Source organism: Phytophthora cinnamomi (genome assembly GCF_018691715.1).
Source record: "Phytophthora cinnamomi strain GKB4 chromosome Unknown Contig111, whole genome shotgun sequence".
Lineage (NCBI taxonomy): Eukaryota > Oomycota > Peronosporomycetes > Peronosporales > Peronosporaceae > Phytophthora > Phytophthora cinnamomi.
Window position 1 is genome coordinate 1 of NW_027151044.1, and position 111,848 is coordinate 111,848.

The 111,848-nt window shown below is 53.0% G+C and overlaps 24 protein-coding genes across 26 annotated transcripts; 13 read left to right on the forward strand and 11 right to left on the reverse strand.

Annotated features, from left to right (window-relative positions):
* Positions 1 to 512: 512 nt before the first annotated feature.
* IUM83_15682 (uncharacterized protein) lies at positions 513 to 899 on the reverse strand (the record flags this gene model as incomplete). Its single annotated transcript, XM_067940516.1, has 1 exon — positions 513 to 899. One exon carries the CDS (start codon positions 897 to 899, stop codon positions 513 to 515), a length of 387 nt encoding a protein of 128 aa, XP_067782077.1.
* Positions 900 to 2,004: 1,105 nt separating this feature from the next.
* On the forward strand, positions 2,005 to 2,505 carry IUM83_15683 (uncharacterized protein; the record flags this gene model as incomplete). The annotated part of the gene is made up of 2 exons (XM_067940517.1): positions 2,005 to 2,170; positions 2,366 to 2,505. 2 exons carry the CDS (start codon positions 2,005 to 2,007, stop codon positions 2,503 to 2,505), a joined length of 306 nt encoding a protein of 101 aa, XP_067782078.1.
* Positions 2,506 to 6,778: 4,273 nt separating this feature from the next.
* IUM83_15684 (uncharacterized protein) lies at positions 6,779 to 10,072 on the reverse strand (the record flags this gene model as incomplete). Its single annotated transcript, XM_067940518.1, has 1 exon — positions 6,779 to 10,072. One exon carries the CDS (start codon positions 10,070 to 10,072, stop codon positions 6,779 to 6,781), a length of 3,294 nt encoding a protein of 1,097 aa, XP_067782011.1.
* Positions 10,073 to 11,169: 1,097 nt separating this feature from the next.
* On the reverse strand, positions 11,170 to 20,444 carry IUM83_15685 (uncharacterized protein; the record flags this gene model as incomplete). Its single annotated transcript, XM_067940519.1, has 12 exons — positions 11,170 to 12,104; positions 12,592 to 14,953; positions 15,014 to 15,232; positions 15,303 to 15,473; positions 15,540 to 16,505; positions 16,567 to 16,815; positions 16,890 to 17,117; positions 17,205 to 17,453; positions 17,526 to 19,217; positions 19,281 to 19,503; positions 19,566 to 19,756; positions 20,346 to 20,444. The coding sequence occupies 12 exons, from the start codon at positions 20,442 to 20,444 to the stop codon at positions 11,170 to 11,172; spliced, it is 7,584 nt and encodes a 2,527-aa protein (XP_067782114.1).
* Positions 20,445 to 21,638: 1,194 nt separating this feature from the next.
* IUM83_15686 (putative secreted RxLR effector peptide protein) lies at positions 21,639 to 22,256 on the forward strand (the record flags this gene model as incomplete). The annotated part of the gene is made up of 1 exon (XM_067940520.1): positions 21,639 to 22,256. The coding sequence occupies one exon, from the start codon at positions 21,639 to 21,641 to the stop codon at positions 22,254 to 22,256; it is 618 nt and encodes a 205-aa protein (XP_067782079.1).
* Positions 22,257 to 32,227: 9,971 nt separating this feature from the next.
* IUM83_15687 (putative secreted RxLR effector protein) lies at positions 32,228 to 32,740 on the forward strand (the record flags this gene model as incomplete). Its single annotated transcript, XM_067940521.1, has 1 exon — positions 32,228 to 32,740. One exon carries the CDS (start codon positions 32,228 to 32,230, stop codon positions 32,738 to 32,740), a length of 513 nt encoding a protein of 170 aa, XP_067782080.1.
* A 1,111-nt stretch (positions 32,741 to 33,851) lies between these two features.
* Positions 33,852 to 35,402, forward strand: IUM83_15688 (uncharacterized protein; the record flags this gene model as incomplete). The annotated part of the gene is made up of 3 exons (XM_067940522.1): positions 33,852 to 34,093; positions 35,169 to 35,223; positions 35,310 to 35,402. 3 exons carry the CDS (start codon positions 33,852 to 33,854, stop codon positions 35,400 to 35,402), a joined length of 390 nt encoding a protein of 129 aa, XP_067782076.1.
* Positions 35,403 to 36,382: 980 nt separating this feature from the next.
* On the reverse strand, positions 36,383 to 37,264 carry IUM83_15689 (GTP-dependent nucleic acid-binding protein engD; the record flags this gene model as incomplete). Its single annotated transcript, XM_067940523.1, has 3 exons — positions 36,383 to 36,522; positions 36,585 to 36,877; positions 36,957 to 37,264. The coding sequence occupies 3 exons, from the start codon at positions 37,262 to 37,264 to the stop codon at positions 36,383 to 36,385; spliced, it is 741 nt and encodes a 246-aa protein (XP_067782010.1).
* Positions 37,265 to 62,325: 25,061 nt separating this feature from the next.
* Positions 62,326 to 63,354, reverse strand: IUM83_15690 (uncharacterized protein; the record flags this gene model as incomplete). The annotated part of the gene is made up of 2 exons (XM_067940524.1): positions 62,326 to 62,712; positions 63,145 to 63,354. The coding sequence occupies 2 exons, from the start codon at positions 63,352 to 63,354 to the stop codon at positions 62,326 to 62,328; spliced, it is 597 nt and encodes a 198-aa protein (XP_067782088.1).
* Positions 63,355 to 66,758: 3,404 nt separating this feature from the next.
* On the reverse strand, positions 66,759 to 67,892 carry IUM83_15691 (GTP-dependent nucleic acid-binding protein engD; the record flags this gene model as incomplete). The annotated part of the gene is made up of 3 exons (XM_067940525.1): positions 66,759 to 67,159; positions 67,312 to 67,523; positions 67,594 to 67,892. 3 exons carry the CDS (start codon positions 67,890 to 67,892, stop codon positions 66,759 to 66,761), a joined length of 912 nt encoding a protein of 303 aa, XP_067782087.1.
* A 946-nt stretch (positions 67,893 to 68,838) lies between these two features.
* On the reverse strand, positions 68,839 to 69,924 carry IUM83_15692 (protein NLRC3; the record flags this gene model as incomplete). Its single annotated transcript, XM_067940526.1, has 3 exons — positions 68,839 to 69,223; positions 69,306 to 69,497; positions 69,611 to 69,924. The coding sequence occupies 3 exons, from the start codon at positions 69,922 to 69,924 to the stop codon at positions 68,839 to 68,841; spliced, it is 891 nt and encodes a 296-aa protein (XP_067782149.1).
* Positions 69,925 to 70,131: 207 nt separating this feature from the next.
* On the reverse strand, positions 70,132 to 70,926 carry IUM83_15693 (uncharacterized protein; the record flags this gene model as incomplete). Its single annotated transcript, XM_067940527.1, has 1 exon — positions 70,132 to 70,926. One exon carries the CDS (start codon positions 70,924 to 70,926, stop codon positions 70,132 to 70,134), a length of 795 nt encoding a protein of 264 aa, XP_067782154.1.
* Positions 70,927 to 71,692: 766 nt separating this feature from the next.
* IUM83_15694 (uncharacterized protein) lies at positions 71,693 to 73,903 on the reverse strand (the record flags this gene model as incomplete). Its single annotated transcript, XM_067940528.1, has 1 exon — positions 71,693 to 73,903. The coding sequence occupies one exon, from the start codon at positions 73,901 to 73,903 to the stop codon at positions 71,693 to 71,695; it is 2,211 nt and encodes a 736-aa protein (XP_067782152.1).
* A 257-nt stretch (positions 73,904 to 74,160) lies between these two features.
* On the forward strand, positions 74,161 to 76,390 carry IUM83_15695 (uncharacterized protein; the record flags this gene model as incomplete). 2 transcript variants are annotated; one of them, XM_067940530.1, is made up of 4 exons in its annotated part: positions 74,161 to 74,294; positions 74,363 to 74,444; positions 74,512 to 74,658; positions 76,262 to 76,390. In XM_067940530.1, the coding sequence occupies 4 exons, from the start codon at positions 74,161 to 74,163 to the stop codon at positions 76,388 to 76,390; spliced, it is 492 nt and encodes a 163-aa protein (XP_067782084.1). The 2 variants fall into 2 exon arrangements, with proteins under 2 accessions (XP_067782084.1, XP_067782085.1); XM_067940529.1 differs by lacking the exon at positions 76,262 to 76,390 and having other exon boundaries at positions 74,363 to 74,434; positions 74,512 to 74,542.
* Positions 76,391 to 76,593: 203 nt separating this feature from the next.
* IUM83_15696 (putative ubiquitin) lies at positions 76,594 to 77,040 on the forward strand (the record flags this gene model as incomplete). Its single annotated transcript, XM_067940531.1, has 1 exon — positions 76,594 to 77,040. The coding sequence occupies one exon, from the start codon at positions 76,594 to 76,596 to the stop codon at positions 77,038 to 77,040; it is 447 nt and encodes a 148-aa protein (XP_067782153.1).
* A 1,134-nt stretch (positions 77,041 to 78,174) lies between these two features.
* Positions 78,175 to 78,945, reverse strand: IUM83_15697 (chloroperoxidase; the record flags this gene model as incomplete). Its single annotated transcript, XM_067940532.1, has 1 exon — positions 78,175 to 78,945. The coding sequence occupies one exon, from the start codon at positions 78,943 to 78,945 to the stop codon at positions 78,175 to 78,177; it is 771 nt and encodes a 256-aa protein (XP_067782086.1).
* A 331-nt stretch (positions 78,946 to 79,276) lies between these two features.
* On the forward strand, positions 79,277 to 81,875 carry IUM83_15698 (Protein involved in DNA replication; the record flags this gene model as incomplete). Its single annotated transcript, XM_067940533.1, has 4 exons — positions 79,277 to 79,737; positions 79,808 to 79,876; positions 79,949 to 80,670; positions 80,743 to 81,875. 4 exons carry the CDS (start codon positions 79,277 to 79,279, stop codon positions 81,873 to 81,875), a joined length of 2,385 nt encoding a protein of 794 aa, XP_067782155.1.
* A 422-nt stretch (positions 81,876 to 82,297) lies between these two features.
* On the forward strand, positions 82,298 to 83,375 carry IUM83_15699 (tbc1 domain family member 23-like; the record flags this gene model as incomplete). Its single annotated transcript, XM_067940534.1, has 2 exons — positions 82,298 to 83,223; positions 83,333 to 83,375. The coding sequence occupies 2 exons, from the start codon at positions 82,298 to 82,300 to the stop codon at positions 83,373 to 83,375; spliced, it is 969 nt and encodes a 322-aa protein (XP_067782150.1).
* Positions 83,376 to 86,078: 2,703 nt separating this feature from the next.
* IUM83_15700 (chloroperoxidase) lies at positions 86,079 to 86,849 on the forward strand (the record flags this gene model as incomplete). Its single annotated transcript, XM_067940535.1, has 1 exon — positions 86,079 to 86,849. The coding sequence occupies one exon, from the start codon at positions 86,079 to 86,081 to the stop codon at positions 86,847 to 86,849; it is 771 nt and encodes a 256-aa protein (XP_067782016.1).
* Positions 86,850 to 87,250: 401 nt separating this feature from the next.
* IUM83_15701 (chloroperoxidase) lies at positions 87,251 to 88,021 on the reverse strand (the record flags this gene model as incomplete). The annotated part of the gene is made up of 1 exon (XM_067940536.1): positions 87,251 to 88,021. The coding sequence occupies one exon, from the start codon at positions 88,019 to 88,021 to the stop codon at positions 87,251 to 87,253; it is 771 nt and encodes a 256-aa protein (XP_067782015.1).
* Positions 88,022 to 89,178: 1,157 nt separating this feature from the next.
* IUM83_15702 (chloroperoxidase) lies at positions 89,179 to 89,949 on the forward strand (the record flags this gene model as incomplete). The annotated part of the gene is made up of 1 exon (XM_067940537.1): positions 89,179 to 89,949. One exon carries the CDS (start codon positions 89,179 to 89,181, stop codon positions 89,947 to 89,949), a length of 771 nt encoding a protein of 256 aa, XP_067782132.1.
* A 1,355-nt stretch (positions 89,950 to 91,304) lies between these two features.
* On the forward strand, positions 91,305 to 92,078 carry IUM83_15703 (Chloroperoxidase; the record flags this gene model as incomplete). Its single annotated transcript, XM_067940538.1, has 1 exon — positions 91,305 to 92,078. The coding sequence occupies one exon, from the start codon at positions 91,305 to 91,307 to the stop codon at positions 92,076 to 92,078; it is 774 nt and encodes a 257-aa protein (XP_067782014.1).
* A 1,793-nt stretch (positions 92,079 to 93,871) lies between these two features.
* On the forward strand, positions 93,872 to 94,705 carry IUM83_15704 (necrosis inducing-like protein NPP1 type; the record flags this gene model as incomplete). The annotated part of the gene is made up of 1 exon (XM_067940539.1): positions 93,872 to 94,705. The coding sequence occupies one exon, from the start codon at positions 93,872 to 93,874 to the stop codon at positions 94,703 to 94,705; it is 834 nt and encodes a 277-aa protein (XP_067782021.1).
* Positions 94,706 to 97,578: 2,873 nt separating this feature from the next.
* On the forward strand, positions 97,579 to 98,226 carry IUM83_15705 (uncharacterized protein; the record flags this gene model as incomplete). 2 transcript variants are annotated; one of them, XM_067940540.1, is made up of 5 exons in its annotated part: positions 97,579 to 97,613; positions 97,675 to 97,721; positions 97,785 to 97,851; positions 97,954 to 98,003; positions 98,078 to 98,226. In XM_067940540.1, the coding sequence occupies 5 exons, from the start codon at positions 97,579 to 97,581 to the stop codon at positions 98,224 to 98,226; spliced, it is 348 nt and encodes a 115-aa protein (XP_067782019.1). The 2 variants fall into 2 exon arrangements, with proteins under 2 accessions (XP_067782019.1, XP_067782020.1); XM_067940541.1 differs by having other exon boundaries at positions 97,785 to 97,825; positions 97,883 to 98,003.
* Positions 98,227 to 111,848: the final 13,622 nt, after the last annotated feature.

Here is a 111,848-nt window from a genome sequence, read left to right on the forward strand (position 1 = left end):
ATTATTGACATTGGCGGCCTGTTCCTGGGGCGAGCCAGTGGAACGCGAGCGGAAGTCCATCGTTGCGCCAGCGCCGCCGTCGCTGGTCGCGCCCCAGAAGCGTGGCCTGCGCAGAAATCAGGTCAGCGGCGCGGCGACGACGAGCCGCTGGCGTGGAGGCGACGGCGCTGCCCGCTGCGGTGGCCAGGCGAAAGGTTGTGTAATGCCGACACCGCATCGCATAGCGTACATGCGAAGGCTGCCTCTGCAGGGAATCGGCGGAGAGGATTTGCTGCCGGCGGCAGCGACGACGACGACGACGACGGGGTCCATGAATTGGAGCGGGGCCGAGAAGTTGGCGAATCATTACATGTTAATGGGTCTAAGAAGAAGGCGTGGGCGCTCCTCCTCCCCTCGCTGCTTACACACTACGTCGCTTGCGGCCGCAGCCCTTGTCCTGCCTCGCCCTCTTGATCTCTCGCCCGCCTGGAGAGGGAAGTCGCGCACACACACGCACAAACACTATCGTACTATCATCCGCGGTCGCGCGCGGGCTCAGGAGAACAGGCGGCGGCTCTGGTTCTCGCCCGGATCATCCACGGCCGCGCGGCCGCGCTGCCCTTTGTGATGCAGAAGACCTTGGCCAGCGTCGTGCCGTCGCCCAGGCCGGCGGCGTCGGCCGCCGCGCGCACGAACGCGTCGTTCTCGATGTAGGCGAACATGCCGCAGAGCTGGCCGAACTGCACGACGCTGTTGGGCGCCAGCAGCACGCGGCCGAGCGCCCGCCGGCCTTCGTGGCCAGGAACGCCACCATGTCGTCCCCACGACCGAGTCCGGCGTGCGCGCCGCGCGGCTGCGACAGCCACTGGCATGGCCACGCCCGCGTCCACGGCGTTGGCGGCGTCCGCGAACTGCGCCAGCGCGTTCTGGTCCCCAGCGCCAGCGCCGGCTCGTCGTCGCTCACGGAGGCGGCGCTCAGGTACTTCCGTCCACCTGGCAACGGCGTCACGCGGTCGGTCGTCTCAACGGACTAGTAGCTATGACACAGCAGCAGTTCACTCACCTCGGCGACGCAGTCTTGGTAGGAGAAGGCGGAGGACATTGCAGGTGTAGCTGGTTGTTGCTGGTGTTGTTGTTGTTGCTGCTGCTGCTGCTGCTGCTGGAGGTCTGGGGTCGTGGGGCCAGAGAGGAGAATGAGAGGGAAGCTGACGTGGTGGCTGGCTCGGCTGCCTGTGAATAAGATTGGGCTCTGGTTGAAGCGACTCGACCTGTGACTGCGACGAGCGGACGACGGCGACGCGCCAATCGCGGCGCGCAGCCGTGCCACACCACGCGCACACAGCCAATCACGAGCCGCGGACTAAGGGATCAGCACGCCTTGCTTGACCAGCAGCATGGCCGAGCTGAGTCAGAGGCGAGCAGATCGAGTGGCTGCACGCGGCCGCTTGATTCCCCTGTCGATCAATTCGTCCCGTCATCGTTTGCCCCATTGGACAGGGAGGCTGCTGTTATCGGCAGCCCCGCAGCCGACGGTGGGGGGGCGGCAGATCGCGGAGGTTCCCGCTCGGGAGGACAAGACCAGGCCTCGAGAACCGGAAGCGCGATGGTCAACTGCAGTCTACAGTACACAATTGCAGTGTGTGTGTGTACCTGCCTGCTGCTGGATCCGCGTACGTTCTCGGCGCGCGGGAGATTCACTCGTGTATAGTCATTCCGCCTGCCTGCACCTGCTAACGCTGCTTGTCAGTTGCGGAGGGCGGCGCTCGCTTGGTTCCGCGCGCTGCAACTTTCCGCCGGCGCCGTTATTTAGCGCAGACCAAGCCTCAATGAGTTGGTAGCGTGGCGCCCGTCGAGCAGCACGTCAGTCGTTGAAGGTTCCCTCTCGCCACACCATCCACACACCTATTTGTGTGCGCCACACAGATACCAGATCCAGCACATAAGCGCAACGACAGCGCAACCTCAAGCAGAAGAAGAAAAGACCCCGAAGAAGCTCGCCGAGCTCTTATCCTTCGCCCCATCGCCATGGACGCCAAGCCCGAAGCCGCCGCCTCGCACCAGCCCGCGCCCGCGCCCAAGCCGGCGCCGCTGTCCCCGGCGCCCCATGACGCAGCCGCGGCGCCCAAGTCGCCCGTGCGCTCGCCCGGCAGCCTGGTCAAGAGCCCCAGCGCCTTCGAGCAGAAGCCGCTGCGTATGCCCAAGCCAATGTCTATTTAAGGCCCCGGCCGTCCCAGACCAGATCAAAAAAATGGAGAAATGAGAGTCTACGGACCATTTTGTCATGAATGAATCACACTGGCGTGAAAATCGAGCCGGAACAGTATCACTCTCGATTAAAACAAAAGATCTCCTAAAAAAATGGGTACTGAGGACCCGTAATTTGCAGGGTGCCTCGTCAACCTTGAAAATGTCGTCGACGACATCGACTGGCCTGTGGCCATCGCTGTGCCACCGCTCGAACTGCGCTTTCTGCAATTTCTGCCATTTCTCGGCAGCACCCTTCGTCTCCGTCGCCTGCTGAAGTAGTGTTGCCAGCTTAGCGTCATCGTACTCTCGAGCTGCTTCATCCAAGCGCTGAAAGCGGGGTTGCTGATAAACTCCTCACCTGCGGCATCGAGCCTGAGAGTATTTGCACAGATGCGTCGCTACACAGAAGTTCACAGATGACTCGAAACGATAGAGCTACATGTTGTCAATGGATTTCCTTCCGGGAATGGCTACCGCCGCTGGCATCCCAATCAGCATCGAGCTCTTTATCATTGCAAAACCGCAAGCAAGACCTTGACGTATCAATTCGATCACGTTCCTAACTACATCTATTACGTAGGTTGTTCACCCGGACGTATGCACATAATTTTGACGAGGACAATCTGGTCTCAGATAAAAGCGAGGGTTTTGCTGCGTGCGATGTTACCACATGATATAGTTGGCTTAACGAGGTCTCTCTCTAAGCCTGCCGAAAGCTTGAGTATGCAGCAATTTTCTAATCCCGTTTGCCGAGTTCGTTACAGCAGCGTACATGTAGTGAAATTTCCCTCATAATTCACACGAAAATGTTCTATTCAAACAAGTACGGATATCATTTATCGGTAGTGAGACCCCATTGAGATCAGGAACGGGGTCGCTAAATTTGAGGTTTGTGCCGGATCGACTGCCAGTGCACACTCAAGCAGAAGATCTCCGTTGTGAGACGCGAGTAGAGGCACCCGAGTAACTTGAGTGGGTTGATGACCACTGCCTCTGGATAGGGAACAGATGAGTTCCACGCGTTGATGCAGAGCCGATTCCCCGCCGAGTCGATCGAGAGCTTGTAACTCTTGGTTCCAGGTGGATCCGAGGAGCACAACGCCATCCAAAATTGCGAAGGTGTCTACTGGAAGCGGTGCAGTTAATGGCGTGTTCGTTGACTCCGAGTCTTCGTCTTCTTGGTCATTTAAGTCGGCGGAGTTGGTGGGAGACAAGTAGCGTAGAGTGAACTGCATCGAGACTCCGACGTCGAAGTGACTAGCACTGTACTGCATCCGAGCCACTTTGAGGACGTGTGGGACCGGGAGCTTTGCGGCCAAGATCCCAGGCAGCCAGACCCGAGGGGGGCCTGTATCGTAGAGTCGTCGACTTTCCGTGAGGAAATGGTGCCAGTCCTGGTAATGTTGAAGGGTGTCATGCAACGACCACGTCGAAGTGGCCGGCGTGGCTACTAATGTTTCACCGAACAAGCCCGGCGGTACTTCATTGCGCAGTACCGAGACAACTTGCTCGCGCACTCTGGCATTCTCTACGTCAGAAAGCATAACCATTTTGGTGTCTTTGATGGGACCTTGGTGCTTGTAGTATTCATCATCATCATTTTCGTCTCCGTCATCGCCCTCAAGCAGCGTACCCCCGAGCGTATGGTAAACAGTACCCGAATCCTCGAGTTTTAGTAGATTCATGACGATTTTCTCCAGAGCAGTGGAACAAGCGTCAATATGCTGATTGTACACAGTGGCCAAAGTCATCATCGTGGGGTTGACAACCAGAGTTTCCGCGTCATGTTCTGCTTCGAATCCACCATTGGCTTCGAGACTTGGGGATTCCTCTGCTTTATCCCAGTTCTCCACGTCGAAACGAGGTGGAAGCGCTTGAGCGATAATACCTTGAAGGACGTTGACCGCGTCTCGCAGCGAGATCGACGCAACCAATTCTGTTGGATCACCCAACAGCACGACACGGTTTCTATTAGTCCACCCGAAAGCTGCCATCCATTTCGGCGGTGGACGGTTTACCGCATCGATTCCGCCAGAAGCTGTCATGAGATCCCTGGAAGTGTCTTCAGGTGATCCACGACGGTTGATCGATTGCTGGAAGCCTAGTAGTAATGCCTGGAGCTTCGTGTTCATCAAGTGATCGATGCTAGTGGAATAATTCCACACCACCTCCAGCCATTGAGCCACTGACAGATTTTCCTGCCGTAAATCCTCGCTGGGGAACGCTAGGAACCCCAACAAGAGCGAGGATTTCACGACAGACACGGAGCTGGAGCCTTTGATCAAGGACTTGGAGGAAGCTTGCACTGCTAATGCCCCATCGCCTGCAGTCCCTCGTAGCTGGTCACGGAGATTCGTCATCTGCCGACTTCGGCCCCGAAAGCTTGGTAAAGTAGCTGGCTTGGCCGCACTCTCTCCGACCGAAGTCTCGCTCCAGCTTACAAGTTGGAGACACTCGCCCCACAGCCTTCGAAGAAACTCCACTTCTTGGTGCCCCGCAGCTAAACGAGTGTATGAACTCAGCACCACCTGCAGATAAATTCGCCGTTCCAGCACCGCGTTGTACTCGGACCCCCTTCCAGTACGCCGACTCTGCTGTGTAAGATGGTGCTGCTTCTTGTCCAAAATCGTAGCGAGGTACTGGTTGATCGCAGTGAGGAAGTCGTCGTCACTGTAATGGAAGGCAGTTCCTACACCACCTGGATGGTGCGGTGGCAGCAATGCTCCAGGATAAACAGCCCTCAACACGTGTGCGCGGAAAACCAAGGTGGCGTGGAATAGTACGAGGCCACTCAGCACCTGCCAGAAGTAGCTCAACGGTGCTCTTGGAGCCATCAAATCGTCATCAGCAGGCTGGACAAGTGCACAAAGCGTTTGAACGCTCGGATGCATGGTCAAACGCAGAATCGTAGACTGCAGACACTTGGTCAAAGACGCCTGGGTTTGACCCCGCTTGACGCAGCGGGTTCTTGCTCGTACTCATCTCGGAAACACACAATGTTTGAGCGAAGGTGTATCGGAAGAGATCGAATGTCGTCCACCGCAGCTACTAGTCGGGGATATGTCGGCGCCATCATATCAATCGCTGAGAGACGATTCACCATGGACTGTGTCGACGTCCGGCGCGCTGTTCCGCTTCTAACGAGAGGCGGTGGCTTCGATGCTGCTGCTTCCTGTAGATTCGCGTTTGAGGCACGACTCGTAGTTACAGCATTTATGGTCGAGTCCATAGTTGAGCTTTCGCTCAACGTAATGCTTTCTGCTTGGCAAGGGGATCGCCGGCAATGGCAAAGCCCAGACTCATGCTGTTGTGGCGCTGGAAAGCTGCGGAGCTAGTACGTCGACTTGAACGATGCAGTATCTGGACCAGCGCTTCCCAATACTCAGGAATCCCAGCAACGCCTTTCATGTTGACAACCGCAAAGGGTACCTCTTCCAGCGCTTCGAGCTGAGTCTTCTCCATTTGCGCGATTTGCCTGAAGTCTTCCGCCATGAGCAAGAGTTGCTGAGTCTCCACGTGATCCTCAGCTGGTTGCACACTTCGCGGAAGAACATAAAGCTGCTCCAGCGGAGTAACTTGCTCATCAATCTCGCCGGCTAGAGCTGCATCATCTTGGCTCACGGCTTGGAATCTCCTCTCGACAAGCATCTTCAGAACACGAAGTTGCAACGTAGGTGATCCCTCCAAACCTTGGAAAAAGACACGTCGGGCAAAGCCAAAACTGTGAAACGAATGTCGTGCTAGAATCACTGCCGCTGTCTTCTCGGGTAGCGCTCGAATCGTACGCAGCCAGAACCCTTCAAGCAACGCCGCCGCCTCCACTTCAGTCACGTTACCCGATCCACGTCTGTGGAAATTGAGAGGAACCCCGTAGCCTGCCAAAACCCGATCACAAATATGCTGCACCAGCTCAGGGAACAGCATGAGGCTTACACCGAGACGCTCGGACCTCGATGGAGTTCCTGGCAAAGCTTTGCGGAGTATATCGTCAACGTCTTCAACGCCGGGGGGCACATCCTCCAGCTTGCATCCGTTGAAAATCGTACTCACCACACGACGTTGGAGATCTGTCCGAGAGGTGGAGATTGAGACAGCTCTACACTCTTCTGCAGTGAAAGTTGTTGATATTTCGTTTTGCTTCCTTAATTTCATCCGAAGCAGAATCGTGCCTACCGATAGCACGGTGCTCGAGTTACGCGAAGTTTCGGGTTCAAACCGCTCTTGAGCTGGTTTGGACTGCGCTGTTGACTGCATCTCTTCCATTGTTATGATCACTTGCAACAGGAACCGATACCAGTCTCCGCTCGGCGAAGCAGGCTGCACCAATGGTATGATTCGAGACACGAGCTTCGTCAGTACGTCTGCTGGAATACCAAAAGAGTTCAATTGCCGACGCGAAGACCCTGACAGCGAAAAACTGGTAGCACTGCGTGCGAATGAACTGAGGCGGTTGCTTGAGGACGGGCGCTTTGTATCTTTCAGCAACGGTGTAGTCGGCGCTGGAGTCGTCCCCAGTGCTCCTGCAATTGTCGTAGCCGATGGCGCCAATGCATCAAGCAAAACGGCAAAAGATCTGCAGCGTTAATGGCGGCGATGCATCCGGCCCAATTCGAGAGACCGTGGTGTTGAACGCGTTGAAAACTGCAGCTCCGGTCCGAGCGATCGGCACGCACTGACGCTTTACCAGTTGAAGTTGTTCCTGGATCTGGCGTCGCTTTTCTCTCAGCACGTGGCGAGCTTCCTGAATCGCTGAAAGCCGTTCGCGCAGTGCCTTGGTCTGTGCGAGAGGGAAATGACTCGTCACTGCTGCAGCTTCCAGTAGTTTCGTAAGCTGGGCGTGTGAGACTTCGAACTTCTGAGCAAGCCGGCCGTGCTCTTTTAGTGCAGACTTCAGCGTGAATGGACCGATGGGCTCTGGGGCGCTAGAACCATCCGCTGGCTTGGGAGTCAAGTTGCTCCAAATCTCGTCCAGCAGCACGTCGACCATATCGCAAGGGTGCAAGTGAGCGTCCATAATCGGCAACATATCTAAAACTTCACCAAACGCGGCTCGATCTGCATTCGACGTGAGAATCAAACGGAAATTCGAGTGCAGCGCGATAGTATCCGTTGTGGTACAGTTGTCAGAGCGCACTTTATACTCGTCCTCGGTCACGTCGGCGTTGGGGCGTTTTTTTGAGATGACTAGATGTTCGACCCCATCAACGCGCTGGGTTTTCCAAGATAAAGCGGCGCGCAGACAAATTCCGCGTCTTTCATCGAGCCGCGGCTCCGAGTCGATAGGTTCGACGTCGAGCACTAGCAGTTGATGGCCCATACTTGCAGCCAAGCGGAACACATCGTCGAAGTCGGGGGCTCGAGCGTACACCATGTGGAGCTGTTGCCAGTGCCAAACTCGACGCGCGCAATTGACAAGTAGTTCTTCCACCTCAGGCGAGAAGTGGGTGATCATTACCACGGGCAAACTCGACGTCGCAGCTATCAAAGACAGCACGGACGCATCCCAAAGCCTACGGCGAGAGAAACTCAGTCCTCCAGCTCCAGTCACGAGTTTCAAGGCGTCTTCCGTCTCCACACACCCGTCTTCAGGATAATCCCCTGAGAACAAGGCAGCCAAGGGTGTTTCGGGATCATGAACTCCCGCTGGAGTTTCTTCATCCAAAGCTGCTGAGCTCTTTAGGACCACAGCAATGGAAGGCATGAAGGTGCAGCAAGTCGAAGTCGGCGGACAACCAGGTGTCAGCCCGCCATAACTAGAGTACGCTGCCTCCCACGCTTGAAAAACTTGCTCTCGACGTGGAGAGTAGCCAAGTTCACACGCATATGCCAGCTCTCCAGCCGAAAGCAAAGCGTTCCAAGTTGGAAGCGAGAACCCGCGGCGCATCGAGCTGGCACTGGCAGCTTCGTGCTGTAATTTTCGGTCTTCGTTCAGAGCTTCCAGTGCCTGTCCTCCACTATCACATCGAGCATCCAACGACGATATTTCACCCGAAAGAGCTTCTTTCCGAGTGATCGCGGCGTCAATCGCTGCCTGCGTAGACTGCCAGGCCTCGTCGGCTTCCATTACGCGCTGCTTACTCACCTGGAACTCCTTCATTATGAGTTGCAGTCGACTTTGGGCCTTTTCGAGTTTGTCGAGCGTCGGCTGCACCTGCTGCCGTGCGGTGGCGTACTGGTAAATCGCACTCACCCAGCCGACCATGGATGCAGCAGCCACGCTTTGACGCTCAACTTCTTCGCGACAAAAGCGTTCGTCACTCAAATACTCAGCTTCGAGCTTGGCCAACGTGGCAGCAGGCACCGCGTCCTTGTTGAACTGTAGCAGTGTCTGAACAACATTGGCGTCACCGAGAAGTAGGCGACGAGCGCTCTCCCAGGACGACTCGAGCTGGAACAGGACACACACGGCACCTAACACCATGTGAACCAGCGGCGGTGGGCTCACGAACGACTTGATCTCGACAATGTGCCGCCTGTCGACGAGTAGCAGCGCTCGGTTGGCCTCTTCCAGACACGCCATGGGTTCTTGCAATTCACGATGCGCCACTTCTTGAGCTTCGTTCGTGACTTGAATCTGTTCGTCCGCTGCTACCTGGAACCGCTGCATGATGAGGCGGATTCGTTCGGCGTCTTCCTTCTGCTCGACCAGCCGAGCTTCGTGGTGAATGAGTTGCTTGCCAATCGTCGTGAGTTGTTCGCTCAGCAGGACGTCACTTGAACGGAGAGCGCCTAGATCCCGATCCAACCGCGTGGACAGCTCCAAGAACCACGATGCCTTCGCTCGAGCGGCTTCTTCGCGCTTGTAGTTCTCGACAACGAACTTGCTGAAGAACGCTGCCATAGCAAACGCCCTCGAGACGGGAGGGTATCCACTCTTGTCAGCGCCGTCTTCTCTCTCGGTTGACCATGCTTCAGCCACAGCGAGATGCATGTCTGTCGCCATGCACACCAAACTCCAGAGACTTCGCTGCGTCTGATGGAGGAAATCGGTCAAGCTCCCGTCCTCCGGTTTGTCGTTGACTTCGTCTTGATGGTCCACGAGAAGCTGCTGCACCTGAGAGTGGAAATGCCCGTACACCAGCGTTCGCAGTGAATCGCGGTCGAGGTGAGGCACCGACACGACATCGCAGATAGCGAAGACATTCGGACTGGCAGCGCGTACGCGACTTTCGTGCCCCTTGTCCACGAGAAGCACTACACGCAGTTTCGAGCACATCCGAGCCACTGCACTCGCCCACTTGCCGCTGGTGACACCAAGCGGCCGGGTGAGAGCCATGACCGTCGCAGCCACGCTCTCGCTTTCCACTTCTCGTTGGCGGCGTAGATCGTCAGTGTCTTGTTGCCAGCGGAGATCAACCCGGGAAAGTTTCGAGCGCAATTCACGCTGGTAGCGCGTCTCCACCAGCTGAAAAGCTTCCAACAGCGGGGTGGTCGGCGACTCTCGCTGCTTCTGATGGAGGATTGCAAGCGCTTGATCCCTTGTCGACTCTGCTTCCGACCGAATTTGCGCTGCTTGGGCAGCGTGTTTCGTCTTCAACGCCAGCAATCGCTCATCGATGACTCGCGTTGCTATGTGAACTTGTTCCTCTAGCGTCAACGTGCCCGGTACTTCTCCAGTGGTCATGAGCGCCTGGATCTGGTTGATCATCGCAGGTGGCAGCAAGTCGAGACGCTTAACCACGAGGGTGGCTTCTTGTCCAGCGACAGCCACGCGTTCGTAGAGTTCGAGCAGAAGTCGCTTCCATCGCAGCGCTAAGCAGCTTTGGACATTCGTGGTGATGTTTTGATCGTCTGCGAGACCCGAAAGCGTGAATATCGCGCCGGCTGGGTCCTGGAGCTCGGGCATTCTCGATAGTGTGGCAAAACGCAGTAAAGTGTCAGCGGCGCTACCGTTGCTATCGAGGAGAAGAAGTCGCGCGGACGGCCTAGCCAGAACGCGATCAATCCGCACTACTGTTTGAGCCTAGTGTAACCAGGAGGTGTTAGTTGTCAGACACATGCAAAACAAAGAGAACTACGCACCAGTTTGAAAGGCACCGGTGGCACGTCTCTCGGTAGCGCTATCGCCTTTTCGATCCTCCAGGACGCAAAATCATTTGAGTTGAGTTGAAGGTGCGCAGGTCTCGGAAGTATAGCTGTATGTTAGCGGTTGACACTGCTTCCATGTCGTCTTCAAAGCTGATCTCGGCGTATATCCACGAGTTCCCGCTCGATCCAGATTCTAGACTCTTTTGCACCAGGAAACTAGCGCTCTTGCGTCGGATAATACGCCCGGATGGATCGGAATCGCTTGAACCAGCGATGCTATCCTCTTCAGTCACGGAATCCATCGAGTGACCGCCGTAAAAGATGTTGGAAGGCACAAACGCCCAGAGACATCCCATCATGGCCGCTCGATGTTGCTGCTCCCGGAGAGAATTGTACTGCTGACTGAGTCGAGGCGCAATTCTACTTCCACGTGAACTCGAAGCAGAACTTCGAGCAGCGAACAAAGTCAACAACGTGGCAGCATTCTCGTCGTTGGTAGACTGACTAGGTTGCACCGATTGCCGTTTGGTCCCAACAGCAAAGCTGATACTTGGGCCAGCCCCACCGACAACCGACTCGCTCGAGCACTGGCACGGCGTTGAGATACCTGGGATATCTGCATTCGCATGCGTGAAATCTCCCCGTCACTTCGCTATCCTGTCGTGAAGTACACAACCCCATTGAAGGCTCTCGTAATGTCCGACAACACTCGTGCGTCCACAGTCTCAGCAGCGTCTCCACATCTGCCAACAACGACGGACTCACCCCTCCAAGACCTTCGTACACTCGCGCTAGATCTTGCAAGTGATACTTGTACGTCGCCCGGAGTCGATCCCAGACCACGGTGGTCGCTGCAAAACTAGAGGAAGCGCGAATCGAACGGGGTGGGCAGTGTTGTAGACTTTGACGAGCTACTCAGGCCCCAGTGACTCTGCAGTGCCTGTCCGAAGATGTGATGAAGTTCTTCAAGTCCACACGACGGCGCGAGGACCGGGAAAACTGGGACGTGAGCTTCCGCAGCGGTTCTTCTCGGCTCACCTTGTTATCTGCTGGTTCTAAGTGGTCGACGTGCATTGAGCCGAACGTCATGAGGTTTTCGACGGAGATCGGCAGACAACTCGAGCCGCGATAAACTTTTCCATGCTCCTGAACAGACCTCAAATATGCGAAGATGGATGGGTATAGCGGCTGTGATGTGGAATCCTCGGCAGGGATAGCGAGGTGCAAGTCGTCCAGGATGAGCAGCGCCGTCTTGCCTGGAGGTGGCTCAAAGACGCCAGTTCGTTCACGCTGGAGCATTCTCTCCAGACAGTTTGCTAATTCAACGGCTGCTTCGCCGTTTCTAGAGCTTTCGTTGCCATGAGGGATGGAGAAGAAGAACGGGATAACATCGCCACGGTCGAATTGACGCACCAACGCTGTCTTGGAGACGTCTGTCGACGGTGTGATGACCAAAGGAATGCCCTCTTCCGCCTCGACAACGGACGCTATGGATCGGTTGTCACTTGTGGTACTTCGAGAGACTTGAAAACTGACGCCCTCCGCACCCGTGTCCTTCTGAAGGCGCATAGCCATCCACGTAACCAGCGAGATTTGGCGCAGTCGAAGACGCTTCACCGATGCGAGTGTGGCAGCTTCCATCGTCTTCGAGAAGTCAGGCTTCTTGGTTTTGTTATCGTCCTCATCTGTCGCTTGCTGCGCTTGGGGCAGCTTCGAGACTCCACCAGCAGCTATGATCGACTTAATGACGTCCAATTGACCAAGGAAGTTGCGAGCGAGCGTAGTTCGCCGCCCGCTGTCACCACTAAGTAGTAGGATGCCTCTGCCTGAACGGAGCCCTTCATTGATAGCTGCGTGAACCAGAAGACTGAGCTGTCGTAGGCACAAACAGCGCGCTAATGTTGCTGTTAGTGCTGACTTGTGGCGGCAGTGCGACGTGACGTGACCCGCTCACGATCGACACAAAGCGATGACCCTGAAGATCTAGCAAAGTCTCAAATAAATTCACGTCTAGGCCACAACCTAGCCAAGCTGGCGAAAGATGTTCAAATTCACGCCTCAGGACGTCGCTAACTTGGCGCTGGATAACCGGGTGGCCACCAGTGCAAGCTGCGAACCCCCACATGATGCTGTATATCAACGCCATTTCCACTCGAATTTGCCCATTCGAAAGTTCCGCTGCGAACTGCATGAAAGACTCCGAACTGGAAGCAGTTTTCGCACTTCGATTTGCTGGATCTGGCAGCGTAGATGCAGCGCTGACAAGCGACTGTAGTAGTGATGTCAGGTTCGCTACGCGCTGGAGAGCGGATAGATATACTGCGCCGGCGGGGATACCGTCAAGAATTGTGGCGAGTTCTGATAGCAGTGAAGACTTGATAAGCCACTTTTCAATCACGTTGAACGTATCAGTAGTGGACCATGACTGGGGCTTCAGCGCTTCCGGCTGCTGTTTTGCGACTCGCTCGCGTTGAATTGTCAAGTATCGGTGCAGATACGCCGTCGCGATGGTCATTTTCGCCTCAGCGCCAGCCGACGTTGTGCGCCGGTACTTCTTCCTGGAATCGTTCACGGCTTCCTCTCTTCTGTCAGCATTCAAATGCAGAATAGTGTTCACATGAAGAAACCTTGGTGTTGCATCGCGAAGCTGCAGGACTTCGAACATAAAGCGAAGATTTGGTGGTAATGTCATGAACTCGCCGTCTTCGAACGCCAGTAGTGGAGACACGGTGCCTCTAGGGTACGACAGCACACCTAAGAGTCCTTCAAGCCAACGCAAGTCGAGGGCATCATCGAAAACCACCCACACCTGGTTGGGCAAGTCCAGAAGCGATTCCATCGGTTTAACTGCACTGGGACCTTCTGAGGTATCAGCAGCGTCAGCAACAGCATTTGGTACGTAAAGTTCTTGCGCTTGACGAATTAGCTGGCCCAGGATGCTCGGTACGCGACCGTGACCATCAGGGGAGACTCCTCCGTACAGTTGAGAGACTGTCAGCGCCATGGGCAGAACGACTCTGACGGCCACACTCGCTGCTGGGACCTTCTCCACTTTACTCTTCAAGTACGAGTTCGACCGCTTGGTGAGGGCGGACGGAGGCGAGCGGACAGTTTGTGGTGGTTTGTTCGCGTCGTCTTCATGCGATGGGGTTGCACCACTTTGGCCGCGACGCTCGAAGCAGAGCTCAAACGCCTTCGCGAGCACTTGGTACGTTGTAGTCTTGCCCACCCCCGGTGGACCTACCAAGACAGTGCTCACACTGAACGTCAGCGCCGTTGCCAGGGATGCAATCGAGTTCAACATCATGCGGCGAGGAACAAAGTGCAGCTCTTGGGTTGCGAGCATAATGCACTCAAGTAGTTCGGGCGGCACTCCAGTGCTAGGCTCTAGGGTGTCGCACATGGAGTACTCGTCGTCCATAGTAGCAAAATGGTTGTGAAGAATGGTTTCAAGTGCTTTGAGTCGGTCCGAGTCAATTCGAACGCGGAAATACTTTAACATGGCTTGGTGAAGCAGAAAGTGTTGGTGTGCCTGAACGCTTTGGGTCGCAGATGCTGAACGCTCGTCAAGCTGAGCTGCGGCATCCCTGATGACGGACTTTAGGGCCGCGAATCTGAACGGGTTTCGGTGAGATTTCGACACTGCTCCATCCATTATTTCATAGTCCGAACGAGCTTGCTCCCACACTAGCAGTAGCTGTTTAGAGAGCTCACATGGTTCAACGAAGCCTCTGCTCAATAGCAGAGCCTCGACGATGTACTCCTGACCCCATTGAACGATCGCAAAGCGACTCAATGGCTCCGTCCAGATGCGGATTTCCTCGGCATCTGCCACCGCCAAGCCAGTATTTGAAGGAAAAGCTACGAGCATCGCAGTCCCAGGAACAAACGTGATCGGTGAGCGATGGAGTCCCACAATCGGATTCTTGGTCAGCACCGCGTGCTCGATAGACGCTAATGTGGTGGCCAATGTCTTGATCAACGGTGCGTTATCACTTGCATTGTCTGCAAGCTGTTGGTTTGCGCAGAACGTTCCTCCAGCATACAGCGCTCCGATTAGCAGACGGGTAGCGTGGGTATACGAGTTCAGCGTGGCGCTGAAGTTGCGTCGGCCCAGTGTCGAGCTCACCTGCATACTCAGTGTTCGTTTCCCACTTTCCTCGGGACCAGTCAAGATGCAGCCTTGCGCGTGTCGGATGCAGGCAAATAGCGTGAAAAGCGAGCGCAAACTACTCGGTGTCACCACAACATCATCATGCGGACTCAAGTAGTTGAAGCCGTACGGGATGTTCAGCGTGTTCATTTCCACGTGACACTCATGCCCGACGGTCGTCGCATCATCCATCCGGTACTTCAGCTGGTACTCCCAGTCGACAGCTAGCCCTCCAGGCGTCAAGGATGACGCAGGATTTGGCTGTTTCGAGGCCACGTGACTGGCAAATGCATCGCGGAATTGTATCTCTTGCAGATGCAGCCCTGCTCGCAGCGTGATTTGGCGTGGGGACAGTTTCAACTTGAAATCATGTTGTAGATTTGATGAACTGGATGGTGGAAGTAGCTGCTGCATGACTCGAGAGCTGTGAGAGGAGAGTTCGTCCATGATTCGATCAAAGCGACCGATGCCACTGGCGCTCATGATGTCCTGCAATCCGTGCTCAACGATTCCACAACGAACAATACGATCCGCCAGTAGGATGCTCTACCAAGAAACAAAGTTAGTTGCACCTATGGTAATCTTCACAAGCTTATCATCACGCACCTGGACTGAGAAATGGGAGATGCCAATCTTTGGCGCGGTGGCTCCTTGTTCAGACCTCTCGTAGCGATCCAACATCTCTATGGCTTTCTTGGTTGACCGTCGCAGTTGCTCAGCCAGTCGTTTCTCGACAGCAGCTAGCCACTGCTCTACTGGCCCTTGAGCTTTGAGATTCTTGCCCATGGGGATAATTTCAGCTTCTCCATGTACCCGGGATGTTACCTGAACAACACTCATGTTGGTCCAACTCAAATCACCCAATAACTATGACAATGAATTGTGAGAAACGAACCTGCAAAATATCCTGAAAGCCATCTCGAACCCCAAATACAATTCGGCCAACATTGTCGAAACATTGGTAGAGGAACGATGGGATACAGCTCACATCCCGACACTTTGACAACAGCGTCGCCAGCTCCAAGTCGGACAGCTGGAAGAAAGCCGGAAAAACCTGACGCTTTATCTGCTCAAGCACACAACGTTTACTCCTAAAACAAGTTCTCGACAAAAAATCAGCTAACAGACGTACCTCAAGATGATCAGCCAACGTTTTCGCTGCGGCTTCGAAGCCTTCAAGAATCACTTGCAGCGTCTGTCGGTGATCCGCATTCACACCGAACGGGAGACACGACGAGCGATTAAACAAGCCGTGGTTCAACGTACGCCACGCTGTGTCATGCTTTTGCAGCTGCTTCGCTTCCTCAGGAAATGTCCGCGCAAAGTCGATGGAAACTAACCGCTGTGTGTAGTCCCATTTGCGCTGACAGACTTGCAACAGCTCCAATGATTCCTTCGTGTGGTCGAGATCGGAGAGCATCTTTGGTAGTCGCTCCTGCACGACGAGGGAGTAGGTCGACAGGTCCATGACCCGAAGCAGCACTTGGCTCTCTTCGATAAGAGAAGAAAGTTCGACACAGTCGCCAATACAATACACGTCGCGGCCGTCGCGATCCTTTCGAGCTTCCACTGGGATTTCTTGAGCTTCCCAGGTACGAACGACGCTCATGAAACTACCAGCAATCGCAGCCTCGGCTGAAGCTTCTTCAGACACGTGTCGGATCGCTGTGCCGTGCGCAACAGCATTAACCTCTAGCAATTGCTGCACCTGTATATCGAGGCGCGGGCTGAACGATTCGGTGGTAGCATCGAGAACAGCGAATTCATCCTCCTCTGTGGCTTCAGTATTTTCCACGATAACTGGCATTAAGGAGCATTGCATTTTGTGCTCCAGTTTGCTCCAGTGACGCTCTGCCAAGTGTGGATTACGTAGATCGCGGATCACAGGGGCAAATCCGTGCAGCGTAGCTTGCAACTTCTCCAGTCGCTCGAGCTCAAATCCCCCAGCAACTTGGGTAGCGCATTGTCGGATATTCTCAACTACTGTATCAACGCGGCTGGCTACCTCGCCCATCTTGTCCAGATCAACGGAGCGGATCGTGTCGGTGCCGCAGTTGTCCAAGTGCTCGTCGGCCTCGCACACAGCCTCCCAGAGTTCCTACAGAACATGTAACTTTGGTTAGCCGATATTGTGCAAATGCCACGTCAGCTATACGTACCCTCTTGAGTTTGAGTTCTCCAGCCAAGATATTCAAGTCTTCAAAGTCTCTACTCTGAAGAGGGAGGCCACCCGAGGCATCATCAAATACCAGTTGGATACGTACAAGCCGTCTCGCTTCCTTCTGCATCTCCTGGGCTTCTTCATACAGTTTCACCGCGCTGTCACGAGCATCCTGACAAGTGTTACTCTGAGCTACTATCGCTTGGTCACTTGCTGCCGACTGCAGGCAGCTGATCTTTCGGCCAAGCTATCAAACCAAGAGATGCATCGATGAGAAACTCTCTACCATTTCAGTGAAAGTAGCAAGTCTATCGTGCATACCTTGGCGAGGTTTTCTGTCAGTAATGGCATGTAACTCGTCAGATCCGCGTCACGGTTCGTGTACGCTTCTTGGACATGCGACTTCAGTGCCTGGAACTCCGGCTCGCACAGCTCGAAGGCTTTGATTGTGTCGACGGGGGCAGTGAACTTCAACTTGTCAAGAACACCAAAGAAGTCCTGCAAGAACGTCAAATCCAGCTCCTTGTCGAGAATTTCATCGTACACTTCCTAGAAATTGAAATGCCAGACACAAACAGCCGTGAGCTCTATCAGTTTGGTGTCAAGGTTGGTTCCGGACTGCTCAACAAGACGAACCCGAAGATTCAAAAGGTACGTGGTGAAGGCGTCCAAGTTCTGCGCCATGGGTTTCTCAATCTTGGTGTTGGAGAAGTTGATATAGTGTAGAAACTCGTCGCACTTCTCGCAGGCAAGGCGTGGTAACAGCTCGCGCATCGCGTCAAGGCACCGTGCGGGCGATGGAAGTAGCTCTGCCTGCAGCTGCTGCATATCGAAGTGCAGGAATTCGACGTTTTCCGACATCCGTAGCGTCTCCAAAGCACTTAGCTGCACACAAGGATAATCAAACCAGTTTGTCAGAATCAAGCTTGCTCAGCGATTGAAACTACTCCACTTTACCTGCTCAATGAAGTGGTTCGCGTCGCTCTCCATCTCCCCAAGCGTGTACTCATTCCGTCTAAATAGTCGCGCCTTGAGTTCGAAGTTCACGCTATCGTTTTGCTGCCGAAGCTCGAGAACTTTGGAGTATGAAGCTGCAAGGTCAGCGGCGCCACTCAACGCACTGCGTACCAAGTCTTGAATATCATCGCGAGCGGATAAATAGTGCAAGTCCTCCTCCATCCTCTCTAGAAGCCGATTAGCTGGGCATCGGAAGCGTTCTCCCGCATCAAGACCATCATTATCGTCACTATCGTTTTGGAGCTCTTCCAGTTTGTGAACAGCGCACAGCGTACTCCGACGAGAAGAGGTACCTGCTGTCGCAGGTCGTGACGAATCCAATGTTGAGTGCAAGTTGAGCGCTCTGATGTCATCAGCAAAATCGAGAATGGAACGAAGCTCGGGGCTCGAAAGCAACGGTGGCACCTCACGGAAAGCCTCAGTAAAACCCACGATAATTCTCTGCAGAACGCGCATGAGCTTCGCGAGTTCGGGTTTAAAGCAGATCTCGTACCTCTGTCGCCCTCGCTTTTCCGGTACGGCACTCGTTCCCACGTCTAGAGCGAAAAGTGGCTGGGGGCCGAGACAGGGGATCGATAGCACTTCTTGCTCGATCACCGAAGGCTCACGTCCATTCCCTGTTGGTACTCCAGGTCCATTGGAGAGGGAGTTGGCGACATCGGTCTTGGTTGTTGCGAAAATTGACTTGTTTGCTGCGGTAAACGGCGGGAGCACCAGAAGCTGTAACAACGCGTTTTCCGCGACGAAGAAGAGATCGTCCACGCTAAACGTCTCCGAATTGCCGCCAGCGTAGTTGCTGAGACCATAGAAAAACAACGCCTCGAGCTTGATTTCCATCGATGCGACCGACATGGACGATAGCGTGGCGTCTGTATCATTTGAAGACGGAACTCGTAGCTTGCTTTCCCACGCAGCATGAAGGCATGCTTTGATCTGCTGCTTTGTTAGCGGAGCACGGTCGAACGAGCTTTGTCTGGACTGAGTTGAGCTTGAAGGATCAATGCTGCCTTCACCTGGGGGCTGCGTGACTCCCAAGGTCTGATGCATTACCGCCACAAAGTCATCATGATCGGTGAGCCGCACAATGGTTGCTGCGTTGGCGCCACGAAGCACGAAGTCGTGGAACAAATCGAGACTTTGCTTGGCCACACGCGCGTACGTGTCCAGCAGAAGAAAATCGACCAGCAGCATGAACCTGGTGAGTTGTTTGCACTTGCGCCGCTTGATAGACGCCATCGTCCATCGGATCTCCTCGAGCTCGTCCACCTGAGCTGTTGAGGGGCGTGTGTGCTTTGCCTTCACCAGCGAATGCCTGGGCTCTGACAGACTCGCCAGCACCAGCGCGTTTCGCGCCTCCACAACCTCCGGGGTTGGAAGTTTGACGGATTGGAAGTGGCTGTGGCGTAAGAACTGTTGGTGCGCCGACGCCAAACCTTGCTCACAATGGACGTAGTTCTCCAAGATGTGGAAGTTGCTACTCTTGCGAACGGACAAAGCGAACTCCTGACCAGGGAATCCTACGTGCAACGGTGCCATGTCCTCCAAAAACATCCGGCAGACACCCGTCAAAATGGTCTGGATGCGTGTGATGATCAGTCGAAGTTCGCTTGTCCGCTTCTTCAAAAATTGTGTCTATCGGACGGAATTCAGGTTAGTTTCAAGCGATCTTATTTATCAAGCGCACCAACTACGTACATTAGCGGCGGTGAAGCGTTCCAAAGTGTACGTCTCGCCGTCGAAATCCCACATTAGCTGCAACTTTGAAAGCCTGCTCAGCTCCATGCGCACTTCCCGCATGCCGCTCAGCAGTATTGGATACGAAAAGTAACAATCTGCGATGAGATTCTCCCGTGCGGCTTCGCGCTTGCTCCCTCGCACCCACTGCCTCCAGGACATGAACACTTTGCGATATCGAAATCTACACACCGTACGGTTAGCCCTCCGTTTGGTTGATACTACGATCAACCGTGGCAACAGCACCTTGAAAAGGTCGACAGGCTCCGCAGCCTGGTGAATTGCGCCTTCTGGGTCTCCCAATCGCTCATAGACAAGAATGTTGATTGGAAGTTGTCGCTTTTCAGATGAAACGTGTAGCCCCCTCGACTGATCGTGTAGTAGTCCCAGTGCGCATCCTGCAGCTGATTGATACTCCCACCTCCGAAAAGCGTTTCCTGGATATAATACAAAAATTCGTCCGTCAATCGTAGCTCCATTCTGGCCGCCAGAAATTCTGCGCTCGTACATGCGTGACTGGAACGATATCGTACGGGTCATAAGGCAGTCCATGCTCCAAGTAGTGTCGAGGTACTGCATATACAAACGTGTCTTCAATATGTTCTCTCGTCGACGCTAGCATGCGATCACCTGCACGATTGCACACATAAATCAAAACATGTATTTCATCGAGTAGTTCACCAGCACATTACCTCTTGACTGGCCTGAACTGGGACGCGTTCTCAAAGCTGACATGCTGCGTGCTGCCTTTGTCGAGCGGGATACAAGTGACACACAGCTAGAAAGTGAAGCACTGCTCTTATCCAGAGCTCGGAACGGTTGGTAGCGCAAGCCAGCAGCGGCCGAGTGAGGTCTCTTCATTCCACTCGTAGCTCTCCTCCCCGACAAATTGCTCGAAGCCTCGACAGGTTGACGTGAATCACCCAAGAGGCTCGAACGATGCGATGAAGGCGCCGCAGCCGCTGAAAACGGGCGTTTGGCGTATCCAGCCTGGCGAACAACAGCTGACGATGTCCCTGGCCGCACCATATCCTCCTTCCCCGACGTCAGACACGACTCGAGCTCTCTCTCGGTCTCTTCATCCTGGTTGCTCGGAACAGTATTCGTGTCCTGCACCAGCTGCATCCGATGTCGACTAACTTGTCGACTAGCTGTTCCGATGCGAAAAAAAAAAAAAGTAGTGGTGTCTATAATCAAAACTCGATTCGTGACACTCTGAACCACCGAAATCCTCCCTACCTGCATTAGCAGACTTTGGGCGCATTGGTGGCTTCATGAACACCCCCTTTTCGTCGCTGGAACCTGCTGCCCCTGGGGCTCGAGGGGTCTGCCGGAGAGCTGCAGACCCTGGTCGGGGGCTCTCAAGTCGTTGGCGAAGCTGCCGAAATGACAAAATATGGTAGGTCAGAGCTGTTTACTTTAACTAAAATGCTTAAATGCAGCTCGAACCAGCAGTGAAGACGACTCTTTCAGTGCGTTGACGGTTGTTGCCAGTCGCTCGGGTGCCGATGGGAAAGCTGAAGAAGTTGAAGTTGAAGTTGCACTGTATGCCGCCAATGAACTGCGCGAGGCCCCCGCCGTGCGAGGTCGCAGCTTGGGGGGAGCGCCGAAGTGCACGTGGTCCTGCATGGGGACGGCCACAGCTAGGCGGCGGATACACGACGGTTCACTTGACACTAGTTCAATTCTGGAGCGGCGAATAATTGCAGCCGTAAAATTAACGAATCGAAGGTGAACGAAGGGTTTTCAAGGGTTCTGAGAACACAGCGCGATGGAAGACGCACCACAATGGAAAACTTACTCTTTCAGGTAGTGCTACTTCTCGAATGTGTTCTCGTTAGCCTTTTGTACAATTGTCTATGCTTGATATATAGAGTGCTGGGGATTTCGGGGTAGTCCTTGAGCGCGTAGCTGAAAGCAGATGGACTTCCTCAGGTCTGCGTCCTAAGTAATCCAAAATCGCGTTACGATGGGATACTGTATATCTAAATGTGACGCCACGATGCTTCCAATGGTTGAATATCTGAGGTATCTCGCGGATTTGTGTTATCCAAAGTTGCGTTATGCATTGTACATTCGCTTTTGCTGTCCGGATCCACTCATTTCGCGAGATCCGTCTCTGTCGGCCACAGGACGCCGGGTTTTGCTGTTCCTCATGATTCTCCTCACTGTTCAATTCGCTCTCCGGCCTCTAAAGCTTCGTCTCAATCCCCTCGCTACGTCCGGCAATATGCGCGTCTACTACGTTGCGCTGTTGGCTTCTGCTGTCATGCTGACATCTACCGCTGCCAGTCGGCGACCATCGACTCGAAGATATCGATGATGAATGAATTCTCAGCTTCGACGCGTTCTCTTCATTACCACGCTCTTGTTACCAGACACCTGCGAACGGGAGATGAGGATGAAGAGAGGGTCATCAACATCCCTGTTTTGGAGCAGGCTTTGGCGAACAGCAAAAAGCTCAAAGAATTGAAGCAGAGCGGCAATACCGCTGACGAGGCGTTCTCCTTTTTGAAGCTCAAACAAGTAGAGGGATCACTCCTCTCCAACAACGACTTCAAGCTTTGGAAGAGGTACGTGGCCAAGCTCAATTCAAAGGACCCTCGGGGTGCGATGATCAGTACGCTCAGGGCCCAGTTCGATGACAAGAAATTGTCGATCATGCTCCAAGAGGCGAAGAAAGTTAAATCGACGAAGAGTTTTGCCATCCAGATGCAGGATGAGCTGTTTAAGCTGTGGTATACTAAGTCGGAGTACGAACTCAAAGACGTTGTCACGACCGTTTTCAAGTTGGACGGCCCGAAGTGGCGGGAGGTTGAGCGCCAGGATCCTCGCTGGGATGTTTACTCGAACTACATCACCTACGTTAGAAATAACTACGACGAATCTTTCGGCGGAGAGTTTGCGAAACCGATCAAGCCAGCCAAACTCGAGTAAATACTCAACAAGCAGCACGTCGTGACGGCTGACTACAGCAAAGATTCACTTTGATGCCGACCCGATACTTACTTGTTTATTGTTTCACGAGGTAGCTCCACAGCAAATATTATTTTCAGATACTTGTAGCAAGGAGTAACTAGCGCAACCCATTTGAATCCAAGCTCTTCATAAATTTAACTTGTACTAAGTATTGCGCGTGTACCGTTCAGCTCGACTGGCTAAACGGACTTCTTAAAAGAGCTTTTCGATAAAAGCTACCTGTTCACTTTTGATATTACAGGGTAAAATAAGCGGCCGAATCGGAGGGGGATACTTCTAAACAAAAACCGGAGGAAAGTCAGGGTTGACCAGGGACCCCAAACGATTGATTATTCATTCAGAACCGCAACACAAAGGCGGGATGCAGTTTACCTAGAGTTCGGGGATGGCGACCGCGTCGCACTCGTTTTTAAATGGCTGAAGCTAATATTGACGTTTGGTGGCAGCAAAAACTCATATGTAGCAAGAATTTGTGTGACAATCTTGTGATCGCACTTAATCGAGTGGTTTGCGATTTTTGGAGCTAAAGCCCTTGAAGTCCAAGGGCTCCAAGTTGGACACCATGCCTGCGCGCTGATTTGCACGCTGAAGGCCTTAGCCAGGTGCAGACAGCCAAATACGGCGTCATAAGCCAGAGGAATGCAGAGATGTATAGGTATATCGTCGGTGCTTACATAATTGAAGTAGTTGAAGCGGCCGAAATCATTTACCCCAGCAACTAGAACGCAACGAACATGATAGATGCCATGGTCGCCCCACTAGCGGACTCCACGACGGACTTCCCCTTGCTACTTAAAATATATCGTTTACAAACGCACGCTTTTTATCATAACCTTTTGCTTACGATGTTCCAGCATGTGGCACTGGTACCGTGGCGTGAATCAGTCTGTATTGCTTCTTGCGAATAGCAAGTTGCGATCACAGGACCTTTTCACCAGTAGGAAGTGAAAGATACTGTCGAAATACCGTTGTAAGATGATGAGATACAAGACAAAACTCATAGAAGCAGCCGCTGTGTCCAGCAGGCGTGCAAGATGCGTCAAAATCTGACGACAAGGCTTCCTATCACAGACGCCACGCCAAAACCATGTCAATGGTGCAGGAACCAGCTCCAATGGTTGAATGACCTTAATGAAATTCGAAAAAACTGCTGTAGATCACGCCAAGGCATGGTTAGTAGTAACACCAGTACATACGCAAGCAATGTAGACTCAAGTGCACAATTAAAAAACGTGTTATTTCCACTGTATTGTCGTTAGGTGAATGTATTAGAAGCGTACGTGCAGTCCTAGTTTGGAATATTGCAGTGTCGCGCAGTTTAGCGACACCGACTGGGCGCAGATGCAGCTGGTCTATAGTCTCCGCTTTAAACATCTGCGGATAACGTACACAGTGGCCGCTAACCACCCATCTTCCTTCTGCAGCTGTGGTGGAGGTAGCCACGCTCGACGAGACGCTGTCCGTGGCCCCTAACTTGGGGAGAGGGAGAGGGGATAAGCGTCTCCGCCACGCGCGGTCTCATTCCCTCTCACGATAGATAACTTGCTGCCCCCACGTTTGTGTTGCGTCTGTAAGACGGGGCGATATTGAGTTTCGTTTATTACGGTACCTATCTGACGCCAACAAATTCGTGAGAACTCTGGATTGTCGCTCAGAATAACAGTGGTTGTATCGAAAAGTCACCAGGGATAAAACGAATTCGTGTGCGCACAAACGCACACAAGAAACGCAAAAGTTTTCATACAAAAAGGAAGTCAGACGCCAACGAATTCAAGAGAATCAGCCATATCCGGAATGATGGATTTTGGAAAAATAGGATTAGGCATTTTGCACGTTCCCTTCACACACTACCTAATTTTGAGAGGCCTGTATTTAGTACTTCATTTGGCTTTAATGTATTACGGGTTGACATGATATTTGATAGGATATTTTGTACCCCTACCCTACTCAAACATCGATGTCGGAATCAACAAGTTCTATACGGTAATACATGTATTACCTGTGAAAATAATCGTCTCTGACAGAACCAGGCGCAGAATAGCATAGCCAGGCATGAGGTATCACGAGGTATCACAAAAGGAATCATATGATTGCGGGGTTCACGGTATCACAAGGTATCACGGAGGCAAACCTGGAATTTTGTACTTGAATTCCGTCGATGCAGATCCCAGCACCGCCATCATTTCAAGCATCAACTCTTCTTCCGAAGCGCTGTTACTCCAGGCAAAGAGTTCGCCTTCCGAAGCGCTGTCGCCAAAGCGCTCGTCGACGAGGTCACTATCACCACCAAATAGTGTCTGCTCGTCTGACTCAGCACCGCTATCCAGGCCCATGCTTGGGCGAGCGCGATCCCAAAGAGGCGGAGAAGTGAGAGGGGGGAGGGCCGCGGGAAGTAACCGGAAAATGACAATTAAAAAATCAGGTGAACCGTTGAATTTCATTCTCATCAGAACCGTAGATCGGTTGCACGGTGATACTCGCCTGTTTCGCGCACAATTGGACCTTGGTATCACGGTGATACTGATCTACCTTTGTTAAGAACGGCCCTAAGTGTTCTTGTGCTGGTGCAGTTTGCGATCACCCATCCCCTTCAGTGGCTTTCGCCCCCGAGGCAGCTTGCCAAATGAGCTCTAATCTAATGCAGACAGGCCGGCAGACGTGCGCTCGGGTTCACGCGGAAATCGTTGGCTCTGGGATTTTGTCGGAATCAACATATTGGTTTGGCTTTTCTATTTGATGAAACGTCATTGGTCAACATGTAATGTTGGAATTTACATATTGTCGGAATCAACAAGTTCTATACGGTAACAGTATGTGCTCCGTCTTGCGACATTTAGTTACAGAGATGGAGGAATTTCCATAGTACAGTACATATGCACGGAGTTGTTCCCGAAGATGAAATAATTACTTGCTGTAGCGTCCCCTCAGTACATTGCACTCCTATTGTCTGGTAAGTTCGCTTGCAGAGCAAACCAGTGCATTGATAACTCGGATGTGAAGACGACGTCGTTTTGGTGGTGAAGAGAACCTCTACCTACGTTAATCGCTACAGAGGCCAACATGAAGTAAACGTCTCGGCTTGCTCGCCGATCGCACAGCGAACCAGACAGGCCCAACTTAGAGGAGACTTTATACGACGAATTAGCACCCGCACGATGTGCAGGCCGGCGACAACGGCTCCCAGTCCTTACGGGCCGGACTGCTGTGGTAGCACAGCACCAAATGTTGGGGGCGGTGGTGTATTTTGAGATGGTGTTCCAGTGTTATTATTGTGTAGTTTTCTATCGGATACATACCACTTCGCGCTTAGTGCGATGAAGAAATATCAGCGGAGACATCATTTTGCCCGAACAGCACTTTGGCCATTAGCATCAAGCAGCGCAGGAGGTTTCCATCTCATTAGCCAGCAGCAGCAAACAGGAAATTAGTGCTTGTGCAGGCCTGCATACAATTCGGCGTCATTGTGGCCACTGCCGTACGCACGGAGTGACATCTACCGTCAAATTAACATAACTACTTGCGATATGTACATTTGTAGAGGTTGGCTAGAAAAGCTAGACTAAGTGAAGACAATCTACAGCACCTGCACAATGAATGAATCCAATTTTGAATCTACCTCAAAAGAGTACAGCGATTGCGAAGCACAATCACCATGGCAGAGTTAGCAACAGCGTCGCCACATTCAAAACCGAGGAGATACTACGGTGACACGAGCAGTCCGGCACCATGAACACACGACACACTTTCCATTGACAGGTGCCCGACTGTAGTGTCTGCAGGGAAATCGAAGACACGCTGGGGAGTTGGCGAAGCTTCCGGAAGTTTAGCCGTAGTGTACTGCCAAAGGTAAATAGCAAAGTGAATAGGACGCGAGGTACTCCTAGTGCTGCGGCTCCTGCTAACCAGTGAAGTCGCAGCTACTGTAATCTAGGTTGTCGTTAGCTAGTCATCAAGTTTGTCGTTATGGCGCACTGGATTTCTGGCTGGTCATCAGCTTTACGTTATGCTCCGCTTGCTTTTCGTTTTGCACACGATTTGTTGTCGCAGTCATTAGGTTTGCCGTTATTGACTGCGACCAGTTGGTGCTGAAGCTGCTAGCTTGGACAGGCTGGAGATTTCTTCCACTACACCGACAAAGGTCTAGTCTTGATTTATGACCAGCTTGATAATTAAGATTCCTATATTATAATAAGTCATTCAATATCATCATCACATCTTCAATTGGCATCAACATCAGCGGTGAACACGGTGACACGAAGTTTACATCCATAAGCAGAGTGTGTTTTGCTGCAGTAGCCAACACGGGGTTAGCGAGCTGCCCTCCGCAGTGTTGCATCGCGATCAGCTCGCATAGCGAACCTACGTGTACTGACTGCCCCAGTACATTCTACATCAGAGACCCGGCAGCCTGCCGTAGCGCATTAGCCTCCTGCCCTAGTACATACGTACTATGGAAATTGCCTCCGAGTTTCTGAATATACTGCAGCCCATCCGCGAGCGCCGCACTGCGCTCACATAGTTGTAAAGCATTGAATTTCTGGGCCTGAGCGTTGACTTTACATGTATGGGAAACCCTCTCTGTTAAAATACAATATTAGGATGATCCCGGACCTTCAAGCACGCCGAACCTTCAAGGCTGGACATTCGAGCGCGATCTAGTAGTGGAGCGAGCTGGAACCTCTTCCCGCTCTTTCGGGGACATACAGTGCGACCCCCCGTTTTCGCGGAGGGTGGACCATAAAAGAAACGAGAGGGTAATAAACTATGCCACGGACATTAAAATGATTTGCTATTTGATACTGTATTTCACTTAATCCGGGCCTTATAAATGAAGCCTGTGCGGCACCAGCAGTTGCGAATAGTTCATCGGAGATCTTTTAAAGCCCTCAGAGCAACACTTCATTGCGGAGAAGAGATCCACAGTCTTACACCATGTTGGCGCTAAGACAAAATTCGTGTTTCTGAGTTAGTGTCAGCGTAGTGTACCAGGAGGGGCGACGCAACATTTCTACGACACAGAAATGTTTAATGAGAGCAGGGGTATGAAAAGGTCTATGCACCCGAGTTTAAGTGTCAGCGTATCTCGGAGAGCGTGTCATCCCTCCCTTCATCCCTCCCTTGATACAGGGAAAACCTTTGAAAACGGAGATGTGCACGCCACTTGCGCAATCCAGTCCTATCCCAAAAGCTATCATCCGAATGCCTCCGAATGTGCGGAGTATTATTTCTAACAGTTTATTAGAGGTCAGCAGCCGCGAAAACAGGGGGTCGCACTGTACAAGACTGGGCCTACCTTCTCGCGCATTGCAGGCACCCTGAGCGAATATGGAGACCACCTACCGATGCGTAAGGATCTCCACTTCCTGGGGGGGCTAAGTAATTACCGGTCGTAAGTCCCCAGGGCGGAGCTACAGGCGTCCAAGTCCGGGAACACCTGGATTGTGGACTAATAGTGGAGGTCGGGTCACAGCACATTTTCGCATTTCCCTTAAGAAATTCACATGCGAGTCAGTATAACTTTTGCTCACAGTTAAGCATGGCCAGCCGCGCAAAAGAAGCCTACGAGTGCAGCGTATATGCCGTTCGAACCAGCCCACGGAGAAGACTTGTTGGGACCGAATCATATCCCTGTCAGCTCGCGGCACGGTATACTGGTGTTGCGGAGGCTCGGGCCAAGTGCGTTTGTCGGAGACAACGGCGGCAAGAACACATATCGAGGCCGCTGCGCATGCCAGAGTCGTGTCGTCTGGACTCATGAGGGGAGAGGATAACAAATGTTACGATAGATATGTCAATGCGTGTCTATAACAGAACAATACCTCCACTACCTCTTGTTGGGAGTGTACATGCAAAACGAGGTGAGGGGTCGTTTGATTGGCGGATTCTCTTTCTGCGACCTCTTTTTTTGACTGCGACCCGCCCCTTACGTACACAGTCTACATGTACTTTGGGAGGGGGTGATTGTGATATAGAAAGGACCAACGGAGGCGCGCAGCAAACCCGCGCGGGGAGCCCGCGAAGCAGGGCCGCGCGGTATTTGCGGAGGCGGGCCCAGCGCCGAGCATTCCAGCGAGCCGAGCACTGCTTTCACCAGGTGAGAGAATCTTTTTATCGCAGGAGCGCAGCGACTGCCTTTGCATAGCGCAGCGGAGCAAAGTCGTTTCCGCAAATGCCATCCGTCCTGCTGGAATGTGTACCACTGTCTAGGTTGATGGGCGCATCATACAAATTTCAAGTGTACTTCGACTAACGACAAAAGTAGACTGTGTACGTACCGTATTTATCGGATCGAGTGAGACAAAAAATATTGGTCGAAATCAAGTCAAAAATAAAACCTTATAAGTTTTTTTTTAGTTCGGCGGCAATTTCGCCGCTAATGGCATCCCTCCTGTACAAAAACACGACCGACATACAGTTGCAACTACCGTACATGCGAATTACGCTGTGCAAAATTACTGATGAACAATTTTGGAGGTATCTGTATCGTGAGTGGCACATGGATCACGATTTTGCTAGCAACGCCAGCGATCGATGTGTGCTGTTGTCTCACATTATTGATAAGGCGTGGGAAATGGTGGGTAGTGACTCCATCAATAGCAACTTCAGAATGGCAAACCACATTCCGGTGGACCATTGCTACGTGAACGGTAGATTCAAGACGCACTTGCTGCCTCCTCCGCAAGATGCTGTGGGAACCAATCAAAAAACGGGCGGAGGGATTCCCGAGTAACTTCATAATACATATTTTGTGCTGTATCCATTATTTTATAGAGGTTTTATGCTCATCGGATGGTGTGTCACCCCTATGTTGCTGATGTCTAACTCGAGGCGTATGTCTCACTCGATCCGATAAATACGGTAAGCTCTGCCCTCTAGCCTAGAGTCTAGGTAGAATCAGATAGCTAAGAGACCTGTGTGCATTGCGCGCGCCGAAGTTTGTACCTATTTATGATGGATACTAGCAGTAGTAGTCCAGCCAAATCGGCGACTTCATATCTGTAGATGCGTTTGTGCTCCCGCTTCCTGATCAACAGGATATATCTCCCCTCTCCCAGCTATTCTATGAGGCTACACGGTACACTGTATTGCCTCTGTGGGCCACTTTCTTTTCCTTCGTAGCAGTCGTTTTGGAGATTTGAGGGCCGTTACATCCAACCCCGAGAGCCAGTTTCATTTTCGGCTGCTCTAGCCTTCTTACAAAGCTGGCAGACACAAAAAGCAGGCAGACAAAGTCGTGCAATGGAAAACAAGGACTCACCAGCCAATCATATTCAATCAGTAGGTTCATCTCTGTGTTTTTGAGTACTTTATATGAGTTTACATGTGTTTTATGAAAACATTCGTGTGTTTTATGTCATTTTATCTGCCAGGTTTTCTTTCTCTTTTATTAGGGGATGGCATTCATGATGCTGGCGTTGAATGTCCTAGTCTATGTGCATTTTACACTATTGCCGAAATGGACAGAGCAACAGACCACATTCTCGTTTTCAAATTTTCAGAATTCCAAACTTCCCATACAAATTCGCCTATTCGAAGTTGGTGTGTTATCTCTACAGCTATGCAATCATTAGGCCTCGATATCAGAAGCTGACCATCGAGCACGGTGTAGGGTGTAATTGCTCAGGCCTTTCGACGAAAGATTGCAACTGATCAAGAAGGTCATGTGCACTACGCGATGCCAGCTCTTTACGTAGACCGACTACATCAAGCGCGAATGCTGTGCGTTTTAGTAGGCTGGTCTGTATTTGGTTGAACACAAGGGGGTGGAATTTCGTATAGAAAAAAATACAAAATCCTAGCACTCGTTGCTCAACCCTGTCGAGTCGCTATCGCTGTCTGCAGCGGCAATCTCCATCTGCAGCTCACAGCGTCTTAACGCTCGTCGATTAGCTACCAGACGTCTCGCACTTCTCTCATCGGTACGAGCGGTACGAGTGGAGCGCGTGGATGGCGATCTGGAAGCTGAACGAGCTGGTGGGGTTGTGCAGCGAGGGGCGTGAGGCGTGCGAGCCGAGGGCATTCTTTAATAGACTGGATTTTGAATAATAGGGTGGTCGAACTGAATGAAAAGTAGAGAGAGCGTTCATGCGAGCTTGGCTCGCACTCAGGGGCTGAGCAGTCGATTGACGGGAGGTATCTGCGAAGCTAGGAGGACTAGGACCACTTGGTACGCTCCCTCCCAGAAGGTACATACTTTCGCATGTCACACTAGCATTTCCATAAGATGGCGTGTACGGTATGATAACATCATATATCGGTATCTGATTTCGAGGTCTATTGGAAACGGATTTAGCGCTTTTTTTTGCTCTAAGAGACCTAATCGGCAAGGAAAGATATACGGTTGAAGAAACGCACTTATTGAAGATAGGCTAGGATGCAGTTCAAGATGTGCTGTGATTACGATCAGATTACTTTAGCTGACACAAAGGAGTCGGCGAGGCTTATTACAAATACCGCTAAAAAAACTTTGGCATCTTCCACTTTTTTGTTCATAGAGGGTATAGATAAGCCAAGCGTAATGTGATATTACAGTGCAAAATAGCTGGTGCCTTTTAGAGCAATGGTATCGGCGCTTACCTCCCCCCACACCTCATCAATCCAGTCCATTGCTTGCTGTTGCTCAACGCGGTAAACGCTCTTACCAGGAGGTGCTTGCTCGGGCTGGTCGTCGGATGAATACGTGCATGTTTATGTGCACCTCCCTAACATGATTTAATAACATAGTTGGGGGTATTAGCTGATCGTGTGCCAAAGTTTATCTGTGGTATCTGTATACCTGTATAATTTTACTACATGTACAAACTTCTGTCATTACATTTATGCGCAGTCATATTTTCGTTGTAGGTTGAATACAGGTGTCCCCGCTGAATCTGCAACTGCCATCGGCTATCTACCGCGAACACAGAGTGTGCGGGAGTCTGCCAGTGCGCAAGATTTGCCACAGCTGTCAGGTGAGACGTACTGAATTAGTGAGATCATTGCGGGAAAATGAAACGTCTCTGCGGGAAACATCGAGTTGCTAGATTGGTAGAAAATGAAAGGCCCACAATGAACATTGTATCTTAGATCAGGGCATCATTGCGTGCATCAAGAGTCACTTCACGCGCATTAAGGTCGAGGATAGCATTGATCGGTATATAGTAGGGCTGCCGCAGGAGAAGATCTCAATCTACACAACCTTAAGTTGGGCGTCACAGGCTTGGAATGCTGTAACTCCGGCCACTATCAGGAACTGCTGGATGCATTCTGGCATCGTATCTAGCGCAACTCAGCTTATGTCGATCCGTAACATTAAAATGCAGTACATTAGCGTCTATAAAAGCAGTACATTAACGTCTATGCGCAACCTGTGCAGATATTGTAACCTCGCAGTTTTTTTTGGTCCCACCTTTGCAGATTCAGCGGGGACACCTGTAGTACGGTATCACCGAGCTACAATTAAAAATTCTAACAAGTATGCAGGTAACATACTGACTCGGAGCTGAAGCAAGCGGTTGGTAGGTCAACTGGCCGCAACGAACCGGGGAGGCCCAACCGGCCGTGCATTCCATCCAGCCGAGCACTTTAGACACGAGTTCGTCCGATATTTCTGTCGCGAGCGAAGCAAACTGCGGGGGGGGGGGGGGGCAATCAATCAATGAGCGTTTTCCTCGTCTCTCACTAAGTCTAACAGTACTTGCTGCGTCTCGCGTTGATTACTTCGCAGAAGCATCGTGAGATGATTCAAGTACACCGTACACTTCATGGTACAAGTTGCGACCGTTGTGGTACTGCAGTACACGTCTCAAGACGGCAAGACGATCACGGCCCCCCAGCCACTCATACGACATTAGCAAGTACCTAACCAGAAAGCACAAGCCCAAATGGTCTGCCGCGCACAGGTCATTCTCGAATTCCCTCTCCACTGTCCAAGCCTCCCCAAGTTCAGCATGCGCCTGCAGTTTGTTCTTCTTGTGGCTGCGGCAGCCTTCGTCGGAGGCTCTCATGCTTCCTTAACTACCAACGGCATTGCCACCTCCCAGCTCGCCGTTTTGGATTCTTTGAGCGACCCCGTACACCAGGGCAGATTCCTGAGGATCAATGCTGACAAAGACGACGAAGAGCGCAGGGTTAAACCTGAGGTTGAGTCGTGGTTTGCCAAGATTCTCGCGAAAGGGAAGGGTTGGGTACCGAACCTAGAGGAGCTGCCCACTCACCTGAAAATTGAAGAACTCAAGAGTCTTGAGAGTATGCTGGCAGGCGCAAGCAAAAAACAGCTGAGGGACATCGAGGAGCTTGGGTATACGCCCGAGAAGTTGTACCAGAAGCTGGACATCGGCGAGAAGATCAATACGAAGACGCGAGCGGAGTTGGACGACGATATCGACTTCAAACTCTACGTGGCTTTCAAGGAGTACTGGGCCAACAGGAGCTGGCTGAGGGTATGGCTCCATGGCAAATAATTCCGTCGGCAAGGGCAACTTGAGTTTGCGTTCTATCTACCGGCGGTAGGACGACCTAGTAGTGTCTACTAAGACTACTAACCTTAATTCCCTTGAGAATAAAAGCGCATCTCACGAGGGCGAGACCCAAATGCAACGATTAATCTCTGTTCAACTTTGTTAATCCGCGTATTGACCTCTTTAACTTCGTCAAGTACGTCTCTGCCGTGACAAGAGCAAGGATGTAGGCGAAGCTGGTACTGTTTTGCCTGAATAAAGAACAGGTAGAAGCTGATAACCTTCTGTTTCTGATGTTACTGAAGTTGTAGCCACTTGCACTGCTACAAGAAGGGTTGAACTTGGGATTCCGCCGTATCTACAACGATCCCGCCAATCACAGACCGCAAACCGAGGACATTGACGAAAAGCTGGTATCAATGCATTGCACGCGTAAATGACCTTGGAAGGCGCCAAGATTGATTCACTTCCACACATTCTCTCTCCAGCAACCATGCCTGTGATACCCACACGACAACGGGCGTTCAAGAAGCGTGTTAGATTATCGAAGCAGCAAGACCTGGCTGTCTGCAAGTGGCACCGCACGATGCCAAACGAGACTTACTAGGCAATTGCCGCTTGGGCCGAGGCCCAGTTCGGTCTAATTGACGCCATCGAAGCAGATGATTTGCCTGTATAGTCCGATGACCTTGGGCTTTGAATATATATCAGTGTTCTTTATTCAGGCAAAAGACTGTACTACCTCCGTTCAAAAATAGATGCCCGTTTCAAATCATATTTCAGCCTACTCAACATAATTCCCCTTCTAAACCGATCGGGTTTGAATTCTGAATCTCCCGCGCTTTCCCCCGCTCACTGGCCACAGCACACTGGCCACCGCACACTGGCTTCTGGATTCAATTCGAAAGTTGGTGGATGAGGGAGATTACGGATAGGCCGTCTGGGAAACCCTACTGCTTCGCAGCGAAGGAGGCGTGCTTTCACGTGGGGAGATCGTCCGGGGTTGCAATGTACTTCCACGTGGGCCGCCAAGTTGTCGAGCGCATTGGAAGCGTGGAATCAACTCGATGGGAGATCGAGTAGCAGCTGTGGTCAAGTCAATAAAGAGTGCAAGATGGACCGCCGCCCCGCTGCCCCTGCCAACCGCCCGGACGACTCTCGCCCCCCCCCCCCCCCAATCTCGCCGACGCCACGCGCTGACGCTGCTGCGCCGAGGCCTGGAACGCCTGATTCGACGGATTCGACGGAGACGATGGAGACGATGGAGCTGAACCTGAGGCTGCCGCTGGAGTTCTCCTGGGTGGACGAGGAGCGCCCGCCTTTCGTGCCCGGACCGATTCCCCCCGTGTCTCGCATGTACAATGTACTACATTGTACATGCGCTACGTGCCCCACGCTCGACTTGGTGCGCGTCGTGTGCTGGAAGCGATGCGGGATCCGACGACGATGGAGGGCTCGGTTGCTGACGATGAGCGTGAGGCGAAGGCTGAGAGCGACGCTTGGACGGAGGACTCGCGCTTCCCGCTGCCAGCACCCATGGAGCATGTCATGAACTCTAATGGTGGAAATGATTACCGGCTCGGACATTTGCATAAGGACGAACGGACAGTCTTCCAACGTCATTGCCATGCAATGCAACATCTCTCGCCAATGGGAGCGCCTCCCTGCTATCCATCGCAGCAAGTGGTATCCTCGTAGCACCCGAAGCCAAATCAAGTGCCCCTCAAGTATGTAGTGAGATCTTAGATCCATTTTTGTGTATGTAGTGCGGCGGAACAAGAACGCCTGCGCCTCTCTGGACTGTGTCTTGCTTAGTGTCAACTCTAGATCTCCAGCCCTCCCACAATTTAACCGCCTGCGCCTCTCTGGACTGTGCCTCGCTTGGTGTCAACTCTAGATCTCCAGCACTCCCACAATTTTATAATCAGGAAAATGAACGAGGCGGAGCGCTGCGCAAAAAAAAAAAAAATGGTTATCTATTTCCGAACGGAGGTAGTATTTTGAACTCTGCCAGCTCAGCGCGCATGCACTCAACACGGCTACCGAAGTTTTTCTTGGAGCGTGTTCGCTACGCAGCTGTAGATGGAGATGCCCCGAAAGCAAAAATATATTGAGATGTGATTGGTCAAAATAACGCCTGTTGCATCAACACAACTGGAGATATTCGCCGTTTTCGTCGCCACCTTCTGAAGGTAGAGACGCATACGGAGATTGGGGTGCAACGGCTGAGACGGACGAAGCATTCGCTCTCGGGCGCGCCACGTATCGTGCATGCCCCATGCAGGTGAATTCAATGACACATCACTAGGGTGAAACTAGATTTTGTCTGGCTGGAGTGCAGCATCAAGCGAGGACAATCTTCGTTTTCCGCAGCTACTCTTGGTTGGGGGCCACAGTTCATTCAAGTTTGACTTTGTTTAAATTCCTCCAGGGCATTGTGTCCTGGAGCCGCCCCATTTGTGAGGTGGAGCCGATTTCTGAATAAAGTCAGTGGCCCTCGCTGTCACGTGGGATCATCCTTGCTGCTAAACCAGATACTGATTGACCATCAATGCGCGTGTATCGTTCATAGGCGTCCGATTTCCACCGTCCGAAGTGTTCGGTCGCGAGCCGATCGACCCCGGCAATAAATAATGCTGTTGCGCCACCACTGCGCATGGAGTGAGTGCCGTAGCGGTCCGGATCTTCACCTGCAACAATAGCTGCATTTTTATTGCCCTTGTCATGTTGGCTGCCGTGATGAATACATTCTGGTTGCTGGGCCGCCGATTATGGCATGTATATAGATGTAGCAAGCGATCACAGAATTAATAATGCCATGCAAGAAGTAGAAGACAACTCATCAATAATGACATGCAAGAAAAGGAACACATACATTATGCCATTATGATAGCATCATGTTTGGCCAAGCTGTATTTGGTTATCGTCAACAGTACGTACGTCCCAGTAGCTTGCGTTCTGGCGCAAAAAAAGAAGCTGCTCAAGCGTGATAGGGTGCAGGCTGTTGCGCTCGTGGCCGAACGTGACCCACGCCATGCTGAAGAATCTCTCCACCATGTTCAAGGTGGGTGGCACACTTCGCAGCAGAGCATACTGCTGCTCTTGCTTAGCAAGCCATTGTCGTTTTTGAAGGCGCTCAACGAAAGAACCCTCTTCTTCAGCATCATCACCGACAGCGTTCTGTAACGGGGTTACACGCACAAGTGGCTACAAGCCACTTGTGAATTTAACAGATAGGTTATCTGTTAAAAGTTGTGGATACTTCCTCACCTTGGTGTAAGACACACCAATGGATACATTGAAGTGGACCACCACGATGAGTGGTCCACACATACCCAAAGATCCTATTGGTAGAAAGCAGCAGCTTTCTACCAATCAGAGTCATGCATATTAGCGGGGCTCTGACAGCCAGCCGCTGTCAACCCTTTCATAGATGATAAACATTTTTAGCAGATTTTAGAGGAAGACCAATTTACAAGCAATACAGTTCTCATTTTACCTAATCTAAGTCACTTGGAATCCTTTCTTACTTAACTTATACTTGTGCACTCAAGTATAATTAACTCAAGTTATTACTAAGTACCTACGCTTCCTCATACACGTAGCATAACGTGTAAGCTAAAGTAGTGAGTCAAGTTAGACCCACTACACGTTCCGTACAGCACCAACCGCAAACGGACCCAGCGCCGCCTTCTTGGCCCAGGTCAGCCTGTCCGTCTTACCCCGGAGCACGCGGACGCAGCCAGACTCAAAGTCGGGGCTGTGGACGATATCAGCACGCGGGCCTGCATAGAATAAATGTTTCAGTTAGAATTTTCTAGCAATCATACCCGCACATTAAGCTTACCAAGGTACGAGGCGTACTGAGGGTATTCAGCAATAAGCCCGTCAAACCATTCGCGTACATCTAGCAGGTCCACATCACTTCCTTGGAGAGCATTCGAAACAGATTCGACATCTTTCAGTTTTTTGTACATAGAGCGCAGGCAGCGGTTGCAAGCCGGAGCAGGCAGCATGTCTGCGATGTCGTCATCGTTCCTGCCATGGTGCTCCAAGAGCTGGAAGTACCGATGCAGCATCGAGAACGTTGAACTCCAACGGGTATCTTGGCAAATTACGTGTCGAAGAGCCGTTTTATGGCTGAAATTAAATTGAATCATGAGAAATAAAAACAATTAGTAACTGAATAGCGTAAACAGCTCCAAATAAGAAGGCGTACCGCAACTTTGCAGATTGAGTAAGTGTCCGTAGCTTGACCATCAGCGCTTGCACTTCAGCAACGTGGGTCTCGTGGTCTTCAAGCTGCTGCTGCACAGCTCGGTTGAGTCGGTGAGAGGCACCCCCGACTAGGGGTACGCCCACTAGGGTAGCAAGCCGTCTGTTGACGCTACAGTTGTCATCGGAAATGAAGACGCACTGGTTCAGCTGCTTACCGAAGTCGCGTGGCAGCATGTCAGCGAGGAACTCCATGTGAGCAGCAGCGGAAAGGCCGTCGTCCTTCTCGTTCAGGAGAGGAGCCATGCACATAAGCGGACACTTCACCTTGCCTTTGACTTCGTAGCAGGCGAAAACGGCAAGGTAGTGCTCAGAAATGTGGGTCCACCCATCCAAAACGAGGCCAAAAATGTCCGGCATCTCGAATGCAATGGACCTCTCAACTGACAAACCGACCCCTTCCATCGTAGCTCGCAACGTTTCCACACAGATCGGATCCAGAGTCGTGAAGCTAGTTTTAGATAACAAATAAACGTAATTCCGTTTGTATTAGTATGCACATTTCTTTTCAAAATGTAGAGGCAAGTGCTTGACTCACCGTCGAGTTGCTCGATTCTCGCAGAAAGAGAGATGCAGATTGTTCATGGCAATCCAAAGTAGCCATCCATATAGCGTCTGCGAAGTCTGCCGAACGTAGTTCAACAAATATCCCGTTTCCCCCGTCGTGGCTTCAAGCATCTCCGTCTCGAAATTGGGGGTGCTCGCGCCTCACGTGCTGCATGAGGTTCACCAGACCGTTGCGGCGGGTCTGATTTCGGATCGTGCCGCAACGGCAACGGAAGTACTCGAGGATGACTTCATCATGGTCATCGCGGTACGTCCGAAAGTAGAACCCAGTAACCTGGGTGGAGGTGAAGCTTGTGCCGGCAGGGCGCGAAACGAAGACCATTGCGGGGTGGGCTGGGTGGGACGGGTAGTTGCTGGTGGTTTGCAATATGCAGAATGGGAACAGCAGCTTCTGGTGAGTACTGGAAGCATCGCGGTTGGTTGGTCATGACGTACGAAGTCCGGTTGGATCGAGACTGGTTGGTCAGGACTGCACAACAACCGTGATGGATAAATTATCACATTTCGTAGGAAGTGAGCATAAATTATGACATGTCGGGGTTCTGATAACATATATTATGCATGGAAATGTATGAAGATTATTTTTATGGCAATGCTATTATCGGCAGCCCTGTCTGGTTGACGCTGAGATAGGGGCGTTGACCGCGATTCCCCTGTGTCCACGGTGTTGCGCCAGGAGCCATACAGCTCGTACTGGGCTTGCCCACCATGTGTTTGACCGCTCAAGAATTCTTGTTTCGCCCTTGCCGCTTTGGTCGGTTTTGCTGCCTCTGAAGTGCACCTTTATCACGGTCACCTCGTGTTCCTGAGTTGCTATGCTGTCGTCGGGTGTCAGGCATCTCACATCATTATGGCACAGAACGTAAGGCTTCAGACGCCCTTCGTCGGCTAGGTACTCGCTTCGCCGTAACAAAAAGAAGTAGCCCATGAGAGCAACCCCCCACAAGACGCAATCATGGGCTGTGTAGAAGTTGCAGTTTTGGCGTAAGAGTTGCAGAATTCGTGGTGTGATCGGCTCTTTTGTGGTGGTGGCCGCGACACCCGCTGCATCCCTTGCATTGCCAGTTGGTGTCCGGCATGCAGTCTGACAGTCGAGCCTCTGTACCTCCAATGATACCACGCAATTTGGCTGAATTTGGACAAAATGGTGCTGGAAGCGTTTCCGCGTTGGCAATTGTGGGGTAGCCACCGGGATACAGCGAACAGAGCCAGCTGTTGGGATCCGTTGTCGTCTGTGCTGTGTATCCTGGGAGAGTATCCATGTTCGTTGCACCAGCTAGTCCACTCGTTCCACGTCCCAGCATATTTCCTCTGACTGTCGGTGGCGAGTGATTTGGCTTGCAGGTCATCGAGAAAGTTCTGTAGATGTGTCGGAATTGGCTCGGAATTTGGTCCTGTGTCCATGACGAAATAACGTTAGTCCGTATTGTATTGTGGGGCGCTGTCCACGCGCGTGATCCGGGATCGGCTAGAGTATCCCAGCGCCCGGAAGGTGGCCGGCGGAAATTCGAAATCCAAGTGTGGCTTCGGCGAAGCCAATTGCGCGATTTAGCTCCTTCCTGAGAGAGAAAGAGAGAGAGAGAGAGAGAGAGAGAGAGAATATTGCTGTACAAATTGTTCGTCCATGCGACCGCACTAGTGTTGTCGGTCCAGGCTCGTACATGGGTGAGAGAACTCGGTTTTGGTTTCCATTTTGGTCCCCATATCCAGCATGCTAGTGTGACACAAAGTTGCTCCCTGACGTTAATGTTGAAAGTGTTGACACTGGTTGCTTGTGCGATCACTGTTATCTCTTCGTCGTCAAACTTTAGCTAGATGTAGCGGTGGCGAGCGGGGTCTAATACGGCTAGTCCTTGGTTGCTTGAATCCATGTATAAATGAACATCAATTGTGGGGTTTGCGCAGAACATTGACGCTGGTAGTGACCACCATTGATCCTGTGTAAGAATAATGTCGCACCACTCCAAATCTCGCCGCATTGAGGTATTCGCTCTGATAAATCCCCACCTTGACAGCTTAGATAGCACAAACTGGAGGTGCTGGTGGAACGGTTTGGCTCTGCGAAGACACGTAGTAACGTGCCGGAGACTACCCAGGAGACACTGAAGCTCGTGTTTCGCGATTTTCGCCTTTTCCGCTGCCTGGGTTTCGCAGCCGAGCCTATTGTAGTTTTTCCGTTGGCGTCGAGACTGTGCGCGAGGTAGTATCGAATTCTAAGCCCAGTACTTTAATGTTCGTGCTCTAGTGAGAATGTTTTCTCATTGATAGCTCGTGGCCCTAGCACAGCCATCATAGCTAGCCGTAGGGCGGTTGCTGCTGATTCTAGACGGTCGGGAGTATCTGGTTTTACCAAGAAGTGATCGTCGACCCATCCATAGGAAAAGAATGGTGTCGCGTCGTCCACATTTAATGATAATGAGTCTGGGCTTTCCCGACCAACGAGCCACGAGATAGTCCCTCCGAACGCTCCGTAAAACGCAGGAGAGCCTGTCCAGCCGAATGGTGCAGCCATGTCGACGATAACGATACCGAGCTGGACCAGTTTTGCTCCCATCCATTTGGCGCTCCTGGAAATCATCATGAAGTGCCGGAAGGCCCTTTTTACGTCTCCTTTGAGGATGCACGCCACCACAGCTGGGTTCATCTCGTAACATTCTTCGATTGGTCGGGCGATTGCAGCAACATGACGATAATGTATTGCCGGAAAACTGTCTTTGTCTGATGCATCGTTTCTTGACGCACCGTTCGGGAAGTGTAAGTCATGGATTAGCCGTGTTTCGAGTCGAGGATCCGTGTTAGCGTTCGGTACTGCTCCCAGCGGGCTGATTTGGATGTTGGATATGTACTTGAGTATCGACTCGCTTAGCAGCAGTATTGGCCTTTACCTTGTCCTTCACGGTTGCTCTTAATGATCGTGTTGATGTGTCAATCCGCCGACTTGTGGTTTGAGGGGGCATTTTGTTGGTCAGGCTGCTCAATTTTCCACGCCGGGTTGGTACCACTTAATGCCACCTCGCACACCAAGTCGCAGTACTTGTATCCACTCAGAAGCTGGCGGATGCGTTTTGGCGATAATGCCTTATTGGGCCGCGGGTCGGACGGGGACTGACCTCGCACTGATTCCACGACTTGCTGGGGTTTGAACCCGTGCTTAATAATCAGAGCAGAGAGAGCCTTTAGCCTGCCGTGATCCAGTTGAAATTGATCATTTCTGGCCCATGATCTTGAGATATTGGCCAACACGGTTGGCGTCGGTATATATTGTAAACTGAAAGGAACACCTCCAGACGCCGTTCTCGTATCTCTTGTGCTGCCTTCAGACTAAGTTCCAAGGCTCATCGGACGCTGCCGGGAAGCTTGGTTACATCGAGCTGAGGCATAGGATGAGGAGTGCACTTGGAAAATCCGCGGCTGCATGATGAGTGCGGATCTACTAGGGCGTTGTTCGTAGAGTAGGCTGGCGGTTTGCAGCTGACCTTCTGTTAATTTTGTGGTGAGGGGCTTGGGCGTAGGTTTGCAGCCCGATAATCAGCATGAGTTGTAGATCCATTTGGTAAAATGTTTCCGCGAAGAACGTTGGTTGCTGTAACGGGGTTACACGCACAAGTGGCTATAAGCCACTTGTGATTTTAACAGATACAATATCTGTAGAAAGTTTTAGATACTTCCTCACCTTGGTGTAAGTGTAAGTCACACCAATGGATATTGAAGTGGGCCACCACAATGAGTGGTCCACACTTACCCAAAGATCCTATAGGTAAAAAGCAGCATCTTTCTACCAATTAGAGACGTGCATATTGGCGGGGCTCTGACAGCCAGCCGCTGCCAACCCTTTCATAGATGATAAACAGTTTTTAGCAGATTTTAGAGGAAGATCAATTTACAAACAATACAGTTCTCGTTTTACCTTAAACTAGCTACTTGGAGTCTTGTCTAAGTTAACTTATATTTGTGTATTCAAATATAATTAACCTAAGTTATTACTAAGTACCTACGCTTCCTCATACACGTAGCATAACGTGTAAGCGAAAGTAGTGAGTCAAGTTAGACCCACTACACCTGGTAGCACTTTGTAGTCCGTCCAACGACCGACTGCTTGACGTTCGTATGAGGTGTACGAACGTGGAGCCGAGAACCACATGTGCCCATGGAGATCTCCAATACGCCTGCAACGCATGTTGCGCGCGCTGACTGCCCCCACCTATCTGACCCAGAGTGGGAAGCCCTCTAACGACTGTCAACAGTCATTGGAGAAGCGGCGATAGCTACGATGCTGCGTACGCTATCGCCGACGGAGCAACATGGCGTTGCTCTGGGATTCATCATGAAGGAGCAGCGTGACGCTGCTTCCTCAGTGACGGCGTCGTCAGGGACGACACCGCGTGCTCAATCATTAAAATTGAGCGTAAGCAATTATGTAGGAAGGGAGGGCGAGCCTCTCCTCCGATGGCTTGTCGAGCTCGACACAGCCATAGTGGCTCGACGCATCGTCGACCCGCTGTCGAAGGTCGCGTTCGCCATGTCCTGCCCTGGCGGACGCGCAAGGAGTTGGGCGTATGGACGCCGACTCTGCGATCCTACGTGCTTCAGCACGTACGAAGTGTTCAAAGAGGAGCTCAAACAAGCGTTTGAGCCCCCGCAAAACGAGTTCCGGTCGAGGGCGGAGTTCCTCGACCTTCCGCAGGGTAAGCATGACGTCCATGCTTACGCGCAGCGTGCACGGTACTTGGTCTCGAACATCGTGACCAACCCGATAGACGAGGCGACTAAAGTCGTCACGTTCATGAAGGGACTGAGAGACGGGCCTGTGAAGACCTATCTCTTCTGAGAGCACCCGAGTACTCTCGAAGCTGCAATCACCCTAGCCATGCAAGAAGAGTTTAGCCTGCGGCAGGCTAAACTCCATGCAAACGTGCCGAGGCCGCAACCGCGCCTGGTAGTGAGGACGGGAGGTCCAAAACCAATGGACCTCTCGAACGCAACAGCTACTGGTTACCAGCAGCAGGAAGGCAACGTGCGATGCTCCCGCCGCGGAAGGATCGGTCACTTTGCACGGGAGTGCACAGCTCCCATGCCCCCTGGAGGTGGCCGTCGTGGCGATGCTAGGCATCGCCGCGGACCAACAAAAAAAACGCGAACATCCAGTAGGCGCGGGGCGCCCTACTGGAAATGCAGTCACGCGTGCCGACATCGGGCACGCGACACTGAGGACTCCAGCCCCCCATGAGAATAGCTCTCGCTGCAAGAAACAAGATGACAGGCCGAACCTAGTCATCTTGAAGGTTTGCTCGAACAGTGCGAGTGACTCTCTTCAAGCTTTGGTAGATCAGGCGCGTCGAACAACTTTGCTCGACTGCGGAGCCTGCCGAGACTTGACTTCGAGGAGGTACATGTACCTCGAAGTCTTCTGGAAGTGCGACTGGCAACAGGTGCCATCGTGAAGACCGAGAAGCGCGTCGTGGACGTGCGCTTCTCGTACAATCAACGAATGTTTGTCGAACACTTCATCGTCCTGGACCTGGACTATAAGTTCGACGTGGTAATGGGCATGTCGTGGCTTGCACGGCATGATCCGGTAATAGACTGGAAGAAGCGCACGCTCGTGCGCTTCGGTCGCGACAGCGGAACAGAGAGTGATGACCCTGTTACCGCAGCGCACGCACCAGCAGGTGCGCGCGGCTCACCAGTCGAGACAGCGCTTAATGCTGCTGTCCGGAGCGCCCAGGAAGTGCGCGAGGGCGCGCACAAGTGACACCAACGTCGGCAATGCTGCCGACGTCAGAAGAAAAAGATGTACTGGTTCCGGGAACCAATACCCACAACACCCACGTTCAAGTGTGTAAGGGACAGTCCCTGACCCAAAGAGGTCAGGTCGACGACGACGCGTCGGCTCCGGGAGCCGACGCACCCTCGGTCATGAGGGGCTCCGCCAATGAATGGCGTCGAGGTGACGAAGGCGTGTCAACTCCGGGAGTTGACGCTGCAAACAGTGCGGACGGTTGCAAACGTACCGCACTGACGCAATTTGCATGCTGTCGTGCAGCCGGGCTGCACGTCGAAGCGCCATGCGATCATACCGGGCTTGATATAGCGCGCCCGCAGACAGGGTCTGCCGGCGAACAACTGTCCACGGCCGGGCCTGGATCAGAAGGACAACAGTGCAGAGCCGGGCTCCACACAACATGAAGACGGCGCATGCGAAGAACGCTCGCAAGTCTCGGTCTGGGACCGAGACTCCACGAGAACCGTCTGCTAGGCAGACTGAGGCGGTGACGCCGAATGTCAAGACGCTAAGCGTCTTGACGCGCACCGATACTGGATTCCAGTATCGTGAAATGGGACTCGCTAGTCCTCCGACGACGGCGTCGGAGTTGACTTCGCTTCCAGCCATGAGCTGGAAGCGCTTCACGCGCGACTTGCACGATGGACGCATCGAGCAGGTCTGCGTTCTTTCGGACAGCAAAAGAACGAAGTGCGAGAGCGAGGAGCTGAGGCAGCCCTTCATGGGAAGTACCACAGAGAGTGAGGACACTATCAGTGCGAAGACGAAGCGAGAGCGCTTCGAGGAACAAGGCTGGGACTCGCTGAAGTCGAGTCCCTATTACAAATTGTTGAGGGAGTACAAAGACGTACTCCCGGAAGAGATTCCTGCGGAGCTTCCGCAGGATAAGGGCATTCAGCACGAGATTGATCTGGTGCCGGGCACGAAGTTCTGTGTCACGCGACAGTGGCTACTGCCGCGAGAGCAAGTAAAAGCAATCGACGACTTCTGTGAAAGTCGTCGCAGAGCAGGACAAGTGCTGGAGTCAAAGTCCCCGCACAGTGCTCCGACGTTCTGTGTCAAAAAGCCACAGAGCGGATGGCGCATCGTTCATGCCTACAACAAGCTGAACGATGCGACGGTACCGGCGCAGACGCCGATACCACGAAAAGATGTTATCATCGATTCGATGGCCGGGAGCACCGTTTACAGTGCTCTCGACTTGCGAGATGGATTTTATCAAATCCTAATGCGTGAGAGCGATATCCCTCTCACGGCAGTGAGCACGCCAAGCGGCATGCTCTGGGAATGGCTAGTAATGCCACAGGGGCTTAAGAATGCCCCTGCGACTTTCAACAGGTGCGTGACGCACTTGTTGCGCTCGGTGCGCGACTTCGCACCGAGCTACTTCGATGATGTATTCATCCACAGCCGGGCTGTGGACGGGAAGACCGACGTAGAGATGCACAGGGTGCATCTCCGGCAACTACTTGAGCTTATGCGAAAGCATAAGCTCTACCCGAACCTGAAGAAGTGTACCTTCGGGACGAGCGAGATACCCGTCCTCGGGTGTCTCGTAGGGAAGAATAGTGTCCGCCCTGACCCAGAAAAGGTCAGAGTGATTAACGAATGACCAACGCCTTCAAGTGTCAAGGATCTGAGGCAGTTCCTTGGCCACGTACTTGTGCAAGTACGTGGAGGACTATGCGGGCAAGATCCGCCCGCTGTCACAACTTCTTAAGAAAGAAGCTGTGTGGAATTGGACACCCGATTGCCAAAAGGCATTCCATGCAGTCAAGCGGGGCTTGACTGAGGCGCCGATCTTGCCAGTGGCTGACCAAGATCGCCCATTTCACGTAGTGTGTGACGCATCCGATTTCGCGATCGGATGCGCGTTAATGCAGCACGATCACGAGGGCCGTGATCGTGTCGTCTACTACCAATCGCGTCAGCTAAAGCCAGCTGAGCGCAACTATCCGGTGCATGACAAGGAACTACTTGCCATGAAGTATGCACTCGCAAAGTTCCGAGTGTACTTGCTTGGGAGTAGACCATTTGTGGTCTACACCGACCATGCATCACTGCGCACTGCAGTGAAGTCACCACACATATCACAAAGAATGGCGAGATGGCTCTCATTCTTTGCGGAGTATAACTTCCGGGTCGAATGCAAACCCGGAAGATTGAACGTGGTGGCCGACGCGTTATCACGCCGGCCGGACTACCCAGAAGCTTCCGACGTCAATGCCATTGACGCCATGCGATCGAGCAAACCCACATCGTCTCTGTTGGACGACGTGAAGGCCGCGTACGCGCACGACGCGGACACGAAACTCTTGCTGGCCTATGGCACAGCGCCTTCTGACAAGGCTCGTCAGAAGCTGCCCAAGCACCTTCGTGCGCGTGCACACCGCTTTCGAGTGCACGACGGAATACTGCTTTATAATGCAGTCGACGACAACGCGAATTGCGTTGTCGTGCCGAATGACGATGACGTGCGACTCAGGATCATGTACGAATATCATGATGCCCCGACTGCGGGACATCTCGGACGTGAGAAGACATACGTCCTTCTCACGCGCGACTTCTACTGGCACCACCAGTATAAGTGGGTGCGCAAGTACATCCGTGCTTGCGAGGTGTGCCAACGCGTAAAGCCTGCGCCGTTTGCGCAGGCTCCGTTACAATCACTACCGACTCGGAGTGTTGGAAGTCCATGTCATTGGACTTCATCTTTGGTCTTCCCCCGGATAGCAGAGGGAATACCGGTGTTGTGGTCTTCGTCGACCGCTTCAGCAAGATGGTACATCTTGCTGCGGTGCCGGCAGAGGTGGCCGCGAAGCAGACGGCCCGTCTGTTCGTCGACATGGTGTTCAAACACCATGGCATGCCGACCGACATCGTGTCGGACAGAGACCCGCGCTTCACAGCGCACCTGTGGCAAGAAGTTTACACTTCTCGGGAGCCAGCTTTCCATGTCGACTGCGGACCATCCGCAGACGAACGGCCAAACCGAGCGCGTGAACCGTGTGCTCGTCGACATTCTGAAGAGCTACGCTCACTCGTTCCAATACTGGAGCGAGTGTTTGTCGATGGCGGAATTCGCCATCCACAACTCGGTGCATGCCTCGACCGGGCATACACCGTTTTATGTGAATGCCATGCGGCATCCCCGTCTGCCGAGTTTACTCGGAGTGGTGGCTCCCACTTTAAGTGGGGGAGGATCTACGACTGCAACACAGCAGTCGCAAAAAGCCGCTGACACCTGCACAGTGTCAGCCGCGACAACAAGGAACAAGACAACCAGGTCTGCGCGGGGCGCAGACCTTGGCAGGAAGAACCAAGGGTCAGCGCAGTGCGCTGACCCCCAGAACAAGGGAAACGAGTCTGTGCAGAGGACAGACTCCACAAGGAAAAAGGACCACGGGTCTGCGCAGGGCGCAGACACCGCAAAGAACCACGCAGAGGCCGGGCCTCTAGCGGAGAGCGAGCTGAATGACTTCAGCTCGGATGCAATCAGTTTCATCACCAAACGACAAGCCGTGATTCGGTTTGTCCAAGACGCAATAGCAGCTTCTGTTGATCAACAGATGCTGAACGCAGACAATGCGGGCAGAGGCACCACAAATGAATTTAAAGTTGGTTCATTAGTTTTGTTAGCTACACAAAACCTGCCTAGACATGCAGTTTCGGATTTCGGAGCAAGCAAGCTTGCTCCGCGCTTCATCGGGCCGTTCACTGTGTTGGCACGGCACGGCAACGCATACACGCTAGACATACCGTCTAGCATGCGCCTCCATCCGACCTTTTACGTCGGACGGCTGTAGTCATACCTCCAGCACGAGCCATCTATCTCGGCTGACCCAAAGCCTCGGCAGGAGCCGAGGCAGAAGCGGAAGCCTTGGCCTCGGCGACGAGCAACCTCTCCTCCAGCGCGCACACGCGCTGGAGCAACCCCTTCATCTGGGTCCCTAACTCGACCTGAATATTCGAGGCGGTCTGCGAGACCGCCGCGACTTGGGCCTTCTGGTTCGCCAGCTCCTGCTTCAGGGCGGCGAACTCAGCGCCCTGCAGACGCTCCACGGCGGTCACCCGGTCGTAGAGAGGCGCGTACTGATCATACCCGGGGCGTGTTCCCACCCCCGCCACCGCCGATCCGTGACACCCGCGGCTCAACCCGATGTATTGTTGATCATAGTATCCCGAAAACGAGCCCTTGAGGGCTCGTTTTCGAATTCGTTGGAGAGGATTTCCTCCCCATCAAGATACATGGGAGCCGCGGAACGTCTTGCTGGAGGACGTTCCGGAAATGGTGAGGGCGTACGAGGAGCAGTACGCGCTGATGCAGCGGAAGTAGTGCGGGCGCTGCCGTCATCGCTAGCGCCGGAACCCTCACGTGCTAAGAATTTAGCACGGAGCTCTTTGAGACTTTCGGGCACACGGAACGACGTGTACCCGTTCAGGTCGCGGTCGCTCAAGCGGACCGCGCCTGGAAAGCACTTCGTGCACTGAAAGCCCTCGGGCACAGCGCACGGCACATTTGCCTCCTCAGCAGCAACATGAAGTTGCTCCAGCTTTCCACGCTTCGAGTACGTCTCGAAGCGATCACGCGCTTGCTTAATCTGGTAAGCATTCGGCTTCTTGTTGAAGTTCTCAACAAAAGCATTCCAACTTTGACAAAGTGCCTGCCACTCGGGCACTTTGCTGCGAGAAGATGTAGTGGGTCTAACTTGACTCACTACTTCCGCTTACACGTTGCGCAACGTGTATGAGGAAGCGTAAGTACTTAGTAATTACTTAGGTTAATTATATTTGAATACACAAGTATAATATAAATCAAATAAAGACTCCAAGTGACTTAGATTAGGTAAAATGAGAACTGTATTGTTTGTAAATTGATCTTCCTCTAAAAGCTGCTAAAACTGTTTATCATCTATGAAAGGGTTGGCAGCGGCTGGCTGTCAGAGCCCCGCTAATATGCATGTCTCTGATTGGTAGAAAGATGCTGCTTTCTACCAATAGGATCTTTTGGGTATGTGTGGACCACTCACTGTGGTGGTCCACTTCAATGTATCCATCGGTGTGTCTTACACCAATGTGAGGAAGTATCCAAAACGTTTAACAGATAACCTATCTGTTAAATTCACAAGTGGCTTGCAGCCACTTGTACGTGTAACCCCGTTACACCATCCCCCCCTTAAGGTTAGACGCGCGGGGTCCCCGCACGTCAATCTTTGGAATTGACCATTCGTCAATTCTCCGCGTTTGGAGAAGAAATCCGCGCTCACTCAACGATGAGCGCGCCTCAGAAGAAGTCCGCAAAGTCGATGGGGAGTCATCTCTCCATCGACGACTACTTCGAACGCCAGAAGGCGAAGTACGGTGACGTCGTCGACTTCGACGACGACGATGAAGACATGGAGGGCGAGGAGGACTCGCCCTCAAAGCGTAAAGACTCAGTGTCGAGCGAATCGCTCGACCCTCATGCCAAGAACGTTCGCCCGCGTGAAGGGGACGAATCGGACGCTTCGAGTTCGAAGCGTTCGCGTACTGAGAGTGATACCCCACTCGCTTCAGCTGGGGCTCTCAGTACTCCGCGCGCTGCTGCTGTAGCGCGTGATGTTAAAGCTCAAGGCTCTCCGCGCGCTGCGCCTGCAGCGCGTGATCCATGGATGCCGTCCGCGTCCGAGATCTCGGACCGGTTTGGGAACTCGGTACCTCCGAATGAGGTGCCGCTGTACGTATGCAGCGCCATCAAAGATGACGCTGTGGCTGCCGAGCTGCACTTTGATGCGGAAACGCATCAAAGGCGCGATTACTACATCGGACTCTTTCATGAGCTCCGATGGTTTCAAAGCAAGAAGACCTCTTCTCGCAGCAAAGTGCCCGAGTGGCAGGCACTTTGTCAAAGTTGGAATGCTTTTGTTGAGAACTTCAACAAGAAGCCGAATGCTTACCGTGATCGGATTAAGCAAGCGCGTGATCGCTTCGAGACGTACTCGAAGCGTGGAAAGCTGGAGCAACTTCATGATGCTGCTGAGGAGGCAAATGTGCCGTGTGCTGTGCCCGAAGGCTTTCAGTGCACGAAGTGCTTTCCAGGCGCGGTCCGCTTGAGCGACCGCGACCTGAACGGGTACACGTCGTTCCGTGTGCCCGAGAGTCTCAAAGAGCTCCGTGCTAAATTCTTAGCACGTGAGGGTTCCGGCGCTAGCGATGACGGCAGCGCCCGCACTACTTCCGCTGCATCAGCGCGTACTGCTCCTCGTACGCCCTCACCATTTCCGGAACGTCCTCCAGCAAGACGTTCCGCGGCTCCCATGTATCTTGATGGGGAGGAAATCCTCTCCAACGAATTCGAAAACGAGCCCTCAAGGGCTCGTTTTCGGGATACTATGATCAACAATACATCGGGTTGAGCCGCGGGTGTCACGGATCGGCGGTGGCGGGGGTGGGAACACGCCCCGGGTATGATCAGCCCCGGGCTGATCAGTACGCGCCTCTCTACGACCGGGTGACCGCCGTGGAGCGTCTGCAGGGCGCTGAGTTCGCCGCCCTGAAGCAGGAGCTGGCGAACCAGAAAGCCCAAGTCGCGGCGGTCTCGCAGACCGCCTCGAATATTCAGGTCGAGTTAGGGACCCAGATGAAGGGGTTGCTCCAGCGCGTGTGCGCGCTGGAGGAGAGGTTGCTCGTCGCCGAGGCCAAGGCTTCCGCTTCTGCCTCGGCTCCTGCCGAGGCTTTGGGTCAGCCGAGATAGATGGCTCGTGCTGGAGGTATGACTACAGCCGTCCGACGTAAAAGGTCGGATGGAGGCGCATGCTAGACGGTATGTCTAGCGTGTATGCGTTGCCGTGCCGTGCCAACACAGTGAACGGCCCGATGAAGCGCGGAGCAAGCTTGCTTGCTCCGAAATCCAAAAACTGCATGTCTAGGCAGGTTTTGTGTAGCTAACAAAACTAATGAACCAACTTTAAATTCATTTGTGGTGCCTCTGCCCGCATTGTCTGCGTTCAGCATCTGTTGATCAACAGAAGCTGCTATTGCGTCTTGGACAAACCGAATCACGGCTTGTCGTTTGGTGATGAAACTGATTGCATCCGAGCTGAAGTCATTCAGCTCGCTCTCCGCTAGAGGCCCGGCCTCTGCGTGGTTCTTTGCGGTGTCTGCGCCCTGCGCAGACCCGTGGTCGTCCTCTGCACAGACTCGTTTCCCTGTTCTGGGGGTCTGCGCCCTGCGCAGACTCATGTGGTTCGTTATTGTCGCGGCTGACACTGTGCAGGTGCCAGCGGCTTTTGCGACTGCTGTGTTGCAGTCTTAGATCCTCCCCCACTTAAAGTGGGAGCCACCACTCCGAGTAAACTCGGTAGACGTGGATGCCGCATGGCATTCACGTAGAACGGTGTATGCCCGGTCGAGGCATGCACTGAGTTATGGATGGCGAATTCTGCCATCGATAAACACTCGCTCCAGTATTGGAACGAGTGAGCGTAGCTCTTCAAATATCGACGAGCACGCGATTCACGCGCTCGGTTTGACCGTCCGTCTGCGGATGGTCCGCAGTCGACATGGAAAGCTGGCTCCCGAGAAGTGTAAACACTTCTTGCCACAGGTGCGCTGTGAAGCGCGGGTCTCTGTCCGACACGATGTCGGACGGCATGCCATAAAAAAAATGGTGTTTGAACACCATGTCGACGAACAGACGGGCCGTCTGCTTCGCGGCCACCTCTGCTGGCACCGCAGCAAGATGTACCATCTTGCTGAAGCGGTCGACGAAGACCACAACACCGGTATTCCCTCTGCTATCCGGGGGAAGACCAAAGATGAAGTCCAATGACATGGACTTCCAACACTCCGAGTCGGTAGTGATTGTAACGGAGCCTGCGCAAACGGCGCAGGCTTTACGCGTTGGCACACCTCGCAAGCACGGATGTACTTGCGCACCCACTTATACTGGTGGTGCCAGTAGAAGTCGCGCGTGAGAAGGACGTATGTCTTCTCACGTCCGAGATGTCCCGCAGTCGGGGCATCGTGATACTCGTACATGATCCTGAGTCGCAGGTCATCGTCATTCGGCACGACAACGCGATCCGCGTTGGCGTTGACTGCGTTGTAAAGTAGCAGTCCTTCGTGCACACGAAAGCGGTGTGCACGCGCTCGAAGGTGCTTGGGCAGCTTCTGACGGGACTTGTCAGAAGGCGCTGTGCCATAGGCCAGCAAGAGTTTCGTGTCCGCGTCGTGCGCGTACGCGGCCTTCACGTCGTCCAACAGAGACGATGTGGGTTTGCTCGATCGCATGGCGTCAATGGCATTGACGTCGGAAGCTTCTGGGTAGTCCGGCCGGCGTGATAACGCGTCGGCCACCACTTTCAATCTTCCGGGTTTGCATTCGACCCGGAAGTTATACTCCGCAAAGAATGAGAGCCATCTCGCCATTCTTTGTGATATGTGTGGTGACTTCACTGCAGTGCGCAGTGATGCATGGTCGGTGTAGACCACAAATGGTCTACTCCCAAGCAAGTACACTCGGAACTTTGCGAGTGCATACTTCATGGCAAGTAGTTCCTTGTCATGCACCGGATAGTTGCGCTCAGCTGGCTTTAGCTGACGCGATTGGTAGTAGACGACACGATCACGGCCCTCGTGATCGTGCTGCATTAACGCGCATCCGATCGCGAAATCGGATGCGTCACACACTACGTGAAATGGGCGATCTTGGTCAGCCACTGGCAAGATCGGCGCCTCAGTCAAGCCCCGCTTGACTGCATGGAATGCCTTTTGGCAATCGGGTGTCCAATTCCACACAGCTTCTTTCTTAAGAAGCTGTGACAGCGGGCGGATCTTGCCCGCATAGTCCTCCACGTACTTGCACAAGTACGTGGCCAAGCCAAGGAACTGCCTCAGATCCTTGACACTTGAAGGCGTTGGTCATTCGTTAATCACTCTGACCTTTTCTGGGTCAGGGCGGACACCATTCTTCCCTACGAGACACCCGAGGACGGGTATCTCGCTCGCCCCGAAGATACACTTCTTCAGGTTCGCGTAGAGCTTATGCTTTCGCATAAGCTCAAGTAGCTGCCGGAGATGCACCCTGTGCATCTCTACGTCGGTCTTCCCGTCCACAGCCCGGCTGTGGATGAATACATCATCGAAGTAGCTCGGTGCGAAGTCGCGCACCGAGCGCAACAAGTGCGTCACGCACCTGTTGAAAGTCGCAGGGGCATTCTTAAGCCCCTGTGGCATTAATAGCCATTCCCAGAGCATGCCGCTTGGCGTGCTCACTGCCGTGAGAGGGATATCGCTCTCACGCATTAGGATTTGATAAAATCCATCTCGCAAGTCGAGAGCACTGTAAACGGTGCTCCCGGCCATCGAATCGATGATAACATCTTTTCGTGGTATCGGCGTCTGCGCCGGTACCGTCGCATCGTTCAGCTTGTTGTAGGCATGAACGATGCGCCATCCGCCCTGTGGCTTCTTGACACAGAACGTCGGAGCACTGTGCGGGGACTTTGATTCCCGCACTTGTCCTGCTTTACGACGACTTTCAAAGAAGTCGTCGATCGCTTTTACTTGCTCTCGCGGCAGTGGCCACTGCCGCGTGACACAGTACTTCGTGCCCGGCACGAGATCAATCTCGTGCTGAATGCCCTTATCCTGCGGAAGCTCCGCAGGAATCTCTTCCGGGAGTACGTCTTTGTACTCCCTCAACAATTTGTAATAGGGACTCGACTTCAGCGAGTCCCAACCTTGTTCCTCGAAGCGCTCTCGCTTCGTCTTCGCACTGATAGTGTCCTCACTCTCTGTGGTACTTCCCATGAAGAGCTGCCTCAGCTCTTCGCTCTCGCTCGCCGTTCTTTCGCTGTCCGAAAGAACGCAGACTTGTTCGATGCGTCCATCGTGCAAGTCGCGCGTGAAGCGCTTCCAGCTCATGGCTGGAAGCGAAGTCAACTCCGACGCCGTCGTCGGAGGACTAGCGAGTCCCATTTCACGATACTGGAATCCAGTATCGGTGCGCGTCAAGACGCTTAGCGTCTTGACATTCGGCGTCACCGCCTCAGTCTGCCTAGCAGACGGTTCTCGTGGAGTCTCGGTCCCAGACCGAGACTTGCGAGCGTTCTTCGCATGCGCCGTCTTCATGTTGTGTGGAGCCCGGCTCTGCACTGTTGTCCTTCTGATCCAGGCCCGGCCGTGGACAGTTGTTCGCCGGCAGACCCTGTCTGCGGGCGCGCTATATCAAGCCCGGTTTGATCGCATGGCGCTTCGACGTGCAGCCCGGCTGCACGACAGCATGCAAATTGCGTCAGTGCGGTACGTTTGCAACTGTTCGCACTGTTTGTAGCGTCAACTCCCGGAGTTGACACGCCTTCGTCACCTCGACGCCATTCATTGGTGGAGCCCCTCATGACCGAGGGTGCGTCGGCTCCCGGAGCCGACGCGTCGTTGTCGACCTGACCTCTTTGGGTCAGGGACTGCCCCTTACACACTTGAACGTGGGTGTTGTGGGTATTGGTTCCCGGAACCAGTACATCTTTTTCTTCTGGCGTCGGCAGCATTGCCGACGTTGGTGTCACTTGTGCGCGCCCTCGCGCACTTCCTGGGCGCTCCGGACAGCAGCATTAAGCGCTGTCTCGACTGGCGAGTCGCGCGCACCTGCTGGTGCGTGCTCCGCGGTAACAGGGCCATCGCTCTCTATTCCGTAGTCGCGACCGAAGCGCACGAGCGTGCGCTTCTTCCAGTCTATCACCGGATCATGCCGTGCAAGCCACGGCATGCCCATAACAACGTCGAACTTATCGTCCAGGTCCAGGACGATAAAGTGTTCGACAAACACTCGTTGTTTGTACGAGAAGCGCACGTTCACGACGCGCTTCTCGGTCTTCACGATGGCACCTGTTGCCAGTCGTACCTCCAGAAGACTTCGAGGTGTATCTACCTCCTCGAAGTCAAGTCTCGACAGGCTTCGTAGTCGAACAAAGTTGTTCGACGCGCCTGAGTCTACCAATGCTCGAAGAGAGTCACTCGCACTGTTCGAGCAAACCTTCAAGATGACTAGGTTCGGCCTGTCATCTTGTTTCTTGCAGCGAGAGCTATTCTCATGGGGGGCTGGAGTCCTCAGTGTCGCGTGCCCGATGTCGGCACGCGTTACTGCATTTCCAGTAGGGCGCCCCGCGCCTACTGGATGTTCGCGTTTTTTTTGTTGGTCCGCGGCGATGCCTAGCATCGCCACGACGGCCACCTCCAGGGGGCATGGGAGCTGTGCACTCCCGTGCAAAGTGACCGATCCTTCCGCAGCGGAAGCATCGCACGTTACCTCCCTGCTGCTGGTAACCAGCAGTTGTTGCGCTCGAGAGGTCCATTGGCTCCGGACCTCCCGTCCTCGCTACCGGGCGCGGTTGCGGTCTCGGCACGTTTGCATGGAGTTTAGCCTGCCGCAGGCTAAACTCTTCTTGCATGGCAAGGGTGATTGCAGCTTCGAGAGTACTTGGGTACTCTCGAAAGAGATAGGTCTTCACGGGCCCATCTCTAAGTCCTTTCATGAACGTGACGACCGTAGTCGCCTCGTCAATTGGATTAGTTACGATATTTGATACCAAATATCGTGCGCGCTGCGCGTAAGCATGGACGTCATGCTTACCCTGCTGAAGGTCGAGGAACTCCGCCCTCGACCGGAACTCGTTTTGCGGGGGCTCAAACGCTTGTTTGAGCTCCCCTTTGAATACTTCACGATCGGAGAGTCGGCGTCCATACGCCCAACTCCTTGCGCGTCCGCCAAGGCAGGACATGGCGAACGCGACCTTCGACAGCGGGTCGACGATGCGTCGAGCCGCTATGGCTGTGTCGAGCTCGACAAGCCATCGGAGGAGAGGCTCGCCCTCTCTTCCCACGTAATTGCTTACGCTCAACTTTAATGGTTGAGCACGCGGTGTCGTCCCTGACGACGCCGTCACTGAGGAAGCAGCGTCACGCTGCTCCTTCATGATGAATCCCAGAGCAACACCATGTTGCTCCGTCGGCGATAGCGTACGCAGCATTGTAGCTATCGCCGCTTCTCCAATGACTGTTGACAGTCGTTGGAGGGCCTCCCACTCTGGGTCAGACAGGTGGGGGCAGTCAGCGCGTGCAACATGCGTTGCAGGCGTATTGGAGCTCTCCATGGGCACCTCCGTGCTCATGTGGTTCTCGGCTCCGCGTTCGTACACCGCGTACGAACGTCAAGCAGTCGGTCGTTGGACGGACTACAAAGTGCTACCAGGTGTAGTGGGTCTAACTTGACTCACTACTTTCGCTTACACGTTATGCTACGTGTATGAGGAAGCGTAGGTACTTAGTAATAACTTAGGTTAATTATATTTGAATACACAAATATAAGTTAACTTAGAAAGATTCCAAGTGACTTAGTTTAAGGTAAAATGAGAACTGTATTGTTTGTAAATTGATCTTCCTCTAAAATCTGCTAAAAACTGTTTATCATCTATGAAAGGGTTGGCAGCGGCTGGCTGTCAGAGCCCCGCTAATATGCATGTCTCTGATTGGTAGAAAGATGCTGCTTTCTACCAATAGGATCTTTGGGTAGGTGTGGACCACTCACTGTGGTGGTCCACTTCAATGTATCCATCGGTGTGCCTTAGACCAATGTGAGGAAGTATCCAAAACGTTTAACAGATAACCTATCTGTTAAATTCACAAGTGGCTTGCAGCCACTTGTACGTGTAACCCCGTTACACTTCACGCTAGTATTCTCAGTTTAAGACGTCGACCTTGCCAAAATGCGTGAAAGGTACCAGCCTGGTCGATTTAGGCGTGTGCGGTCGCTACTACACTGTATTCGTGATTCTCCTAAATTTGTATGCGCCGCTCGTTGTTTTTGAGTTAATTATACTTGAGTGCACAAGTATAATTTAAATCAGATAAGACTCCAAGTGACTTAGATTAGGTAAAATGAGAACTGTATTGTTTGTGAATTGATCTTCCTCCTAAATCTGCTAAAACTGTTTATCATCTATGAAAGGGTTGGCAGCGGCTGGCTGTCAGAGCCCCGCCAATATGCACGTCTCTAATTGGTAGAAAGATGCTGCTTTCTACCAATAGGATCTTTGGGTAGGTGTGGGCCACTCATTGTGGTGGCCCACTTCAATGTATCCATCGGTGTGTCTTACACCAAGGAGAGGAAGTATCTAAAACTTTTAACAGATATCCTATCTGTTAAATTCACAAGTGGCTTGCAGCCACTTGTACGTGTAACCCCGTTACACCATCCCCCCCTTAAGGTTAGACGCGCGGGGTCTCCGCACGTCAATCTTCGGAATTGACCATTCGTCAATTCTCCGCGTTTGGAGAAGAAATCCGCGCTCATTCAACGATGAGCGCGCCTCAGAAGAAGTCCACAAAGTCAGTGGGAAGTCATCTCTCCATCGACGACTACTTCGAACGCCAGAAGGCGAAGTACGGCGACGTCATCGACTTCGACGACGACGATGAAGATATGGAGGGCGAGGAGGACTCGCCCTCAAAGCGTAAAGACTCAGTGTCGAGCGAATCGCTCGACCCTCACGCCAAGAACGTTCACCCGCGTGAAGGGGACGAACCGGACGCTTCGAGTTCGAAGCGTTCGCGTACTGAGAGCGATACCCCACTCGCTTCCGCTGGGGCTCTCAGTACTCCGCGCGCTGCTGCTGCAGCGCGTGATGTCAAAGCTCAAGGCTCTCCGCACGCTGCGCCTGCAGAGCCGAGGCAGAAGCTGAAGCCTTGGCCTCGGCGACGAGCAACCCCTTCATCTGGGTCCCTAACTCGACCTGGATATTCGAGGCGGTCTGCGAGACCGCCGCGACTTGGGCTTTCTGGTTCGCCAGCTCCTGCTTCAGGGCGGCGAACTCAGCGCCCTGCAGACGCTCCACGGCGGTCACCCGGTCGTAGAGAGGCGCGTACTGATCAGCCCGGGGCTGATCATACCCGGGGCGTGTTCCCACCCCCGCCACCGCCGATCCGTGACACCCGCGGCTCAACCCGATGTATTGTTGATCATAGTATCCCGAAAACGAGCCCTCAAGGGCTCGTTTTCGTATTCGTTGGAGAGGATTTCCTCCCCATCAAGATACATGGGAGCCGCGGAATGTCTTGCTGGAGGACGTTCTGGAAATGGTGAGGGCGTACGAGGAGCAGTACGCGCTGATGCATCGGAAGTAGTGCGGGCGCTGCGGTGATCGCTAGCGCCGGAACCCTTACGTGCTAAGAATTTAGCACGGAACTCTTTGAGACTCTCGGGCACACGGAACGACGTGTACCCGTTCAGGTCGCGGTCGCTCAAGCGGACCGCGCCTGGAAAGCACTTCGTGCACTGAAAGCCTTCGGGCACAGCACACGGCACATTTGCCTCCTCAGCAGCATCATGAAGTTGCTCCAGCTTTCCACGCTTCGAGTACGTCTCGAAGCGATCACGCGCTTGCTTAATCTGGTAAGCATTCGGCTTCTTGTTGAAGTTCTCAACAAAAGCATTCCAACTTTGACAAAGTGCCTGCCACTCGGGCACTTTGCTGCGAGAAGATGTCTTCTTGCTTTGAAACCATCGGAGCTCATGAAAGAGTCCGATGTAGTAATCGCGCCTTTGGTGTGTCTCCACATCAAAGTGCAGCTCGGCAGTCACGGCGTCATCTTTGGTGGCGCTGCACACGTACAGCGGCACCTCATTCGGAGGTACCGAGTTCCCATACCGGTCCGAGATCTCGGACGCGGACGGCATCGACGGATCGCGCGCTGCAGGCGCAGTGAGCGGAGAGCCTTGAGCTTTGGAATCACGCGCTGCTGCTGCAGCGCGCGGAGAACTGAGAGCCCCAGCGGAAGCGAGTGGGGTATCACTCTCAGTTCGCGGACGCTTCGAACTCGAAGCGTCCGATTCGTCCCCTTCACGCGGGCGAATGTTCTTGGCATGAGGGTCGAGCGATTCGCTCGACACTGAGTCCTTGCGCTTTGAGGACGAGTCCTCCTCGTCCTCCATGCCTTCATCGTCGTCGTTGAAGTCGACGACGTCGCCATACTTCGCCTTCTGGCGCTCGAAGTAGTCATCGATGGAGAGATGACTCTCCACCGCTTTCGGGTTCGTCTTCTCGTGGGGCGCTCTCATCGTTGAGTGAGCGCGGGCTTCTTCTCCAAACGCAAAGAATGGACGAATGGTCAATTCAGAAGATTGACGTGCGGAGACCCCGCGCGTCTACCCTTAAGGGGGGATGGTGTAACGGGGTTACACGCACAAGTGGCTACAAGCCACTTGTGATTTTAACAGATAAAATATCTGTTAAGATTTAGATACTTCCTCACCTTGGTGTAAGTCACATCAATGGATACATTGAAGTGGGCCACCACAAGGAGTGGTCCACACCTACCCAAAGATCCTATTGGTAGAAAGCAGCATATTTCTACCAATTAGAGACGTGCATATTGGCGGGGCTCTGACAGCCAGCCGCTGTCAACCCCTTTCATAGATGATAAACATTTTGAGCAGATTTAGGAGGAAGATCAATTTACAAACAATACAGTTCTCATTTTACCTAATCTAAGTCACTTGGAGTCTTTATTTGATTTATATTATACTTGTGTACTCAAGTATAATTAACTCAAGTAATTACTAAGTACTTACGCTTCCTCATACACGTAGCGCGACGTGGAAGCAAAAGCAGTGAGTCAAGTTAGACCCACTACAGATAGTGGTTGTATTTTCCCTCTTAATTGAGGGTGGTGTGGGTATTGGCAAGTATTCAGGCGAGCTAGGCGCCTGGATTTCAGACTCGAGTGAACCTAGTGTGTGAGTGACTCACCGTCCGAGGGTCCAAAAGAATAAGTGACGGCTAGTTGTAGTGTTGTATATTCTGTATTTGTTGGTTATCGGGCTAGGAGAGCACTTGGGTAAGGTGCCTCTGAGTTCCAAGCTTCACCCAGAGTCGAAGTGAAATCCTGGATCCTGAATTTGTGATATTCTGGGTTCGGGTGATCTGAAATTCTGGGTTTGCCTTCAGCATCGAGGACGCGTTCTGGATTAGACGTGCACCTCAGCGCTTCTTCAAAGGCTACATTTACAACTCCGGTGAAGTGCCGTTCAGTCGAAGACAAACGAACCGACAGGGATTACGCAAGGTACTCACGCCAAACAAGGAGGGGTGAAATTGAGGGTTTGTTTTGCGGCACTCTGGGTTTTATTTTTCCTCCGTTGACTCCCAGTATTTTCCTGGGCTACTCTATACAAACCACCCCTGGGCGATCAAGGTTTCGTCGGCCTCGCCTCACTACTCAATTTCGGCAGATCCAAGCTGATCAGTAGCGACTCCGGGAAGAATGCTGTTAAACCAGTCGTTCACAGTCGGTAGCGATGCGGAGTTAGCCCCGAGTTCTTCCAACCTGCTTGTGAGGCGTTCGTGGAGCGCCAACAGTCGCGCCTTCGGCCACGTCCGTTTGTTCCATGCTTGAAACCCCAAAGTTGTCGCAAGGAGTGGATGCACCTCGCCTACAATTTGGCGACGCGTGACCGATGCGTCGCCCTGAGCTGTTCTTATGTTTAGGTGGCTCCCTGTGTATTCTTGAACCTGGCTGTAGCCACATGGCTGCGCGAAGCCACTTTCCTGGCTGACGTCCCGTCGCCTCCGATTTTGGAACGACCCGTAGGGCGGCAATTCGACGGGACATCTCGATCGGGGTGTTGGTAGGACTGGGTTCTACGGGATTCGCCGTCACTTTACTTCTGCCGACAGCCGTCACGATAGCATACAAGGGTTTTAAACTTGATCGGCCAAATCTTCGGGACGGACAAGTAGGTAGGCACCAGCTTGAAGACCATTCATGGCCACGTAGTCTTGGTAGACGTGAGGGAAGGAAGGGCAGACTTGTCGACCGGAACAGAAAACTCCGAATGAGCTGCTGTAGCTACACGACTGACCTAGCAAGGACCTACTTGCGATGATGCACGTGCGTAATAGTCAGGAGCTGCGAAGCAGCAGACACTGCGATCGTACACTTCCGTCTTGATGTTCTGAGGGGGCCACCTTGCTGTGCAGCGGAAAACTGGCCTCTGGCTCCTGCTGTCGACAGAAACCTCCAAGCACGAAAACACGCCTTGTTTGCTTGCAACGATGCTTGTAACGTGAGTAGAAGAGTATAAACGTATTCCAAACCACCCACTGTCAGCTACTACGGGTAAGTCAAGGGAGAAGGAGTGGGGAAGGGGAGTGGGGAAGGAGGGGTATTGGGGCGCCTATTGCAACTTGCTCTGGTGCAGCGCCATGAGCCGAGAAAGACCACGACCGCAGCATCATGTCTACGAGCAGCAGTCTATGCGAATGACTCGGTAACGTAATCATCTCCAGCAGTGTACAGAGAACACCGGCTATAGTGCAGGTGTTTGGTCACCAACTCTCCAAGCTCTCTTATAGATTTATAGCTGCTACAAGCCAAGCGGAGCCCCGCAAGCGGGGCTCTTTAGATAGGGATAAGCCAAGCACGTGTACAGCCACCGCGCATCGCTCGGCGTAGTCTCGCATAAGAAATAGTCCACTGTAGGGAGGTACGGTTGTACCTTCCTAGAGAGGGCTGTGGTGCACATATATTCCTGTGGTACACACAGAGCCTTGTATTAGGAGAGGTATGCACATCCCAGGATAGCGCGAGTATAGAAAATAGAGTATAAAGCGTGACAGGAAGCTTCCCGTTCACTAAAAAAAAGTGGCCGTACGGTACCACCCCTAAGGGCACCCAGATATATATTTGATAAGAGGAAACCTATCATTTAACATACAAACTACTATTCCGCATGGAAGTACGAGATGAGCACTAGAGGCGATTGCCATTCTCCTGGTGGCGTTGACAACATTCTGTACGCTGGTGTCCCGCAATCCGTGAGCAAACATGTACATCTGGAGCGTTTGCGCTCCCTCTAGTGTCTCGCCGTGCGAGTTCCTCCTCGCCAACACCGTCACTCTCGCTGTCGTTTGAAGACTGCTCGCGTGTGTCGTCTCTCTCTGTTGTTCTCAATAGCATATTCAACAGAACGGATCCAATAAATCTAATATAGATATCAGCAGTTCTAGATCTCCAAGCTCCGTTTCTCTACCTGGTAGTCGGTTCACTATCGCGCTCCAGCCTAGTGTTCATGCTCGTTGACACGATCCTAGTATGAAGCAGTGTCGAATTGTCGCCTCCTCAAAGCGTTCCACGCGACCGAGTTTGTTGTTTTAGTAGATAGTGAGGTGCTGACGCGACGAGACCATTGTTGTACTCCTGATCGTGTTTAAAAATGACCCACGTGTCCCCCACTCCTCTTACATTGTGTAGTTTTGGTTTGGCGGGGGAGCTCTCTTACACTCTCACAGCTTAATAGCCGGTTTGACTTGATTTTACTATAGTCCCGATTTGGGATCTCACCGAAGCGCTCTAATAGTCTATTTTCTCTTAAAACCGGCGCCATTATAGCCGGTGGTCTCTGTATCGAACAAGAGACGTGTTCTCACTTCCATCTCCAGCAGTGTAGCGAACTTATCAACACGTTCTTGGCACAACGCTCACTCGCGACGGAACTCTACTGACCAACCGTCGTGTTCACCCTCCGCGACTTCCCAGAGCCTTATAGTTTTGATCATGACAATACCACTGCGTGCTTTCCCGCGAAACATAACGCCCAAAGCTTCAACAGGAGAGCGTCACGGGTAATTTGATGCATCCATTCAAGACCTGAGTTCACGAAGTCGGACCAAGTACTGCTGCTGGTGCTACTAAATTGGCTCTTACTGTTCCCGTGGTGAGGCTAGATGTGACCCAACGAGGCTTAAGAGTGCTACCAAACGGAAACAATGGAACCAGTGCTCGGAAAATACCATATAGTATTGAATAGGCCTGCAGCAAAAGAACGTAATAGCTAACACAATAACACCACAAGCAATAGTTAATCATTGTCAAATACAACATGTATTGCCAGATCAAAGGATAACTTGCTCTAGCGGGCACGGCAGCTCTACATTTGCTGGTACATTGCGTTTACCGTCTCCATGTCCCAGTACCTGCGGTTTGAGCGCAAGAACGTTAACATCTCCGTGTTAATGGGCAACAGCGACGCTCGTTGCGGCGTCAGTACCAGTTTTGCCTGTGAGAAGAGGCGTTCAGCGCGGTTACTCGTTGGTGGGAGCTTCGTGAGAAGCTCCGAGTAAACCGCCGCTGACGGGGACGCCACGGCCGTATTCTTGGCTCGCAAAATGGCCGTGGCAAAGTCTTCTCCCAACTGGTTCTTCTCGCCGTCATCGCCCCGCTCCTTGCGCTTAGAGCCCGTTACCGATACCGCTTTTTCAAACGCTTTGATGGCTGTGCGCTCACCAGAGGACAAGCGCATCTCTCCATTAATAACCTACATGTAGTATTAATACATAAAAGATATTAGTACTCATCATATCAATCCATCAAGGATTTAATACTATACCTTCACCGCTGCCGATTCAAATACTGGAGAGTCCACAATCGAAGCAGACGCCTTTAGCTGGGGCTTCATTGACGGGAACCCTACGCCTCCAAATCGAGAATCGAGACTGGTCCAGCGAGACCGAACCGGTTGCACGCCAAGTAGTAGTCGGTAGTAAAATATTCTCAAATATTAATAATACTCCAGATATATATTAATCCATACTTAATAATTCCATACAATAATTATCACTACTATTTGTATTTAATATTTTTTCCGAGGAGTGACCCTAGAGGACGCCGGTAACGTGCCCATCGACTTCCTGGGCGGCCCCACGGATGGGGCACATGGCGCTGGTCCGTACAGCAACGACTCGCTCACGCTGTCGAACGAGTGATTCCAGGTGCTCTTGAACGAGACGTGGGCGGAGGTGTCGGAGAAGGAGTAAAAGGTTGAGGGCAAGTACGTGTACATGATGGACACGACCTTGGCGCCGCTGGCGCCGCTCGAGCTGAAGGAGGCGATACGGTTGTTGGCTTTGGAGGAGGGCGTCTTCAAGCACATGTTCTCTTCGGCGTGAGCCAAGGTCATGACAGCAGATCACTTCAATGTGAGCAGCTACTAAGCAGGGCACGTGTACGGTATCCTAGTCGAAAATACTCGACGGGGGAGGAGAGATGGAACCAACCCCAGCCTCAACGAGCCGTGTGTGGATGGAGGATATTCACGCTTCGCCATCGGAAACGCAGCCCTCCCAAGAGCCATTCTGGGATGAAGCTTCATTGTCCTCATAGTATGTAGCAAGAATTTGTGTGACTATCTTGTGATCGCACTTAATCGAGTGGTTTGCGACTTTTGGAGCTAAAGCCCTTGAAGTCCAAGGGCTCCAAGTTGGACACCATGCCTGCGCGCTGATTCGCACGCTGAAGGCCTTAGCCAGGTGCAGACAGCCAAATACGGCGTCATAGGCCAGAGGAATGTAGAGATGTATAGGTATATCGTCGGTGCTTACATAATTGAAGTAGTTGGAGCGGCCGAAATCATTTACACCAGCAACTAGAACGCAACGAGCATGATAGATGCCATGGTCGTCCCACTAGCGGACACCACGACGGACTTCCCCTTGCTACTTAAAATATATATTTTTACTAACGCACGCTTTTTATCATAACCTTTTGCTTACGGTGTTCCAGCATGTGGCACTGGTACCGAGGCGTGAATCAGTCCGCATTGTTTCTTGTGAATAGCAAGTTGCGATCACAGAACCTTTCCACCAGTAGGAAGTGAAAGATACTGTCGAAATACCGTCGTAAGATGATGAGATACAAGACAAAACTCATATAATCAACCGCTGTGCCCAGCAGGCGTGCTAGATGTGTCAAAATATGACGACAAGGCTTCCTATCACCGACGCCACGCCAAAACCATGTCAATGGTGCAGGAACCAGCTCCGATGGTTGAATGACCTTAATGAAATTCGAGAAAACTGCTGTAGATCACGCCAAGGCATGGTTAATTATAACACCAGTACATACACAAGCAATGTAGACTCAAGTGCACAATTAAAAAACGTCTTATTTCCACTGTAGTGTCGTTCGGTGAATGTATTAGAAGCCGTACGTGCAGTCCTAGTTTGGAATATTGCGATGTCGCGCAGTTTAGCGACACCGATTGGGCGCAGATGCAGCTGGTCTATAGTATCCGCTTTAAACTCCTGCGGATAACGTACACAGGAGCCGCTAACCACCCACCTTCCTTCTGCAGCTGTGGTGGAGGTAGCCACGCACGACGAGACGCTGTCCGTGGCCCCTAACTTGAGGAGAGGGAGAGGGGATAAGCGTCTCCGCCACGCGCGGTCTCATTCCCTCTCACGATAGATAACTTGCTGCCCCCACGTTTGTGTTGCGTCTGTAAGACGGGGTGATATTGAGTTTCGTGTATTACGGTACCTATCTGACGCCAACAAATTCGTGAGAACTCTGGATTGTCGCTCAGAATAACAGTGGTTGTATTGAAAAGGCGCCAGGGGTAAAGTGCGTACAAACGCACAAGAAACGCAAAAGTTTTCATACAAAATGGAAGTCAGACGCCAACGAATTCAAGAGAATCGATAATGTTCCCGTATATTCAGTGTCAAAACGGATCGAATAATGGGGACACTGCTGCTAAACTCGGCCTCAACGACGAGTGCTCTCGTTCTCGTTTGGTGGAAACCAACCAACAACCTGTCGTACCACAACAACAAACAAAGAGCTCTTCCCAAAATCGCGGCGAGAGCAGCGGCCACGGTTTACGTGGATTTGTGACACAAGGGGCAACTTGATGCGGCATCGTTATTGCTGCACCATTCTGACCACGTTTCGATGCATCCGCGATGAAAACTGTGAACGCACGCAGGAACCTTCACTGCCGTGGCGACTCGGTGCGATTTCGCTACGATAAGAAGGTTGTCCCGTTTCACGGAGGACCCAAACTCGTCTGTGTCGAAGCGATGGTACTTTTCGCCGCTGGCATTCCTCCACGTCGAGCTGATAGAGAAGGCGTCGTCCGCCCGCTTTCCATCAAACTTCCACACGCATCGGTAAAAGCCGCACGTGATCGGCGTGAAGTTGCTTTCACACTTCGGGCACTGTCTCGTGAGGTTGAACGAGGCGAATCCATGTTGGTGAATGACCATCTCTCCAAATGCTTCACAGCGTTCGTTTTCACATTCGCCTTCGATGTTCAGACATTTACGTGCGCCACACTGGGGCGTTGTGATCCAGCTGTAACTGGACCAGTCACTGGGATATTTATCGCTAGACACCACAACGAAGGCAACCAGACACCACAACGAAGAACCCGAAGCCGATTGGCCAAAATTAATGTCTGTTTATAGAACGGTTGAAGTGCACGTTGGGGGTTAGCAACGCGTTAAATAGAACTTCTCAAAGGCAAACCTGTGAACTACGAACCACTGCGTTCACGAAGCAGCAACCGGGTGACCATTGCGACGGCTTGGCAGGAGACGTTTTAGCGGGAGACTCGTAAGACATCCAGGAGCCAAACGCTCGCAGTCAAGCCGCACTGAGACGTGCAGAGGGGCCGAACGTGACCGAGGGTGCAGTACTGGGCTGGCGAAGCGCTTTTGCTAAACAACAGTGCAGATCATCCAACAAATTCAATGCCTATCGACTTGTTGGAGGAGTATGGCTACGACCAGATAGAACGGCACGCAGTGTTTCCTGATCCAGAAGTTGCAGGCCACTTCATCAGAGGCTTTGCTGTAAATGCTAACAAGTGCGTAGTGATCAAAAACACAACGGAGACTACAAAAAGTGGGTGTGTTCTGCAAAGGGCTGCAAGTGGTTTGTCGCCATCTCTCGTAGACGAGTAAAAGAAACAACTAAGAGCAAGAGAAAACGACCTGCCTCGAAGCTCAGCCATCACCCGCCAAATTCCTGGTATATTTCGAATTCCAACCTGCAGCATGCGCAATGCTGTATATATCCTAAAGGTAAGGAACGTTCAACAATACGGAGTCACATTAGAAGTTGCTAAGTAGTGCAATTACAGTGGCTAACGATACCTTTTATCCTTACTCGTAAGTGTGCGGAGATTCCACACGGCTGCACAGTGAAGACATCACAGTTAGTCACAGAAAAGATATCCATGTTTTCATATATGCCCACCTTCATCTCCTACAACACGCGCATCATCTTCTGCCCTAAGCATGACTCCTCTCCTCCTCCCTCAACCTTTAAACGGCACGAGGCATTGTTACCAAGCCAGTGACCGCCAACTCGTGGGTGCCAACGGAGCAGGGGACCCGAAAATAATATTTATATTTATCATGGGCTTCGAGCCTGGATAAATTATGGCAAGTGTCGAGGCTGCACCAAACATGCATTATGACCTGCCCGCAAGAAGGTAAATAAATAATTGAGTAATTGGTGTCAATAAGAACACAGAGCCACAGTTTTTTCGCACATTCACGCATTGAATGAAGAGCGAAGTTACTTGTGCATGGCCTCATCAACCGTCTTGGCGTCCCAATAGGCAGCGTTTTCTCGTAAGAAAAGAATCATCTCCAAGGTAATTGGCATCAGACCATGACGTTCATGTCCGAACGTGATGCGAGCCACGCTGAAAACGCGCTCGACCTTGTTCGATGTCGCCGGGATAATGTGAAGCAGTTTGTACTTCGTCTCCTTCGCAGCCAACCGGCGGCGCTTTTGGAGCTGTTCAACGAAGGATTCCTCTTCCTCGTCATCGTTAGTCTCAGCAGGCTGGTTGCTCACAGCGAACGGTGTCAGAATCGACTTCTCAGCTCGTGTAAGTCGGGAAGTGTTACCGCCCAGTACTTTTACGCACCCCGCCTCGAAGTCAGGACTATGCACTATCTCAGCGCGGGGTCCTAAGTAACAGAGGTACATGCAATATTAGTATTAGTAAAAGGAAATTAAATGGATAATAACAAAAACGTACCGATGAAACGTGCGTAGTGCGGCTTTATGGAAATCAATCCATCCAGCCAGATTCACGCATCCAGTAACGAGACGCCTTCACCTTGCAAGGCCTTTGACACTGACTCCACTTTCTTGAGGTCCTTGGGCAAGCCGCGCAGACGGCGGTTGCACGCAGGTGAAGGCATCAAATCGGCGATGTCGTCGTCCCTGCTGTCGATAAACTCGAGCAACCTGAAATATCGGTTCACCATGGCAAAGGTGGATGACCACCTCGTGTCCTGCCGAATAACCGAGCGGAGTTGCGTTTTCGCCCTAATAAAATAAAATAATTAAATGCAAATTTAGTGGTTGGTGTCGCTCAGATAAAATACAAAATACTCACCGTAGCTTTGCCGACTGCGTCAGTGTTCGCAGCCGAATCATAAGCTTTTGGACAGTATCCAGTTCCTCCTCGTAGTCTTGCATGTGAGCCTGCACTGCTCGGTTAAGGCGGTGACTAGCGCAGCCTACGAGCGGCACGTCCACCAGCGTCGCCAGCCGCTTTTTCACCGAGCAGTTATCGGCTACCAAGAAGCAGCACTGATCCAGTTGCTTCCCGAAATCTCGGGGTAACATGGTTGTAAGGAACTCCATGTGGCCGCGCGGCGAGAGATCCTCCTCCTCCTCCAGCAGCGGAGCCATGCAGAGCTACGGAATCTTCACCTCCCCTTCAACCTCGCAACAAGCATATACCGCAATGTAGTGCTCAGATAAATGCGCCCATCCATCAAAGATGAGGCCAAAGCGGTCAGGCATCTCTAACGCGATCGAACGCTCGACCGCCTTGGTCAAGCTGGTCATCCCAGAGACAAGTGTCTCCACACAGATTGGATTGAGAGTCGAGTACCTGCGAACGCATTAGAAAATACTCAGTAGAAATTAATAAATTATAAAATAAATCCGTAATTCTTACCGTCTAGCCGCCTCGTCTTCACAAAATGAGAGCGGAAGATTGCTTTTGAGAATCCACTCCATCCAGCTAAAAAGGTTGAGAGACGAACGGCGAACGTAGTTGAGAATCGACCCCGTTGCGGCAGAGGTAGCAGCAACCACGAGACTCTCGAAACCAGGATGCTCACTTCTAACATGTGGCACCAGATTTGAGAACCCATTGCGGCGAGCCTGCTTTCTAACAGTATCGCAACGACACCGATGATACTCAGGAACCACTTCATCGTATTCGTCTCTGCACGGCCGGAAGAAGCCCGCCACTTGAGCCGGAGTGAAGGTGCGGGTGGGGCGTTGGGCACTAAATACCATGGTGGGCAAGAGGAAAAATTGAAAGTGGTCTTGCAGAAGTTTGTAAAGGAACAGCAGAATGACTGGGTGGGCGCTGCAAGAAATAATTTAGGGTTTGATACACATAAAATTACCTGAAATAATGTGGCCCAACATAAATAACGTGCACATCCAGGCATGATTAAGAAAATAAATAACTTGCTGTTATTTATCAAAATTACTGCAATGTCCAGATGCTGACGGTCAGCATCTGGACATTGATGGTAACAAATTTCGGGCTAAACAATGTCTCTGCGACGAGTCGTGGCGAGCTCTGTGGTCGTAACCTAGTCATCGAATACATTTCGCGTTAACAATCCAACGCGTGGAGAAGTCCTTGTGGTCGGTTGGCTTCCTTTTTTGCAGCAGACATAGCTTGACCTCTAATAGAGCTAAGCCACTGCTCTCTCGAGGTACCGCAACGCCTAGCGTACAGACTCGTTAGTGAGTGATTCAAACTCAGACTATCCTTTAGAACGCTGGCTGCTGCCGAAGGGAACGGATTGTCGCTGATGTTCAACCAGCAGAGCTGCTTGCTGTACTCCAGCAAGTAACACAGCGCCAGGTACCCCTGCTTGTCGTTGAAGAGACTCAGCATATTGTCCGAGATGTCGAGAGCTGTCAGCGTCTTGTGGAAGGACAAGGCTCCCAGCAGAATGCGACACCCCTGAGGCTGCAGGTCATTGCGAGCGACGCTGGACAAGCTCAGCGTACCGTAAGCACATGACAACCAACACCGGAAAGATTATGGTCCTTGCAGGTTGACCCGGCACTTACTTGACGAAACGCAGGCGCGAGCGAACGCTCTGGATCCCCTTGGACAGCGCGAGGATCCCTTCGTGTTGCGGCCGGTACGCGCTGCCGACGAGGTCGCACGCGTCGAGCTCCAAGACCTGCAACGTGTTGTTGGTCACAAGTGCGCTGCCGAGCAAGCGCGCACCTTCCGGGCCGAGCGGGTTCTTGGACAAGCTTACGGTACGCGTAGACAGAACGAGAAGATAAGGATGTGATGTGCCCGCCGCTACAATACAGCAACACAGCAGCCTTGATTCAAGGCCCTTGAAGCAGACCAAACAACGCACCAGAGCCGCACCAGAGGCGTATTGATCTGCACAACGAAGTCCAGCAGACAGACCACGCGCGGCGGCGACACGCTGCGGTTCGCCATGTCCAGCGCGATCTGCGTCTCCGCTATCCCTTCCTCCCGCTCTCGCAGCACGACCACGTATGGACCCAACGCGCGCGGCAGCTCCACTTCAGCATCTGCATCCCGCTGCTGTGCTGGGCTGGCCATCGCGTGTCCATCTGCTTTCGCGTCGAGCTGCGTGCCGTCGCGTTCCTGCACTTGCTGCTCCAGCTCTCCAGCAACATCTTCCTGCAGCGAGCTCAGCGTCATCCCTAACGGATCCCGTGCACGAAAAGGCTGAACAGACGCCACGAAAATGAAGATCCCGGCACTGTCACCCTCCAGGTGGCTGCAGAACGCTGCAGATGTCTGCTGCTCTGTGGCTGGACAAGTCAAAAAGGCTGTGCGTTGTTTGCTTAGGTTAATGCTAGGAGAGCGATAGATAGCCGCCGCAGCAGCTATTATACCTGATCAGGTTTACTTGTTGCCCGTCTTCTTGATCTGGATGGCCAGCCCCAGCAGGAAGACCACGAGCATGCCCACGAGGTAGCCCCACCACTCCTTGGGGATGTCGTACACGTAGTCGCCGTCCTCGTCCTTGTAGCGGTAGTCCTTGATGGCCGTGAGCTTGGGGAAGTCGCCGATGAAGTAGCCGGCGCCGTTCACCAGCACGACGGCGCCCACGAGCGCCGTGGCCACGATGATGGCCAGGCGCTCGATCTTGAAGGCCAGCAGGCCGCACACCAGCCCCAGCACGATGGCCAGGATGAGCAGCCCCGTGCTGGGGTCGTTCGGGTAGATGCGGTAGCCGAACGAGGCGTTGACGATGGTGGCCAGGAACACGCCGCCCGCCGCGCCGATGAGGAAGATGCCGGCGTTGTAGATGGACACCACGAGCGAGCCCACGATGAGGCCGCCGATGAGGAACGAGACCCAGAAGGCCGTGCGCTCGTACGAGTGGCCGTCCACGATGTACAGCACCACGGCCGACACGATGTAGCCGCCCACGAGGAAGCCGCAGGCGAACATGGTGGGGCGCAGCAGCCGGTAGCCGCACGTGGTCATGGCGGCGCCGCCCGCGATGGCGATCACGGCGGCGATGCTGGGCCCGACCTGGATCGAGTTCGAGATGTCCCCCACGATGCCCTCAGAGGAGGAGGAGCTGGAGCCGCGCAGGGACGAGTCCTGCGCTGCGGCGGCCACGGAGAAGTAGAGCGCCAGCAGAGGCAGCAGCAGTTGCTGCAGATGCAGCTGCAGCTTGGGGCAGGTCATTGCGCGCTGGACACGGAGGGGACTGTAGCTATCGATTGGGCTGACGGAGCTGTGCGTCCGAGAAGGCAAATCGGAGAATGAGCGAGGGAGTCGGCGGTGCCGAGGATTGTGCGACCAGAGTCTGTCCGACCAGCTGGGCGGTGGGTACAATTGGCACATTTTGGAGCGATGTGATTGGAGAGTTACATTTTTATGGTCGGAAATGTGATTTGGGCGCCGGCAGGTGAGTATCCAGGGTGCATGGTGCGGCAAGAATCCGAGCCTGCGTTTGACTCGCGCGTCTCAGAGCCGAGCGCGCTCCCAAGCGCTTGGATTTCTGGTTGATATTGCGGGACCCTAGGTGGGTACTACAGTAGAACTTCGTCGTAGGCTGTCTGCAACCAACTTGCTCCTATCGGGCCTTCGCTCGCTGGTGGTACATGAAGTACATGAAGTTACAGCTGTACAGTTGCTCCATGTGTAGAAGGCCGTCAGCGTGGCGAAGCTTGGCAGGGTACACGTAGTAACTCACCTCTGCCGTCCTGCGTGTGGACATGGTGGATTCTGGAGGGCGATGACCATTTTTGCTGTACGAAAATGATAACATGGCTACACTTGTTGACCACTTCAATTTGGTACAGTACGTACACTGGTCCGTACCTCTGCGCTGACTCTCTCTTCAACCTGCCTCGTTTCCACATCTTATTCGCATTGCTTTTCCTTTCCTTTTGTGCCTGCATTACATGTATTGCATCATTTACATCGTACAATTGTTTGTTTTTCCCTTCTATCGCCAAGCCGTGGGGCTGAGCTGCGTGAGTGCAGCGGCGCCGCTCGGTGCCAAGTCCAAGTCGCCGGCCTCGATCTCGAACTCGCTTAAATTGGTCTCGTTCGTCATGTACGCGTCACGGAACTTGCGCCAGCCGAATGGGCGGCGGCGTTTGCACGACCGGTTCGGGTCTCTGAGCCCCTCGATGATAATCTCGTACAGCTTCAACGTGCGGTGCGCCCACCTCAGGGTCTGCGTGATGTCGTCCACAGGCACGAAACACCAGCGCAAACAGCGGTACAGGCTCGTCACATCCTCGATGCGGCCGTTGTGTGGCCGAGGCAGCTGAGCGTCGGCCCCGAGGTGGTAAACGTCAAGGCCGAAGACCATCTTGTTCACGCACCGTAGAAGCGTCCGCTCGCCGTCTGGTATCCTAAGACGATCACTGCGAAGCACCAGCACCAGCGTATCCATGGGTAGCCGCTGCATCTCCGACACGGCCAGGATGTCGGCGACCTCTGGGCCCACGGTGTTCGGCGCGCCGTAGAATAATGTGGTCTGGAGTAAATGATGGTACACACTGCAGATCGGGTCGCCCCACAAGAACAGCCTGCCGCTTACGGTGCACACTGTCCGCCGGTAGTAGTTGTGCACCGGGTCCTCGTAGTTCACCCAGCCTTCGTCTTTCGGGTAGGTTATCCGGACCGAAGGCGGCAGTGACTGCGGAGATACGAGCGGCTTCCACTGACAATACTGGTGGTGGCAGTGTTGGTAGTCAATTCGCGTTTCCTCCGTTACGACAGCCCCGCCGCGATCAACAGGTTGGTACTTGACGATTAGTTGGCCTCGAATGACAAATTCTGGATCACCTTCAAGAGCAGTTGAATCCAACACTACTTCAGGGTCCTCCGAGAAGAAGTTAGGCGACGTGCGGCGTATGATGCGCCACAGCAAAGGCACAGAACCTGTTGCATTGACGCAGCCTTGCAAAACAAATTCACCGAACTCGAACAGCGTCACGTGAAGCGGCACCGAGGAGGCGCTGGGTGTGTTGGTGAAGCATTCAACGCGTGACATCTCCACATACGGTTCCCAATCCGTGACAAAATGTTCATGCATTTGCCGAAGAGATGGCAACTGAGATGAGTTGAACCTCCGTTCGATCCACTTGACCAACGCGTCAAGCAAATTTCGCCAAAATCTGACAAGTCGCACGTTGTTGATCAATGCAAGAACAACTCGCACGAGTATATCCTTGTCTTCTATAAGTCGAATCCACACCGTCTGCAGCTTGTCCATCGCGTCCTGGTACTGCACTGGCGACAGTTCGTACAAGAAGCCCACCAACCGTTCGCAAACTTTGCGGCCCATGTCTTTCCTTTTCAATTCAGCAGACGCAACCAGCAGCTCCATCCAGGTATCCAGCTTCACCTGCCTAACAGCGACCCGCAGGCACGAGTATATAACGCGGTCTGCCATGCCAACCCACCGCGCCAGCCTCAACGTCTGTATTGCACTAGACTCGTGCAGCAACCGCACCTTGAACGTGTACACGTACTCGATTACCGGCACCATGGCAATAGCAGCAGTGCCAAAGAGCTCCACATGCGTGACACTTGGTGGTTTCTCCACCAAATCGTCTATCTCGGAGTCAAACAACCTTCTGCTCCTCTTGTTGACAACACATCGGTTATCCACTGCATTCTCGTTCTGCACCATCGTCTGCTTTCGTTTTCTTTTTCTTGCTCTTACGTTCATCTCAACACCCGCCATTTCTTCTTCCTCCCCCTCCTCTTCCTCGTCACAGCTGGAGTCATCGTCCTCAAACCTTGGTCGCTGGTGGGCTGCAGCCAGGCACTTCGTGTACATGAGCGGCTTGAGCAACGTGATCGTCTGCAGCGGACAGGCCGCCGCCTCCTTCCTGTGTTTATTGGGGTCACTAGAGAGCAACTGAAGCTTAATTTGTGGTGTGTTTGTAGTAAAAGGGTGGTTATCTCCTCGGTCTTTCTCTTCTTGGAGCCTCCGCAGCTGCAGGTGCAGCCAGGGCCAGCGCAGCCGCAGCACTGCCTCGTGCAATGGGAAGACGCAGCCGCCCACGTGCAGCATGACGTCGGGCGGCGCCTGCGAAGCCTCGGGGAGCGCCGGTCGCCGCCATGACGAGGACGGAGAGGACGCGGTGACGGCCGTGGACGCAGACAGGAGCTGCAGCTCCTGGCGCAGCAGCTCCATCGCCTCCAACTGCAACTTTTCAAGTCGGAACGGAGTTGGCGTAATTCGTACCCTTATGTAGGGGTCACAAGAAGTTGAAGTGATTCGACTCATGGTCAACGGGGTGAGAGCAAGAAGCGGACCATGATTGAAAGAAGAACCAGGCAAAATTGATAGGGGCACAGCTCATTCTGCGTTTTCCGGCGCTCAGGCAAGCTAACTAAGGTAAGAGAGAGAGAGAGGGAGTGTTGTCCTCCAGGAAGTTTACCAACGGCAAGATGTCGGGCGAACTGGTGGAAGGTGGCGTGACAAGATTTTCCCCGCCGCCTAGTCCTGTGTATCGCTACGTGATTTCGTGCAAGGCTGATCAGATCAGCATTTCTCTCGAAGACAAAACGACCAGGCAGCAGTGGTAAGTTGACAACATGTGCTGCACTTGTGATTTTTTCAAAGTGGCTGAACGCGTTGTGTCGCCTGCAGGCGCACGGGCTACTTGACTCCGGACGCCTACTTGACGAAAACGAACCGGCTTGGAGATGCGGCTGTGGCAGAGTACGTATCGGTAAGTTCTGTTTTGTTGTTAAACTGAGGCGCTCAATTAAAACTGTGATGTGTGCGTGCTCCAACAGGTATTTAAGGAAGCCTTGGGTTATTTGGTAGATACGGATGGCGATGCTAGCGCTGCGAGTGATCTCGAGCAGAACACCAACATGGCCAGACGAGAATTAACCGTAGTGAGTGGTGGGCTGCAGCTTGGATTGTCCTTGAAAGTCAAGGTTCGCCAATCTACTTTGGCAGCAAAATTCGTCTTTAAACTTGCGCCTGTTTCGCTGGGGCGGATTGACGTATTGGAAGCGAAACTCCGGGATATTGAGGATGAGCTGGTGGCAACGAAAACGCGTGTTGAAGAACTGGTAAAAACCGATGTGGTGTTTCTAGAAGTATACTCGGATGAACAGATCAAAGCAGGCACAGTTCTGTGGAATTCTGACGAGGCAGATGGCTTTGCGTTGGCAGACGACCGGACCGCGATCCGTTTTCTCGTGGGTGGATGTTATACTGTGAATCTGAACGTCGATTTGGCCCCGAAAGTGGGAGGCGCAAGTATTGAGATACGAAGGAACGGCGATTGCATCGAGCCCTATGTTGTACCGTTCATCGACGGAATACCAGCGAGTCGATTGGATTTAGCGCATGCTTCGCCGAAAACGACGAACTTTCTGTCGCTTCCACAGATGAACCCCCCCCCCCCAGCGATGCAATATCCAAGGCAATATGACGATCGCGAAAATCGGGAACTGGCGTTTTGACTCGGAAGACTGCCAAGAGTGGATCTGAGGCAATACAACGAACACGCAAGTGACGCGGTGGTTGGTCTAATTGCCAAGCACTTGGTACAAATGAAAGTGTCGCGGATCATGCCGTAGATAGTAGGGAGGGCACAGGAGCGTTTTTGGACCTTTTCGTAAATGAGATCCCGATCATTGTCTGTTTTGCAGCGTGCTGCTTAAGAAAAAAAAATCCAAGGTCGATCCTTGTAATAATGGTAGAGAAGGTATCTTCGTGTTTTAAAGTTAATGCTTGAAGGTTAGACCAAGGAAAGTCAATGCACAGTGTGCGAACATGACTCGCATTTTGTCTGGCAGGTACAAACACTAGATTATTTTCCGGGGTGGGTCTGACGTTTAGTTCACGCTTCTCAATACTCAAATCTAGATCAGAACAGTAATATGGGTAAAGACTTCCGAGCCAAATGGTTTGATGCCGAGGTGATTGCGAAGCTCTTCGTTTCAGACGCCTCCCACTCGTCATTTGAAGACGAAGTGCGTCTGTGGCAGCGGCTGCGGCATCCCAACGTTATAGGTGCTTTTCGGCGTCATGTAGAGACAAAGAAACAGGATGGCGACATCTGTGCGAAGAGGCCTCAGACAGACCGCTTGCAACCGGAGCGAAGTGGAGGTCTGCAATGGTCGGCGCGTGGGTCGGAGTAGTCCCACTGCGAAGTAGCTATTAGCTATTTATCGACTACTTGCTAGCCATGAGCGAAGCGAAATTGGCGGTGCAAACGAGGAACTCACTTGTCGAGGGCTTCCCATTGTACGTCAACCCTCCCGAAAAGCCTGACCTGAACATCAGGTCCGACCCGTATAAAAAATAGGTAACCAAGTCAACAAGAGCAAGGGATTGTAGAAAGTGACCGTGCTTGCTCCACCGCCTAGCCCTGCGTATCGCTGCATGATTTCATGCAAGGCTGATCGAATCAGCATCTTGGTTGAAGACCAAAAGGGCAAGCTGCAGTGGTGGGTTTTCACTGGATTCAGGGTCAAAATATTGTACATCTTTTAACTTTGTTAAAATAAAGAGATTGACTCCCATTAGGGCTTGGTCGAGGAAGCCTCCAAGACGAGCGCGAACCCGATGGGAGACGCGGTTGTGGCAGACTACGATGGGCAAGATCTGCTCAAGTCAACGTACTATGACGAGTTGTTGGTCGTCGCGGGAAGTTAGAGCTGATATTACGAGCGTAAAAATTGGGAACTGAATTTTTTGCGTTACTGTTTGCCTTTCGTTATTCTCCATTCTAGTGCGCAGCTTCTCAAATGAGCACAATTGATACCTTGCTCCAGTACTAGTTAAATAATAATAATATGTAGTAATCTAGGACAGCAGTACTACTACTCGGAATATAATACTTCTTGCCAATCACACTCATGCGGGGACTCGCTGTCGCCGTGCCGTGGAAGGATGTGTACGCTCAGGGTCTGCAGGGCATTATCGAGGTTCGCGACTCGGATGTTCGAGCGCTGAAGGAGAAGGGGAAGAAACAGCCAAACGGGAGCAATGAGATGACCGTGGGGGACCTCGTCGACGTCCTCAATGAGAAGCTCAAGCCTATTGCGCACGAGGACGGCGGCGTTCGCTTCGTGGAAGCAATCTACCTCTATGGCACGAAGCTGTCCAGACATCGCACACTCCACTCCATAGTTCCGGCTGCTTCAGACGGCTGTCCGCGTCTCGTAGCGAAGACGCATTTCGCTTGCAAAGCCAATGGCGACCTGGTCCTCAGCGTCTTGAGCATCACCGGAGAGCTTGTCTCCGTCTGCTGCGTGCCGTCGGACTCCGTCGACAATCTCAAGCCGATAATTCAAGATGAGTGAGGAATCCCACCCGACCAGCAGCGCCTCATCTTCGCTGGAAGACAACTTGAAGACGGCCGCACCCTATCCTACTACAAGATCGATAATGACAGCGTCCTGCACTTGACTCTCAGCCTGCGTGGAGGTGGAGGATCGCTCCCCTCACGGAAAATCTTTATCGACGTGTCCGACAATTCCAACCTGACTAAACAGGCTCTTTCGAGTGAGGCCCCGGACTGGCGCATATGCGATGAAGGACTCAATATTGAAGGGGAGTGCGAGAACCGCGTGTGCGAAGCGTTTGGGGAAATGGTGATCCATCAGTATGGCTTTCATCCGTTCAACCTCACCGGGGACACAGGAGTTTGTTGTCCATCTTGTTACAAAAAGTTTAAGCCGATCACCTGCGGGTTTTACAAGTGCGTGTGGAAGTTCGAGGGTGTGCGTTCAAGCGATGGCTATTTCATCAGCTCGCCGTGGCAAGATGTAGGCGGAAGTAAGTACCATCGCTTTGATAAGGACGAGAACCATGGCTACGTCGAATGGGATAGTCTCCTGATTGTCGTCAAGTCAAGACGGGATTCAACTGCCGCGAAGATTCCGGTGGCTACACGCTCCGTTATTGTACGCAAGGACAATGTGTGCTCTATTTGCTGGTCGCGATTCGGTTCGACGGCTAAACGAACTATGACCACTGCGAAATGTGGTCATAGTTTTCACCGTGGATGCATCGACAAGTGGTCGGAGTGGTGCAGCGGTCATGACACCCTCCCAAGCTGTCCATTATGTCGTAGGGCGACGTAGGAAGAAAGCTTGGCTCCGCATTGAATCTGATTATCTGAACTCAGCTACCACCTAGCGATGACATTAACTAGTAAATACAATTCGCGATGGCAAGATACGGTCTTGTGAAGCAGCAATGTGCAATGATAAATTATGAGTCATTATCATTGATAATGACTCTCACGAATGAGCTTCAAGATAAATGCACCTAGTAACTCAAGTCACAAGCTGCTGTGAAGTAGTAATAAGCAATTTTGCCTGAGAATCCATGAACGCAGCGACAACGAAGAGTGACGAAAACCTCTTTATTTAACATCTAACTTATTTACTTTACATTACTGAGGCATTCTTTTTACTCCGAGGCTGTTCCTCTTAGACCTGCACCGCAGCGAGGTAGGAGATCGTGGCGAGCACATCCGGGTACGTGATCTGCGTGGGAGACTTTTGCCAGTCAAGAGGAAATGTCTCGAGCAGGAAGAAGGTCGACACGAACGAGGTCTTGGAAGAGTTGCCGTTTTGGCCGCCTATGGCTCGCAGCAAGAGAGCCGACTCGGCGTTGCTGATAAATGCTGGGGTGGAGCTGTAGTCGAACTCGGGGTTGTTTTTCCGGCCGTAGGCGACGCGGGCGGCTCGAATCTTGGCCACATCCGTCACGTCGATCTGACCGTCAACTCCATAGGTAAGCATGTCGGTGACGAGAGTGGGTGAGACGAAGGCCGGGTCCTCGCCGAAGTACGCGTCCGAGCGTGCAAGCGACGCGTCGTGCTCGATCGGGTCGTTGTGCTTGGACAGATCGTTGAGATCGAACTGCGCTGGGGTGAGGGTGCGAATGACACCCGCCAGGTCCTCAGCGATGTTGAACTTGTCCTGGATGGCCGCCAGCGCCATCTTGACTGTGATGTTCTTGCCGTCGCGAGGGAGGTATCCGTGGTTGGCCAGCGTGTTCAGGCCAGGGCACGGCGAGCGACGGAACGGCGCCGGGTCGCCCGGTCTTCCAGAAGTCATTGAGAACGGCGGTCGGAAGTAGACACCAATAGGAGTGGCTGCAGCTGCGGCCAGCACGGCTTCTTCCGCGGCGGTGTAACCTTGAACTACCCCGAAAGCGGTGGCAGCGAAGGCGAGGGTGGCGAACCAGGAGACCATAGTGGCAGTCGAGACCGGGAAGTTGAGCGTCTGTAGAGGAATCTTTGGCTTTGCTTGAATGCGAGTGAATTCGAAAGTGATGTCTTACAGGACTAAGCCAAGTTGACGTAGCTATCCCCACCAACTTATTCCATCCCTTCCTCGATCGTCACCCCGAGTTCGTGTCAGATGATTAATAAAAGTAAGTTAAACAACAAGCAAACAACTTCTGCGACTTATCCCCCGTAACACAATAATTGCACCACACCGCTTGTTGGAGTTGTTGAAGTTGTCTGTTGGGTGCACCACACCAACATCACAAAAGTGCACCTTGTACTAGCCAATCAGACGCATGGAGCTGCTGGACGCCATCGAGGAGCTGGAGCGGCCGGCGGACGCGCCTGGTGCCCGCCCCGCGGCCGACGCGCGCGCCTGGGACTTCGTGGAGCGTCAGGTGCTGTTCGTGCAGCAGAATCTGCGCGACTTGTGGCGCCGGAAGCGCGGCAGCGGCGCTGATATCCCGGCCGTGCCGTTCTACTGGGTCTTCTCCAGGCTCCTGCGCCTCATCGAGGAGTACCCGGACGGGCTCACGGAGGCGGTGGTGGTCACGGAGCTGGCCAAGCTGCTGCGGCAGCAGGAGGCGGAGCAGGGGGCGAGAAACCAGAGCAGGAAGAGGAAAGTCAGGGACGAAGAGGACATGAGCGAGCTGCTGGCGGAGGGCGAGCAGCAGGCGCTGCAGGCCAGGGTCACGGGCTACGCAGACCACAGGCTCGCAATCGAGATGCACGACGCGAAGGACGTCACAGCGCACATGTGAGGATTGTGTGGTGTTTTTTAGGGGCAATTGGGCTCTTTTGAGCTGAAAACAGGGTGAGAACTGTAGGTATCTGCACCAAAGGTTTCGGACGTGCGTGGACTTCTTGCACCGCAACTTGCAGTATGAACCGAGTAGGTGAGGGGGCTAGTGGGGGATTTAGAGAGGGGCTGGACACTAACTTTGTTATTGGTGGTGGTGATGGAGTAGCGTCGCGAAGTTTCCGTTCCAGACTGGGAGGGAGGTGGCGTTCACGAACGCGAAGCTGTTGGAGAGGAAGGAGATTGACACGGCGGGTGGCAGCAGCAGAGCCAGGTTTACGCTGTTGCCGACTGGATTTTTGACGGCTCGGCTGGATGAACAGCGACCGCTCGATCGGAGGTTGTTGGCGGACTCGATTAATTTGAGTCGGGTGGATCAGTTAGTTGGCGCGGCGCAAGACCCGGCCGTGATCCAACAGCTGATGCTGAAGGCGAAGGTGCTTGATATTGGCGCGATCCGACCGTGCCAGACGCCGCTGTACGTCCATCGACAGGTTATTTTATTGGGAGAGATTGATCAGACCAACGTCCGATTGCCGGCGGGGGCAACACCGAACACGCAGCGAGCGATGACCCAGGGGTTGCACCTGATGGTTCTTTGGGACGACCAAGTGGCGCTCAGTCGGTTATTCCGTGTTGGTGACACACTCTCCATATTCCACCCGTTCGTGCACGTGTGCGATCAGCATGACGCCGAGATTCAACATATTTTGAACGAGTATTCGTCGCAGCAGCGACTAATATACTACTTCGAGTACGGCAGTGCCACGGTCCTGTTCTGCAAGCCGTGCCGAGTCGCCACAGCCAAGAGCCCAACCAACGCACCGGCAATACAGCAAGGGATCGACGAGGCAGAGCGACCGTTATCCAGGTTGGAAGATATCAAGGCAGGTTGGCACAATTTTTCGTTGTATGCCCATGTACGAAGTATCAAGGTTTCACACGGTATCCCGCTGCTCGCAGCTTTCTTCTACGCGTACTACGACCCAAAGACCAACCAGCCGGGAGCTATGAACGCGAAACTGCAAGCCCCACCGCCGTTGGATCGCACAATTGTGTCCAAGTACTACCTGGTTGTGATGTTGCAAGTCTACATCGCGTCATCCAAGAGTTTGCTGACGATAGAGGTCACGGGCGAAAATGCATTGGCGGCGCTGCGGCTTCTTCCGGGACAAAGCGTGTTCTTGGATGGTTTGGTGGCGATCGATATGAAGTCGAAGCCGGTGCGCCGTTTCCGAGAGAGAGGGCTGATGCCGTCTGCAACGGCGCCCACAGCCCAAGTCGAGGTTGCGTTCCCGACGAAAGCCTACTCTAATTCTTCGTCTTCTGGAGTAGTAGTGCTGTGCTCGGACTGGGAGAGTATCTTCGGAAAGCAGTCCCTTTTCAGCAACAGCTCCAAGCTCACGGTGGTGAATACGACCCCGGGTCTCATGAATACCGCGCTCGATCGGTCCGCATCCCCGCATGGCGCCGCAGCTCAGGCTCTTACGATGGTCGAAATGACGGTGACTGCCGCCGGCTGGATGATTCCGAGTGACAGCCTCGGCGTGCAAGGCTTCACAATCGACACCACCTGCGAGAAGGGCCACTCCACGATGTGCGCGCACAAGTCGTGCTATCGTCCGCTGGAGATGGCGACGACGCAGCAAACGGTGCCCGGGCTGCCCAAGTGGAAGTGCTCGTTCTGTCAGGAGGTGTTCTTCGGAATGGAGGGCACTGTGCAGACGTACCGACGTCTGGTCGTGACGCTCGAGAACTGGCGGTCCCAGACCGCGCCGCTGTTGGTGCTGTGCCAAGGTCAAACAGTGGAGAGCCTGCTGGGTGTCCCAGCCGAGGACTACGTGCAACTGCCTCTAGCCGAGAAGCGTGCAGCTCTGGATCGGGTGACAGGTAACGCGTTCCGCTTGGTGCTGTCTCGTTGCGAGCCTCTCACTGTGTCCACCATGACATCCACTCCATCCCCGTTCTCTCCCCAGACCTTGGAGACCGCCTCCTCCATCCACACTCGCGTCGACATCGTGCAGCCCGTGGACGCATTCGCAGCCGCGCACCACCTGCTCGCCGCCCTGCAACACCAGCACCAGCAGAGACTGTAGCCATCTTGACAAGCACCAACATGGCTACCCTCCCAGCATCGTGCTTATCCCCAACAGCGCGCAGAGAAAGGGCTGCACCAACTCAGACACATCGAAAAAAAAAGACCGTTGACACGTAAGGAAAAAAATACACTACCCACTTTTCCTTTACAAAGTTAGTTCTGTCTTAAAAGTGAACAAGTTGCTTTTTAGAAAAAAAAGTGGCCGTTACAAAACGCGGAAAGTACACCGCCCTCGGGAAGGGGGTGAAACGACCCTCAAATATCGAACCCATAGGATATCCAGCTCATTTGCCGCCCATGACATCCGTCCCACAAGGGTGGCATTATATAATTTTGCAAAAAGAGGCCAGCCGCTGCTCCTCTCCCCCCTCACAACGTCTCCAGCCGCGTCAGACGCACTCCTCCTCCTCCTCCAGGGCCATGGCGTCTCCGTCCGCCGCCGCGCAGCAACAAGCGGCGCTGCGCCGCGTGCTGACGCGCCAGGCGCTGCGTCTGTGGTCCTCCAAGGCCGCGCAGGAGCGCGCGCACCTGGCCGAGAGCCTGCTGCAGCTCTTCTCCTCCTCTTCCTCCTCCTCCTCCTCGTCCTCCTCCTCCGACTGCGCGGACCTGGCGGCGCGCCCCATCACGCGCCGCCCGGGCGTCGAAGAAGTCAAGGGCTGCGTGCTGGCCAGCGTGTCGCCGTGCCTGCCGCCGCAGTGCGACGCGCTGCGCGGCGAGATCTGGCAGGTGCTGCTCAACGTGTACCGCCGCACGCAGCACGGCTCGGCGGCGCAGGAGTTCGAGCGCATGCTGCAGCGGCTGGGCAAGCTGCCGCGCGACCCGCTGCTGTGCGACGAGTGCGGCGACGTGGCCGACGTGCTGGAGCCCGCGGACGCCAAGGCCAGGGAGCGCGTGCAGCAGGAGCTCGAGGTGCTGCTCGTGTGGTTCCTCACCACCAAGAGCGTGGCCTACTCGACGGGCATGGCGCGCGTGGTGGCGCCCTTCTTCCTGCTCAAGATGCCGCTGCCCACGATCTACGACTGCTTCTACCAGTACTGCGCGCACTTCCTGCCGCACTTCGTGGTGGCCGACAGCCTCTTCGCCGACGCGCCGACGCTCGGCGGCGGCCTGGGCAGCAGCAGCAACAGGGGCAGCAGCAGCAGCATGGACGAGGCCTACGCCGGAGGTGGAGCAGCCTCCGGACTGCAGAGGTCCAGCTCCATGGACTCGACCTCCTCCCTGGCCGAGGAGAGCAAGCGCCGCGCCGACGAGGACGAGGCCCAGGCGCTGCGCCGCGAGCGCCAGCAGCTCGTGGAGCAGCTGCTGAGCTACCACGCGCCGCAGCTCGCGCACCTGCTGAACCAGTGGTGCGGCAACGAGTGGAGCGTCGCCGGCAAGCTCTTCGCCGCGGACTTCCTGCTGGGCCACCTGTACCAAGTGGTGCCCCCCGCCGCCTTCGTGTTCGTCATGGACCAGTACCTGCTCACGGGGGACTCGCTCTTTGGACTGTTCTTCGTGATCGCCGCGCTGATTCAGAGGGAGGACGAGCTCTCGAGCTGCGACTCGACCGAGCAGGTGCAGGAGCAGATCCGCGCCACGTTCGCCGCCAAGGCCTTCGACGACGAGGAGCACGTGCGCTTCCTGTGTCTGCTGGCGTCGCGCCTGCGCAGCAAGACGCCCAAGACGTACAAGTGCTCGCAGCGCGAGGCGACGGCGGAGATCAGGTGCTCGTCGCGCCAGGCGATCGAGATCGCCTACGGATCGGGCGCGGGGATGGCTGCCAAGAAGGCGCGCGCGCAGTCGAACAACGGCGGCTTGAGTGCCCCGCCCTCGTCGGGGAGTTTGAGCGGGCCACCGAGTTCCGATCGGAAATCCACGGCCGAAGCTGCGGTCGATATGTCGCAATGGGTGATGAAGGAGTCGCGCTCGATCGCGGGCAAGATCTTCTGGTACCATACGCAGACAGGTAAGACGCAGTGGGAGCACCCGGCCGAGATACACGACCCGCCTTCGGCGTACTTTGCCCTGCCCGTCAGCGTGGAAGAAGTCGGTCCACAGCTCATGGGCGGCGGCGACAAGCCGAGCGACCAGCAGCAGACTGGAACGAGCAGCCCTCGCTTCTTCGTCGTGGACTGCCGTGGCTTGCGCAGTTCCGAAGACCTCAAGAGCGGTCGTATCCCAGTGGCATATACGCTGGATCCTTCGGTCTTTGACTCGCCGGAGCTGATTGCCAAGAGTATGGAAGCGTTCAACCCGATGAAGTCTCAAGTGCACGTGGTGCTGGTGGGTCATGGTGTAGGTATCCCACCGGAGCTCGTGACCTCGGAGGACGTTAAGACCAGTGTTCGGGATGCTGTCCGTTTGGATACGGACTGCCTCAACCAGGCGGCACTGTTCTTCCAGAAGCGTGGGTTCCGTTTCGTCAGTACGCTTGATGGTGGATACTCTTCGTGGCATGCGTTCATGCGTGATCGCGCAGGGTCCTCTCCTCAAGAGCTATTGAACCACGTTGCGGATGAGTGCGTGTACTGCCGCTACGACACGATTTTGCGCACAGGAGAAGACCCGCTGAAGCAAAAGTCCAAGCAAAAGAAGCCGCGGCGGAAGAAGGCCATGCCTACGACGACCTCGATGCCTGTGAACGGTGGAGAGGGTGACGCGAGCATTGTCTCAACAAGTGAGCTCAACCGCGCGAGCAGCACTAGCGTAGGCAGTAACTCGAGTGGGCCTTCCATAGGGAGACGTCAGCTGTCACTTTCTCGGAGCTCAATTACGTCAATGCGGAGCAAACTGTCGGAAGTTTCGATCCCGAAGAAGTGGGGATGGAGGCGGCGGTCGTCTACAAACACTAGCCAACAGAACGACAGTGGGTCGTCTTCCGAGGCAGCCACGGCAGAAGATGGGGGTAGTGACCACGGATCGTCTACAGATGACCTTGAAGAGAAGCAGGACGAGGGCACTCACGAGATGTTGCGTGCCGCACTTGACGAGCCTGAAGACCCGAATGTGGCAGCAGGTGCGGATAGTGCTGACGCTTCGAAGGATCCCAAGTTTGTGGGCGTCTTCACGATAGACTATAGCGACGACGAAGACGAGGGCAACAACGAGGAGAATCCTTCAGCCGAGAACGACGACACTGAAAGCGTATCCAAGAGCGCGGAGCACAAGACTGTGCCCGCGACCGGCGCTCTGGTTGGGAACGATGCGGACCCTACAGCGTCGGCATAAAATGTGGCAAGTGGAGTCTATGACGAAAATGAAAATTTTGGGTGTACGCGCTGAGTGGGTAGGTAAGTTCGTGGGCAGCAAGGAGATGAATGCCCTGTTCGGCCGTCTTTCGTGATTTGTTCATTAGGCAAGATGTTGGTACCGGTAACCTCATCAGCAGACAGCAGGTGCAGAGGTGCAAGGTGTGTAAATCGATCGCTTGAAAGGTGTTGCAGTGTCTTGAAACTTTACTTGTCTGCAGCGATTGAGATGAGTGCATGCATGTATGTATGTACACAAAGCAAGGCCTCGCGTGTTCAATATACCTGTGGATAGCATGGAAATAACTTTTGGGGACTGAACAACCTAGCTAGAGGTTCATTCGATACACTGTAAGAGGTACCAACCAACAGGCAGTGCTGTTGGTTTCGCTGCCCCAACATATTCTTGCACAGATGGCGGCGCGAGCTCCGACAGACGATCTCAAAGGATGGTTCTCTCGGAAGATCAGACCGTCAAGCAGTTGGGCCTTCATCACATCGACAGCACCTCGATTCCTGCCAGAAATCTCCTGGTTGAGCAAGTAATCTCGGTTCACATCTCGTGATGCCCCCAACAAGTTGAAATCCTTCCGTCCCGATGCTCTCTATTCGATGCAATGGAGCCTAGGTTTTGCTCCCTAGACCCTAGACTGTAGAGTGTAAACTCTATCTAGACTGCGATCTTAGTCCACCTGATACGAACTGGGGCTGGGACGAATGAGGACAATGCCAGCCAACCTTATTCTGCCTTATAAAGACATGTTAGTGGGTCATAGAACGAAAGCAGGTATTCACGATGGACATTACTAACATGCTGCTTGCCGCGTTAGCAGACTCCTGCTGGTAGTACCCGAGTTGCGCTCGCAACGGACATCATACTCGATCTCATTCTCCAATTGTCCGACAACTCGTCAAAGTAAGCCAACGCCAGCAAGGGCTCTCTAGCTTTCCGCCTTACCGCACGCTCCATCGCAATGGTTTCCTGGCTCACCACCCTCTCGTTCGTCGCCACTGCGTTTGGAGTCGCCCAAGGCTACAGCATCGCGGAGAACCTCGCGCTGACCACGGCCGCCGCGATGCCCGTTGGCGTGTACTACCGCCCGCCGAGGTCCATGACGTCCGGCAAGCCGGGTGCCACGACGCCGTTCCGCCGGTCGCCGTGCCCTGCAATGAACACGCTGGCTAACCACGGATACCTCCCTCGCGACGGTAAAAACATCACTTTGAAAATGGCGCTGGCGGCCATCCGGGACAAGTTCAACATCGCTGAGGACCTGGCGGATGTCATCGGCACGCTGACCCCAGGGCGGTTCAACCTGAACGATCTGTCCAAGCACAACGATCCGATCGAGCACGACGCATCGCTGGCGCGTTCGGACGCGTATTTCGGTGAGGACCCGGCGTTCATCACGCCCAGCCTCTTCAACGACGTTCTGAGCTACGGCCTCGACGGCCAGATTGACGTGACGGATGTGGCCAAGATCCAAGCCTCCCGCGTCGCCTACGGCCAGCAGTCCAACCCGGAGTTCGATTTCAGCGCCACGCCAGCGTTCCTCGCGCAAGCGGAGGCGGCTCTCTTGCTGCGAGGGCTGGGTGGGGAGAACGGCAACTGCTCCAAGACTTCGTTCGTGTCGACCTTCTTCCTGCTCGAGACGTTCCCGATGGACTGGAGGAAGTCCCCCACGCAGATCACGTACCCTGACGTGCTTGCTACGATCTCCTCCATCAATGCGGTGGCGGTGTAAGCTGGCTTAGCGGCTGTGGTTGAACCCCAGGGCGGAAATGGCGTGATTTCTGTCGTCGAGGTTGTCACCAAGAGTAGATTGTAGTGCATAGTGGATATATATTGATGAATGAAGTCGATGATCATCAAGCCGTACCTCAGTGAGCAAATTAGAGTTAAATGATCCAATACATTATCGGCAAAAGCAAAATATGGTGACTTTGAGGGAAACAGTTCGCCAACCAAATTCGTTGGGTTCTCTTTTTTTTTTAAGGTTGAGGTTGGATTTACTCGCTGTTTGATCATCGACTTCATTCATCAATATATATCCACTATGCACTACAATCTACTCTTGGTGACAACCTCGATGACAGAAATCACGCCATTTCCGCCCTGTGGTCCAACCACAGCCGCTAAGCCAGCTTACACCGCCACCGCATTGATGGAGGAGATCGTAGCAAGCACGTCAGGGTACGTGATCTGCGTGGGGGACTTCCTCCAGTCCATCGGGAACGTCTCGAGCAGGAAGAAGGTCGACACGAACGAAGTCTTGGAGCAGTTGCCGTTCTCCCCACCCAGCCCTCGCAGCAAGAGAGCCGCCTCCGCTTGCGCGAGGAACGCTGGCGTGGCGCTGAAATCGAACTCCGGGTTGGACTGCTGGCCGTAGGCGACGCGGGAGGCTTGAATCTTGGCCACATCCGTCACGTCAATCTGGCCGTCGAGGCCGTAGCTCAGAACGTCGTTGAAGAGGCTGGGCGTGATGAACGCCGGGTCCTCACCGAAATACGCGTCCGAACGCGCCAGCGATGCGTCGTGCTCGATCGGATCGTTGTGCTTGGACAGATCGTTCAGGTTGAACCGCCCTGGGGTCAGCGTGCCGATGACACCCGCCAGGTCCTCAGCGATGTTGAACTTGTCCCGGATGGCCGCCAGCGCCATTTTCAAAGTGATGTTTTTACCGTCGCGAGGGAGGTATCCGTGGTTAGCCAGCGTGTTCATTGCAGGGCACGGCGACCGGCGGAACGGCGTCGTGGCACCCGGCTTGCCGGACGTCATGGACCTCGGCGGGCGGTAGTACACGCCAACCGGCATCGCGGCGGCCGTGGTCAGCGCGAGGTTCTCCGCGATGCTGTAGCCTTGGGCGACTCCAAACGCAGTGGCGACGAACGAGAGGGTGGTGAGCCAGGAAACCATTGCGATGGAACGTGCGGTAAGGCGGAAAGCTAGAGAGCCCTTGCTGGCGTTGGCTTACTTTGACGAGTTGTCGGACAATTGGAGAATGAGATCGAGTATGATGTCCGTTGCGAGCGCAACTCGGGTACTACCAGCAGGAGTCTGCTAACGCGGCAAGCAGCATGTTAGTAATGTCCATCGTGAATACCTGCTTTCGTTCTATGACCCACTAACATGTCTTTATAAGGCAGAATAAGGTTGGCTGGCATTGTCCTCGTTCGTCCCAGCCCCAGTTCGTATCAGGTGGACTAAGATCGCAGTCTAGATAGAGTTTACACTCTACAGTCTAGGGGTCTAGGGAGCAAAACCTAGGCTCCATTGCATCGAATAGAGAGCATCGGGACGGAAGGATTTCAACTTGTTGGGGGCATCACGAGATGTGAACCGAGATTACTTGCTCAACCAGGAGATTTCTGGCAGGAATCGAGGTGCTGTCGATGTGATGAAGGCCCAACTGCTTGACGGTCTGATCTTCCAAGAGAACCATCCTTTGAGATCGTCTGTCGGAGCTCGCGCCGCCATCTGTGCAAGAATATATTGGGGCAGTGAAACCAACATCAGTGCCTCTCAGTGACCGGAGGCCGCGGCGTTGCAAGGGTGCAATCTCTACTGATTTTGCTTTATCTTCAACTGACCGCTCTCAGAAAAGTTAGCACACAGAGCCTCCTTCGGCTACGTTGAGTCCGTCACTTTGCTTGAAGTTCGCTGTTGGTGTTGTCGCTCAACCGAACTCAACGCTGCTTTCGTCGCTCTCTAACAGCGCTCAAGTCCATTGCAATTGTTTCGTCAGACTTGGTGGTATAGGATTATAGTACATGTGGGTGGACATAGGACGTAGTCGCATGAGCCTGAACCATCAGATTCCGATGATTTGGGATGTTCGAAACGAACGGATCCTGCGCCCTATAGACACGTGATGGCAGTCTTAGGTCACCTGGCAGTCGAGGATGGCTAAACCAAACGGGCGAGGAATAAGACTATGGGGTAGCTACGTAGTCTGACGGCGATGAACTAATGCCCAACGTTGGTTCCTTTTGCTAGCTATCAGTTTCAAATTATTCTGACAACCAACGAACGCAAGTTTCTCACGACCTGAACCATCGCGACTCTCTTTCAATATGGTCTCCTGGTTCGCCACCCTCGCCTTCGTCGCCACCGCCTTCGGGGTGACGCAAGGATACACCACTGCTGAAAACACTGAACTCGCCAATGCTGCGGCTACATCTGTTGGGGAATACTACCGACCGCCGTCGACCATGACTTCCGGCAGGCCGGGTGCGACGACTCCATTCCGCCGCTCCCCATGTCCTGGTCTGAACACACTCGCCAACCACGGATACCTCCCGCGCGACGGCAAGAACGTTACGATCAAGATGGTGATGGCGGTTGCCAAGGACAAGTTCAATATCGCTGAAGATCTGGTTACAGTCATGGGAGCGTTGTCACCTGCCGTGTTCGACCTGAACGACCTGTCCAAGCACAACGATCCAATCGAACATGACGCGTCAATGGCACGCTCGGACTCGTACTTCGGCGAGGACCCTGCCGTCGTTACTCCCAGCCTCATTAACGACGTTTTGAGCTACGGAGCCGACGGCCAGGTCGACGTGAACGACGTGGCCAAGATCCAATCTGCTCGTATCACCTATGGCCAGCAGTTCAACCCGAATTTCGACTTCAGTGCCATGCCAGCGTTCATTGCTCGCACTGAGGCTGCCCTCTTCCTGCGAGCCTTTGGCGGTCAAAATGGGAACTACTGCAAGACCTCGTTTGCGTCGACGTTCTTCCTGCGCGAGCAGTTCCCCTCAGACTGGAAGAAATCCCCGACGCAGATCAAGCTCGCCGACGCACTCGTTACAGTCTCATATCTTGGCGTGACGGAGATGTAAAGTGGTTTGCGGTAGACGACGGTGCCGCATCAAGAACGCGTGGCAGTGTTGTGTAACGGCGAAAATGTAGTAACGAATAAAGAAATAGCGCTGTCTTGCTCACTGTCTCGACCTCTCGCTTGCCTAGCAGACCAGCCCTGGTCGCATTCTATGATTTGTAGAGTAGGCTGTTACATGTAGATCGGTGTCCACACTTCACGTTACCACACGCGCTCGTTGTGTGAGAAGTACGCTCGGACACTCTTAACTCCTCGACTGCCAACAGGTCCACTTCAGGCCTTTCCAGTACGCAGCTTACGTGACTTTCAGATACCTTGCTGTCCTCTTCCATACCTCTATCTCTCCTTACCTACACCACCGCCTATTATATAGACCATTGAGGTGTACGATCCTCCTATTTACACATTCTTCCGGCCCCTCAGTTTCTCACGATAAAGGTCTCCTTCGCCAGCGCTGTCGCGTTTACAATCGCCGTCGCACTGTGCTATCAAAGCAAAGCCTCGTGCTACTTCACGCATCACAAGCGGACTCTGTTGCTCACAGCCACTTTGGTATCGAATCATCATGCGCGACTGGAGAAGTGGACACGCACCTTGGACATGATGGTGAGAGTACCGTTGGCAGACGAATGAGAACCATCGCTGTATGTGCGACCCAGGAGTTCTTCTTCAAAGCAGAAGTCGCGGTGACAACGGGGTCAGTACACTTGATCCGTCAACCTCGTCGTTCGATTGCAGCTTTTGGGAGGTCCAGGCTCGCTCAAGTGTCGATGCAACTCCAGTCGCACGCAACTGGTGGGCAGCAACGTGATCCAGGACAAAATCCAGGCAGGCGCACATACTGGCGCAAACTTGCTGGTGCGAGATCGCATGGAACAGCGTCGGCGTTTCGGTGGTCCAGCAGATCGATCCGAGGCGCAGGCATCGTGGGGTCGTCGTGGCTTTCTTTCTACAAGATCGAAATCTTACTATAGCAGCGGCTTCAACTGCTAATTCATGTAGCTCATGGTATCAGCTATTCCTCTGCGATGAGCCCCCTCAACTTACAGCCCGCAGCATTGATGCGTCTCGCCAGTAGAGACGAAGGGCGTGTGCAACGGCTGAGCAGGATCACTCTGCTTCAAGATCACTTACGGCCCAACGCCGACAGGCCTGATTACCCCGTGCAAATGCACTCATGGCCTGCCGATCAGCCATATTCGTGTCGCGCACCCTGACAGGTCAGGTCATGGTCATGTACTGTACCAGAAGAATGTCAACCACTGCGGCAGCTTGGCCTCAGCGGGTTGCCATTCCTCAATTTGCTCGCAAGACCAAATTACCTCCCGACTCGCTTCACCTCCAGGCACCGCTACCATGGTCTCCATCACGGCATCTTTTGTCTTCGTTGCTGCCGCCTTTGGCGTGACGTACGGCTACACTGAGGCGGAGGCCGAGGCTGCTCTCGCCGAAGCTGCGGCCCTGCCCGTGGGCGAGTACTACCGCCCCCCGACCCACTTGACCTCGGGCGCCGTCAACGCCACCACCCCGTTCCGCCGCTCACCTTGCCCCGCGATGAACACGCTGGCCAACCACGGATACCTCCCGCGGGACGGCAAGAACATCACGGTGGACCAGGCGCTGGCCGTGGTCATGGAAAGGTTCAACATCGCCGAGGACCTGGCGGCTGTCATGGGCAGCCTATCGCCGGACCTGTTCGACATGAACGACTTGTCCAAACACAACGACAAAGTGGAGCACGACGCGTCGCTGGCTCGCATCGACTCGTACTTCGGCGTGGACCCGTACCTCATCACCCCCGGCCTCATCAACGACGTCCTGAACTACGGGCTGGATGGGTCTGTGGACGTCACGGACGTCGCCACGATCCGTGCCGCTCGTGTGGCGTGGGGTGAGGAGCACAATCCGGAGTTCGACTTTGGTGCGACTCCCGCTTTCATTGCCGGTGCTGAGTCGGCGCTGTTCCTGCGTGGATTCGGTGGAGACAACGGCAATTCGACGGCTACGACGTTCGTCGCTACCTTCTTCCTGCAGGAGATGTTCCCGGAGGGATGGACCAAGCCGAGCACATCCATCACTTACGACGACGCTATCGCCACGATCTCGTACCTCAATGCCGTCGACGTCTAAGGATCAAATTTAGGAAGCTTTTTTCGGGCGTTGGGGGGGGGGAGACGATCATCAAGTTCGCGGATACTAAGCAGGCGAACTTCGCCTAATACCGATCTTATACTTTGTAAGTTGTAGAAGTATTGAAAGTTCGCCACTTCTGCTTAATTGCGTTCCTGGCAAATCGTTTGTTTATCAGTCAATCAGTTGACCACGGGATAAGGCATTTACAGTACGACTGCAGCACCCGAGATACTAGCTTGCGATAAGTTCGAAACCAGGGACTGATGGCCGCAATTCTCTGACAGAGGCCAAATGAAACGATTGGCGACGGACGGCCCCGGACACCAAACAAAATGATGAACGCACTTTTCTTTTGCCGACAAAACAATACACTCGAAACTGCAACTTCAAGGGGCGGATACGTTGCGACCGAATGGATCCGTAAATTCAGTGAAACGCTTACTCTCAATGTCAAGAGCCCGGTTGGTGTCTACACCGCATCTGGGTTGGAGACGGTGATGTTTGTGAAATTGAACTGTGACTGACCTCGGAGTCGATGGCAATCGAGAAGTCAAAGAGTGGAGAGCAGCGTATTCAGTGGTATATCGACGCAAGCAACCTCTTTATACAGTACAATAAATCCAGCAGTATCGATTGGAGTCCTCAATAATACAATCGAGATTTGCCCAACCGGACAACAAGACAAACTATTTTTCGGGCGCATGTTGAATTTATTCAGGGCGCGATGCGAAAATTCACGACAATTCGACGGATATATTGATTTCAATTGCGAAGATCCGATCCAGTTATTTATTAAATATTTCGCAACAACATATCAGGAGTCACTTGGCCGTTGCTGCGAATAATAGCCCTCATGCGAGTTAAATTTTGGTCTGAAATCTAGACTGGCCTTGCACCAAACTCTGGACTGTGTGCTCTGGCACAGTTCGTGATTTATTTCCCATCCTCCAGACCGGTGGGGGCACCCCACGGAGTAACCTAAGACTCCGTGGAACGTCACATCACAGACCATACTCCGACTACTGGGCTGGTGTGTTGGCACACATCCTTTGAAGTTGATAGCGACTTGGTTGCGACTCACAGCAGATCTTACGGAGACCGCAACACTAGCGGAATACACTTTTGGTGGTAAAACAGCTCGTCAGATATACTTGAACGCTTATGTTGCGAATAGCGATGCGTTTTTAATATGCTACATTACCAATAAAGTTATCAAGTTGGATGATACTTCAGGTTCGCTTTACTAAATGCCTGAACTTCAGTACAGTACAAATATTGCGTAGGGGGGGGGAATAGCTTGCGTGCAGTTACGATGATTCAGCGAGAGCATATCATATTTGTGTAATTAAAATTAATCATCTATCATCCGATTAAAATAAGGTAATGCATAACGTTATGCGGTCAAACTGACTTTTATTCCGCGAGTTAAGAGATTCTCTATTTACGTTCTTTGCGTTCTTCAACCTGGCATGCATTTAAACTGACTTCGTTATACATTGGAATTTATGCGTTCATCACTTTTGTTGAGAAGATACTTCACTGAAGTACTGTTAAGGATATATGTGGACTAGGAAAACAGAACAAACTTGACTAAGACTTATGTGGCTAGTATAGCTGTCAAGAGCTCTCGATCAAGTTCCACGACGCAGGTACGCAAAGGTACTTTACGGTACACGCATACATGTATGCTCGTCATCGTTAGGAACGATACCGATTTCGCAAATCTTCTTTGTTTAGGATTCAGGTGCTACAGCTGGCTCTCTGAAGCTAAGCCTCCATGATCATTGACCATGGTCTGTTACGTAGACTTGCAGAACCAAACACTTTCGATTTCGTCGCCTGTCAACCAGATCATGAACTTACTTTCGCTACTTATCACAGCTATTGCCGCCACTATGGCCTTCTCTGTGGCAGATGCCAGTATCGACCACGACAAGGTGCAGCCGTTTGCCCAGCCGGAGCCAGTCACCATATCAGAGAAGGCAGCCGTCAAATTCAAACCAAGCCTCCTAATTCAAACTGGATGCTACCCGTACGCTGCTGTCAACGCGGCTGGTGAGACTACTGGCGGACTAAAAGCAACGGGCAAAGCCGACTCAGACTGCACGGGATCTCCTCTGGGCTCTCAAGTGTACGGCCGAGCAATTTGGCACAAGGATCTCTGGGCCGTCATGTACGCGTGGTATTTCCCCAAAGACATCTACTTTGGAAATTTCTTCCAGAAGGGCCAGCGACACAAGTGGGTTAGCGCCGTCGTGTGGCTCGACAACCCTGCACTGGAGAAGCCTAAGATTCTTGCCGTGTCGACATATAACGTGGATGGATGGTATGCAATTTTGAAAAACGGTCCACCAGAGTGTGGCCGTCGGTCGTGCGCACCTCCTTTCACTGACTACATCAACGATACCAGCCCCATGCTCATGTACGCATCTTACAATAAGGGTAGCTCAGTGAGCACCACTGTTGTGAGGGGTGGTGAGCTCCAGGACCTCATTATGTGGGAGCAGTTGACCGACGAAGCCCGCGGCGCTCTAAGTGAAACGGACTTTGGAGAGAAGGCGAAGGTCCCGTTCGTCGATGACAACTTTAAGACGAACCTTGAAGCGGCTCGCCCGTTTCTTTAGAGTTCTAAGCACGTTCGATGTCCAAGTCCACCTTGGCGAAGGACAGTCAAGAAGACCAGCGAAATAATGTGAAATTCAACTGTCGTTTTTCTTGAATTCGTTTTCGTGTTATAACGACAAAAAAAAATCGTGCTGTTTCATTCTCAATATCCTCCATCATAGTTAACTAGTAACCTTGCCTGTTCAGCAGCGATGAGGATTCGACGCACTAGAAAAAAACTGAAGTACTGGCCTTTCAACCCTCCAGCCCAGTTAAATCGCAACGCGTGGTAACCAACGTTCAAAACGTAAATGGTGCATGAGGTTGCGGTCCCACTCCTTGGACAACTTGTGGAAGCAAAACAACACGGTGGAAACTCTGTCCGCAATATGCTGTAGTAGTCGAGCGACTCGTGAGTGAGCCGAACAAAAGATAGAGCATGTGTCATCTTCGCTGACACCAACGGACTCCGTCGAAAGCGTTAATCTTGCAGCAACCGCTTCATTTCATTTTTCAGGCGAGGTATATTGTGCTCATTTAGTGCTATGCTACCCTAACGATCTCCAACATCCGCAGCCAACCTCCAAACGCAGCAACCGCTTTGCCTATCGGCTTCACCATGGTCACGAGACTCTGACAAGCATACCAGTGTCCGATTTCACGCTATCATAAGTCGTACAACTTCAGGTAATACATTTTACTTTGGTTCAGCAAATTAGGCATCGAAGATCATCTCCTCACATGAGGACGAACAGCTCAGACCGTTTTCGGACAAGAGACACAAGGATACGCTCTCTAATTTCATAGCGGCTATCATTACTACTTTGAAGTATTGATCCTCGCTTTTCCAATGATGCTGTGGTTATTCGACATGTACGCACTTTACGATAAGGGTAGCTCAGTGAGCACCACTGTTGTGAGGGGTGTTGAGCTCCAAGACCTCATCATGTGGGAGCATGACCAGTGAAGCCAGCAGCGCTCTAAGTGAAACGGACTTTGGAGAGAAGACCAAGGCCCCGTGTGAAGCGGCTCACCCGTTCCTTTAAACACTGAACAATGTGACGGAGTACAGCCTTGGCGAGCAGCAATCGATGACAAATACTTCAGTTTGTCTTGAACTTTTTTTTTCTCGAGCTACGAAAATTTGCTGTGCTGCTGCATCCTCAAATGTCGTCCGTCATAGTTAACCTTGTCTGTGCGCAGCGACGAAAATTAGCACAAAAGAAAAGAACGAAAGTGCCGGGCTATCAAACCACGCCGACTCCCAACACCAACTCAACCGCAGAGTGTGGTCGCCAACGTTCAAAACGTTCTGCGGCAAATGGGACAGCTTGGCTGCGTGTGGTTGTGGCTGCACTGCTTGGACCACTTGTGCGAGCAAACACGGTGGAAAGTGTGGCCGCATCGCGCCGTGGAAGTCAAACGACGCACGGGCGAGCCGAAGGGAGACCAACAAATTGAGCACGTGTCACCTTCGCTGACACCTACAGACTCCGTCGAAAACATCAATCTCGCAGCAACTGCTTCGTTCATTGGTTTCACCATAATCACGAGACTCGCCCATTCGACAGACCCACTGGTTTCATCGGCGTCAAATCGGTGGTAGACGTAGCCCTTAGCCTCCTTCCATGGAGAGCAGATAGACATCCCATCATCGGCCTTCACACCTTCAAAGCGCCACGAGCAGTCGTACAACCCGCATGTGACAGGCTTTACTTTGACACGGCAAATTGGACATCGAACGTTGTCATCTCGAATGAGGTTAAAGAACTCAAACTTCTTCCGGTCGATGATCATATGACGGAAAGCACGGCAATCGCGGTTCATGCACCGACCTTCAATGTTGAGGCCTTTGTCGCAGAGGCGCCACTCAGGGGCTGTGGGAGAAAAATCGACTGCAGTTATGATCGAGCCATCCGACACGTCTGCAAAGGTGCGATATGGAGCCATGCGTCCCGCAAAGCCACCCAGCATTCTCACCGCTAGGTACAGCGTACTTGAGCACTGGATCCCATAGCGTGAAAGTCTGATGTGGTCTTGCAGTTGCGTGCCGACATGGGTGAGGCGTTGATTGTCAGTTGGTACGCCTTCTTTCTCCTCAATTCTGTCCTTGACAAAACCCACAGTGTCCGCCGACGTACACTCGACAGCAATGGTTTTCCCCGATAGCAATTTAACAAACACCAGCATAGGAGTCCCATTGTGTCCGCTTGGTTGCACTCGCATCGTAGCAAGAAACCGAGGACTGCTCCCCATCACATCAGGAATGGTGTACTCCAACGATTGCTTGCTACTCACCCGCGCACCATGCAGCAACATTTCCTTCACCTCGCGGACGACTCTCATGTTAGACGTTGCTTCACGAATCTTCTCGTTAACAAGCGCGATAAACTCGCGTACAGAGGCGTCCTCGAATTGGTTATTGGCAAAGTCTGAGGCGTGAATCTCCACAACGCCACTTAAGCCTCGTTGGGTCGCATCCCGCCATGCCACGGGGATAGTAAGCGCCATCTTGGTAGCACCAGCAGTAGTATTTGGTCCAACTTCGCGAGCTCAGGTTTTGAATGGCTGCAGCAAATTGCAGAATGAACCGTGACGCTCCTGTTGAAGCTTTGGACGTCATGTTTCGAGGAAAAGCACGCAGTGATATTGTCAATGATCAAACGACAAGGCTCTGGGAAGATGCGGAAGTGAACACGACAGTTGATTAGTAGAGAGTTCCGTCGACGCACCATAAGCGAACGAATTCCATTAAATGACCCGCAGATTTCGGCACAAGTGAGCGTTGTGCCAAGAAAGGATCGAAGAGGGTTCGCTGCATTTAGAAGAAGCTGCTAAGAAAAACTTCTATAGCTGTGTGGAGTGCGTGCGCACTGAGCCGACAGAGCTCAAAATGCCAGCTTCGTCTGCATCCTCACTCTCGTCACGGTAGAGTCGTGCTTAACGAAGTAGAGGGCCAATACGCGGACTAACAACCTGGCTCTGGTAGATCCCAGCCATCCTGTAGTGGTATCCAACGAAACAGTTCCCACAGAGGTACGTCGTACGAGAATGTCGAACCAAGCGGATCCTTAGCTTGTTTTGCTTTGTTCGTTCCAGACCCTAAGCTCCTGTTGGGCGCTGAAAGCGACTTCGACGAGGTAGGCGCGTCGAATAAACGTGTCTGGTTCGTTATCTCCTTAACGTTGTTATTCTAGACCGAGTCTGTGGCATCTTCGGCAAGTTCGAGAACTTCTGTGTCTACTTTTTCTTACTCTAGCCGCTGCAGTCATCGCAGCAAGTCCACCGCTGCCGTCTCTGCGTCAATTGCAACGTCATGTAAGTAAAGAAAATGCCGCCCGACATTTTCGCTACCTAAAGCGGCCACTAAAATTGTCAGTTTCTTCTTGTAGGCGTCTCGCTTCGCGTCTTGGAATCCCGCAAGAACCAGATCGAGCGTGAGCTAGCGCGAGTTCAGCACGAGTTGCAACTGCGAGAATCCCAGCAAGCGGTGGCACGACTATCGTCCAGTTTCGGGCCACCGGAAAACGACAAGAAATGAGTATGGATCTCAAACCCATTCCTTACAAAAAAAATACGAGCAGTAACTACAAGAAGCTTCATTTGATTGATTGCCCAGCTTAGCATCAAGTAAACTAGCCTACACGGGAAAAAAGAAAGAAGAAAATTGATGAAGTTTTTCATGGAGGATGCCAGTCAAGGGTTTCCAACATCCAAACTTGAGCCCTGTTGTTGAGGCAAACCAGAATTGCACCCGGTTGTTCCTGTGCTCACACGTCGTTTTGGCACACGCAGCAGCTCGGCACGACGTTGCGACTTCCGCACCACTGAAAGCATCTCTCGTTGCAGCCTCGGTGAACGTTCTCACACGCTCCTATTAAACTCTGACCAGCAAATCGTGCACATTCCTGCTGTTGGTGGGGCCCCGGCATCGTCTCTTCCTTTCACGGTAGCTGTAAATCGGTAGTGTCGATACTTGGTGGCATTTTGTGAAGAAGATCGTGTGTTCCTGCCGCTGTAGTGACATGGTATACATGCAGGGTATACTGGGACTGTGCAGTTGCAGTTCTGTATACGGCAGTTGGAGTATAGTCACTCGTAACAGAGGGGGTTGTCACCTTCGAGGTTTTCTCCTCATCAATCCCAAAGTTGCTCAGTGGGAAACAAGTGTTCTTAGCGTTGTCTTCCTACCTACGCTGTTCCTGAGAGCCGACACTCGCCTGCGCATCGTGCCAGGTTATGAGCCCAAGATTCGCAAGCTTGACGGACTGTTTTCATGGAGCTCTGTGGAATGGCTGGATCGAGTGCGGCGTCGTGTACTGCAAGCAGTCCAACTGCCACAACGACGAGTAGTGCTACTGCTACGTCTACTGCTGCTTCTACAGGAGCAAGTACGGCGTCTTCTGGTGTGATGACTACCTGTACTGGAGTAAGTGGGAGCTCTGGAGCCCCGAGCATGACCTCTGCTGGTTTGACGAGCACGAGTGGAATGCTTGGTGGAGGATTCACGTTTCTCGGGCAGGCTGGAAGTGGAGCATTGCGGACAAGTGGAATTGGCACGAGTTCTGTAGCTGGTTCTGTGGCGACGGTACCACCAACGATGACGGCACCTGTGAGTGTTTCGGCGACGTGGCCAACCAGTTCGGCAGCGTTCGGATCGGCGATGCCAAGTACTGGAGCATTTCCAGCAGCGCCGTATATGATTCCTCAGTACGCTGGTGGTGGATTTGGTATGAAGTTGGACAACAAGCCACCAGTGATGCAAGGTAGCTTTGATCTGTACGCAGTGCAGTTGAAGACGTTCTTGACACATCTGAATTTGGGGTGCGTCGTTGAGAACGAAGCTGCGGTTCGCGCGAGTGTAAGTGATGTTCAGTTTGCAATGATGGATAATGTAGCTCGCGGAGCGATTTTGCATGGTGTTCCGATTGCCGACGCTGAGCTTATCTGTCATGAAATGAGTGCACAAGCGATGTGGACGTCCTTTGTCAATAAACAGACAAAGAGGGAGTATGCAAACTATATCTCTGCTCGACAAAGGTTGTACGCGAACAGGTACTCGCAAGATCACAATATGAACGAATGGCTTCGTGAGATGCAACTATTGCGCAATGAGTTACTTCATTATAAGAAAGTGAATTCGGATGAAGAATTCGCGGAGATTTTGTTGAGTAATGTTGTGCAGACCCACCGAGAAGTTGTTCGTCAGTTTTCGAAACACTGCGACCCTGGATATCAGCGATCAGCACCATCTTCCGCCCAAGTGATGAATGCGCTTCGCGCGGAGTCCGAACTCGACGCGAGGAGTGATGATACACCACCAGCCCATATTATTTCTTCCACGCAAGCTGGCAAGAAAGGTCAAGGGAAACCATAGCAGGGTCAACAGCAAAACAAAGGAAAAAAGCGTGGTAGAAGTAAATACAAAGCCAAGGATGATCGCAATCGAGGTGGTTCAGGGGGAAATCAGGGCGGGAAACTGAAAGATGGTGGAGATACTCGTGAGTGTTGGAATTGCCATAAGACTGGGAATATTCAGGTGAATTGTCCATGTCCTCGTAGTGGAGATACTGAATCGGAGTCGCAACTTCTAGAGCGAAAGCGCTGGCAGAACAAGAAGAAAGCTGGCAAAAGCAATGATAATCAGAGAGATATTGACATAGCGACAGTCGTTTGGAGGTTGGTGCCACGCAGAATTCCATGGATAATGGCGTAGAATGGATCCTGGATTCAGCGAGCGATTGCCACGTGAGCACAAACAAGGACATTCTATCTGATTTACGCCAGGACGATGGACCGTTAGTGTTTGATTGAGAAGGTAACCCATCCAAGAACAGAGGATTGGTTGGGACGGTGAATCTTCGGGTCAAGAATGAAAATCAACCCGCGATAGCCGCCCCACTATGTCTCAAGAATGTGCTTTATACTGCTAGTGGTACAAATAATTTGCTCCGCCTAGACAAACTGGAAAGGTAGGGATGGGACTTTATCAAGCTGAAGAGACAGAAATGTGCATGGCTTCGCAAGCGTGATGTATTGCTGAAACTGAAGAAGACTTGTGGAGGTTCGATTCCCACAGATGTTTGCTTTTCTTTTTGCCAACAAAAGAGCATCGTAGGCAGGCTAGAAGCTAATACCCACTCAATCAATCTTACTTTTGGTTTGACATATATATGGAACAACCCGAATACATTGATGATGGATCGGGTCGTGTTTGCAAGTTGCATCAGAGTTTGTATGGGTTGCGTCAGTCCCCGCGCATTTGGTATCAACGCTTGACAAGTACTAGAGGAAGTGTGGATTCGAGCGGACCAAAATGGATGCGGGGGTGTACGTCAGAACCGTAGGAGCGAACAAAGTTTTCGTGACAGTCTATGTAGATGATCTCTTAATTGTCGGAACGAACTCTAATATCGAGATGGTGGTTGCAGAATTGAAGAGCGAGTTCAAGATCAAGGACTTAGGCAATGTGAAGCACTTGCTGTGAATGGAGATAACGTATGTGCGTGGGTGCATGCTTACGATTTCCCAGAAAGGATACTGGGAGAAGGTATTGAAACGGTTTAAGATGGATAAATGTAAACCTGTACCTACTCCTCAAGTGAAAGGCAATTTGCATAGACCTGGTGCTCCTGAAGTTGAACCGGTATGCATAAATGCAGACCCTGATTAGATTATCGACAGATTGTGGGTTCTTTGCAGTATTTGGCGCAATGCCCACGCCCAGATATTGCGAACGCGGTGCGAACTTTGGGAAAATATTTGAACTGCTTGACCCATGAACATCACGTGTTAGCGAAACGGGTTTTACGCTACTTACGTGGGACTACTGACTACGGACTCGTGTGGACGAGAACCGACAAGCCTGACTTGCAAGTCGTGGCATTCGTAGACTCGTGGCGGTTTACTGAGAAGGAGGTACAAGTTGTGGCACATGCAGATGCAGACCTAGGAAATGAAAAAGACGATCGACGTTCAGTTACCGGGTTTGTGCTACAATTGGAGGGTTGTACTTTCGCGTATTCAAGCCGGAAACAACGCTTGATAACGGATGATACGTGTAGCTCAGAATTTGTGGCTGCGTCTCAGTGTTCTACAATGATTATGTGGACGCACAATATTTGCAAGGAACTTGCTATTCGTCGCAAGAAAACTGTTCTTTATGACGACAATCAAGCGGCTATTGCTGTTATTAAGGCAGATACAGGAGACTACAAAGTGAAAGGAAATGATCTTAAGTATCACAAAGTGCGGGATTACTTTGAGCGTGGTGAATTCGCTTTGGAGTATTGTCCTGCAGAAGAGAATGTAGCGGACATTTTGACTAAATCTCTCGGACCAACGCAGTTCAAGAAGCTACGACAGCTTTTGAATGTGCTGCCGGTACCAGCAGTTGGAGAGGAAACCGGAGCTAACACAAGCTAGGTACAGCGATCTGAGAGAAGGATTATGCAGCAACTTCATGCGCCAGAACTACGAAGTGGGAGTGTGAAGAAGATCGTGTGTTTCTGTCGCTGTAGTGACATGATATACAGGCAGGTATACAGACAGGGTATACTGGAACTGTGCAGTTGCAGTTCTGTATACGGCAGTTGGAGTATAGTCACTCGTAACAGAGGGGGTTGTCACCTTCGAGGTTTTCTCCTCCTCAATCCCAAAGTTGCTCAGTGGGAAACAAGTGTTCTTAGCGTTGTCTTCCTACCTACGCTGTTCCTGAGAGCCGACACTCGCCTGCGCATCGTGCCACATTCTTCCACGACATGCTGATCACACGATCGTCTTAAACTCGCACGCCGCCCAGATTTTTCAGCAGATCGGTTGCCGATTTGAACTGGGTCAATGAACAGATGATATTAGGTTATACAGTATAACCGATATATTCTGACCAAATGAACAGATCAAGGAAATACATCATATTTTTGGTCCGTAAATATATATACCCAAAAGGAATTTAGGTCAACTCAATTTAGCTTATAGCGGGACTATTTCATAGTTTGTAACAGCTAAAACTGGTAATCTTTTACTTTGTTCAGCATTATTATAACGAGCCATTCGCCGCCGCTACGCGGCGGTAGGTCTATGTTGGGTCGCAGTTGGGTGGGCCCGCCCGCCTCCGCTGCGCTCCGGCGGGCTTGGCCAAAGCCAAGCAAAACGTGTACCGTAACCCACGGGTTCATTGCAACGCTCGTAAAAAGTTCCCGTCCTATATAATTTGTTGGCAAATTCTGAGTTGTTACAGCGTGTTGGTATTGTGCGCCGCGAGTGTAGGCAGGACTGATTTTATTGTGTACCGCCAGTGTAGACAGGACGGACCCAGCGAAGACTCGTCCGGAGATGACTCCGCGGTGAACGAGTTGACGGGGCACGGCACGTGCCTAGCCGTGATGTGGTTGGATAGACCGAAGCCTGGCACTGAGTCCTCGGTAGGGTAAACAACATGATGAGAGGCATCAAGGAGCGCAAGGGGAACAACAGGAAGAGGAGGACAGTAATGTAGATTTAGGCTTAACGATAAATCTCACTTCGGTATTTGCCCTCTTCCACACAAGTACCAAAAACAACAGGTTAACAGCCGCACAAGCTCAAGCCCACGTCGACGGACATGACGACGTCCAGCAAGAAGGCCGAAGTCATCCTGGGAAGCGACAACTACTTCCACTGGGAGTTCTCTATGCGGATGACGCTGGCGAGGAAGAGGCTGCTGGCGCACGTGCAAGTGGTGAAGGACCCGAGTGAGGTCACCGAGGCCTGGTTGCTCAACGACATGAAGGCGCTCGGACTCTTCGCCCAAGGGGTGGCGGTGGAGCATCACACGAATATTCGGTCGGCCATGTAGTGGGCCTACTTTGGCTCACTACTTTAGCTTACACGTCGCGCTACGTGTATGAGGAAGTAGGAGTTTATTAATAATTTGAATTAATTATACTTGAGTCCACAAGTATAATATAAATCAAATAAAACACCAAGTAGCTAGTTTAAGGTAAAATGAGAACTGTATTGTTTGTGAATTGATCTTCCTCCTAAATCTGCTAAAACTGTTTATCATCGTTCAAGGCGGTCTCCCAGACCGCCTTGAACGTGCCGGTCGGGCTGTAGGCCCGACTGTATTAACTGCTCCAGCGCGACTACGCGCTGGAGAGGAGGGTTTCCCCTGCCGACTCTGTCTCTTCGGGTCAGACGAGCCACTTGGCTCGTGCTGGAGGTATGGCTTTAACCGCCCGACATAAAATGTCGGGTGGAGCCGCATGCTAGACGCTATGTCTAGCGTGTATGCGTTACCGTGGCGTGCCATCACCGTGAATGGCCCGATGAAGCGCGGAGCAAGCTTACTTGCTCCGAAATCCGAAACTGCATGTTTAGGCAGGTTTTGAGTAGATAACAAAACCAATGAATCGACTTTGAATTCATTTGTGTTGCCCCTGCCAATATTATCGCCGTTCAGCTTCTGTCTATCCACAGAAGCTGCAATCATGTCCTGGACAAACCGAATTACGGCTTGTCTTTTATTGATGAAGTCAATCGCATCCGAGCTGAACTCGTTCAGCTCGCTCTCACCGAGAGGCCCGGCCTCTGCGTGGTTCTTCGCGGTGTCTGCGCCCTGCGCAGGCCCGTGGTCCTTGTTCCTTGTGGAGTCTGTGTTCTGCACAGACTCGTTTCTTTGTTCTGGGGGTCAGCGCACTGCGCTGACCCTTGGTTCTTCCTGCCAAGGTCTGCGCCCCGCGCAGACTTGGTTGTCTTGTTCCTTGTTGTCGCGGCTGACACTGTGCAGGTGTCAGCGGCTTTTTGCGGCTGCTGTGTTGCAGTCTTAGATCCCCCCCACTTAAAGTGGGAGCCACCACTCCGAGTAAACTTGGCAGACGGGGATGCCACATGGCATTCACATAAAACGGTGTATGCCCGGTCGAGGCATGCACCGAGTTGTTTATGGCGAATTCCGCCATCGACAAACACTGGCTCCAGTATTGGAACGAGTGAGCGTAGCTCTTCAGAATGTCGACGAGCACGCGGTTCACGCGCTCGGTTTGGCCGTCCGTCTGCGGACGGTCCGCAATCGACATTGAAAGCTGGCTCCCAAGAAGTGTAGACACTTCTTGCCACAGGTTTGCTGTGAAGCGTGGGTCTCGGTCCGACACAATGTCGGTCGGCATGCCATGGTGTTTGAACACCATGTCAACGAACAGACGGGCCGTCTGCTTCGCAGTCACTTCTGCCGGCACTGCGGCAAGATGTACCATCTTGCTGGACCGGTCGACGAAGACCACAACACCGGTATTCCCTCCGTGTCCGGGGGAAGACCAAAGATGAAGTCCAATGACATGGACTTCCAACACTCCGACGGAGTCGGTAGTGATTGCAACGGAGCCTGCGCAAACGGCGCAGGCTTTACGGGTTGGCACACCTCTCAAGCACGGACGTACTTGCGCACCCACTTGTACTGGTGGTGCCAGTAGAAGTCACGCGTGAGAAGGACGTATGTCTTCTCACGTCCGAGATGTCCCGCAGACGGGACATCGTGATACTCGTACATGATCCTGAGTCGCAGGTCATGGTCATTTGGCACGCCAACGCGATCCGCGTTGTCGTCGACTGCATTGTAAAGCAGTAGTCCGTCGTGCACACGAAAGCGGTGTGTACGCGCTCGAAGGTGCTTGGGCAGCTTCTGACGGGACTTGCCAGAAGGCGCTCTGCCATAGGCCAGCAAGAGTTTCGTGTCCGCGTCGTGCTTGTACGCGGCTTTCACGTCGTCCAACAGAGACGACGTGGGTGTGCTCGTTCGCATGGCGTCAATGGCATTGACGTCAGCAGCTTCTGCATAACCCGGCCGACGTGATAACGCGTCGGCCACCACATTCAATCTTCCGGGTTTGTATTCGACCCGGAAGTTATATTCTGCAAAGAATGGAGCCATCTCGCCATTCTTTGTGATATGTGTGGCGACTTCACTGCAGTGCACAGTGATGCATGGTCGGTGTAGACCACAAATGGTCTACTTCCAAGCAAATACGCTCGGAACTTTGCGAGTGCGTACTTCATGGCAAGGAGTTCCTTGTCATGCACCGGATAGTTGCGCTCAGCTGGCTTCAGCTGACGCGATTGGTAGTAGACGACACGATCACGGCCCTCGTGATCGTGCTGCATCAACGCACATCCGATCGCGAAGTCGGATGCGTCACAAACACGTTAAATGGACGATCTTGGTCAGCCACTGCCAAGATCGGTGCCTCAGTCAAGCTCCGCTTGACTGCATCGAATGCCTTTTGGCAATCGGGTGTCCAATTCCACACAGCTTCCTTCTTAAGAAGCTGTGACAGCGGGCGGATCTTGCCCGCGTAATCCTCCACGTACTTGCACAAGTACGTGGCCAAGCCAAGGAACTGCCTCAGTTCCTTGACACTTGAAGGCGTTGGCCATTCTTTAACCACTCTGACCTTTTCCGGGTCAGGGCGAACACCGTTTTTCCCTACGAGACACCCGAGGACGGGTATCTCGCTTGCCCCGAAGATACACTTCTTCAGGTTCGCGTAGAGCTTATGCTTTTGCATAAGCTCAAGTAGCTTCCGGAGATGCACCGTGTGCATCTCTACGTCAGTCTTCCCGTCCACAGCTCGGCTGTGGATGAACACATCATCGAAGTAGCTCGGTGCGAAGTCGCGCACTGAGCGCAAAAAGTGCGTCACGCACCTGTTGAAAGTCGCAGGGGGTGTTCTTAAGCCCCTGTGGCATTACTAGCCACTCCCAGAGCATGCCGCTTGACGTGCTCACTGCCGTGAGAGGGATATCGCTCTCACGCATTAGGATTTGATAAAATCCATCTCGCAAGTCGAGAGCACTGTAAACGGTGCTCCCGGCCATCGAATCGATGATAACATCTTTTCGCGGTATCGGTGTCTGCGCCAGTACCGTCGCATCGTTCAGCTTGTTGTAGGCATGAACGATGCGCCATCCGCCCTGTGGCTTTTTGGCACAGAACGTCGGAGCACTGTGCGGGGACTTTGATTCCCGCACTTGTCCTGCTTTGTGAGGACTTTCAACGAAGCCGTCGATCGCCTCCACTTGATCTCGCGGCAGTAGCCACTGTCGCGTGACACAGAACTTCGTGCCCGGCACCAGATCAATCTCGTGCTGAATGACCTTATACTGCGGAAGCTCCGCGGGAATCTCTTCCGGGAGTACGTCTTTGTACTCCCTCAACAATTCGTAATAGGGACTCGACTTCAGCGAGTCCCAGCCTTGTTCCTCGAAGCGCTCTCGCTTCGTCTTCGCACTGAGAGTGTCTTCACTCTCAGTGGTACTTCCCATGAAGGGATACTTCAGCTCTTCGCTCTCCGTTCTTTCGCTGTTCGAAAGAACGCAGACTTGCTCGATGCGTCCATCGTGCAAGTCGCGCGTGAAGCGCTTCCAGCTCATGGCTGGAAGCGAAGTCAACTCCGACGCCATCGTCGGAGGACTAGCGAGTTCCATCTCACGATACTGGAATCCAGTATCGGTGCGCGTCAAGACGCTTAGCGTCTCGACATCCGGCGTCGCCGCCTCAATCTGCCCAGCAGACTGTTCTCGTTGCGTCTCGGTCCCGGACCGAGACTTGCGCAGCGTTCTTCGCATGCGCCGTCTTCTTGTTGTGCGGAGCTGAGCTCCGCACAGTTGTTCTTCTGGTCCAGGCCCGGCCGTGGACAGTTGTTCACAGACGGACCCTGTCCGCGGGCGCGCGGTATCAAGCCGGCTTGACCGCATGTTTCTTCGTGCAGCCCGGCTGCACGGAAATGTGTTCCTTCGCCGGCAGACCCTGTCTGCGGGCGCGCGATATCAAGCCCGGCTTGATCGCATGGCGCTTCGTCGTGCAGCCCGGCTGCACGACAGCATGCAAATTGCGTCAGTACGGGACGTTTGCAACCGTCCGTACTGTTTGCAGCGTCAACTCTCGGAGTTGACACGCCTTTGTCACGTCGACGCCAGTTATTGGCGGAGCTCCTCATCACCGAGGGTGCGTCGACCTGACCGCTTCGGGTCAGGGACTGTCCCTTACACGCTTGAACGTGGGTGTTGGTTCCCGAAACCAACAATCTTTTTCTTCCGACGTCGGCAGCATTGCCGACGTGGATCCCACTTGTGCGCATCCTCGCGCACCCCTTGGGCATTCCGGGATAGCGGCATTAAGCGCTGTCTCGACTGGCGAGTCGCGCGCACCTGCTGGTGCGTGTGCTTCTTGCAGCGAGATCTGGTCTCACTGGGGGCTGCAGTCCTCAGTGTCGCGTGCCCAATGTCGGCACGCGTGACTGCATTAACAGTAGGGCGCCCCGCGCCTACTGGATGTTCACGTTTTTTGTTTGTTCGCGGCGATGTCCGGCATCGCCACGACGGCTACCATTGTAGTGCACGGGAGCCGTGCACTCTCTGGCAAAGTGACCGATCCTTCCGCAACGAAAGCATCGCACATTACTTCCGTGCTGCTGGTGACTAGCAGCCGTTGCATTCGAGAGGTCCATTGGTTCTGGACCTCCCGTGCTCACTACCGGGCGCGGTTGCGGCCTCGGCACGTTCGCATGCAGTTTATCCTGCCCCAGTCTAAACTCTTCTTGCATTGCGAGAGTAATCGCAGCTTCGAGAGTACTCGGGTACTCTCGGAAGAGATAGGTCTTCACAGGCCCGTCTCTCAGACCCTTCATGAACGTGACGACTTTAGCGCCTCCTCTATCGGGTTGGTCACGATATTTGATACCAAATATCGTGCGCGCTGCGCGTAAGCATGGACGTCATGCTTACCCTGCTGAAGGTCGAGGAACTCCGCCCTCGACCGGAACTCGTTTTGCGGGGGCTCAAACGCTTGTTTGAGCTCCTCTTTGAACACTGCGTACGTGCTGAAGCACGTAGGATCGGAGAGTCGGCGTCCATACGCCCAACTCCTTGCGCGTCCGCCAAGGCAGGACATGGCGAACGCGACCTTCGACAGCGGGTCGACGATGCGTCGAGCCGCTATGGCTGTGTCGAGCTCGACAAGCCATCGGAGGAGAGGCTCGCCCTCTCTTCCCACGTAGTTGCTTACGCTCAACTTTAATGGTTGAGCACGCGGTGTCGTCCCTGACGTCGCCGTCACTGAGGAAGCAGCATCACGCTGCTCCTTCATGATGAATCCTAGAGCAACACCATGTTGCTCCGTCGGCGATAGCGTACGCAGCATCGTAGCTATCGCCGCTTCTCCAATGACTGTTGACAGTCGTTGGAGGGCTTCCCACTCTGGGTCAGACAGGTGGGGGCAGTCAGCGCGTGCAACATGCGTTGCAGGCGTGTTGGAGCTCTCCATGGGCACCTCCGTGCTCATGTGGTTCTCGGCTCCGCGATCGTACACCGCGTACGAACGTCAAGCAGTCGGTCGTTGGACGGACTACAAAGTGCTACCAGGTGTAGTGGGTCTAACTTGACTCACTACTTTAGCTTACACGTTGCGCAACGTGTATGAGGAAGCGTAAGTAGTTAGTAATTACTTAGGTTAATTATATTTGAATACACAAATATAAATTAAGTAAGAAAGGATTCCAAGTGACTTAGATTAGGTAAAATGAGAACTGTATTGTTTGTGAATTGATATTCCTCCTAAATCTGCTAAAACTGTTTATCATCTATGAAAGGGGTTGGCAGAGGCTGGCTGTCAGAGCCCCGCTAATATGCATGTCTCTGATTGGTAGAAAGATGCTGCTTTCTACTAATAGGATCTTTGGGTAGGTGTGGCCCACTGATTGTGGTGGCCCACTTCAATGTATCCATTGGTGTGACTTACACCAATGTGAGGAAGTATCTAAAACCTTTAACAGATATTTATCTCTTAAACCATAAGTGACAAATGTCATGCACAAGTGACTGTTGGCACTTGTGAGTGTAACCCCGTTACAGGCCACGTCGGCCATTCAAGCGTGGAATACTCTGGCAGAGTTTTACAACCGGACGACGATGCATAACCGCGTAGCGATGACTCGTCGCCTCCGTGAGTTCAAGATGGAGGAAAGCTCGACGATGGCTAAGCATCTGGACAAGTTCGACGAGCTCATCGTGGGCCTGCAAACGCTGGGCGAGCCGCTGGACGATGGCCGACAACTCGTTATTTTGCTGAGTAGTCTGTCTGCTGAGTACGAGTTGATCTCATCGCTCGTCGAGAACTCCTAGGACGTGACGCTCATCGAGGTCAAGGAGAAGTTGCTCAAGGAGTATGAGCGACAGGAGAAGAAGGAGTCTTCGGAGCGTGCGCTAAAGGCTACCTCGTTCGGAGGCAAGGGTAAGAACCAAAGGTTCGACAAGGTCGGCAAGGGGTTCGACCGCAAGAGCAATGGCGGACGAAAGCTCGGCAGGTTCAAGGGCAAGTGCTTCAACTGCGACACATTCGGTCACATGAAGCGGGACTGCCCGGAGCAAGGCAATGGTGACACCAACGAAGACTCAGTCTTCGCTGTTGGTGAGGATCGGTCGGCAGGGTGGCTGATCGATAGCGGTGCGACGACGCATATGACGCCACACCGCGATGACTTGTTCGAATACGCGGACATGTCGGCGGACATTTTCGTGACAATCGCGGATGGAAAGAAGATTCGCGTGGCTGGGGCGGGATTAGTAGGCTTGACGAGCATCGACGGCAAGCGGATCCGAATGGTGGAGGTACTCCACATACCCGGCCTCGACCGACGACTGCTCTCGGTTGGAAAGTTGACTGAGCGCGGCATGAGCGTGGAGTTCCAGCGCAAGTCGTGTGTCATTTGGAACAAGTCGACGGCGATCGCTTCGGGGAAGAAGATTGACAAGGCGTACGTGCTGGAATACCGGCAGGACACGGCGTACTACGCGGAGTACTCGGGGGTCGAAAGCGGGTGGGATCTTTGGCACTCTCGCATGGGACACCTCAACGACGACTCGTTGGCGAAGACTCGGCAAGCCACGACTGGGCTGCCGATGACCCAGAAAACGGTTAAGACCCTATGCGGCGAATGCATGAAGGGCAAGCAGACGGTCGCTCACTTCCCGTCGCGATCGTTGACGAAAACGACACGTCCGCTAGAGCTCGTTCATACGGACGTGATGGGCCCCATGAAGACGAAGTCTAAGAGCGGGGCCAGGTATGTGCTTACCGTTGTGGATGACTACTCGCGGCACGTCGTGGTGTACTTCTTGACTAAGAAGAGCGAGGTCGGCTGTTCTGTACCGGAATCAGTGGGGACAGCGTATCAAGTGTCTGCGCTCGGACAATGGCAGCGAGTTCGTCAACCAGTCGATGAACGAGATCTGCCGGCAGAACGGGATCATGCACCAGAAGACCGTCCCGTATAGCCCTCAGCAGAATGGAGTGGCAGAGCGGATGAATCGTACGATCATGAAGAAGGCTCGGAGCATGCTGCATTACAAGGGTGTGACCACGTTGGGGTGAGCAGAGGCAGTCAGCACGGCAGTGTACTTAACCAACCGGTCGACCAACAGTATGCAACCAACGAAGACTCCGTACGAGTTGTCGTTCAAGGCGAAACCTCGGTTGGACCACTTCCGTGTGTTTGGGCCGATCGGGTATGCACACATTGACAAGGCAAAACGCACGAAGTTGGAAGCAAAGAGCTTCAAGTGCATGTTCCTGGGGTACGCCGAAGACTCGAAGGGTTACCGAGTGTACGACTTGGAGTCAAACAAGGTGACCAGATCGGTGAAACTCGACGAACGAGAAGTAAATGGCATCTACGACGCGGCGTCCACCGAAGACTCGGTGACCATTCAAGTGACGAAGGCTGGAGAGGATGCTGCATTACCGGAACGTGCGCAGCAAACTCCGACTGATAACCCATTGGAGTCAGTGGGAGAAACCGCCGAAGACTCGGAAATGCGAGAGGCGGGTTGAACGAGTCATCGGTACAGGATCTGACGAACTGCCAAAGGGTGGGAAACCCAGCGATGACTGAGGAAATGGTGTTCCACCCAGAACCGGAAAGAATCCGGCGTGTACGTGAATCTGCGATTCTTGGAGATGGATTAGCAGGCGCCGAAGACTCGAGGATGCACAACAGCGAAGACTCGGACAACGACGATCACGTCTGGCCTCCATCGCCTAAGCGACCGAGGTATGACGAGGATAACCTACTTGCAGAAGCTGTGTTGACGTACGCTGCAGATGTCGGTGAGGCGGACGACGCGCCAAGC